The following is a 144,179-nucleotide window of genomic DNA, read 5'->3' as shown; positions in this document are numbered from 1 at the left end:
CTCCAGCACACTATGTGTTGTGAGGGTTAAGTTAAAGTTGCATAATGGGTTGGTTTTATGTGGACATTTATAGAGCCGGTTTGAGAATGTCACTTTATCTCCACCTGCATAGCAGACAGGACCTGTGTGATGCCATAACCATGTGGTCAGTCACGTGATGGAAATAGTCACATGGTTTTTGGTTTAAATAACTGAGCTCTAGAGGCAGTCTTTGTTCAGCAAGACTGGAGAGACGATTATCCAGTGGTTTGTGTCTTGTGGAGTAAAGACTAAACATGTGTTGCTCCAGAGAGAGATATTACCAGCAACGCATGCACTCTGTTACAGCATTTTGTTTTCTTTGTTGTTTTCTTGTTTTTGCCTGAAGGGCTGTGTTTACTTTCCACTTGTAATTGGTTTATGCTGTCTTATAATAAACCAACTGAACACTTAAAGAGACAGTGTTCTTGTTTTTTCTACCTCCACGTACCACCACGTAAGTTGACATACCAGATAGTCCTACACTCATAAAAGCTGCATAGTGCAAGGCCTGGCAAAAATTAGATCAGAGTCTTCCATGCAACCTTGAGAGCACCAACTGGATGGCCTCATTTAAATACTAAGAAAGTGTACAACCGTAGCAGGCCAGTTTTGTTTTGTATTTCAAACCAACAAAATTTCGCACAAAGCAGCTTCTACAGTATATACATGACAATAGTCAGTTTTTCACAAATATTTTGTGAACGGTACCAGGCCAAGCAGTTTTTAAAAATTTTCACCCACTGAAGTATTAAGCAAAGCACGTTAAACTTAACAACATAGGAGGGCAGGAAAAACTATAGAGCATGTTTTCCCATTAATAATACTTTATTAAAAACAGAAAAAAACTAAAAAAAAGCGGAGTCTGCTATGCACACAGGCAAGGAAACATAAGTATACGCAGGAGGTGAATAAAATATGCACAGGAGAACATTACTATGACATAATGATATTAGAACTTACATGTGAATGTCACCAGCTAGGTTAAACAAATATCCACTGTGCCCAAATGAAATTCTTTGTGTGTCAAGTGCCAACCATGCTGTCCAAGAGATAACTATCCCACCAGTAAATTCCTCTGTAAAGTTTTTTTTTTAACATACTTTTCTGTGTCTCATTTGGGGTTTCAATTAGAGGGTGTGACGACATTTGTTCTTAATTAACCAGATGTATTATTTCAGTAGGCCCAGGGACATGAGCTAGAGTTCATGAGGGAATAAATGTTGACTCTTATTATCAATTTAATTAATGTTCAGTGGCTGCCATTTTTTGAATGGTTGCTGATTAGCTATTCTGTCTGTCCTAGTATTTAAGTCCTAGAAGTATTCTACTATCTTTGGGAACCAAAAGCACAGGATACGTGAACAATGTTTGTTACTATGTTGATGACCCATTGGTGTTCTGCAAATATGAAGGACAATCTATGCATGTTGTTTGAGCACTCCAGCAGTGAGGGATGGCCTCCTTCCGCCTTCCCCCAAGCCTGTGGAGGAATGCCTGAATGAGAGTTGTGAACTGTAAAAAAGATGCTCTGCCTGTGTTTAGAGAGACTCTAAATTACAGTAGCCATGTGTTACAGAACCCCCAGCACCAAGAATATGTTATGCAGTATGTATTATGTATAATAGGTTCCATGTGAAATGCATCAGTCCACAGGCTGCGCCCCTGGTCAGAGGGGACAAGATATTCTCCTTCTGACCTCCCCCACCTTTGTAATTCCCACAGTAAATATCAGCAGGCTCCGGCCCCCTGCGGCTATTGTAATGTATGTCTGGCCTGCTTTTTCTATTGGCCTGCCCTGTGTATCTGTGTTATATATTCTGTGTGCTGTGAATAAAGTGTGTTCTTTTTAGACTGGAAATACGTGGAGTAGCAGTCAGCTTTTATATGCTCTCACGTAATCAAGGAATTCCAGCCAGCGTCCTTCATTCAGAATCCAGCAAAAGCAGAGTGGACCGCCTGAAACACGGGGGGTGCTGAAAGAGGTACTACAGCACAGTAGAACCCGTTACACCATGGCATCATGGATCCAGCTGAAAAAATAGAGAGCTGCTTCATTGACCATCACTGAACCCTCAAGAACATTTAGAGAATTCAGGTGTGGACAATCAAGTCACCTGGCCTTCCTAAGCTCTTCTCAGTGAGTGCCTCACAAAGGTGGGGTGACACTTGCTGGGGGCAATCGGTCCTGGAAGTCCCAAAGTTGGAGCTGCTCTAGTACGAGCCAGCATAAGGGTGAGACTCTGTAATTTGCACCATCTTGAGTGTTAATTGGGACTGTTCTATATGTTATTGTTTGTTGGTGGTTCAATAAATTATGGCCACACTCTTTTACTCTCACCCTGTGTTGTTTGAGTAGTATTATGCTCACAGTAAAATGATAGAGGGTGTTCAGTGGGATGATCCCTGGTCCATGCGGTCTTAAGCCAGCAGACACGAGCACCCCTGGACCCCTAGGTCTTCACAGAGGGGTATCCCCATCTCCACGATCCTATCCTAAAATCTAGTAGGTGTAATAATAATAATAATATCAGCAAATAACTCCAAATAAAAATATACCATAGTTCTTCTGATTCTCTATGTCGCTTACCCAATGTGCAAGATATTGCAGTAGCTTAGGTATCTATGATTACGTCAAATCATATAGTGACAATTATTTAGTTGTTAACCCCTTCATGACCCAGCCTATTTTGACCTTAAAGACCTTGCCGTTTTTTGCAATTCTGACCAGTGTCCATTTATGAGGTAATAACTCAGGAACGCTTCAACGGATCCTAGCGGTTCTGAGATTGTTTTTTCGTGACATATTGGGCTTCATGTTGGTGGCAAATTTAGGTCAATAAATTCTGCGTTTATTTGTGATAAAAACGGAAATTTGGCGAACATTTTGAAAATTTCGCAATTTTCACATTTTGAATTTTTATTCTGTTAAACCAGAGAGTTATGTGACACAAAATAGTTAATAAATAACATTTCCCACATGTTTACTTTACATCAGCACAATTTTGGAAACAAAATTTTTTTTTGTCAGGAAGTTATAAGGGTTAAAATTTGACCAGCGATTTCTCAACGAAATTTACAAAACAATTTTTTTAGGGACCACCTCACATTTGAAGTCAGTTTGAGGGGTCTATATGGCTGAAAATACCCAAAAGTGACACCATTCTAAAAACTGCACCCCTCAAGATACTCAAAACCACATTAAAGAAGTTTATTAACCCTTCAGGTGCTTCACAGCAGCAGAAGCAACATGGAAGGAAAAAATGAACATTTAACTTTTTAGTCACAAAAATTATCTTTTAGCAACAATTTTTTGATTTTTCCAATGGTAAAAGGAGAAACTGAACCACGAAAGTTGTTGCCCAATTTGTCCTGAGTACGCTGATACCTCATATGTGGGGGTAAACCACTGTTTGGGCGCACGGCAGGGCTTGGAAGGGAAGGAGCGCCACTTGACTTTTTGAATCAAAAATTGGCTCCACTCTTTAGCGGACACCATGTCACGTTTTGAGAGCCCCCGTGTGCCTAAAAATTGGAGCTCCCCCACAAGTGACCCCATTTTGGAAACTAGACGCCCCAAGGAACTTATGTAGATGCAAAGTGAGCACTTTGAACCCCCAGGTGCTTCACAAATTGATCCGTAAAAATGAAAAAGTACTTTTTTTTCACAAAAAAATTCTTTTAGCCTCAAATTTTTCATTTTCACATGGGCAACAGGATAAAATGGATCCTAAAATTTGTTGGGCAATTTCTCCTGAGTACACTGATACCTCATATGTGGGGATAAACCACTGTTTGGGCACTCGGCAGGGCTCGGAAGGGAAGGCGTGCCATTTGACTTTTTGAATGGAAAATTCGCTCCAATTGTTAGCGGACACCATGTTGCGTTTGGAGAGCCCCTGTGTGCCTAAACATTGGAGCTCCCCCACAAGTGACCCCATTTTGGAAACTAGACCCCCCAAGGAACTTATCTAGATGCATATTGAGCACTTTAAACCCCCAGGTGCTTCACAGAAGTTTATAACGCAGAGCCATGAAAATAAAAAATAATTTTTCTTTCCTCAAAAATGATTTTTTAGCCTGGAATTTCCTATTTTGCCAAGGGTAACAGGAGAAATTGGACCATAAATGTTGTTGTTCAGTTTGTCCTGAGTACGCTGATACCCCATATGTGGGGGTAAACCACTGTTTGGGCGCACGGCAGGGCTCGGAAGGGAAGGCACACCATTTGGCTTTTTAAATGGAAAATTAGCTCCAATCATTAGCGGACACCATGTCACGTTTGGAGAGCCCCTGTGTGCCTAAACATTGGAGATCCCCCAGAAATGACCCTATTTTGGAAACTAGTCCACCAAAGGAACTAATCTAGGTGTGTGGTGAGGACTTTGAACCCCCAAGTGCTTCACAGAAGTTTATAAGGCAGAGCCATGAAAATAAAAAAAAAAAAATATTTTCTCAAAAATGATCTTTTAGCCTGCAATTTTTTATTTTCCCAAGGGTAACAGGAGAAATTTGACCCCAAAAGTTGTTGTCCAATTTCTCCTGAGTACGCTGATACCCCATATGTGGAGGTAAACCACTGTTTGGGCACACGTCGGGGCTCAGAAGGGAAGTAGTGACGTTTTTAAATGCAGACTTTGATGGAATGCTCTGCGGGCGTCACGTTGCGTTTGCAGAGCCCCTGATGTGGCTAAACAGTAGAAACCCCCCACAAGTGACCCCATTTTGGAAACTAGACCCTGAAAGGAACTTATCTAGATGTGTGGTGAGCACTTTGAACCCCCAAGTGCTTCATAGAAGTTTATAATGCAGAGCCGTGAAAATAATAAATACGTTTTCTTTCCTCAAAAATAATTATTTAGCCCAGAATTTTTTAATTTTCCCAAGGGTAACAGGAGAAATTTGACCCCAATATTTGTTGTCCAGTTTCTCCTGAGTACGGTGATACCCCATATGTGGGGGTAAACTACTGTTTGGGCACATGCCGGGGCTCAGAATTGAAGTAGTGACGTTTTGAAATGCAGACTTTGATGGAATGCTCTGCGGGCGTCACGTTGCGTTTGCAGAGCCCCTGATGTGGCTAAACAGTAGAAATCCCCCACAAGTGACCCCATTTTGGAAACTAGACCCCGAAAGGAACTTATCTAGATGTGTGGTGAGCACTTTGAACCCCCAAGTGCTTCATAGAAGTTTATAATGCAGAGCCGTGAAAATAAAAAATCATTTTTCTTTCCTCAAAAATGATGTTTTAGCAAGCATTTTTTTATTTTCACAAGGGTAACAGGAGAAATTGGACCCCAGTAATTGTTGCGCAGTTTGTCCTGAGTATGCTGGTACCCCATATGTGGGGGTAAACCACTGTTTGGGCGCACGTCGGGGCTCGGAAGTGAGGGAGCACCATTTGACTTTTTGAATACGAGATTGGCTGGAATCAATGGTGGCGCCATGTTGCGTTTGGAGATCCCTGATGAGCCTAAACAGTGGTAACCCCTCAATTCTACCTCCAACACTAACCCCAACACACCCCTAACTCTAATCCCAACTGTAGCCATAACCCTAATCACACCCCTAACCACAACCCTAATTCCAACCCTAACCCTAAGGCTATGTGCCCACGTTGCGGACTCGTGTGAGATTTTTCAGCATCATTTTTGAAAAATCCGCGGGTAAAAGGCACTGCGTTTTACCTGTGGATTTTCCGCGGATTTCCAGTATTTTTTGTGCGGATTTCACCTGCGGATTCCTATTGAGGAACAGGTGTAAAACGCTGCGGAATCCGCACAAAGAATTGACATGCTGCGGAAAATACAACGCAGCGTTTCCGCGCTGTATTTTCCACACCATGGGCACAGCGGATTTGGTTTCCATATGTTTACATGGAACTGTAAACCTGATGGAACACTGCTGCGGATCCGCAGCCAAATCCGCACCGTGTGCGCATAGCCTAATTCTAAAGGTATGTGCACACGCTGCGGAAAACGCTGCAGATCCGCAGCAGTTTCCCATGAGTTTACAGTTCAATGTAAACATATGGGAAACAAAAATCGCTGTACACATGCTGCGGAAAAACTGCACGGAAACGCAGCGGTTTACATTCCGCAGCATGTCACTTCTTTGTGCGGATTCCGCAGCGGTTTTACAACTGCTCAAATAGAAAATCGCAGTTGTAAAACCGCAGTGAAATGCGCAGAAAAAACGCGGTAAATCCACCATAAATACGCAGCGGTTTAGCACTGCGGATTTATCAAATCCGCAGCGGAAAAATCTGCAGAGGACCAGAATACGTGTGCACATACCGAAACCCTAACCCTAGCCCTAACCCTACCCCTAGCCCTAACCCTACCCCTAACCCTAGCCCTAACCCTAACCCTAGCCCTAGCCCTAACCCTAACCCTACCCCTAACCCTACCCCTACCCCTAACCCTACCCCTAACCCTAACCCTATGCCTAACCCTAACCCTACCCCTAACCCTACCCCTAACCCTAACCCTATTCTAACATTAGTGGAAAAAAAAAATCTTTATTTTTTATTGTCCCTACCTATGGGGGTGACAAAGGGGGGGGGGGTCATTTATTATTTTTTTTATTTTGATCACTGAGATATAATCTATCTCAGTGATCAAAATGCACTTTGGAACGAATCTGCCGGCCGGCAGATTCGGTGGGCGCACTGCGCATGCGCCCGCCATTTTGGAAGATGGCGGCGCCCGGGGAGAAGATGGACGGACCCCGGCAGGATCGGTAAGTATGATGGGGTGGGAGGAGCACGGGGGGGGATCGGAGCATGGGGGGGTGGATCGGAGCGCGGGAGGGGTGGAACGGAGCACGAGGGGGTGGAACGGAGCACGGGGGGGTGGAACGGAGCACGGGGGGGTGGATCGGAGTGCAGGGGGGGTGATTGGAGCACGGGGAGGGTGATTGGAGCACGGGGGGAGCGGACAAAAGCATGGGGGGAGCCGGAGCACAGGACGGAGGGGTTGCCGGAGCAGTGTACCGGCCAGATCGGAGGGCTGGGGGGGTGATCGGTGGGGTGGGGTGGGGGCACATTATTGTTTCCAGCCATGGCCGATGATATTGCAGCATCGGCCATGGCTGGATTGTAATATTTCACCAGTTATAATAGGTGAAATATTACAAATCGCTCTGATTGGCAGTTTCACTTTCAACAGCCAATCAGAGCGATCGTAGCCACGGGGGGGGGGGTGAAGCCACCCCCCCTGGGCTAAACTACCACTCCCCCTGTCCCTGCAGATCGGGTGAAATGGGAGTTAACCCTTTCACCCGATCTGCAGGGACGCGATCTTTCCATGACGCCACATAGGCGTCATGGGTCGGATTGGCACCGACTTTCATGACGCCTACGTGGCGTCAAAGGTCGGGAAGGGGTTAATGGTCATAACCATGGATATTTAAGCTGCTGCAATGCCCTACGCATGGGGTAAGTAACATTGCTAATCAGTAGGGTTGAGCGAAACGGGTCGTTCATTTTCAAAAGTCGCCGACTTTTGGCAAAGTCGGGTTTCATGAAACCCGATCCGACCCCTGTGCGGGGTCGGCCATGCGGTACGCGACTTTCGCGCCAAAGTCGCGTTTCAATGACGCGAAAAGCGCCATTTCTCAGCCAATGAAGGTAAACGCAGAGTGTGGGCAGGGTGATGACATAGGTCCTGGTCCCCACCATCTTAGAGAAGGACATTGCAGTGATTGGCTTGCTGTCCGCGGCGTCACAGGGGCTATAAAGGGGCGTTCCCGCCGACCGCCATGTTACTGCTGCTGATCTGAGCTTAGGGAGAGGTTGCTGCCGCTTCGTCAGAAGCAGGGATAGCGTTAGGCAGGGTCCATTAACCACCAAACCGCTTGTGCTGTAGCGATTTCCACTGCCCAACACCACCTTCGGTGTGCAGGGATAGTGGAAGCTACATTTTTTTTTTTTCCTCAGCGCTGTAGCTCATTGGGCTGCCCTAGAAGGCTCCCTGATAGCTGCATTGCTGTGTGTACGCCGCTGTGCAAACCAACTGCTTTTTTCAAAGCACAAATCCTCTTGTTCCTTCCTTTCTGCACAGCTATCTTGTTTGTTTGTCCACACTTTTTATTTAATTTGTGCATCAGTCCACTCCTTATTGCTGCCTGCCATACCTGGCTGAGATTACTGCAGGGAGATAGTAATTGAAGGACAGTTCCTTTTTTTTTTTTTTTGTGGGAGATTAAGATTGGCATTTCTGCTAGAGTGCCATCCCTGTCTGTGTCATCTCTCACTCAGTGAGCCATAGAAAGCCTATTTATTTTTTTGCTTGATTTGGGTTCTAACATCTATCTGAAAAAATCACTACATCAATCAGTGGGAGAAAAATATTGGCCTCAGGGCTTGTGTGCCATTCCTTACTCCTGTGTGTGCCATCTCTCACTCAGTGGGCCATAGAAAGCCTATTAATTTTTTTGCTTGATTTGGGTTCTAAATTCTACCTGAAAAAATCAATAAATCAATCAGTGGGAGGTTAATATTGGCCTTTGGGCTTGTGTGCCAGTCCTAAGCGTGCCATCTCTCTCTCTCAGATAGTGGGCCATAGAAAGCCTATTTATTATTTTTTTTATTGGGTTTATAAATTTTCCCTGGGAAAAAAAAAAAAAGTGGGAGATTAATATTGGCCTCTGGGCTTGTGTGCCAGTCCTGAGCGTGCCATCTCTCTCACAAATAGTGGGCCATAGAAAGCCTATTTATTTTTTGGGTTGATTTGGGTTCTAAATTCTACCTGAAAAAATCAATAAATCAATCAGTGGGAGATTAATATTGGCCTTTGGGCTTGTGTGCCAGTCCTAAGCGTGCCATCTCTCTCTCTCAGATAGTGGGCCATAGAAAGCCTATTTATTATTTTTTTTATTGGGTTTATAAATTTTCCCTGGAAAAAAAAAAAAAAGTGGGAGATTAATATTGGCCTCTGGGCTTGTGTGCCAGTCCTGAGCGTGCCATCTCTCTCACAAATAGTGGGCCATAGAAAGCCTATTTATTTTTTGGGTTGATTTGGGTTCTAAATTCTACCTGAAAAAATCAATAAATCAATCAGTGGGAGATAAATATTGGCCTCTGGGCTTGTGTGCCACTCCTGACTCCTGTGTGCCTCATCTCTCACTCAGTGGGCCCTAGAAAGCCTATTTTTTGTTTTATTTGTTTTCTACATTCTCCCTGAAAAAATCATTTTATTTTATTTGGTTTCTAAATTATTCCTGAAAAAATCATTTTTTTTGTATTTTTTTTTTCTAAAGTCTCCCTGAAAAAAAAAAAAATCAAATCAGTGGGAGATTAATATTGCCCTTTCTGCTTGTGTGCCAGTCTTGACTCCTGGGTGTGCCATCTCTCTCTCTCTGTCTCCAATTGTGGGCCATAGAAAGCCTATTTATTTTTTTGCTTGATTTGGGTTCCAAAATCTACCTGAAAAAATCACTAAATCAATCAGTGGGAGATAAATATTGGCCTCTGGGCTTGTGTGCCACTCCTGACTCCTGTGTGCGTCATCTCTCACTCAGTGGACCCTAGAAAGCCTATTTTTTGTTTTATTTGTTTTCTAAATTCTCCCTGAAAAAATCATTTTATTTTATTTGGTTTCTAAATTATTCCTGAAAAAATCATTTTTTTTGTATTTTTTTTTTCTAAAGTCTCCCTGAAACAAAACAAAAAAAATCAAATCAGTGGGAGATTAATATTGCCCTTTCTGCTTGTGTGCCAGTCTTGACTCCTGGGTGTGCCATCTCTCTCTCTCTCTCTCCAATTGTGGGCCATAGAAAGCCTATTTATTTTTTTGCTTGATTTGGGTTCCAAAATCTACCTGAAAAAATCACTAAATCAATCAGTGGGAGATAAATATTGGCCTCTGGGCTTGTGTGCCACTCCTGACTCCTGTGTGCGTCCTCTCTCACTCAGTGGGCCCTACAAAGCCTATTTTTTTTTTTGTTTTCTAAATTCTCCCTGAAACAATCATTTTATTTTATTTTGTTTCTAAATTCTTCCTGAAAAATTCATTTTTTTGTATTTTTTTTTCTAAAGTCTCCCTGAAAAAAAAAAAAAATCAAATCAGTGGGAGATTAATATTGCCCTTTCTGCTTGTGTGCCAGTCTTGACTCCTGGGTGTGCCATCTCTCTCTCTCTCTCCAATTGTGGGCCATAGAAAGCCTATTTATTTTTTTGCTTGATTTGGGTTCCAAAATCTACCTGAAAAAATCACTATATCAATCAGTGGGAGATAAATATTGGCCTCTGGGCTTGTGTGCCACTCCTGACTCCTGTGTGCGTCATCTCTCACTCAGTGGGCCCTAGAAAGCCTATTTTTTGTTTTATTTGTTTTCTAAATTCTCCCTGAAAAAATCATTTTATTTTATTTGGTTTCTAAATTATTCCTGAAAAAATCATTTTTTTTGTATTTTTTTTTCTAAAGTCTCCCTGAAAAAAAAAAAAATCAAATCAGTGGGAGATTAATATTGCCCTTTCTGCTTGTGTGCCAGTCTTGACTCCCGGGTGTGCCATCTCTCTCTCTCCAATTGTGGGCCATAGAAAGCCTATTAATTTTTTTGCTTGATTTGGGTTCCAAAATCTACCTGAAAAAATCACTAAATCAATCAGTGGGAGATAAATATTGGCCTCTGGGCTTGTGTGCCACTCCTGACTCCTGTGTGCGTCCTCTCTCACTCAGTGGGCCCTACAAAGCCAATTTTTTTTTTATTTGTTTTCTAAATTCTCCCTGAAACAATCATTTTATTTTATTTTGTTTCTAAATTCTTCCTGAAAAATTCATTTTTTTGTATTTTTTTTTTCTAAAGTCTCCCTGAAAAAAAAAAAAAAATCAAATCAGTGGGAGATTAATATTGCCCTTTCTGCTTGTGTGCCAGTCTTGACTCCTGGGTGTGCCATCTCTCTCTCTCTCTCCAATTGTGGGCCATAGAAAGCCTATTTATTTTTTTGCTTGATTTGGGTTCCAAAATCTACCTGAAAAAATCACTAAATCAATCAGTGGGAGATAAATATTGGCCTCTGGGCTTGTGTGCCACTCCTGACTCCTGTGTGCGTCCTCTCTCACTCAGTGGGCCATAGAAAGCCTATTTTTTTTAATTTGTTTTCTAAATTCTCCCTGAAACAATCATTTCATTTTATTTGGTTTATAAATTCTTCCTTAAAAAATCATTTTTTTTAATTATTTTTTTTTTTCTAAAGTCTCCCTGTTAAAAAAAAAAAAAAAAAATCAGTGGGAGATTAATATTTACATTTGCGCTTCAGTGACAGTCCTGCGTGTGTGGCATCTCTCTCATTTGTTGCCACCAACAACAGAGTGTGTAACATTGTGCCTGATTTTCGTTGTGGTCTCACCCACCTGTAAAGGGGTAGCTAAATAATACTGAAGTTATAGCTCACCGTGTAAGTTGTGTGACAGCAACAAATACCGTTAGTTTGGTAACGTTTTTAAAAAAATGAGGAAGTCTGGTGGAAGAGGTCGTGGCCGGGGGCGTTCATTGTCAGCTGGTAATGAGGGTAGTGGTAGTGGTGGAGCATCAGGTGGTCATGGGAAAAAAAATATTGCACCTAAGTCTGGAGCTGTGGAGCCAGGTTCGTCGTCTGGCTACACAAGGCCTCGAACGCTCCCTTTTCTGGGAGTAGGAAAACCGCTTTTAAAGCCGGAGCAGCAAGAGCAAGTTTTGGCTTATCTTGCTGACTCAGCCTCAAGCTCTTTTGCCTCCTCTCGTGAAACTGGTAAAAGTAAAAGCAGCGCGTCGTTAGTGGATGTTCACGGTCAGGGACAAGTCGCTTGCTTGTCCTCTTCAGCAAAAACAACAACAGAGAAGAATGCAGCAGGCGACACAACGGGTTACTCCATGGAGCTCTTTACACATACCGTCCCTGGCTTAGAAAGTGAAGCAGTTAACAGTCCATGCCCATTACAAGTTGAATCTGACATGGAGTGCACTGATGCACAGCCACAGCCAGACTACTATGCTGGTCCTTTGACTCAGACCACAACATTGCCCTCGTAGGGTGCTGATCAAGAATCAGACCCTGATGAGACTATGTTGCCCCATCACGAACGCTATACCACCGACCGACACGGTGACACAGACGAAGTTGCACACGAGCTACAAGAAGAGGTAATAGATGACCCAGTTCTTGACCCCGATTGGCAGCCATTGGGGGAACAGGGTGCAGGCGGCAGCAGTTCTGAAGCGGAGGAGGAGGGGCCGCAGCAGGCATCAACATCGCAACAGGTTCCATCTGCCGGGCCCGTATCTTGCCCAAAACGCGTGGCAAAGTCAAAACCTGTTGGAGGACAGCGTGGCCATCCGGTTAAAGCTCAGTCTGCAATGCCTGAAAAGGTATCCGATGCTAGAAAGAGTGCAGTCTGGCATTTGTTTAAACAACATCCAATTGATCAGCGCAAAGTCATCTGTCAAAAATGTTCAACTACCTTAAGCAGAGGGCAGAATCTGAAAAGTCTCAATACAAGTTGCACGCATAGACATTTAACCACCATGCATTTGCAAGCTTGGACTAACTACCAAACGTCCCTTAAGGTTGTAGCACCCTCGGCCAATGAAGCTAGTCATCAACGCAACATCCCTTCCGGCAGTGTAGGGCCACCATTTTCTGCACCACCTGCAGTATCTGTGCAGGTTTCTTTGCCAGGCCAAAGCAGTCAGGGTCAGGGAATCACCAGTTTCGTAGTAGGAAACACTGCATCTAGGGCACCGGCGGCAACAATACCATCTCCCACCGTCTCTCAGTCTGCCATGTCCACCGGCACCCCCGCTAGTTCCACGATCTCCAGCTCTCCAGTCCAGCTCACCCTACATGAGACTATGGTTAGAAAAAGGAAGTACTTAGCCTCGCATCCGCGTACACAGGGTTTGAACGCCCACATAGCTAGACTAATCTCGTTAGAGATGATGCCCTACCGGTTAGTTGAAAGCGAAGCTTTCAAAGCCCTGATGGACTACGCTGTACCACGCTACGAGCTACCCAGTCGACACTTTTTTTCCAGAAAAGCCATCCCAGCCCTCCACCAGCATGTTAAAGAGCGCATCGTCCATGCACTCAGGCAATGTGTGAGCACAAAGGTGCACCTGACAACAGATGCATGGACCAGTAGGCATGGCCAGGGACGTTACGTGTCCATCACGGCACACTGGGTAAATGTGGTGGATGCAGGGTCCACAGGGGACAGCAAGTTTGGGACAGTTCTGCCTAGCCCACGGTCTAGGAAACAGTTGGCTGTAGCCGTTCGCACCCCCTGCTCCTCCTCCTGCAGAAGCGAGACCTCGTCCACAGACCACAGTCGCACAACCACTCCATCCGCAGCTGCCACTGTTGCACACCAGGTCTCCCATTATGAGGCAGCTACTGGCAAACGTCAGCAGGCTGTATTGGCTATGAAGTGTTTGGGCGACAACAGACACACCGCGGAAGTTCTGTCCGAGTTCTTGCAGAAAGAAACGCAGTCGTGGCTGGGCACTGTAGATCTTGAGGCAGGCAAGGTAGTGAGTGATAACGGAAGGAATTTCATGGCTGCCATCTCCCTTTCCCAACTGAAACACATTCCTTGCCTGGCTCACACCTTAAACCTGGTGGTGCAGTGCTTCCTGAAAAGTTATCCGGGGTTATCCGACCTGCTCCTCAAAGTGCGTGGACTTTGCTCACATATCCGCCGTTCGCCCGTACACTCCAGCCGTATGCAGACCTATCAGCGTTCTTTGAACCTTCCCCAGCATCGCCTAATCATAGACGTTGCAACAAGGTGGAACTCAACACTGCACATGCTTCAGAGACTGTGTGAACAGAGGCGGGCTGTTATGTTTTTGTGGGAGGATACACATACACGGGCAGGCAGTAGGATGGCAGACATGGAGTTGTCAGGTGTGCAGTGGTCGAAGATTCAAGACATGTGTCAAGTCCTTCAGTGTTTTGAGGAATGCACACGGCTGGTTAGTGCAGACAACGCCATAATAAGCATGAGCATCCCCCTAATGCGTCTGCTGATGCAAAGTTTGACGCACATAAAGAATCAGGCGTCTGCAGCTGAGGAAGAGGAAAGCCTTGATGACAGTCAGCCATTGTCTGGCCAGGGCAGTGTACAGGACGAGGTAGCGAGCGAACAGGAGGAGGAGGACGAGGAGGATGATGGGGATGATTATATTTTTAATGAGGAAGCTTTTCCGGGGCCAGTGGAAATTGTTGGCGCGGCAAGGCCGGGTTCTGGTTTTTGGAGGGACACAAGTGACGTGGATTTGCCTGAAAATGCCCCTCAACCAAGCACAACCACAGATTTGAGAACTGGAACTTTGGGCCACATGGCGGATTATGCCTTACGTATCCTCAAAAGGGACACACGCATAACAAAAATGATGAACGATGACGATTACTGGTTGGCCTGCCTCCTTGATCCTCGCTATAAAGGCAAATTGCAAAATATAATGCCACATGAGAACTTGGAACTAATATTAGCAACCAAACAATCAACTCTTATTGACCGTTTGCTTCTGGCATTCCCTGCACACAGCGCCCGTGATCGTTCTAACACGAGCTGCAGGGGCCAGCAGACCAGAGGTGTTAGAGGGGCAGAAATCAGAAGTGGCGTTGGCCAGAGGGGTTTTCTGACCAGGTTGTGGAGTGATTTTGCTATGACCGCAGACAGGACAGGTACTGCAGCATCAATTCAAAGTGACAGGAGACAACATTTGTCCAGTATGGTTACAAACTATTTTTCATCCCTTATCGACGTTCTCCCTCAACCGTCATTCCCATTTGATTACTGGGCATCCAAATTAGACACCTGGCCAGAATTGGCAGAATATGCATTGCAGGAGCTTGCTTGCCCGGCAGCTAGTGTCCTATCAGAAAGAGTATTCAGTGCTGCAGGTTCAATACTAACAGAAAAAAGGACTCGTCTGGCTACCCAAAATGTAGATGATCTAACCTTCATTAAAATGAACCACAACTGGATTTCGAAATCTTTTGCCCCACCTTGCCCGGCTGACACCTAGCTTTCCTATGTAAAGGTCTTGCCTGTGGACTATTCTGAACGACTTTTCCAATCTCGTAATTTGCAGCACCTGATTGTCCAGCATCCGACATGTTAACACCTCCCTAAATGGCCAAAGTCCCCACACGGGGCCGTGGTATCGCCACTTGTCGCCAGCACCCGTGAGAGTACTGTTTGTCTGAAGAGGTGGGTGTGCCCGCTTTTGGTCGACGGCACTGCCACTAGGTCCCTCATAGTACAATAAAGTGTCTGGCGGTGGTGGTGCGCACCCAACGTCAGACACACCGTTGTAATATGAGGGGCCCTGGGCCTGTACCGCCGGCCACAAGACAGTCCCCCCCCAGGTCAAACAGTGCTCTACCACTTGCAAAATTTTCTCTCACAGCTCCACCAATGTTTAGTCTATGCGCTGACATCCTTCAATGCCTGGCACTGTCAATACCATTGTATTGACATTTTTCTTATGTTAGGTTTTCGAAGCCTGTCTGCGGTCACTCCTTCCACTAGGCCTCCACTGACCTGTCTACTGCTGCCCGTGTTCCCCTGGAACCAATATTAAATTGCCTACAGCCAGCCCAATTTATTATGTTAGGGCTTCGAAGCCTGTCTGCGGTCCCTCCTTCCACTAGGCCTCCACTGACCTGTCTACTGCCGCCCGTGTTCCCCTGGAACCAATCTTAAATTGCCTACAGCCCAATTTTTGTTATGTTAGGCCTTCGAAGCCTGTCTGCGGCCCGTTCTTTCCACTACTACTACACTGACCTGGCTACTGTCGCCCGTGTTCCCCTGGAACCAATTTTAAATTGCCTACAGCCAGCCCAATTTATTATGTTAGGGCTTCGAAGCCTGTCTGCGGTCCCTCCTTCCACTAGGCCTCCACTGACCTGTCTACTGCTGCCCGGGTTCCCCTGGAACCAATTTTAAATTGCCTACAGCCAGCCCAATTTATTATGTTAGGGCTTCGAAGCCTGTCTGCGGTCCCTCCTTCCACTAGGCCTCCACTGACCTGTCTACTGCCGCCCGTGTTCCCCTGGAACCAATTTTAAATAGCCTACAGCCCAATTTTTGTTATGTTAGGCCTTCGAAGCCTGTCTGTGGCCCGTTCTTTCCACTACTACTACACTGACCTGGCTACTGCCGCCCGTGTTCCCCTGGAACCAATTTTAAATTGCCTACAGCCAGCCCAATTTATTATGTTAGGGCTTCGAAGCCTGTCTGCGGTCCCTCCTTCCACTAGGCCTCCATTGACCTGTCTACTGCTGCCCGTGTTCCCCTGGAACCAATTTTAAATTGCCTACAGCCAGCCCAATTTATTATGTTAGGGCTTCGAAGCCTGTCTGCGGTCCCTCCTTCCACTAGGCCTCCTCTGACCTGTCTACTGCTGTCCGTGTTCCCCTGGAACCAATTTTAAATTGCCTACAGCCAGCCCAATTTATTATGTTAGGGCTTCGAAGCCTGTCTGCAGTCCCTCCTTCCACTAGGCCTCCACTGACCTGTCTACTGCCGCCCGTGTTCCCCTGGAACCAATTTTAAATTGCCTACAGCCAGCCCAATTTATTATGTTAGGGCTTCGAAGCCTGTCTGCGGTACCTCCTTCCACTAGGCCTCCACTGACCTGTCTACTGCCGCCCGTGTTCCCCTGGAACCAATTTTAAATTGCCTACAGCCAGCCCAATTTATTATGTTAGGGCTTTGAAGCCTGTCTGCGGTCCCTCCTTCCACTAGGCCTCCACTGACCTGTCTACTGCTGCCCGGGTTCCCCTGGAACCAATTTTAAATTGCCTACAGCCAGCCCAATTTATTATGTTAGGGCTTCGAAGCCTGTCTGCGGTCCCTCCTTCCACTAGGCCTCCACTGACCTGTCTACTGCTGCCCGTGTACCCCTTGAACCAACATCAGAAAATATAAAAATAAGTATTTTGCTTATAAAAAAGAAAATACTGGAGAGATATCAAATGCAGACATTTTAACATTAAAAACAAACACATACAACAAAAATCTGGTACAGTACTAAAAATGGCCACCAGCTACAATAACTTTCTCCTGCAAGTAGTTAACTGAAAGTTTTTTTCAATTTAAAACACAGATATGGCATCCACCGAGTGTTGCCCTGTCGCGTCTTCTTTATATTATTGCCAAGAAGATGCAAAACAATGAAAATAATAAAATCATTATTTACCAAAAAAATAGAGTAAGTCAAAACCACATTGCAAATAAACATTCATTACAAATAAAGAAGCAGGGCGCGTCCGAGGGTGAGTATATACCTAATAAGAATATAATCACCCTCGGACGCGCCCTGCTTCTTTCCGACAGCCTTCCTTCCTAAGAATCAGCCCTTCCGTGGTGTAGAGAGAGGGTGTGTTACACTCCAAGGTGTTCCCCAGGTTGCCTTTCCTGAGCTTCGATCTTCATGCTCTCGTTTAGTAGTTGTCGGAAAGTAGGCTGCATTAGGCCTACAAATTGGGTATCGGGTGGAGAGAGATGGTGTGTTACACTCCAAGGTGTTCCCCAGGTTTCCTTGCCATTGCTTCGGTCTTCCGACTCTCGTTTAGTAGTTGTGGAAAACTACACTGCATTAGGCCTACAAATTGGGTATCGGGTGGAGAGAGATGGTGTGTTACACTCCAAGGTGTTCCCCAGGTTTCCTTGCCATTGCTTCGGTCTTCCGACTCTCGTTTAGTAGTTGTAGAAAACTACACTGCATTAGGCCTACAAAATGGGTATCGGGTGGAGAGAGATGGTGTGTTACACTCCAAGGTGTTCCCCAGGTTTCCTTGCCATTGCTTCGGTCTTCCGACTCTCGTTTAGTAGTTGTAGAAAACTACACTGCATTAGGCCTACAAATTGGGTATCGGGTGGAGAGAGATGGTGTGTTACACTCCAAGGTGTTCCCCAGGTTTCCTTGCCATTGCTTCGGTCTTCCGACTCTCGTTTAGTAGTTGTAGAAAACTACACTGCATTAGGCCTACAAAATGGGTATCGGGTGGAGAGAGATGGTGTGTTACACTCCAAGGTGTTCCCCAGGTTTCCTTGCCATTGCTTCGGTCTTCCGACTCTCGTTTAGTAGTTGTAGAAAACTGCACTGCATTAGGCCTACAAAATGGGTATCGGGTGGAGAGAGATGGTGTGTTACACTCCAAGGTGTTCCCCAGGTTTCCTTGCCATTACTTCGGTCTTCCGACTCTCGTTTAGTAGTTGTAGAAAACTACACTGCATTAGGCCTACAAAATGGGTATGGGGTGGAGAGAGATGGTGTGTTCCACTCCAAGGTGTTCTCCAGGTTGCCTTTCCTGAGCTTCTATCTTCAGGCTCTCGTTAAATTGTGGTTAAATGGAACAACTGCATTTGGCGTACTAGTTGGTTTGGGGACTACTAACAGTGTCTGCCGCTCCTTGCTGTTCTCCTGGTTTCCTGTCCTGAAATTCCGTTTTCAGGCGCTCGTTAAGTAGTTGTTAATGTTAGACTGCATTTGGCCTACTAGTTGGGTTGGGGCCTACTATCGGTGTCTGCCTCTCATTCCAGTTGTCCTCCACTGCAATGCCCCCTGGTTATTCCTGTGTTACCAATTTTGAACTGCATTTAGCCAACTTTATTCTTTGGGCCTATATCTGTGTTTCCTCCTCATCCTGCCCATTGCCCAGCCAGTGATAGATGAGTCTGCTGGTACATTGACCCATAACGCAACATTCCCTGTGCACGCTACACAACAACATTGTGACCCTGCTGAAAGTCAGGTTGCTCTTCCCGCATACCATACCACCTTACACGGGGACAAAGAGGAAGGTGCAGATGAAAGTGCAGGTTCCTTCATCAGGTGGGGGGAGGAATACTAGTTGGCGACGTCACTGGCACAGGGCCTCTCATAGTACGCAAAAGTGTTGCTGCCGGTGGGAGGCGCCCCCGCCGTGCAAACACACCGCTGTACTTTGAGGGGCCCTGTGCCAGTGCCAATGCCAACGAGTGGGCCCCCCCTGCTTGCTCAGGTTCACAGCACTTGCAAAGTTGAAATACTTGCCTCTCCCTGCTCCACTGCCGTGACGTGGTCCAGATTTCCTGGGCCCACTAATTACTTGAACCAGCCCTACCCACCACAACTTTAGCCAAATGACCCCCAATTTCAAATGCCTTCCAATTATTATAAGGTAAATTACGCTTGACAAGCTTCATTAAGAAGAATGGATGGTTTTGACATTAAAATGGGCACTCTAGGTGTTTTCCTGGCCCCCACTCACTGCCGACTATGCTGCCCCATTGACTTGCATTGGGTTTCGTGTTTCGGTCGATCCCGACTTTACGTCATAATCGGCCGATTTCACTCGACCCGACTTTTGAGATAGTCGGGTTTCGCGAAACCCGGCTCGACTCTAAAAAGGTCAAGGTCGCTCAACTCTACTAATCAGAAGTACTATACTACATTTCTAATTGGAGATATTTGCTGATATTATTACTAGACCTACTACATATTGGGGTAAAAGATTGGAAATGGAAATAACCCTTTATTTTAAGAAGTGGTCTGGTGTCTAATTTAGGGTCAATTCTTGGGTCTTGGGAATAATTTTTAGGATCTATGTGAGTTTGAAAGGAAACTGGATCTCAAATACTCTAAAATAACAAACAGAGTAGGTACTCACCCTCCCTGGATCCAGCACTAGCTCCACGCCACTTGTCAGGCACGTGTGATGCGACCGGAGTCGCTGGGTAAATGGCGACTCCGGTCGCATCACACATGAGCCTACGTGTACAGGACTTCTTGCTGCATCCAGGCTACCCTACCAATATCGGAATTTATAGAGACAGGATTAACATTTCTCCCTGCACCATATCTCTTATATTTGTTCTGATGAAGGTCCGGATGCGGACCGAAAACGTTCGACTTGCCTTTATGGATGCACATCAATAAACCTTTTGCATATGATAATTATTCATCTAGAGTGCTAAGTTTTTTCGGATTTGCAAGGTGGCTCTTTTAGTTACAAACGCCTGAGGGGGGTGACAGGTTCCCTTTAAATCTAAAAATCCTGCAGTTTTCACACTGGCCACTGGGATTTCTTTTTCAACTATAACTTCCTAATGTTTCATTAAACAACACATTTACATAAGCTTATACCTGTATTCATATTTGCATCTCACTGCATGTATTTGTTTATTAATGTACTAGATGGCAGCCCGATTCTAAAGAATCGGGAGTCTAGAATCCATATATACTTTATTTATTCAAATGTAAGAATAATACAATTAATAAATAATAGTAAGAAAGAACAAAAATAATAGGCAGTATATGGAGAAAACACCAAACAAAAGTTCAAAATTGGTGTGAAAATGTCACTGAACCACTTCACAACTAAATATATATAGTTTTGGTAAATGGTATTATCATTTTTTTGACGAAATTCAGCAGGAGCTTGAAGAGCAACGTCACTGGGCCCGCCTCCACGCAGTAGAAACTTGCTGTGAGGTAAAAATTCAAAAATCACACCAAAATGGCGGGCGGAGTGTGTCACAGTACGGTACGTTTCTGATTGGTCGCTCGCAGCAGGCGGCAACCAATCAGACACTGGACACTGTTGACGTCACTTATCTCCGGACATTAGCTCCGGACATTAGCTCCGGACATTAGCTCCGGACAAAGCCACGGAAGTTGGCACAAATTGCAGGAAGTAGTATTCTAGGCAATTATATATTAGATTGGGGATCTATGGACCTTAGTACCGGGGGCCTCTTTTTGGTTTGTTTATTGCACTATTGTTTATATATAGTCTGCTGAGTTTCTTAACCCCGTAGTCTATGGTCCATACATGTTACAAGGCTTATGCATTGAGGATCTATGGATCTTCGTATTTGGGGCTCTCCTTTTGGTATATATGATGGCACTGTCTAGCCTGCAATTTACTTGTATCCCTGTTGCCTATGATCCATGCTTCTATCAACCGTACTGCAGTTTATAATGCTGTTCTCTGTGATTACTCTGCCCACCCAATGGTGATGCCTTTTCTGTTATCTTTGGCTCACCAAAGCACTATTGGCTATTTTTTAACCTGTATTTTTTATACTGTTTAATAAAGCTTTCTACCATTGTTCACAAATACGTGGTTTTTTTGTATGTTCATATGGATTTTTGCGTAGAACAAGTTTCTCATCCTTTTTGATTTTGGATACTATTATATTTTTTTGGCTAGTGTTCTAACTATTGTGTCATTGAGTCTAGTGTATCCTCTAGCAGGAATAATTATTGTGTTTTGCATTATTGACTGTGTATTTTCACAGAATTGGATATTCTTTGCAAAAATGGATTTCAAGGCCAGAGATAGTGTCTGGCTATCACAAGTAGCCCAAGTGTTCGGTGAGTCCAATTGCACGGGGTCAGGTGAATCGAATGATTTGAGCACTCTACAATTAAAAATACAGCGGTTAATGCACAAAAGGACTAAAATTTGGTGGAATAGGGCATTCCTGGAAAATTATGTTAAAAAGAAGTATATTCCACGTGGTCTCCGTATTCAGATCTTCCCATCGTTCCCGGTTGATAATGAAGGGTTTATATCCAAATGGGAGGATGTTTGCAGTAAAGGGTCTAATCAACTCATGGAGCTACTGATTGAACTTAATAAGGAATCCATAACTGGAATTGAAACTGAGATTGATGAACTGTATACTTCATTTAAACGTGATGCTACTCCTGAGATTGTTTCTGTTAGGAGTCGAGTTTCCTCTGCTGCACAGGGGGAATCTCGATCCGTCTCCGCTGCGGTCTCCCATTCTCCTCCAGCCGCAGTGGAGTTTGCTCAGCAGGGACGTCGATCCCAGCGTCTCGCTCAGTCTGACTCTGTGCGAAGAGTTATACTGCTGCTTTTCTTGCTTCTGCCATTGAAGCCAGTGCTGGGCAGCGGCGAGTGGACGTTTCTGGATCTAAGTCCTTATTTGCACACACTGAGCATGCCCAGGGCAAGATCTTCTGTTGGAGATCGAGGGTCACATGCTCAGGTACTGCAGCACATCCCATTGGTCCTTTTGGCAGGTCCTGAAAGGGCAAAACTTCTGTAGCTGTTTCCTGTGCTGCAGCTATATAAACTGCGCATGACCGCACGGCCATGCGCTAGTATTGTCTTGTAAATATGTGTGTGTGTTGTGAGTGAAAGTCGCTCTTTAAATAACCCTCCCTATTGAATGTCTGTTCGCGGAAGGTGTATGTTTGCTATCTAGCGCCCGACTTATCCAACAGCGCGTAACACACATTACAGCTACCAGTTGCTTTGTCCGCCTGTACGGCGCCGTGCGCTTGCTCTGCGCTTTCCTGACCCAAGCCTGGGTGGTTAGTGGCGTTCGTCTGTGTGGCACCGCACGCACTCTTGTGCCTTAATATTATTATTTAGTTTCCTTACACACCCAGTTGCGGTGTTGTGCCAGCAAGTGTCTAATCGGACTTCAATCCTAGTTGGGCTTGAGTTCGCTGACTCCTTGCTCGCGCTCTATGTGCGGTACCGCGGTCCTGTGACGCAACAGGATCGCTTCCTTCACGCAGGGTGTAGTTAACCTGTGCGTGTATACTTGTAGTACCGCCATATAGTCCGTCTTACTAGCAGCAGGGTATTTCCTGCACGGTGGACCTCGGACTGCGAATGCATCTAGTTCCATTTCATCTTGTACTTGGTGCGTTCCGCCAGTCCTTAACAGTTTCTGCTTTTAATATATCTCTATCAAAGAAATCTGAAGAGTGGGAGACCCAGATAAAAACATTACAGGTGAAAAAACTCGCTAGAGATACCATGGACTACCAACAAAATAAGGTATACAGGTGGCGACACCGCAACATTAGAGTGCGAAGCAGAAGAACAGCATCCATGTCATTGGTATCCTCAGTCGGTGAATCCTCTGATAATTCACACTATTCCTTCAAGTCAATGAAAACCAGGTTTGGAGGTAACAAATGGAAAGGAGACCACAAGCTACCAGCAACTAAACGAGGAGCACATGAGTCTAAACAGGAACCTAGTAGTGGACCAAAGGTAATTAATTTATCTGAGCATTCCTTTTCTAATACTGAATTACAACTGTTATCTAAGAGTTTGACATTCTCACCCACTAGTAGATTTGACCCATTTACGGCCGTCAAGGACCTCCATATCTTCGCGAGATCACTAATCTTTAAAAAATGGATCCATAATGAGGACACAAGGCGTAATTTTCCACTACCAGACGAACAAGAAGCATTACGGATCCTGGAAGAACTCAGCAGAGAACATGACCTACCACCTTTAGGTATTGTACCATCATCCCTGAAGCAAATATCTCAAAAATTTCCCCCCTTGTCAGTGTGTCCTAACATTGAAATTTTCGTCCAACTTGTTGCTAGTGATTTTGAAAAGATACCTAAGAATATTTACAATGATAATTTGACTAACTCTGAACGTGTTGGCCTTAAACACCAAAAAAAACTTGATGATGTGGTATTTAAACGCGCTGACAAGGGGGAAATGTGGTGGTGTGGCCATGTAAAATGTACGAGTGTGAAGCATATCGGCAACATAGAGATCCTACTTGCTACAAGAAACTTACCTACAACCCTATGTCTTCATATAGGGATCTTCTTGGAAAAATTCTCCAGACAGCGTTGGATAAAGAGATTATTACTCAAGAGACAAGTAATATACTTTGGACTAAGGAGGACCCATCCGTTCCAACTCTATATCTCTTGCCTAAAGTCCACAAAGACATCAGAAACCCTCGAGGTAGGCCCATTATTTCTGGGGTGGGGAAACAAAGTATTGGCAAGCATATTGACTCTTTTCTAAAACCTCTCGTTGAAACAGTTCCCTCTTTTTTACGGGACACCTCGGATTTCTTGTGTAGAGTGGACTCCATACACATGGACGACCGTACTGCAGTTTATTATGCTGTTCTCTGTGATTACTCTGCCCACCCAATGGTGATGCCTTTTCTGTTATCTTTGGCTCACCAAAGGACTATTGGCTATTTTTTAACTTGTATTTTTTATACTGTTTAATAAAGCTTTCTACCATTGTTCATAAATACGTGGTTTTTTTTGTATGTTCATTTACATAAGCTTGTAATGTTGGTCCTGCCTATCTTTTGCATTGAAATGAGTTTGTGCAAAAGTCGTTGTGAAGGCTGGAGGAACATTGTCAAATGTGACATTGTCTATTGTGATTGGTGGATCCTGTGTCATCAGCCCAGTATAAAGGTGTTACCTGTTATTGTAATCAGGAATCTAAAAAAGTCCCTAGTGGACAGTGTGAAAATTAAAGAATTATTAATTCTTTTTTTTTTTTTTTATAAAAATTGTATGAAATAAAAAAATTTTAAAATATGGAAAAAAAAACATTGACAACTTTTATTTTTTAAATGCTGGTAACAAAAATTTCCCTTTAAGGAAAAATTGTCATCAGAAAATAACCCATTGTTTTTATATAAGCATTTTTTTTTAAACATTTCTATTATATTTTTTTTTTTAATTTTTCATATCATTATGTGTCTTACAAAAACTTATATCTTGCATTTTTTTCACTGACTACTGCCGACACTTCTTGATCAGCCTATTTCAGCAGTCATCTTATCATCACAGACATGATTAACACAATACTGTATGAGATGGATGCAACTCCCCTTCTTGAAAGATCACAGAGAAGATACAGAAAACTTATGAATCATTTTCTAATTTGTATTAGTAAAAAAAATCCCTACGTTTTATACAATCACTTCAAGGGCTATATCTTCATCTTTGCACATTTTTTACACAAATGACTGGAGTGACCAGTGCTGGATCTACAGGGATTGGAGGCAGTGAACTCACCTTATTTTATCTTTTTAAAATGATCCCGAACATTTGTAAGGCTTTAACCCCTTGATACGGGTTTTGCACTACTTAACAATCCCTATACAGTGGGGCAAAAAAGTATTTAGTCAGTCAGCAATAGTGCAATTTCCACCACTTAAACAGATGAGAGGCGTCTGTAATTTACATCATAGGTAGACCTCAACTAGGGGAGACAAACTGAGAAAAAAAATCCAGAAAATCACATTGTCTGTTTTTTTAACAATTTATTTGCATATTATGGTGGAAAATAAGTATTTGGTCAGAAACAAAATTTCATCTCAATACTTTGTAATATATCCTTTGTTGGCAATGACAGAGGTCAAACGTTTTCTGTAAGTCTTCACAAGGTTGCCACACACTGTTGTTGGTATGTTGGCCCATTCCTCCATGCAGATCTCCTCTAGAGCAGTGATGTTTTTGGCTTTTCGCTTGGCAACACGGACTTTCAACTCCCTCCAAAGGTTTTCTATAGGGTTGAGATCTGGAGACTGGCTAGGCCACTCCAGGACCTTGAAATGCTTCTTACGAAGCCACTCCTTCGTTGCCCTGGCGGTGTGCTTTGGATCATTGTCATGTTGAAAGACCCAGACACGTTTCATCTTCAATGCCCTTGCTGATGGAAGGAGGTTTGCACTCAAAATCTCACGATACATGGCCCCATTCATTCTTTCATGTACCCGGATCAGTCGTCCTGGCCCCTTTGCAGAGAAACAGCCTCAAAGCATGATGTTTCCACCACTATGCTTTACAGTAGGTATGGTGTTTGATGGATGCAACTCAGTATTCTTTTTCCTCCAAACACGACAAGTTGTGTTTCTACCAAACAGTTCCAGTTTGGTTTCATCAGACCATAGGACATTCTCCCAAAACTCCTCTGGATCATCCAAATGCTCTCTAGCAAACTTCAGACGGGCCCGGACATGTACTGGCTTAAGCAGTGGGACACGTCTGGCCTGCAGGATCCGAGTCCATGGTGGCGTAGTGTGTTACTTATGGTAGGCCTTGTTACATTGGTCCCAGCTCTCTACAGTTCATTCACTAGGTCCCCCCGCGTGGTTCTGGGATTTTTGCTCACCGCTCTTGTGATCATTCTGACCCCACGAGGTGGGATTTTGCGTGGAGCCCCAGATCGAGGGAGATTATCAGTGGTCTTGTATGTCTTCCATTTTCTAATTATTGCTCCCACTGTTGATTTCTTCACTCCAAGCTGGTTGGCTATTGCAGATTCAGTCTTCCCAGCCTGGTGCAGGGCTACAATTTTGTTTCAAGTGTCCTTTGACAGCTCTTTGGTCTTCACCATCGTGGAGTTTGGAGTCAGACTGTTTGAGGGTGTGCACAGGTGTCTTTTTATACTGATAACAAGTTTAAACAGGTGCCATTACTACAGGTAATGAGTGGAGGAAAGAGGAGACTCTTAGAGAAGAAGTTACAGGTCTGTGAGAGCCAGAAATCTTGATTGTTTGTTTCTGACCAAATACTTATTTTCCACCATAATATGCAAATAAATTGTTAAAAAAACAGACAATGTGATTTTCTGGATTTTTTTTTCTCAGTTTGTATCCCATAGTTGAGGTCTACCTATGATGTAAATTGCAGACGCCTCTCATCTTTTTAAGTGGTGGAACTTGCTCTATTGCTGACTGACTAAATACTTTTTTGCCCCACTGTATATCCAATTCAGGACCCCAATTAAATTAAAAACAATGGCTACAGTATCTATCTGCCACCTGCGTCACTATACCGGTGAATCACATGACATTGCAAAAGAAAGAGCAACGTTTTTCGATATTGTACATAGTATCTCCATAAATTTATGATATGTTGCTGCATATTCTGTTTACTACGGTGGAAGGGTTTTTTTGCATTGTTTTATGAAACATATATGAGAGCTGCTTGATATCCACCAATATAAATGACAATGCTGCTCTCTACTGGTTGGCACCGAATCCATGTTCTGTACAAATGAATTACACGTTAATTGCTCTTTACTAAGAAGCCTAGCGAGGTACTGCTCTGAGTTGGTAAATAGGGGGCACATTGCCAACGCCGCTGAGTGATGGGGTCAGGTCAATCTCATCGGGATGCACCGTTGGCTTGAAAGTGAAGTTTTGCAGAAAAGTAGTAAAAAATATGAAAGTCTCCATTCGGGCCAAACCTTCCCCCAAGCAGACACGTTTACCTGAAGAATAAAAACAGATAGGGTCATTAACATAAAAGTAAAGGAACAGTTTTCTTTGCATATTACGTGTAGACTGTTTTTGGATATTTTATTCCAGACCGTTCCCGCCGTTGAAATGAATGGCAGCCCTAGAATGAGGCTTCATCATTGGTAGTTCCAACTGTGATTTCTCAGATAAGGCTACCTTCCTCTGCTCCATTGCTCATTTCTGAAGCTCATGTGCTCATTCTAGGAGCTTTGCATTATAGGCAGGGGTCACTATGGGCAGACTAACCTTTCTGTGTCTTTTTAGTCCAATATTCACAAAGCTGTAATGTGCTATGTGAGCTGGCAACTTTCTATGATAGTGAGGAGGACATTTTTCAGCAATTTGTTTTACAGTGTCTTGGGCGTCCATGATCCTCTTGCTGATACACCGATTGTCCATTCCTGGACCACTGTATAGTGGACCACTGAACATCCGACACAAGACCTTCCATATTGAAGATGCCCTGACCTAATTGCTTAGCAATCACAATTTTATCTCATCTCCCATAATTCTCATATTCCGACGCTTGACCATTTTTCGTACCTCTAAGGCCTCTTTCACACTTCAGTTGTTTGGCGTCAGTCTAAAACCGCCATTTTCCTCAAATAATGGATCCGTCATTTTTTTTTGGCGGATGCGTTATTTTCCCATAGACTTGCATTAGCGACGGATTGTGACGGATGGTTGTCCGTTCCATCCGCCATGCGACGGATCCGTCGAAATTTGGCGGACGTTGAAACGTTTTTTGTCAACGCCGAAATGGCGGATCGCGACGGATCTGTCGCGTCCACCATTCCATAGAATGGGCGACGGATCCATCGCGACCATCATTTCGGCGGATCCGTCGCCCCAATCTGCTTTTTCAATTGCGCATTCTCCAAAAAGTAGATACTTTTCCCAGACAACCCCCAAGTAACTGATCCGTCAAAAAAAACGGATCCGTTAGAACCGTTTTCTCAACAATTGTGATGGATCCGTCGATCCGTCACTATGTCGGAAGTGACTGACGCCAAACAACTGAAGTGTGAAAGAAACCTAACTCGTCAACTTGAGGATGCAATATATCCCACCCGTGCCATTGTCATGGGTTAATAATGTTAATTACCTCACCTGCTGGTGGTTTTATAATTATAAGACAAAATGTAGAAAAAATTGTCAGCTCACTCATGTAGTCTATGTTCCACCATCCAGATCCAGCACGGATAGAAGTGAGAACTCAGAGAAATCCAAAAGAAGAACAAATTCCAGCTGTATCCGTGGGAACAGTTTTGGTCATGTTTAAGACCGAGTCGAACCGCGTTGCGTTGGTCACAAAAGCTGCATTATGTGTATTTTGCTGTGATATTTTATTTATAATTGTTGATTTTTTTTATATGGCCAAATAAAAGCTATTTTTTAATGAAAACTATTCCCACGGATACCGCTGGAATTTGTTCATCTTTTGTTTTATTTTTATGGCTGATCAATATTCCTAAAGAATTGGGGTGATTAACATTTTTGGATCATTGAAGAGCATGCTCAGAACGAGAAGTAAAGCCAGCTAAATCCATCCTTCTGTGTTTTTATTGATATGGATTTTTTCTCCTTCGTCATCCAAGCCATTTTGCAAATCTGCTATCAAGGGCATAAATTAGAAAACCAGGACACACATAAGAGACAATTAATTCCATTGCCCTGAGCAAGCAGAGTGAATTGCAAATGTGTCAGTCTTCTGATTTTGCCTGGATCACAAGACCGTTGAGAGAATTGGGCCGATTATGCTAATAACACTCTGTTGGAGATTGAGCTAAGTCTCACCTTAGTGTGATCCGATTCTCTAGCATCAAGCGTGCGGAGAAGACGGAGTACCTAATTTCTCCATCTTCTCCATTGTCTTTGTCCACAAAAGTCGAACTGCACTCACACTCACCCACAGACTTGTATGGGTATGCATGATCCAAATATTGGAACCACTCCTAGCATATTACAATTGTTTTCTCATGCCAAATCTGAGTGCTATCTAATAAAACATCAGATAGCATTCGGCCGTGATAACGAACTTAGGAGCAAGCACATAGGAATAGGGTTGAGCGAAATGGATCGGTCAATTTCATAAGTCGCCGACTTTCGGCAAAGTCGGGTTTCATGAAACCTGATCCGATCCCAGTGTGGGATCGGCCACGCGGTCGGCAATCTTCACGCCAAAGTCGCGTTTCATATGACGCGTTCAGTGCCATTTCTCAGCCAATGAAGGTGGGTGCAGAGTGTGGGCAGCGTGATGACATAGGTCTCAGTCCCCACCATCTTAGAGAAGGGCATTACAGTGATTGGCTTGCTTTCCGCGGTGTCACAGGGGCTATAAAGGGGTGTGCACACCGACCGCCATCTTACTTCTGCCGATCTGAGCATAGGGAGAGGTTGCTGTAGCTTCATCTGAAGCAGGGATATTGTTAGGAAGGGAATATTAACCCCCAAACAGCTTGTGCTGTAGCGATTTCCACTGTTCAACACCACCTTTTCCTTGCAGGGACAGTGGAGGCTAGATTTCTGTGCATCAGCTCTGTAGCTTATAAAGCTCCCTGATAGCTGCATTGCTGTTTGTACGCCCCTGTGCAAACCAACTGCTTTTTTCAAAGCAAAAATCCTGTTGCTCCTTCTTTTCTGCACAGTTCTCTTGTTTCTTTGTCCACACTCTTGTGTGCAGCAGTCCTTTTTATTGCTGGCATACTTGTCCTTTGATCATTGTAGGGAGATTGAAATTCTACTACAGCCCTTGTATTTTTTTATATATCTGCCAATCACTTTCTGCCACTCAAACTGTGTAGTGTAATACAGTGGGCCTGATTTTTTCCTGCTGTCTCCCACACATAAAAAAGGGAGATTTGTATAGCCACTGAGTGCATCTGCGTCAGTCCTGTTTGTGGCATCTGTCATCCACTTTCTGCCACTCAAACTGTGTAGTGTAATACAGTGGGCCTGATTTTTTCCTGCTGTCTCCCACACATAAAAAAGGGAGATTTGTATTGCCACTGAGTGCATCTGTGTCAGTCCTGTTGTGGCATCTATCATCCACTTTCTGCCACTCAAACTGTTGTGTAATACAGTGGGCCTGATTTTCCCAGCATTCTCACACACCTATAAAGAGAGATTTAAACGCACAAAAAGTTTACGTTCACCTTCTAACTGGTTTTACAGTACCATAAAACGTTTGTTAGTTTGGTTACACTTTTCCAAGAATGAGGAAGTCTGGTGGAAGAGGTTGAGGCCGTGGGCGGTCATTGCCAGCTGGTAATGATGGTAGTGGTGGTGGAGCATCAGGTGGTCATGGGAAAAGCAATATAGCACCTAAGTCTCGAGTTGTTGAGCCAGCGTCATCGTCTGGCTACACAAGGCATCGAACGCTCCATTTTCTGGGAGTAGGAAAACCGCTTTTAAAGCCTGAGCAGCAGGAACAAGTTTTGGCTTTCCTTGCTGACTCTGCCTCTAGCTCTTTCGCCTCCTCTTCGGAAAGAGCAAAAATTAAAAACAGTGCGTCGTCAGTGGATGCTCCCAGTCAGGGACAAGTCGCTTCCTTGTGTCCTTCACTCAGAACAACAGAGAAGGATGCGTCAGGCAACACAACAGGTTACTCCATGGAGCTCTTTACACATACCGTGCCTGGGTTAGAAAGGGAAATTGTTAACAGGCCATGCCCATTACAAGATGAATCGGACATGGAGTGCACAGATGCACAGCCACAGCTAGATTATTATGCTGTTCCATTGACTCAGATCACAACATTTCCCTCGCAGTGTACTGAGCCAGAATCTGACCCTGATGAGAATATTGGGCCCCATCCCGAACGCTCTAGCACCGGCTTACACGGTGACACAGAGGAAGGTGCACAGGACATAGAAGAGGAGGTGATAGATGACCCAGTTGTTGACCCCGATTGGCAGCCATTGGGGGAACAGGGTGCCGCCAGCAGTAGCTCTGAAGCGGAGGAGGAGGAGCCACAGCAGGCATCAACATCGCAACAGCTTTCATCAGGCAGGCCCGTATCTGGCCAAAAACGTGTGTCAAAACCAAAAACAGTTGTAGGACAGCGTGGCCATCCTGTTAAAGTAGCTCAGTGTGCAATGCCTGAAAAGGTATCTGATAGTAGGAAGAGTGCAGTCTGGCAATTTTTTAACCAAGATCCAAATGATCAGTGCAAAGTCATCTGTAAGAAATGCTCAAGGACCTTCAGCAGAGGTCAGAATGTGAAAAATCTAAATACAAGTTGCATGCATAGACATTTAACCACCATGTACTTGCAAGCCTGGACTAACTACCAAACATCCCATAACGTTGTTGCACCCTCTCACAATGAAGCTAGTCAGCAACGCTACATTCCTTCCCTCACTGCAAGCCCACCGTTTACAACACCACCTGCAGCAAATGTGGAGGTTTCGTCGCAAGGCCAAAGCAGTCAGGTTCGTGGTAGGAAACACTGTATGTAGGCCAACTGCAAGAATACCATCATCACCAACCCTCTCTCAGTCTGCCATGTTCACCACCACCACCCCAGCTAGTTCCACCATATGCAGCTCTCCAGTCCAGCTCACCCTACAAGAGACTCTCGTTAGGAAAAGGAAGTACTCATCCTCTCATCCGTGTACACAGGATTTGAACGCCCACATTGCTAGACTTATCTCGTTAGAGATGATGCCCTACCGGTTAGTTGAAAGCAAAGCTTTCAAATCCCTGATGGACTACGCAGTACCACGCTACGACCTACCCAATTGGCACTTCTTTGCGAGAAAAGCCATCCCAGCCCTCCACCCGCATTGTCCATGCACTCAGGCAATCTGTCAATAGAAAGGTGCACCTTACAACAGATGCATGGACCAGTAGGCATGGCCAGGGACGTTACGTGTCCATCACGGCACACTGGGTGAATGTGGTGGATGCAGGGTCCACAGGGGACAGCCATATTGGGACAATTCTGCCTAGCCCACGGTCTAGGAAACAGTTGGCTGTAGGCGTTGGCCCCCTCCTTCTCCTCCCCGTCCTCCAGCAGAAGCGAGAGTTCGTCCACAGACCGCAGTCGCACGACCACTCCATCCGCAGCTGCCACTGTTGCACACGAGGTGTCCCATTATGGAACAGCTAGTGGCAAGCGTCAGCAGGCTGTGTTGGAAATGAAGTGTTTGGGCGACAACAGACACACCGCGGAAGTTCTGTCCGATTTCTTGCAGCAAGAAACTCAGTCATGGCTGGGCAGTGTACATCTTGAGGCAGGCAAGGTAGTCAGTGATAATGGAAGGGATTTTATGACTGCCATAGCCCTTTCACAACTAAAACACATTCCTTGCCTGGCTCACACCTTGAACATCGTGGTGCAGTGCTTCCTGAAAAGTTATCCAGGGTTACCCGACCTGCTCCTGAAGGTGCGCAGACTTTGCTCGCACATCCGCCGTTCGCCCGTACACTCCAGCCGTATGCAGAACCATCAGCCATCTTTGAAGCATCCCCAGCATCGCCTAATCATCGACGTTGCAACAAGGTGGAACTCCACACTGCACATGCTTCAGAGGCTGTGCGAACAGAGGCGTGCTGTTATGTATTTGTGGGAGGATACACATACACGGTCAGGCAGTTGGATGGCAGACATGGAGTTGTCAGGTGTGTAGTGGTCAAAGCTACAAGATATGTGTCAAGTCTTTCAGTTTTTTGAAGAATGCACATGCCTGGTTAGTGCAGACGACGCCATCATAAGCATGAGCATCCCCCTAATGCGTCTGCTGATGCAAAGTTTGACGCACATAAAGGAGCAGGCGTCTGCAGCCGAGGAAGAGGGAAGCCTTGATGACAGTCAGCCATTGTCTGGTCAGGGAAGTCAACTGGACGAGGTGGCGGGCGAAGAGGAGGAGGATGAGGAGGATGATGGGGATGAATATTATTTGGTTGAGGAAGCTTCTCAGGGGGCAATAGAAACTGGTGGCGTTGCAAGGTCAGGTTCACGGTTTTTGAGGGAGACAAGTGACGTTGATTTGCCCAGCACAAGCAGTGAATTGACACCTGGAACATTTGCCCACATGGCGGATTATGCCTTGCGTATCCTAAAAAGGACCTCCGCATTATAAAAATGATGACCGATGACGATTACTGGTTGGCCTGCCTCCTCGATCCATGCTATAAAGGGAAATTGCAAAATATCATGCCACATGAGAACCTTGAGCAAATATTGGCAACCAAACAAGCAACTCTTGTAGACCATTTGATTCAGGCATTCCCAGTACACAGTGGCGGTGATGATTCTCACACGAGCTGCAGGGGGCAACATGGTAGAGGTGCACAAATCAGAAGTGGCGTTGGGCAGAGGGGTTTTCTGGCCAGGTTGTGGAGTGATTTCGCAATGACCGCAGGCAGGACAGGTACTGCAGCATCAATTCAAAGTGACAGGAGACAACATTTGTCCAGTATGGTTACTAACTATTTTTCCTCCCTTATCGATGTTCTCCCTCACCCATCATTCCCATTTGATTACTGGGCATCCAAAATAGACACCTGGCCTGAATTGGCAGAATATGCATTGCAGGAGCTTGCTTGCCCAGCAGCTAGTGTGCTATCAGAAAGAGTCTTCAGTGCTGCTGGTTCAATACTGACCAAAAAAAGGAGTCGTCTGGCTACCCAAAATGTTGATGATCTAACCTTCATTAAAATGAACCAATCATGGATTTCTAATTATTTTGCCCCACCTTTCCCGGCTGACACCTAGCTTTCCTGTAAAAAGGTCTTGCTTTTGGGCTGGTCTTACCTACTGTTCCAATTTCTCCATTTGCAGCTGCTGTATGTCCAGCATATGACATTTTTATACCTCCCTAAATGGGCTGACTTCCCCCACGGGGCCGTGGTCACCACTTGGCGCAAGCACCCGTGAGAGTGCCGTTTGTCTGAAGAGGTGGGTGTGCCCACTTTTGGGTGACGGCACTGGCACAGGGTCCCTCATAGTACAATGAAGTGTCTCTGGCGGTGGTGGTGCGCACCCAACGTCAGACACACCGTTGTCACATGAGGGGCCCTGGGCCAGTACCGCCGGCCACGAGAGAGTGTTCCCCCCAAGCTCAAACAGTGCTCTACCACTTGCAAAATTATCTCTCACTGCTCCACCACTGTTTAGTCTATGCGGTTAAATCCTTCAATGGCACTGCCAATACCAATTTGTTGACATATAAGATGCTAGTAAAAATATTCAGGGGCCCTGTCCTACATTTACACCAGCTAATACTTTGCGCCAAATACCACTGTCTGCAAGTCAGCAGAGGAGCCCACCCCTGAACCTAGGTATGCCACCTGTTTATTTGTTAAATTTTTTTTTTGCCAGACATTAACCTCAATTTATTATTTTGGCCTACTAACTGTGTCAGACACTCCTTCCAATTGTCCTCCGCTGACCACACCGATGCTGCCTGTGTACCCCTAGAACCTATTTAAAATTGCATAGAGCCTACTTTTTTATTTTACGCCTAGTAAGTCTGTCTGCAGTCCCTCCTTCCAATTGTCCTCCGCTGACGACACCAATGCTGCCTGTGTACCCCTGGAACCTATTTAAAAGTGCATAGAGCCTACTTTTTTATTTTAGGCCTAGTAAGTCTGTCTGCGGTCCCTCCTTCCAATTGTCCTCCGCTGACCACATCAATGCTGCCTGTGTACCCCTGGAACCTATTTAAAAGTGCATAGAGCCTACTTTTTATTTTACGCCTAGTAAGTCTGTCTGCAGTCCCTCCTTCCAATTGTCCTCCGCTGACGACACCAATGCTGCCTGTGTACCCCTGGAACCTATTTAAAAGTGCATAGAGCCTACTTTTTTATTTTAGGCCTAGTAAGTCTGTTTGCGGTCCCTACTTCCAATTGTCCTCCGCTGACCACACCAATGCTGCCTGTGTACCCCTGGAATCTATTTAAAAGTGTATAGAGCCTACTTTTTTTATTTTAGGCCTAGTAAGTCTGTCTGCGGTCCCTCCTTCCAATTGTCCTCCGCTGACCACACCAATTCTGCCTGTGTACCCCTGGAACCTATTTAAAAGTGCATAGAGCCTACTTTTTTATTTTAGGCCTAGTAAGTCTGTTTGCGGTCCCTACTTCCAATTGTCCTCTGCTGACCACACCAATGCTGCCTGTCTACCCCTGGAACCTATTTTAAACTGCTTTGAGCCAAGTTTTTGGTTTAAGGCCTACTACCTGTGTCTGTCTGTGCCACTCAATACAGCTGTCCTCCTCTTAAAAAAGCAGAGCTTCAATTGTCAGGTTTTCAGCCTATTGGAATTTGAAAACTGCATTTGGCCTACTAGTTCGGTTGGGGCCTACTAACGGTGTCTGCCGCTCCAAGGTTTTCTCCTGGTCTCCTTTCCTCAGCTTCGATCTTCAGGCTTTCATTAGGTAGTTTTTAGATTACACTGCATTTGGCCTACTAGTTGGGTTGGGGCCTACTAACGGTGTCTGCCGCTCCAAGGTTTTCTACTGCTTTCATTTCCTGAGCTTCGATCTTCAGGATTTAATTAAGTAGTTTTTAGATTACACTGCATTTGGCCTACTAGATGGGTTGGGGCCTACTAACGGTGTCTGCCGCTCCAAGGTTTTCTCCTGGTTTCCTTTCCTGAGCTTCGATCTTCAGGCTTTCATTTATTAGTTTTTAGATTACACTGCTTTTGGCCTACTAGTTGGGTTGGGGCCTACTAAAGGTGTCTGCCGCTCCAAGGTTTTCTCCTGGTCTCCTTTCCTGAGCTTCTATCTTCAGGCTTTCATTAAGTAGTTTTTAGATTACACTGCATTTGGCCTACTAGATGGGTTGGGGCCTACTAACGGTGTCTGCCGCTCCAAGGTTTTCTCCTGGTTTCCTTTCCTGAGCTTCGATCTTCAGGCTTTCATTTATTAGTTTTTAGATTACACTGCTTTTGGCCTACTAGTTGGGTTGGGGCCTACTAAAGGTGTCTGCCGCTCCAAGGTTTTCTCCTGGTCTCCTTTCCTGAGCTTCTATCTTCAGGCTTTCATTAAGTAGTTTTTAGATTACACTGCATTTGGCCTACTAGTTGGGTTGGGGCCTACTAACGGTGTCTGCCGCTCCAAGGTTTTCTCCTGGTCTCCTTTCCTCAGCTTCGATCTTCAGGCTTTCATTAAGTAGTTTTTAGATTACACTGCATTTGGCCTACTAGTTGGGTTGGGGCCTACTAACGGTGTCTGCCGCTCCAAGGTTTTCCCCTGGTCTCCTTTCCTCAGCTTCGATCTTCAGGCTTTCATTAAGTAGTTTTTAGATTACACTGCATTTGGCCTACTAGTTGGGTTGGGGCCTACTAACGGTGTCTGCCGCTCCAAGGTTTTCTCCTGGTCTCCTTTCCTCAGCTTCGATCTTCAGGCTTTCATTAAGTAGTTTTTAGATTACACAGCATTTGGCCTACTAGTTGGGTTGGGGCCTACTATCGGTGTCTGCTGCTCCAAGGTTTTCTCCTGGTCTCCTTTCCTCAGCTTCGATCTTCAGGTTTTCATTAAGTAGTTTTTAGATTACACTGCATTTGGCCTACTAGTTGGGTTGGGGCCTACTAACGGTGTCTGCCGCTCCAAGGTTTTCCCCTGGTCTCCTTTCCTCAGCTTCGATCTTCAGGCTTTCATTAAGTAGTTTTTAGATTACACTGCATTTGGCCTACTAGTTGGGTTGGGGCCTACTAACGGTGTCTGCCGCTCCAAGGTTTTCTCCTGGTCTCCTTTCCTCAGCTTCGATCTTCAGGCTTTCATTAAGTAGTTTTTAGATTACACTGCATTTGGCCTACTAGTTGGGTTGGGGCCTACTAACGGTGTCTGCCGCTCCAAAGTTTTCTCCTTTTCTCCTTTCCTCAGCTTCGATCTATTCTTCAGGCTTTCATTAAGTAGTTTTTAGATTACACAGCATTTGACCTACTAGTTGGGTTGGGGCCTACTAACGGTGTCTGCCGCTCCAAGGTTTTCTCCTGGTCTCCTTTCTTGAGCTTCGATCTTCAGGCTTTCATTAAGTAGTTTTTAGCTTACACTGCATGTGGCCTACTAGTTGGATTGGGGCCTACTTACGGTATCTGCCGCTCCAAGGTTTTCTCCTGGTCTCCTTTCCTCAGCTTCGATCTTCAGGCTTTCATTAAGTAGTTTTTAGATTACGCTGCATTTGGCCTACTAGTTGGGTTGGGGCCTACTAACGGTGTCTGCGGCTCCAAGGTTTTCTCTTGGTTTCCTTTCCTGAGCTTCTATCTTCAGGCTTTCATTAAGTAGTTTTTAGATTACACTGCATTTGGCCTACTAGTTTGGTTGGGGCCTACTAACGGTGTCTGCCGCTCCTTGATGTTCTCCTCCACTGAACAAAGCAGTGCCGCCTGTTTACTACCGTTACCAATTTTGAACTGCATTTAGCCTACTTACTGATTTGGGCCTACTCACTGTGTCAGCCTCTCAATACAGTTGTCCTCCACTGAACAAAGCAATGCCGCCTGGTTAGTCCTGTTACCAATATTGAAATGCATTTAGCCCACTTTATTATTTGTGCAAGATGACTCTGCTGGTACATTGACCCAGACCACTACATTCCCCTTGCACGCTACACAGCCAGAATCTAACCCTGCTGAAAGTCAGGTTCCCCTTCCCGCATACTATACCACCTTACACGGGGACAAAGAGGAAGGTGCAGATGAAAGTGCAGGTTCCTTCATCAGGTGGGGGGGACCCACTCGTTGGCGACGTCACTGGCACAGGGCCCCTCATAGTACGCAAAAGTGTGGCTGCCGGTGGGAGGCGCCCTCGCCGTGCAAACACACCGCCATACTTTGAGGGGCCCTGTGCCAGTGCCAATGCGAACGAGTGGGCCCCCCCTGCTTGCTCAGGATCACAGCACTTGCAAAGTTGAAATACTTACCTCTCCCTACTCCACTGCCGTGACGTGGTCCACGTTTCCTGAGCCCACTAAATACTTGAACCAGCCATACCCCCCACAACTTTAGCCAAATGACCCCCAATTTACAATGCCTAACTATTATTATAAGGTAAATTAAGATTGACAAACTTCAGTAACAAGAATGGATGTTTTTGCCATTAATATGGGCACTGTAGGTGTTTTCCTGGCCTCCACTCCCTGCCGACTATGCTTCCCCATTGACTTGCATTGGGTTTCGTGTTTCGATCGATCTCCGACTTTTCGCGATAATCGGCTGATTTCACTCGACTCGACTTTTGGAATAGTCGGGTTTCGCGAAACCCAACTCGATCCTAAAAAAGTAAAAGTCGCTCAACACTACTTAGGAAGTCAAATGCTGTGGAGGAGGAAAGGACACATTTGTCTGCAGCAAATTTAATGTAAAGAAAAAAGGTAGCACTGGTGTTGAATGGAGAAACCTTATGGTTGCTTTTTAATGCTGGTTTCAGAGAGAGTTGTACTTGATACAAATAGACACAACTTTCAAAGTCTATTGGGGACAATACAGAATATGACGGGACAATGCAGGACGCAAACAACTCATGCATTATGTAGATAAAGGAAACCAGGTCAATGCTTGTTAAAAAACAGTGCATTATATATTCCTGAATTTTACCTTTGGATTTTTTTTTCATTGGATCTATGAGTCAGTAATTATACACAGTACACACTCATGCAATCTCATTATTACTGTACCTGTAGAAAAAGGCATAAAAGCCTCATTACTCTTGAACCGATTATTTTCATCCAAGAAATTTTCTGGGTTGAACATTTGGGGTTCCTTGAACTTCTCAGGGTCATTGTGGACTGAGGTGAGGACTGGGATCACATTTGTGCCCTGGAAGTCAGTCAACATATAATATGCATTATTATATTTTCTTGATTGCATTATTTTTAATGATCCTCTCAAGATTTCCACTCCCTGTTATTAATCCTGCATTCTGTCTCTATCAACAACTGAAGTTTTAGTCTGACAAAACTCTGGGCTTCTCAGACACAATGAAAAACTTATGACACGTTGGACTGGGACTGTTAGTTATCAAGGTCAATATTATACAGCTTCTGCAAAAATTAAGAGACCACTGCAAAATTTTCAGTTTGTCTGATTTTTCTCTTTATCGGTATATTTTTGAGTAAAATGTAAATTGTTCTTTTATTCTATAAACTACTGACAACATGTCTCCAAAGATCTAAGCAATACATTTTGTATTTATTTTCTGAAAATGAGAAATGGTTAAAACAACAAAAAAATGCATTGCAGACCTCAAATAAAGCAAAAAAAAAAAAGCAAGTTCATAATCATTTAGAAACGATAATACTAATGGTTTAACTCAAGAAGAGTTCAGAAATCAATATTTTGTGGAATAACCAAAATTTTTAATCACAGCTTTCATGCGTCTTGGCATGCTTTCCACCAGTCTTTCACACTGTTTTTGGGTGACTTTATGTCACTCCTGTTACAAAAATTTAAGCAGTTCTTCTTTGTTTGTTGGCTTGTGACTATCTTCCTCTTGATTGTTTATGGGGATGTAGAAGTCTCCCAGGATAAGGGTTGGGAGTTCTGAGGACATGAAGTGCGGCAGCCAGGCTGAGAAGTTGTCAAGGAACTGGGTGGGTGAACCTGGGGGCCGATATATGACCGTTACTCTGAGGGAAAGGGGACGGAAGAGCCTGATGGTGTGGACCTCAAAAGAACGGAATGAGAGTGATGAAACTATGGGGATGACCTGGAAGGTGCATTGTGGGGACAGGAGTATGCTGACTGCACCACCAGGTCTGTTTGTGGGTCTCGGGAAATGGGAGAATTGTAAGCCACCATGGGAAGTGGCGGCAGGGGAGATGGTGTTAGAATCCTGAATCCAGGTTTCAATGAGGGCCAACAGATTCAGAGAGTTGTTCAGAAAGTAATTGTGCAGAAAAGGAAGTTTTTTACATACAGACTGTGGATTCCGGAGGACACAATTAAAAGAAGGTTATGAAGGAGTGCAAGTAATATTAAAAAGATTAGTGTGGTTTTGATGCGAGGTAGGATAGGGGTTGAGGTTGGGGGACGGTGGACCAGGGTTGGGGGAGATATCCCCCGAAATCAGGAGGAATAAGAGGATAAAGAGCAAGTAGATATTGGAATTGTAAGAAGTTTTTTGTGCAATATGTTTGGGCAAGATGGGCTGAGGTTTTTAAGGAAGGTGAGAAGTACATGGGAGAGGGAAGTATAGAGGGGCTGAAGTGTATGAGTTGTGATGGAGGGGGATGGGGGGTGAATGTGGATGGCAAGGGAACACAAGAGGATAGAAAGAAAGCACATGGATAAAAGGCAGTGCAAAATGTGGGTTACTTGACTCCTGCCCTGACTAACTCTCTATTTTACTATACTCAATTCATGTTGTCCTCCTAGTTTTGGCTTACAAATACTGCATATGCATAATACTGACCTGAATAGTTAAATTACAAAATCACATCTTTGTACACTGTGTATTGTCCATTGTCAAAACCTGCAGCTCAGTACGATTTAAAAAGAATCTGTGTATCGACTCATTTTTGGAGTCATGACAGCTCTGGTTCTGCTTTAATTTAAACGTGGTTTTTACTTTTGGCCAGCAAAGGTTAATATCAGTTTCCTTGCTGACAGCTTCTATGCTGCTGGTCAGCTGATGTGAGCGGTGACCACTCCCACCGTCCTTTAAAGAGTCACCTGATGCATCAACTGATTGTTGGTGAGTTTTCTATGTAGACCAGCGTTGGATTTGCAAATTTGTTGTGTCAGCTCTGAATCTGCCACTTCTGTGGAGTTTGGGGTCCTATTTCCGTATCCTCTGCAGTGTGGAGCTTGGCAGCAGAGCCTGGAGCTAAGTTGCTTGTTTATTTATCTTGTCTGTTTCATGCTTGTCACTATTTCCTAGATTTAGACTATCTGAAGTGGTGAGGCTATTGTCCTTGCTGGCAAGTGCACTAGCCAGGGTTTAGTGAGGTGACAGCTGTGGAACAGGCACGTGACGGCAGCGAGGAAAAAGACCCGCATAGGGCATTAGGGGGATCTTAGGGATAGGCATAGGCTGAGGTTAGAGGTGCCCCATCCCTCGTTCCATACTATTAGGGCCTTCATCCCCTTTTTCCCATCCCGTTGTTGGTGTTTGTTTTGCCCGTCCGTTGAACCAACCCTTGTGAGTCGTGACACTCTGGCTACCAGATGATCGCTTGGGGTTCTGGATGTGAAACCGCCACATATCAGATCTTGATGACCAATCCAAAGAATAGATCATCAATATCCTAAATTTAGAAACTCCTTTAATTGGACACACTAAGTCATTCAAAATAGATACAATTTTTGGAAAACACCAATACTGACAGGATTGGCCAACACAACACACTGTTCTCTGGACTGGTCACTGATGATATTGATTCAATTTGTCAAATAATTTGTTTTCTCTGGAGATAAGCAAAGGTTCATTTTTCTTTGTCTACTAAATTAATGCAAGCCGAATATTTGATGTGTCCCATCAACTGCATAGGATTTATTTGAGCCCAGTCTATTATTGTAACTTTTTTCTACCCTTTACCCTTTCAAACACATGTCACATACTTAGCCTTTAAATTTGTTTGTGATTGAAAATGTTTTTTCTTTACTTCCATATGATTTATGACTCTATATGTATTCTCAATACCATCTAGAATCAAGAATTACAACTTACTGTATACCTATATGGTCAAATCGGACATATGGTATTGGATTAGCTATTGGGGTTGCAGTGGTTGCAGTTACACCTGAACCTTTGTTCAAAAGGTCCTCTGCCAATTAAGACATCAACATTATAAATGACTCATGGTAAGGCATGTACAGACCTGTTACAGATTCTAACACATAGACAGCGCTTATGTGAAGGATTCTAATGTGCTTTACTTCTCACCTTAGGCATATAATAACCTCTGAACTGGGTATCCCGTGTGACACAATGTGGTAGACTCAATGGAATTATACTGGCAAAACGTTGCATCTCATGGATCACAGCATCAGTGTATGGCATCTTACTTCTGTCCTCCACTGTTGGGCAACGGTTTCTTCCAATCACTTTGTCTATCTCTTGGTGAACTTTCTCTGGTTGGACACAAAATAATTCATTTGAATTCTAAGCATCAATATATCTAAAGTGATACTAGATCTAACTTGTCTAATTATGAAATAGTGGATGATTGGTCAAGAGTGTTGCTAAAGGGTATTCAGATGCCTCCAGGTCTTAGCATCTGTGGAGGCCCTTGAGCCAGATAAGAAGATTCCAGTATTGGATTTTTGATTGATACTTTGCAATTACTACTTATATGACAAGTGGCTATTTCATTTGATGTCTAGCTGAGTATGCCGACTCCACCACCAGGGCTGTTTGTCTGATAGGCTTGGCTTAGCTGTCTCCATAGACTTTACTGAAAAAGGTCATGCGCATGTGCAGGAAACTATTCAAGTAGATGTAGGAGAATGACGACGGTATGTCCACACATCATTTGTCTTAGATAAACGGGTCATGCTATCATGCTATTGGGGAGGTACTTTATACCCAGTGGATAGTGGAAGAGAAGATCCTCCCTGGGTGAGGGATAGAAGACAAAGCAATTTAAAGTGTGGAGAGTGCAAGAATATGACTGTAGAATGACTATACACCGTCAGGCCATAAAAAGTTTTTTGGTAGCCCATTAACATGGAAATACATAGGTATCATAAGAGCTATAGATGATATTTATGTTAATTAATAGCAATATAATTTCCTACAAAGAGATTATTTTGGGAGCGAGAACTCACATTAATGCTATAAGAATGGGACTTTTGTTTGGTTCAGATAGCAGAGTTTTCCGACAATAGTAAACTTATTATACAACAGAGGATACTTGCCTGTGATATCTGGGTGTTTCATCAGAATAAGGATCCCATATCTTAAAGTAGTGCTAACAGTTTCTGTTCCTCCAAAGAACAAGTTTAGAGTAGTCATTAAAAGGCTCTTCGTGTTGAAGTTACTTGTAGGGTTTCCGTTCTCCTAAAACCAGCCAAAAGAATTTATAGACCAAAGAAATTATTAAAAAAAAGGACAAAGATGAAAAAAAGCACATTGAGTCTCTCATTGATGACTATTTATTGAGTCTCTGATCTATTTACTTACCTTTTGCATTTTGATAAGGAAACAGTCTATAAAATCACGCGGACAATCAGGTTGAAATGTTTTCTGATGATCTATCACATTCTCCAGCACAAAATTTTTAAGTTTTTCTAAATTTTTGATAATGCGATGGTGAGGTCCTGGCAGAAGATTCATGATGCCAGGGAACATGTTATAAAACTGTTCAAGATGAAAGTAAGAGTTAATGCTTTCACACAACTATTATTTCTATACATGTGAATTTTCTGTTGTATCATCAAGGCTTGGTTTTATATGAACGAGAATCCTTAAATCCAATCCATTAGTGTATGGTGGAGATGCACAGCATAATTAGCAAGACAACATAATCGCATAGGGGTAACCCCACAGGATAAAACAATGCATAAAAAAATCCTCCAGATAATATAAAAGCAAATGTTTATTCAAAAATTATTAAACATTTGAAGTATAGCAAAATCAAGAAGATAAAATGCAAGAAAAACTGAAGGAACACTACTGCGTCAGACTACTGCGTCCCACATGAATCACCTATCTCATGGTAGAGAAGTATAAAATTTATGAATAACAAAGGTTAAACATAGCTGTAGATATAAATGTAAGCATGTAATTGCAAGACAGTAGTATTACAAATTAAAGCTGGTAAATGGTTAAAGTTGATTTGATGCATGGGAGAATAAGTGGGAAAGGGAGATTTAGCTTTATACTAGTAACCCCACTTCAGTATATTACATACACTCACCCATTGTCCCACTATTTCAATGCATCGGACCATATAACAACAGGTGGAAAACCAATCGCACCACTCAACATCATATAAATGGAAGAGAAAAATTAGTAATTACATACCTATACAATATAGATCACCTGACAAGAGAGTCCCAAGCCCTGACGCATGCTTCACCCTCCTTCCTCAGGGGTGAAATTCCATTTATATGACGTTGAATGGTGCGGTTGCATTTCCAATGTCCCTCCCTTGTGCCAGTCTCCACACTGGTTTCCCAATAAATATAATTGAATCTGATAATTCCCACAAAGTACTTTCTCATCTGTTATCCTATCCCTACTTTCTTCTGCGTGTCCAATAATCTGAGATAAAAATTCTTCATAATTGTAAACTCCTACGCCAGACTCCAAGACTTCTCTCGAGCTGCACCAATACTCCGGAATGCACTTCCTCAGACAATCCAGTTAATCCCACTGTCAACAGTTTTAAACGTGCCCAAAAAACATATCTTTTTTAGGCAGACAAATCACATACACTAATCTAATTCTTTACTAGTTTGCAATCTTAACATTTTTCCTTAGAACCTGGTCTTGCATTTCATCTATTTTCACCAAAATCTATGCATTCAAATCCACTTCCTAACTATGAATACAAAAGATACCAGACAATGACCATGTCATGTAGCCATACTTGTTCTACCGTATCTTAATTAAGATAAGAACCTCCTGTGTGTACTACTTGTGTCATCCACCCCTGAGTTTTCATAGATTGTAGGCTCTTGGAATTAGGGCCTCACTCCTCTTGTTTGAAATTGTTGAATATTTTGCTAGTCTGTAAATATTTTGGCGCTATGTAAATGCATGGTCACTACATACATGGGTGTACCTAGCCTACCACAGCTGCTCTTACCTAGAGCTCAAGACCCTCCTTCTATGACATCTATATATGGCATGTGTGGCATTTGGAAATGGGTTGTCTTGATTAGACCAGATAATCACCTTCAATTAGAAGGTCAACTCATCACTTTGAATGCTAATTGTAACAATCATTGATGGCACCCCCACATGGTTTCCCTCCCCGTGCACCACCAGCAAGTGTGACACTAATCCATAATTTTGTGGGCCATAAAAATCCTTCCAGAATACAGCCATTTCAGACTCATCATATTGCTAATTGACTCTATCTTCTTGGGCTTGGGGAGCTGCTAAATAATAAAATTAAGGAGGTTATTGCTAATGTCACCTTTCTTCACTATAATCTTCCAGGTTGGCCAATCTTCCAGTCCTACTCCATAAAGCCATGATTTCTCTATGTGGCTTTGATTTATGCAACTTGGAATAGATGGATATAAAATGTTTTGAAAATTTTTAAGGCATAGATGGGAACACATGTAAAATTAAAGGACTTGAATATCAGGTCGGTACTCTGTCCACTGAAAGTACACATTGAATGGAGCCAGGACTGATCTTTATTCTTTGTAGTGGTCGTTCTCAACTACCCAAGAATGGTCAATACACAATCCATGGCTATATGGAATTCTTAGTGCATGTATTGTGTATTTGAGGAGGCGATGGCATCGGATATCAGCATATTGATGGAGGTACTTGGTGTTTTATACTGACAAATCTGCTGTTGATGACCACTCCCAAGGATAGGTTGTCAAGGTCTCAATCCCTTTAATTTAAATGAGTTACAGACCTCTTATGTTAAGTTTTTGTGATGATCATGAACTATAGATGATTACTAATAAAGCAGAGTGCAGTTCATAAATACTTTTCCTAAAACTGACTCAAAAATGTGTTAGGATTTTAAGAGACATATGTATAAGTGAAAACTCAAATGCCCTTTGGCCTTAATGACAGTAGCACACTAAGCACTGCCTCTCTTATCACCCGTACCCTCACAAGGACCACATAGCAGTCATGGTTTCAGCCTCCATAGTAGGTACACCGATAAGGTGAAGTAGAACACAAAATTAAACTTTTTTCCACTTACCGTTCCCCAACCAGAGCTTACGATTTGAAAATTCTCATTGATGAGTTGAAGAAGTGACAGGAACCTCTTGTCTTCATATTCCAACCGATTACCGAAGACGATTGAGCAGATGACATTGGAAGAAGCTCGACTCAAGAAGAAAGTTGGATCAAAGGCTTTTTCTACAGAGTAAACAAAGTTAATAAAGACCAGTTTTTATTAAGAAAACAGCTTGGAAATCAATTGTAGTTAATGCTTTTTCAGTATTCTCTTCTGCAAAAGAAACAAAAAGTCTTACAACTTTTTGGAAAAGAGTCAGTATACAAAATTTATAAAAGAACATGTAACATTTCTGAATTTCCTGGCCCTTACGCTTTGTGTTCCTGAACTCTTCCAACATGAATTGTGCTTCCTCTTGAATTCTCTCTTCTAAACTCCTCTTTCCCATTCCAAAATTTCGAAGCGTGACCAATGCAAAACGCCTGAGCTCCTTCCACTTCTCTCCATTGGAAAATGCTATCCCTGAGTTAAGAGAAAATAGGCATACAGAGTGAAGGTTGGACTTGTAACATTAAGCACTCATTCAGATGACTATAATTTGTGCATGCATATTATGGATCTAGGTGTAATAGTTTGAACTCCAACCACGGTAAGGTTTTTGATGCTTTTAGTTTGAGTCTACAGATTCACGATTAACACTTGTTTTCAAGAGCATTTAATGACTATGGTAATATTGTCAGAAATACTAAAAAAAAATGGAAAAGGATTTCTTGAGAATAAATACTTCAAATCATTGGACCAACTGTACAGTCATCTTAAACTTTATGTTACAAAGTTGCCTGATCTATCTGTGATCCATTGGACCTTTAGAAACTTAGGGTACAGCTTAATTCAAGTTAATGTGGGTACATTAAATTCTTGTAGCTGCCCAGTGCCTGGAATGATGCTTAGATCTCATACAGACAGGAATCTTTAGCAAGAAAAGTATAATGGGCAGCTTGGTTTCCAGTAGGTCATCGAAACGTATCCCTTCCATGTTTTCAATAATCCACCAGTAATTGCAATGCATGAAATTTATTAGTTTCGGTCATTTTTTAGATGACTTTGGGCCCCTTATTTAATAATCCCAGGGCACCGCACTTTCTGGCTCTGAAGCTTAATTATTTTTTTAAACAGTAGTTAGGCATTCACTGATAAGATTAAGGAGATTAAGTGGATTAAGTAAGTGGAGTAAGGAGATTAAAATGGAGTCCACTGAGCCCTGACAAGCAAAGTGTACTCTTACCATATTGGACCCACCTGTGATGTTATAATCATGCTGTTTTTTTAAGAGTCTAATTTTTGATGCCACCAGGCTATGTAATTCTTAACGGGGTTGTCTAAGCTTATGGTAAGGTTACAAAATAAATATTGTGACCCCCTTTGATTAGCTGCTTTTAGCTCTGGAAGTGGATTGATATTAGCAGTAAATGGATGTAAATACCACCCATCACACTTCCCTGTGATATGATTTTTTGGCACAGATTGGCTGCCATAGTGGACTGTTGAAAGCCCCTGTGGTTGCCTTGTTGATACTCTTGTGGCTGAGCTTCATAGAAGACTGGGCTGGGTTTCATAGGATACCCTATGGGCTAGGTTTCATAGGAGACTCCATGGGCTGGGTTTCATAGGAGACTCCATGGGCTGGGTTTCATAGGAGACTCCATGGGCTGGGCTTCATAAGAAACTCCATGGGCTGTCTTTCATAGGAGACTCCATGGGCTGGGTTTCATAGGAGACTCCATGGGCTGGGTTTCATAGAAGACTCCATGGGCTGGGTTTCATAAGAGACTCCATGGGCTGGGTTTCATAGGAGACTCCATGGGCAGAGCTTCATAAGAGACTCAATGGGCTGGGCTTCATAAGAGACTCCATGGGTTGGGTTTCATAGGAGACTCCATGGGCTGGGCTTCATAAGAGACTCCATGGGTTGGGTTTCATAAGAGACTCCATGGGCTGGGTTCATAAGAGACTTCATTGGGCTGAGTTTTGTAGGAGACTCCATGGGTTGGGTGTCATAAGAGACTCCATGGGCTGGGTTTCATAGGAGACTCCATGGGCTGGGCTTCATAAGAAACTCCATGGGCTGTCTTTCATAGGAGACTCCATGGGCTGGGTTTCATAGGAGACTCCATGGGCTGGGTTTCATAGAAGACTCCATGGGCTGGGTTTCATAAGAGACTCCATGGGCTGGGTTTCATAGGAGACTCCATGGGCAGAGCTTCATAAGAGACTCCATGGGCTGGGCTTCATAAGAGACTCCATGGGTTGGGTTTCATAGGAGACTCCATGGGCTGGGCTTCATAAGAGACTCCATGGGTTGGGTTTCATAAGAGACTCCATGGGCTGGGTTCATAAGAGACTTCATTGGGCTGAGTTTTGTAGGAGACTCCATGGGTTAGGTGTCATAAGAGACTCCATGGGCTGGGTTTCATAAGAGACTCCATGGGCTGGGTTTCATAGGAGACTCCATGGGCAGAGCTTCATAAGAGACTCCATGGGCTGGGCTTCATAAGAGACTCCATGGGTTGGGTTTCATAGGAGACTCCATGGGCTGGGCTTCATAAGAGACTCCATGGGTTGGGTTTCATAAGAGACTCCATGGGCTGGGTTCATAAGAGACTTCATTGGGCTGAGTTTTGTAGGAGACTCCATGGGTTGGGTGTCATAAGAGACTCCATGGGCTGGGTTTCATAGGAGACTCCATGGGCTGGGCTTCATAAGAGACTGTAATTTTAGCTACATATTACAATATAGTTGTATTAAAGAATAAAAAATCAAATAAGAGGGTATGGGATCAGATAAAAGATTCAAGGGGGCTAAAAAAGTAAAGCGAAAAAAATAAAAGCAAAACTCTGAATCATCTTGCAATTTCATTTTTACTGCACAATGAACGCTGTAAAAAAAACAATCCACAAAAGACTATGGTGGAATTACTTTTTTTCACCATTTCATCTCAATTGTGATTTTTAGAACATGAAAAAATGATTGGTGTAATTCAAATTACAACTTGTCCCACAAAAAAAAACAAGCCTCCGTATGGACAGAAAAAAAATATATAGATCATGAAAAAGAGGAGAAAAGAATGAACAAGTAAAAATAAAAATTAGCCAAGACAGGAAAGTGTTAGGCTGAGATATAAGAGAATAATATCCCCATACAGGTAACAATCCAGCATCTGTCGGCTGTGCACTATAGCTGACAACTTGCTGCATCAGCCAGATCAGTGTTTGCACCGTCCAACTCTATTTAACCCCTTAGATGCTGCTGTCAATAGTGACTACATCATTATAAATGGTTAACAGAGTGTGAGGGCTTCCTCTTTATCCAAATTGGTGCCCTCAGATCATTATTTTGTGGTCCTGATGTTTGCCATGGCAATTCATCACCAAATAACGGCCTTAGAGTCTGATGGCTGTAGTAATCTGTTCAGAAGTTAGAGGCATTTAGGTGGTAAAAATACACATTTTCATTTTTGTCATGCCACTTTGCATTAATTCTTGTAAATCACCTGAAAGGATAATAAACTACTTGACTGCAGTTTTCAATATGTCAGGGGGTGCTGTTTTTAAAATGGTATCATGTTTGGGGGTTTCCCAATATATGAGACCCCTAAAGTCACTTCAAACATGGATAAGAAAAAATTTTTTGGGTAAATTTCCTTGAAAAAATGAAAAATTTGTGCTACATTTTTAAACCTTCTAAAATGCTAACAAAATAAAATAACATTTTACAAATGGTGCTGATGTAAAGCAGACATGTGGGAAATGTTATTTATTAATGGCTGGCTGTGGTATGGCCATCTGGATAAAAGGGATAATCATTCAAATTTAGAAAATTGCAAATTTTTTTTACATTTTTCTCAAATGTTTGATATTTTTTATAATTAAACACAAAACATATTGACCTAAATTTACCATTATCATAAAGTATAATGTGTCACGAAAAAAAAATCTCAAAATCACTGGGATTTGTTGAAGCGTTGCAGAGTTATTATCACATAAAGTGACACTGGTCAGATTTCAAACATTTGGCTCCGTCACTAAGGGGTTAAATGAGCTCCAATAAGTAGTGTTGAGCGATACCGTCCGATACTTGAAAGTATCGGTATCGGATAGTATCGGCCGATACCCGAAAAGTATCGGATATCGCCGATATCGATATCCGATACCAATACAAGTCAATGGGACACCAAGTATCGGAAGGTATGCTGATGGTTCCCAGGGTCTGAAGGAGAGGAAACTCTCCTTCAGGCCCTGGGATCCATATTAATGTGTAAAATAAAGAATTAAAATAAAAATATTGATATATTCACCTCTCCGGCGGACCCTGGACATCACCGCGGGTAACCGGCAGGCTTCTTTGTTTAAAATGCGCGCGTTTAGGACCTGAGGAATGACGTCGCGGCTTCTGATTGGTCGCGTGCCGCCCATGTGACCGCCACGCAACCAATCAGAAGCCGCGACGTCATTCCTCAGGTCCTAAACGCGCTCATTTTAAACAAAGAAGCCTGCCGGTTACCCGCGGTGATGTCCAGGGGCCGCCGGAAAGGTGAATATATCAATATTTTTTATTTTAATTTTTATTTTACACCTCACTATGGATCCGATACTGATACCCGATACCACAAAAGTATCGGATCTTTGTATCGGAATTCCGATACCGCAAGTATCGGCCGATACCCGATACTTGCGGTATCGGAATGCTCAACACTACCAGTAAGTCAACGGAATAGTTATTTTTCTTACACCAGTACCTACTGCCAATGCCTGGTGAAGATGACATACCAGCTCTGGAGACTTGAGAATAGTGAATGCAGCACTGGACCATAATGAAGCCACTCAGAATTATTACAAAATGTGAAGTCATGAATTTACAAGGTCACTTTGCTTTTTACATAATTTACAAAGCACTCACATCTCTACAGAGATTTGCAAACACTGTTTTAATTCCAGATACTTGTGCCAAACCATGTAAGCCAGTAGACAATGTCTGGGCCAAGAGTTTTATGCATTACATAATGTAATGGATCCAATTAATAATCTAAGCTCTTTTCATAATATTTACTGTGCAGATCATTTTTATCCATAGAGAATGGGGCACATTTTGTTTTGAGGACCGTGAAGTGTTCATGTCTGAATAATGGTAAGAACACAACATCATGTATTTCTATTGGTACGGACTTAGTCATAAGCACAAATCTAGTATTGTGAAGCTGCGGGTCACAGATCGGTCACATAATAAAAGGCTTAGATCAGAATTATTATTATTATTATGTAATGTAATTTTGCCTGGGAGAGTAGCCAGCAGTTACCATGAAAGGCGTTGATGTACCCAAGCTAACAAGCTCTTGGCTGTACCTCCTGGAACATACCATACCATTACAAAACATACATCAGAACATAAAGTCAAGTATTACGGGCGTTGTCTGACTGTATAAGGAGAGTGAATTGTGTGGATGCCCATTCGCATCCTATAGACTGTCTATATATCTATTAATAATTGCAGTTTCTTTAACAAGACTACTTAGATGTTTATTGGTTATGCCGTGTATATATGTGATGTACAACCATACAATGCTTTATTGCAGACCAGATGGTTGGCAGGTTGTGGTGCACATGGTTGTCATTACATGAGTGGTAACAGTAACAAAGGTCTTCTGGGTGACACGAGAGATAGAGAGGACAAGCAAGATCCAGGGAGCTAGCAAAGGATGGAGCTTGTTGACACTCATGCATTCTGCCTATACGCCTATGAGTCTATAAGAGGGGTAGTTTTGGAGGCAATTATCAAACAATCAGCATGCTTAGCCTCTGGTCAAGAGACAGGCCTGGGAATGGTCACCAGTGGGGTTAGCTTTTCTATCTGTATCGAAGTAGTGTAGATGGGAGGCTGCAATTAAAGAAGTGGTCAACTGAAGGTCCAGTATCATCATACAGTATAAGATTGTGTGAAGAGAAAGGCCAAGAGTAAGGGAGCTTTTGGGAATAAACAGTACCACTGCTTTTGGCAAGCAATGCCTAGATCATTTGTAAGAGTGAATTAGTAGTATGTGTCTTAGTGGGAATCAAACCCAGGTGAAGTAGTAGATGGATCCTGTTGTGGGCCAAGGTTGATCTCTGCTATTGCAGGCTAGAAAACTAGCTATATTTGTACCAAAAATGATAAATACCGGAGTATAAATTAGGTATAAACCAAAAGAAAAACAAAAATACCTCTAAAATGTAATTTTTAATATTCCTGGGCAAAATCACCCTTGATATAGGGTCAGGAGACAATAACAGCCAAAACAGTATATCTTATCAATATAAACAATACTAAAAAAAGGATAAAGGCTAATATGGTGAGTAGGTGATCTCTCCCTTGCTCACCCTACCTTACAGCGGAGTTTAGCACCCTAAGTTCGACATGGCGTCCCCGCTCACCGACGGCTCTCCCTTGAGACCCTAAAGGGAACTTAACAAAGAAACCACCACCAACACCAAATCTTACCTAAAGTGCAAATGTGCTTACAAAGTGCCAGGTAAAAACTGCAGCAGTCTTTTTGGGTAAATCCCACGTTGTTTGAGGGGTTAATAGTTTTTGGACCATAATACCTTATATACTAGGAGTGCAATTGTGTATCATATCAGAGACAGGGATAAATCTTAAAATTGCAATAGCTGTTATAGTTTCAATAATGCTCCTCCTTTTGTTAACCTTTTATTAACGTCTTAACTAGTAATACACAAGCGAGGATAGAGGGAGCAAGAAAAAATAGCATATCTGCATTTTCGGGGTGCAGTGATTCTATTCCCTTAATGCATAAACCTCGTAGTTCTTATAATACTGATGCAGAGAAATAATCATTAATAATCATATCTTCACAGTGGTCAAAGAGAAATAAGGATGTACTCATCCAGTTTGTCACCCACCTGACACGTTTTCCCCCAGGACAGTAAACCAGGGTTCATCAGGGGAAGGAACAGGGCTTCTCCCAGTACGAGTCAGCTGTAAAATGCGTCTCGTCGTGACTGCTTGCAACGAAGGGCTACACATGTCTTACCATACACTGCTTTTTTTTCCTCTTGCTGCCATGAACAACATTCATCCAACGAGAAATGACGCATCGTTACTCATGGCGCCATCATACTTCCGGTGAGTGAAGCGCGTTCCACTCACTAGACCCTACTGACCACAGGTTTAGAGGCGATGCCGAACAGACGTCCTGCGTTCCATCATACAAGACGCTGGATTCCAGCATATCCGGTTGGTGGACCGCAAATTGCGTTCCAAGCACTATATCTTTACCGGATTTGAGTAAATATGTTTAAAAGGCAGCATTTAATAACCAGCCTGCTGTTGAAAACAACAATGCCAACAACACAGAGGACTCTGTCTCACATTTCCAGATCACACCAGCTCATATTTAGATAATTAGTGTAATTGGAAATTATGTTGAGCAGCAGGCTTAAAACAGCGACATACCAGCATAGCCCTCCAATGCAGGGATACATTCCATTTATAATAAAATCTACTAAAGGGAACCTGTCACCCCCAAAATGGAAGTTGAGCTAAGCCCACCGCCATCAGGCGCTTATCCACAGCATCAACAGGGCAGACAGAGTACGCTTGCGTCGGAGCCACAGCGTGAAGAAAGGAAGAGGACGTCATCCTATGAAGATGGGAGGCCCCAGACCGGACCGTGACACCCATCGGACCGGACCGCAGCGGAAACGCCCCTGGGTGAGTATAATCTAACCTCTTTTTCTCATCTTTCAGGATATCCGGAATGCTGTAGATAAGCCCCTGATTCTGGTGGGCTTAGCTCAACTTCCATTTTGGGGGTGACAGGTTCCCTTTACCACCAATAGATCAGTGGGGTTAAACTCTGAAAGAACCTTTACTAATATTGTTTCCACTTATCAGTGGAAACTGTCTTGTGGTCTTCTGGAAGACCTATACAATAAACCAGTAATTACCTGTCATTTAAACTTTATCCTGAATACAAACAATTTAGATAAAACTCGTGAAGTTAAGTTGTTGATTTAATCCAAGAGGGGACATGGATTCCAAGAGGAAGATCCACCTACTTCACACTGGAGTATTTTACGATCCCAATCGCCAAGCCTGACAGATTGGGGGACTGTAGCAACACTGCAGAATGTTTTTGATTGATTAATCAATTTGCACGTATTGCAGCTTCTACATTTAAAAGTGCCCACACTTCTGTGTTCCAACCTTGTGCCTCTTGTTTTTGAGGGGTTATGGTGACTGTGGACCACATAATCGCGTATGGATTTCCCCCTCCTATATGCTACTGAAGGGAGTTTAGGGATACATTCGGCTATATCGGGATCTGCTCTCAGGACACCCCAATACCGTTTCAGGATACCCATCACTTTATTGTTCTGATCATCATATGTTCTAATTAATCTAGTTTCTCCTCCCGTTTCTCTTTTTGGTTTTGGAGTGAGTAGTTGCATACGATTTGAATTCCGTGCTGTTACATATCCCTTTTCCACAACCTGTTCGGGATAACCCCTTTCTATGAAGCGTTGCTTCATAGTGTTAGCTTGTTGTTCAAAATCTCTCAGTGAGGAACAGTTCCTGTGAAGTCTAAAGAACTGTCCCTTGGGTATACCTCTTTTAAGGTTTGTAGGATGATAACTCTCCCACATGATGAGGCTATTGGTAGCTGTCTTCTTGCTGTAAATAGTACTATTTAATGTGCCCTGGTCACCCTTCCAGAGGAGTACATCCAAAAAAGGAATACTGTCTCCCCCCACTTCAGAGGTAAACCTTAGGCCCGGGTTGTTTACGTTCAGGTGGTCCACAAATTATCTAAATGAGTCACCATCTCCTGACCAGAGTACGAGGATGTCATCGATTAACCAAAAAAACAATGCGGGGGCACCAGGTAACATCCTCATCCCTAAACACCACCGTTTCCTACCACCAGACTAGGAGCAGATTAGCATAAGTGGGGCACACAGAGTCCCTATTGCTGTGCCCCTGAGTTGGTGGAAGAATTCACCACTGAAGAAGTTATGAGTCAGCAGATATCGAAGCAGTTTAAGCAATAAATCATTATGCCGGAAACAATGATTTCCCCTTACTCTCAAATAGTATTCAACGGCTTCAATACCTTTATTATGTGGTATTCTACTGTAAAGAGTTTCCACATCTATTGATGCCAAGATAGTGCCTAAGTCAAGGTGGATACCATCAAGTTTAGTCAATAAGTCGGAGGTGTCTCTGGTGTATGATGGTAAGGAGTGTACAAATGGGCGCAGAATTTGGTCAAGGTAAATATTTGAATTGTGCATCTGTGCCCGCCACAATTAGCGTCCACATGGATTTTAGGTAGGGAGTGGAAAGTTGCTAGTGTAGGATATTTGGGGTACATAAAGTCGAACTTGTCCTTGGATATAAGACTGCCCCCCAAAGCTTCTGTCAATAATTCTCTCAGTTCTGTTTGGTAGGGCAATGTGGGGTATTTTTTAAGGATCTCATAGGTCGTTGAGTCCGATTGGATGTTCTTACACATCATTAGATATTGTTTTTTTTATCAAGTACCACCACGTTGCCCCCCTTATCAGTCAGCTTGATTATAATATCCAGATCCTTTTCCAGGGAGAGTAATTTTTTTAATTTCTTTTGTAACCAGACTAAGAAATATGTCAATACTACTATAATTTCCAATTGCAGGCATCTTTTTACTTCTTGGTTTAAGTTCTGAATAAGGACCTTCCCCAATATTATGTCGACCCTCCTCGGCCAAACCAGCGAATAGTCTCACATCTAGTGTTCAGCGATACCTTCCGATATTCGGAAATATCGGTATCGGATTGGATCGGCCGATACCAATACCCGATACCAATGCAATGGGACACAAATATCGGAATTAAAATAAGCCCTTTCTGTCCTTGACATCCTGTTCCGGAGGGGGGAAGAGTGTGGGCGGTGCGTGGGCGGAGACTGCATGACTGTGTGGGACCGTGTTGGGTCTGTGCGGGCCTGCCGGGGGTCTGTGCGGGCCTGACAGGGGTATGTACGGGCCTCATGTGGGTCTGTGCGGCCTGCCGGGGGTCTGTGTGGCCTGCTGTGGATCTGTATGGGCATCTCGGGGGGTCTCTGCGGCCTGCCGGGGGTCTGTGCGGCCTGCCGGGGGTCTGTATGGGCCTTTCTGGGGTCTGTGCGGCCTGCTGGGGATCTGTACGGGCCTCTCTGGGGTCTGTGCGGGTGTGCAGGCATCGTGGAGTACGAGGCAGTGATTGACACATTAGCCAATGATGGGACAGTAGTAGTCCCATCATCCGGCTAATGTGTTGAATGTAAAAAACAAAAACAAAACATAAATACTACATACATGAAACATACTACATACATACATACTACATATATACATACATACAGCATACTACATACCACATACAACATACATACAAAATACTACATACATCCATACAACATACATACAACTTACATACATACTACACACATACAACATACATACTACATACATACATACATACTACATACATACTACATATATACTACATACATACAACATATATACTACATACATGCATACTACATACATACAACATACATACATACTACATACATACAACATACTACATACATACTACATGCATACATACATACTACATACATACAGTACATACATACTCCATACATATATATATATATATACATGCTACATACATACATACTACATACATACAACATACTACATACATACTACATGCATACATACATACTACATACATACTACATACATACAGTACATACATATTCCATACATATATACATACATGCTACATACATACATACTACATACATACAACATATATACTACATACATATATACTACATACATGCTACATGCAATACATTCATAGATTACATACAATACATACATACAGACATACAGTACATATAACATAGAGTATATACTCACCATCACTTGTCATTTTTAGTTTTTTTCTCATAGAGTTGTATTAGCGCCGGATTGCGCCTGATGGCCACACGCTTCATCCGTTTTTTGCTGGATCCATCAATAAAGCGGTTTCCGCCGGACAGAAAACACATACGGAGGAACGTTTTTTCTGTCTGGCGAAAAAACACTCACCTCTCTTGCTTGCAGCTCCCAGCGTCCGGTCCCGGCGTCTCTCCGCACTGACTGATCAGGCAGAGGGCGACGCACACACTATATGCATCATCGCGCCCTCTGACCTGCACAGTCAGAGCGGAGAGTGTTGTGAATTCTGTGGCAGAGCTCCCTCCTGTGGTCACAAGTGGTACTTTGGCTGGTTCTCTCTGTGAGCTTCCGTTGGTGGAGGAAAGTGGTACTGCGGCTTCTGAGTTTCCTTCCTCAGGTGATGTGGTGTAGTCGTTAGGTCCTGCTCTATTTGACTCCACCTGGTGCTTTGATCCTGCCCTCCAGTCAATGTTCTAGTATTGGACCTGTTTCCTCCTGGATCGTTCCTGTGGCCTGCTGCTCTGCATAGCTAAGTTCCTCTTTGCTATTTGTGTGCTGTTTTATTCTGTCCAGCTTGTCAATTTGTATTTTTCTGCTTTCTGGAAGCTCTGGGACGCAGAGGGTGTACCTCCGTGCCGTTAGTTCGGTACGGAGTGTCTTTTTGCCCCCTTTGCGTAGTTTTTGTAGGGTTTTGTGTTGACCGCAAAGTTACCTTTCCTATCCTCGCTCTGTTCAGAAAGTTGGGCCTCACTTTGCTAAATCTATTTCATCTCTACGTTTGTCTTTTCATCTTAACTCACAGTCATTATATGTGGGGGGCTGCCTTTTCCTTTGGGGTATTTCTCTGAGGCAAGGTAGGCTTATTTTCTATCTTCAGGCTAGCTAGTTTCTCAGGCCGTGCCGAGTTGCATAGGGAGCGTTAGGCGCAATCCACGGCTGCCTTTAGTGTGGTTGGAGAGGATTAGGAATTGCGGTCAACAGAGTTCCCACGTCTCAGAGCTCGTTCTTGTTTTTTTTTGGGTTATTGCCAGGTCACTGTATGTGCGCTGACCTCTATGTCCATTGTGGTACTGAATTACCTTTCATAACAGTACTGGAGGCCCAAAGTACTAATGATTCCCAATAGAGGGAAAAAAGAAGTTCTGAGACCATTTTTTTTTTCTTGGCACTGTGTTTTGCCTTTTTTTTCCCCTAGACATTTGGGTGGTTCAGGACACAGGTGTAGCAATGGACATTAAAGGTCTGTCTTCATGTGTGGATCAGCTCACGGCAAGAGTACAAAGTATTCAAGACTTTGTGGTTCAGAATTCTATGTTAGAACCGAGAATTCCTATTCCTGTTTTTTTTTTGGAGATAGAACTAAATTTCCGAGTTTCAAAAATAATTGTAAACTATTTCTGGCTTTGAAACCTCGCTCCTCTGGTGACCCAGTTCAACAAGTTAGGATCGTTATTTCTTTTTTGCGTGGCGACCCTCAGGACTGGGCATTTTCTCTTGCGTCAGGAGATCCTGCATTAAGTAATATCGATGCATTTTTTCTGGCGCTCGGATTGCTGTACGATGAGCCTAATTCTGTGGATCAGGCAGAGAAGAATTTGCTGGCTCTGTGTCAGGGTCAGGATGAAATAGAGGTATATTGTCAGAAATTTAGAAAGTGGTCCGTACTCACTCAGTGGAATGAAGGTGCGCTCGCAGCTATTTTCAGAAAAGGTCTCTCTGAAGCCCTTAAGGATGTCATGGTGGGATTTCCTATGCCTGCTGGTCTGAATGAGTCTATGTCTTTGGCCATTCAGATCGGTCGACGCGTGCGCGAGCGTAAATCTGTGCACCATTTGGCGGTATTACCTGAGCTTAAACCTGAGCCTATGCAGTGCGATAGGACTTTGACCAGAGTTGAACGGCAAGAACACAGACGTCAGAATGGGCTGTGTTTCTACTGTGGTGATTCCACTCATGCTATCTCTGATTGTCCTAAGCGCACTAAGCGGTTCGCTAGGTCTGCCATCATTGGTACGGTACAGTCAAAATTTCTTCTGTCTGTTACCTTGATCTGCTCTTTGTCATCGTATTCTGTCATGGCATTTGTGGACTCAGGCGCTGCTCTGAATTTGATGGACTTGGAGTATGCTAGGCGTAGTGGGTTTTTGTCTAAGTTCACATTTGCGTTGTGCGCCGCAGCGTCGTCGCCGCAACGCACAACGCAAACAAAAACGCAGCAAAACGCATGCACATGCGGCCCATGCGGCGCCAATGTTAAAAGATAGGGCCGCACAACGCATGCGTTTTTGAAAAGGTCGGCGCCGCCCGAAAAATGCAACATGTTGCGTTTGACGCGCCCAGGCAGGTGCGCCCTAACGCCGCATGCGGCGTAAAACGCAACAAAACGCAACACAACGCATGCACATGCGGCCCCAATGTTAAAGATAGGGCCGCACGACGCATGCGTTTTGTTGCGGCGGCGACGCTGCGGCGCAAACTGCAAATGTGAACGTACCCTTTCTTGGAGCCCTTGCAGTGTCCTATTCCATTGAGAGGAATTGATGCTACGCCTTTGGCCAAGAATAAGCCTCAGTACTGGACCCAGCTGACCATGTGCATGGCTCCTGCACATCAGGAGGTTATTCGCTTTCTGGTGTTGCATAATCTGCATGATGTGGTCGTGTTGGGGTTGCCATGGCTACAAGTCCATAATCCAGTATTAGATTGGAAATCCATGTCTGTGTCCAGCTGGGGTTGTCAGGGGGTACATGGTGATGTCCCATTTCTGACTATTTCGTCATCCACCCCTTCTGAGGTTCCTGAGTTCTTGTCTGATTACCGGGATGTATTTGATGAGCCCAAGTCCGATACCCTACCTCCGCATAGGGATTGTGATTGTGCTATCGATTTGATTCCTGGTAGTAAATTCCCAAAAGGTCGACTGTTTAATTTATCTGTGCCTGAGCACGCCGCTATGCGGAGTTATGTGAAGGAGTCTTTGGAGAAGGGGCATATTCGCCCGTCATCGTCGCCATTAGGAGCAGGGTTCTTTTTTGTAGCCAAGAAGGATGGTTCACTGAGACCTTGTATAGATTACCGCCTTCTAAATAAGATCACGGTTAAATTTCAGTACCCCTTGCCATTGTTATCTGATTTGTTTGCTCGGATTAAGGGGGCTAGTTGGTTCACCAAGATGGATCTTCGTGGTGCGTATAATCTTGTGCGTATTAAGCGAGGCGATGAGTGGAAAACTGCATTTAATACGCCCGAGGGCCATTTTGAGTATCTAGTAATGCCATTCGGACTTGCCAATGCTCCATCAGTGTTTCAGTCCTTTATGCATGACATCTTCCGAGAGTACCTGGATAAATTCCTGATTGTGTACTTAGATGACATTTTGATCTTCTCGGATGATTGGGAGTCTCATGTGAAGCAGGTCAGAACGGTGTTTCAGGTTCTGCGTGCTAATTCTTTGTTTGTGAAGGGATCAAAGTGTCTCTTTGGTGTTCAGAAGGTTTCATTTTTGGGGTTCATCTTTTCCCCTTCTACTATCGAGATGGACCCTGTTAAGGTCCAAGCCATCCATAATTGGACTCAGCCGACATCTCTGAAAAGTCTGCAAAAGTTCCTGGGCTTTGCTAATTTTTATCGTCACTTCATCTGCATTTTTCTAGTATTGCTAAACCATTGACCGATTTGACCAAGAAAGGTGCTGATTTGGTCAATTGGTCTTCTGCTGTGGTGGAAGCTTTTCAAGAGTTGAAGCGTCGTTTTTCTTCTGCCCCTGTGTTGTGTCAACCAGATGTTTCGCTTCCGTTCCAGGTCGAGGTTGATGCTTCTGAGATTGGAGCAGGGGCTGTTTTGTCACAGAGAAGTTCTGATTGCTCGGTGATGAAACCATGCGCCTTCTTTTCCAGGAAGTTTTCGCCTGCTGAGCGAAATTATGATGTGGGCAATCGAGAGTTGCTGGCCATCAAGTGGGCATTCGAGGAGTGGCGTCATTGGCTTGAAGGAGCTAAGCATCGCGTGGTGGTCTTGACTGACCATAAGAACTTGACTTATCTCGAGTCCGCCAAGCGGTTGAATCCTAGACAAGCTCATTGGTCGTTGTTTTTTGTCCGTTTTGACTTTGTGATTTCATACCTTCCGGGCTCTAAAAATGTGAAGGCGGATGCTCTGTCTAGGAGTTTTGTGCCCGACTCTCCGGGTGTATCTGAGCCGGCGGGTATCCTCAAAGAGGGAGTTATTGTGTCTGCCATCTCCCCTGATTTGCGGCGGGTGCTGCAAAAATTTCAGGCTAATAAACCTGATCGTTGCCCAGCGGAAAAACTGTTTGTCCCTGATAGGTGGACGAATAAAGTTATCTCTGAGGTTCATTGTTCGGTGTTGGCTGGTCATCCTGGAATCTTTGGTACCAGAGAGTTAGTGGCTAGATCCTTTTGGTGGCCATCTCTGTCGCGGGATGTGCGTACTTTTGTGCAGTCCTGTGGGATTTGTGCTCGGGCTAAGCCCTGCTGTTCTCGTGCCAGTGGGTTGCTTTTGCCCTTGCCGGTCCCGAAAAGGCCTTGGACACATATCTCTATGGATTTTATTTCAGATCTTCCCGTCTCTAAAAAGATGTCAGTCATTTGGGTGGTCTGTGATCGCTTCTCTAAGATGGTCCATTTGGTACCCTTGTCTAAATTGCCTTCCTCCTCTGATTTGGTGCCATTGTTTTTCCAGCATGTGGTTCGTTTACATGGCATTCCAGAGAATATCGTTTCTGACAGAGGTTCCCAGTTTGTTTCGAGGTTTTGGCGAGCCTTTTGTGGTAGGATGGGCATTGACTTGTCTTTTTCCTCGGCTTTCCATCCTCAGACTAATGGCCAGACCGAACGAACCAATCAGACCTTGGAAACATATCTGAGATGCTTTGTTTCTGCTGATCAGGATGACTGGGTGTCCTTTTTGCCTTTGGCTGAGTTCGCCCTTAATAATCGGGCCAGCTCGGCTACCTTGGTTTCACCGTTTTTCTGCAACTCTGGGTTCCATCCTCGTTTCTCTTCAGGGCAGGTTGAGTCTTCGGACTGTCCTGGTGTGGATACTGTGGTGGACAGGTTGCAGCAGATTTGGACTCATGTAGTGGACAATTTGACTTTGTCCCAGGAGAAGGCTCAACGTTTCGCTAATCGCAGACGCTGTGTGGGTCCCCGACTTGGGGTTGGGGACTTGGTTTGGTTATCTTCTCGTCATATTCCTATGAAGGTTTCCTCTCCTAAGTTTAAACCTCGTTTTATTGGTCCGTATAGGATTTCTGAGGTTCTTAATCCTGTGTCTTTTCGTCTGACCCTTCCAGATTCTTTTTCCATACATAACGTATTCCATAGGTCATTGTTGCGGTGATACGTGGCACCTATGGTTCCATCTGTTGATCCTCCTGCCCCGGTTTTGGTGGAGGGGGAGTTGGAGTATATTGTGGAGAAGATTTTGGATTCTCGTGTTTCAAGGCGGAAACTCCAGTATCTGGTTAAGTGGAAGGGTTATGCTCAGGAAGATAATTCCTGGGTCTTTGCCTCTGATGTCCATGCTCCCGATCTTGTTCGTGCCTTTCATATGGCTCATCCTGGTCGTCCTGGGAGCTCTGGTGAGGGTTCGGTGACCCCTCCTCAAGGGGGGGTACTGTTGTGAATTCTGTGGCAGAGCTCCCTCCTGTGGTCACAAGTGGTACTTCGGCTGTTTCTCTCTGTGAGCTTCCGTTGGTGGAGGAAAGTGGTACTGCGGCTTCTGAGTTTCCTTCCTCAGGTGATGTGGTGAAGTCGTTAGGTGCTGCTCTATTTGACTCCACCTGGTGCTTTGATCCTGGCCTCCAGTCAATGTTCTAGTATTGGACCTGTTTCCTCCTGGATCGTTCCTGTGGCCTGCTGCTCTGCATAGCTAAGTTCCTCTTTGCTATTTGTTTGCTGTTTTTTTCTGTCCAGCTTGTCAATTTGTTTTTTTCTGCTTGCTGGAAGCTCTGGGACGCAGAGGGTGTACCTCCGTGCCGTTAGTTCGGTACGGAGGGTCTTTTTGCCCCCTTTGCGTGGTTTTTGTAGGGTTTTGTGTTGACCGCAAAGTTACCTTTCCTATCCTCGCTCTGTTCAGAAAGTTGGGCCTCACTTTGCTAAATCTATTTCATCTCTACCTTTGTCTTTTCATCTTAACTCACAGTCATTATATGTGGGGGCTGCCTTTTCCTTTGGGGTATTTCTCTGAGGCAAGGTAGGCTTATTTTCTATCTTCAGGCTAGCTAGTTTCTCCGGCCGTGCCGAGTTGCATAGGGAGCGTTAGGCACAATCCATGGCTGCCTTTAGTGTGGTTGGAGAGGATTAGGAATTGCGGTCAACAGAGTTCCCACGTCTCAGAGCTCGTTCTTGTTTTTTTTTGGGTTATTGCCAGGTCACTGTATGTGCGCTGACCACTATGTCCATTGTGGTACTGAATTACCTTTCATAACAGGAGAGACGCCGGGAAGACAGAGCGGCGCCGGGAAGATGGAGCGACGCCCGGCGTGTGGAACGCGGACAGGTGAATATAAAATACTTACCTAGTCCTGGCGCTCCTGACGCTGCCCCTGCTTGTCACACTGTCCTCGGGTGCCGCAGCTCTTCCTGTCAGCGGTCACTGGCACCGCTCAGAGGAATGAATATGTGGCTCCGCCCCTATGGGAGTGGAGTCCATATTCATTTCACTAATGAACGGTCCCACGAGACCGCTGACAGGAAGAGCTGCGGCACCCGAGGACAGTGTGACAGGCAGGGGCAGCGTCAGGAGTGCCAGGACTACGTAAGTATGCCTCAGCGCCCTCTCCCCCTCACCCGCCGACCCTGCCGCCCACCGTGACTCGAGTATAAGCCGAGAGGGGCACTTTCAGCCCAAAAATTTGGGCTGAAAATCTCGGCTTATACTCGAGTATATACGGTATGTACTCTATGTTATATGTACTGTATGTCTGTATGTATTGTATGTAATGTATGAATGTATTGTATATAGTATGTATGTAGCATGTATGTAGTATGTATGTAGTATGCATGTAATGTATATATGTAGTATATATGTAGAATGTATGTAGTATGTATGTTTGTATGTATGTAGTATGTATGTAGTATGTATAATAAATCCTACAAAGAAAATACGGAGTATCAAAGAACCCGAACGTAGGGTTGAGCGAAACGGGTCGAACATTTTCAAAAGTCGCCGACTTTTGACAAAGTCGGGTTTCATGAAACCCGATCCGACCCCTGTGCGGGGTCGGCCATGCGGTACGCGACTTTCGCGCCAAAGTCGCGTTTCAATGACGCGAAAAGCGCCATTTCTCAGCCAATGAAGGTAAACGCAGAGTGTGGGCAGCGTGATGACATAGGTCCTGGTCCCCACCATCTTAGAGAAGGGCATTGCAGTGATTGGCTTGCTGTCCGCGGCGTCACAGGGGCTATAAAGGGGCGTTCCCGCCGACCGCCATGTTACTGCTGCTGATCTGAGCATAGGGAGAGGTTGCTGCTGCTTTGTCAGAAGCAGGGATAGCGTTAGGCAGGGTCCATTAACCACCAAACCGCTTGTGCTGTAGCGATTTCCACTGCCCAACACCACCTTCGGTGTGCAGGGACAGTGGAAGCTACATTTTTTTTTTTTTCCCCTCAGCGCTGTAGCTCATTGGGCTGCCCTAGAAGGCTCCCTGATAGCTGCATTGCTGTGTGTACGCCGCTGTGCAAACCAACTGCTTTTTTCAAAGCACAAATCCTCTTGTTCCTTCCTTTCTGCACAGCTATCTTGTTTGTTTGTACACACTTTTTATTTAATTTGTGCATCAGCCCACTCCTTATTGCTGCCTGCCATACCTGGCTGAGATTACTGCAGGGAGATAGTAATTGAAGGACAGTTCCTTTTTTTTTTTTTGTGGGAGATTAAGATTGGCATTTCTGCTAGAGTGCCATCCCTGTCTGTGTCATCTCTCACTCAGTGGGCCATAGAAAGCCTATTTATTTTTTTGCTTGATTTGGGTTCTAAAATCTACCTGAAAAAATCACTACATCAATCAGTGGGAGAAAAATATTGGCCTCAGGGCTTGTGTGCCACTCCTTACTCCTGTGTGTGCCATCTCTCAGTGGGCCATAGAAAGCCTATTTATTTTTTTGCTTGATTTGGGTTTCAAAATCTACCTGAAAAAATCAATAAATCAATCAGTGGGAGATTAATATTGGCCTTTGGGCTTGTGTGCCAGTCCTAAGCGTGCCATCTCTCTCTCTCAGATAGTGGGCCATAGAAAGCCTATTTATTATTTTTTTTATTGGGTTTATAAATTTTCCCTGGAAAAAAAAAAAAAATTGGGAGATTAATATTGGCCTCTGGGCTTGTGTGCCAGTCCTGAGCGTGCCATCTCTCTCACAAATAGTGGGCCATAGAAAGCCTATTTATTTTGTTGGTTGATTTGGGTTCTAAATTCTACCTGAAAAAATCAATAAATCAATCAAGTGGGAGATAAATATTGGCCTCTGGGCTTGTGTGCCACTCCTGACTCCTGTGTGCGTCCTCTCTCACTCAGTGGGCCCTAGAAAGCCTATTTTTTGTTTTATTTGTTTTCTAAATTCTCCCTGAAAAAATCATTTTATTTTATTTGGTTTCTAAATTATTCCTGAAAAAATCATTTTTTTTTTTTTTTCTAAAGTCTCCCTGAAAAAAACAAAAAAAAACAAAACAGTGGGAGATTAATATTGCCCTTTCTGCTTGTGTGCCAGTCTTGACTCCTGGGTGTGCCATCTCTCTCTCTCCAATTGTGGGCCATAGAAAGCCTATTAATTTTTTTGCTTGATTTGGGTTCCAAAATCTACCTGAAAAAATCACTAAATCAATCAGTGGGAGATAAATATTGGCCTCTGGGCTTGTGTGCTACTGGACTCCTGTGTGCGTCCTCTCTCACTCAGTGGGCCCTACAAAGCCTATTTTTTGTTTTATTTGTTTTCTAAATTCTCCCTGAAAAAATCATTTTATTTTATTTGGTTTCTAAATTATTCCTGAAAAAAATCATTTTTTTTTTATTTTTTTTTTCTAAAGTCTCCCTGAAAAAAAAAACAAAAAACAAATCAGTGGGAGAATAATATTGCTCTTTCTGCTTGTGTGCCAGTCTTGACTCCTGGGTGTGCCATCTCTCTCTCTCCAATTGTGGGCCATAGAAAGCCTATTAATTTTTTTGCTTGATTTGGGTTCCAAAATCTACCTGAAAAAATCACTAAATCAATCAGTGGGAGATAAATATTGGCCTCTGGGCTTGTGTGCCACTCCTGACTCCTGTGTGCGTCCTCTCTCACTCAGTGGGCCCTACAAAGCCTATTTTTTTTCATTTGTTTTCTAAATTCTCCCTGAAAAATCATTTTATTTTATTTTTTTTCTAAATTCTTCCTGAAAAATTCATTTTTTTTTTTTCTAAAGTCTCTCTGAAAAAAAAAAAAAAAAATCAAATCAGTGGGAGATTAATATTGCCCTTTCTGCTTGTGTGCCAGTCTTGACTCCTGGGTGTGCCATCTCTCTCTCTCCAATTGTGGGCCATAGAAAGCCTATTAATTTTTTTGCTTGATTTGGGTTCCAAAATCTACCTGAAAAAATCAATAAATCAATCAGTGGGAGATTAATATTGGCCTTTGGGCTTGTGTGCCAGTCCTAAGCGTGCCATCTCTCTCTCTCAGATAGTGGGCCATAGAAAGCCTATTTATTATTTTTTTTATTGGGTTTATAAATTTTCCCTGGAAAAAAAAAAAAAGTGGGAGATTAATATTGGCCTCTGGGCTTGTGTGCCAGTCCTGAGCGTGCCATCTCTCTCACAAATAGTGGGCCATAGAAAGCCTATTTATTTTTTTGGTTGATTTGGGTTCTAAATTCTACCTGAAAAAATCAATAAATCAATCAGTGGGAGATTAATATTGGCCTTTGGGCTTGTGTGCCAGTCCTAAGCGTGCCATCTCTCTCTCTCAGATAGTGGGCCATAGAAAGCCTATTTATTATTTTTTTATTGGGTTTATAAATTTTCCCTGGAAAAAAAAAAAAAGTGGGAGATTAATATTGGCCTCTGGGCTTGTCTGCCAGTCCTGAGCGTGCCATCTCTCTCACAAATAGTGGGCCATAGAAAGCCTATTTATTTTTTTGGTTGATTTGGGTTCTAAATTCTACCTGAAAAAATCAATAAATCAATCAGTGGGAGATAAATATTGGCCTCTGGGCTTGTGTGCCACTCCTGACTCCTGTGTGCGTCCTCTCTCACTCAGTGGGCCCTAGAAAGCCTATTTTTTGTTTTATTTGTTTTCTAAATTCTCCCTGAAAAAATCATTTTATTTTATTTGGTTTCTAAATTATTCCTGAAAAAAAATCATTTTTTTTGTATTTTTTTTCCTAAAGTCTCCCTGAAAAAAAAAAAAAAAAAAAATCAGTGGGAGATTAACCCCTTTCTGCCATTAGACGTACTATTGCGTCCATGTGGGGTGGGCTTTACTTCCCAAGGACGCAATAGTACGTCATATGCGATCGGCAGCGCTCACGGGGGGAGCGCCGCCGATCGCGGCCGGGTGTCAGCTGTTTATCGCAGCTGACATCCGGCACTATGTGCCAGGAGCGGTCACGGACCGCCCCCGGCACATTAACCCCCGGCACACCGCGATCAAAGATGATCGCGATGTGCCGGCGGTGCAGGGAAGCACCGCGCAGGGAGGGGGCTCCCTGCGGGCTTCCCTGAGCCCCCCGCAGCAACGCGATGTGATCGCGTTGCTGCGAGGGTCTCACCTCCCTCCCTGCTCCCTCCAGCCCCGGATCCAAGATGGCCGCGGATCCGGGTCCTGCAGGGAGGGAGGTGGCTTCACAGAGCCTGCTCAGAGCAGGCACTGTGAAGGCTGCAGCGCTGCATGTCAGATCAGTGATCTGACAGAGTGCTGTGCAAACTGTCAGATCACTGATCTGTGATGTCCCCCCCTGGGACAAAGTAAAAAAGTAAAAAAAAAAATTTCAAATGTGTAAAAAAAAATAAAAAAAAATATTCCAAAATAATGAAAAAAAAAAAAAAATATTATTCCCATAAATACATTTCTTTATCTAAATAAAAAAAACAAAACAATAAAAGTACACATATTTAGTATCGCCGCGTCCGTAACGGCCCGACCTATAAAACTGGCCCACTAGTTAACCCCTTCAGTAAACACCGTAAGAAAAAAAAAAAAAAAACGAGGCAAAAAACAACGCTTTATTATCATACCGCCGAACAAAAAGTGGAATAACACGCGATCAAAAAGACAGATATAACTAACCATGGTACCGCTGAAAGCGTCATATTGTCCCGCAAAAAACTAGCTGCCACACAGCATCATCAGCAAAAAAATAAAAAAGTTATAGTCCTGAGAATAAAGCGATGCAAAAATAATTATTTTTTCTATAAAATAGTTTTTATCGTATAAAAGCGCCAAAACATAAAAAAATGATATAAATGAGGTGTCGCTGTAATCGTACTGACCCGAAGAATAAAACTGCTTCATCAATTTTACCAAACGCGGAACGGTATAAACGCCTCCCCCAAAAGAAATTCATGAATAGCTGGTTTTTGGTCATTCTGCCTCACAAAAATCGGAATAAAAAGCGATCAAAAAATGTCACGTGCCCGAAAATGTTACCAATAAAAACATCAACTCGTCCCGCAAAAAACAAGACCTCACATGACTCTGTGGACCAAAATATAGAAAAATTATAGCTCTCAAAATGTGGTAACGCAAAAAATATTTTTTGCAATAAAAAGCGTCTTTCAGTGTGTGACGGCTGCCAATCATAAAAATCCGCTAAAAAACCCGCGATAAAAGTAAATCAAACCCCCCTTCATCACCCCCTTAGTTAGGGAAAAATTAAAAAAATGTATTTATTTCCATTTTCCCATTAGGGTTAGGGCTAGGGTTAGGGCTAGGGTTAGGGCTAGGGTTAGGGCTAGGGTTAGGGCTAGGGTTAGGGTTAGGGTTAGGGCTAGGGTTAGGGCTAGGGTTAGGGCTAGGGTTAGGGTTAGGGCTAGGGCTAGGGTTAGGGTTAGGGCTAGGGTTAGGGCTAGGGTTAGGGCTAGGGTTAGGGCTAGGGCTAGGGCTAGGGTTAGGGTTAGGGATAGGGTTAGGGCTAGGGTTAGGGCTAGGGTTAGGATTAGGGTTAGGGCTAGGGTTAGGGCTAGGGCTACAGTTTGGGTTGGGGCTAAAGTTACAGTTAGGGTTTAGATTACATTTACGGTTGGGAATAGGGTTGGGATTAGGGTTAGGGGTGTGTCAGGGTTAGAGGTGTGGTTAGGGTTACTGTTGGGATTAGGGTTAGGGATGTGTTTGGATTAGGGTTTCAGTTATAATTGGGGGGTTTCCACTGTTTAGGCACATCAGGGGCTCTCCAAACGCGACATGGCGTCCGATCTCAATTCCAGCCAATTCTGCGTTGAAAAAGTAAAACAGTGCTTCTTCCCTTCCGAGCTCTCCCGTGTGCCCAAACAGGGGTTTACCCCAACATATGGGGTATCAGCGTACTCAGGACAAATAGGACAACAACTTTTGGGGTCCAATTTCTCCTGCTACCCTTGGGAAAATACAAAACTCGGGGCTAAAACATATTTTTTGTGGGAAAAAAAAAGATTTTTTATTTTCACGGCTCTGCGTTATAAACTGTAGTGAAACACTTGGGGGTTCAAAGTTCTCACAACACATCTAGATTAGTTCCCTGGGGGGTCTAGTTTCCAATATGGGGTCACTTGTGGGGGGTTTCTACTGTTTAGGTACATTAGGGGTTCTGCAAACGCAATGTGACGTCTGCAGACCATTCCATCTAAGTCTGCATTCCAAATGGCGCTCCTTCCCTTCCGAGCTCTGCCATGCGCTCAAACGGTGGTTTCCCCCAACATACGGGGTATCAGCGTACTCAGGACAAATTGGACAACAACTTTTGGGGTCGAATTTCTCCTCTTACCCTCGGGAACATACAAAACTGGGGGCTAAAAAATAATTTTCGGGGGAAAGATTTTTTTTTTTAATTTTCACGGCTCTGCGTTACAAACTGTAGTGAAACACTTGGGGGTTCAAAGCTATCACAACACATCTAGATGAGTTCCTTAGGGGGTCTAGTTTCCAAAATGGTGTCACTTGTGGGAGGTTTCTACTGTTTAGGTACATTAGGGGCTCTGCAAATGCAATGTGACACCTGCAGACCATTCCATCTAAGTCCTCATTCCAAATGGAGCTCCTTCCCTTCCGAGCCCTCCCATGCGCCCAAACAGTGGTTCCCCCCCACATATGGGGTATCAGCGCACTCAGGACAAATTGGACAACAAATTGTGGGGTCGAATTTCTCCTGTTACCCTCGGGAAAATACAAAACTGGGGGCTAAAAAATAATTTTTGTGGGAAAAAAGTTTTGTTTTATTTTTACGGCTCTCCATTATAAACTTCTGTGAAGCCCTTGGTGGGTCAAAGCGCTCAGCACACATCTAGATAAGTTCCTAAGGGGGTCTACTTTCCAAAATGGTGTCACTTGTGGGAGGTTTCTACTGTTTAGGTACATTAGGGGCTCTGCAAACGCAATGTGACACCTGCAGACCATTCCATCTAAGTCTGCATTCAAATGGCACTCCTTCCCTTCTGAGCCCTCCCATGTGCCCAAACAGTGGTTCCCCCCACATATGGTGTATCATCGCACTCAGGACAAATTGGGCAACAAATTTTGGGGTCCAATTTCTCCTGTTACCCTCAGGAAAATACAAAACTGGGGGCTAAAAAAATAATTTTTGTGGGAAAAAAATTTTGTTTTATTTTTACGGCTCTGCATTATAAACTTCTGTGAAGCACTTGGTGAGTCAAAGTGCTCACCACACCTCTAGATAAGTTCCTTAGGGGGTCTACTTTCCAAAATGGTGTCACTTGTGGGGGGTTTCAATGTTTAGGCACATCAGTGGCTCTTCAAACGCAACATGACGTCCCATCTCAATTCCTGTCAATTTTGCATTGAAAAGTCAAACGGCGCTCCTTCCCTTCCGAGCTCTCCCATCCGCCCAAACAGTGGTTTACCCCCACATGTGGGCTATCAGCGTACTCAGGACAAATTGTACAACAACTTTTGGGGTCCAATTTCTTCTCTTACCCTTGGGAAAATAAAAAATTGGGGGCAAAAAGATAATTTTTGTGAAAAAATATGATTTTTTATTTTTACGGTTCTACATTATAAACTTCTGTGAAGCACTTGGTGGGTCAAAGTGCTCACCACACCTCTAGATAAGTTCCTTAGGGGGTCTACTTTCCAAAATGGTGTCACTTGTGGGGGGTTTCAATGTTTAGGCACATCAGGGGCTCTCCAAACGAAACATGGCGTCCCATCTCAATTCCAGTCAATTTTGCATTGAAAAGTCAAATGGCACTCCTTCGCTTCCGAGCTCTGCCATGCGCCCAAACAGTGGTTTACCCCCACATGTGGGGTATTGGCATACTCAGGACAAATTGTACAACAATGTTTGGGGTCCATTTTCTCCTGTTACCCTTGGTAAAATAAAACAAATTGGAGCTGAATTAAATTTTTTGTGAAAAAAAGTTAAATGTTCATTTTTATTTAAACATTGAAAAAATTCCTGTGAAGCACCAGAAGGGTTAATAAACTTCTTGAATATGGTTTTGAGCACCTTGAGGGGTGTAGTTTTTAGAATGGTGTCACACTTGGGTATTTTCTATCATATAGACCCCTCAAAATGACTTCAAATGAGATGTGGTCCCTAAAATAAAATGGTGTTGTAGAAATGAGAAATTGCTGGTCAACTTTTAACCCTTATAACTCCCTAACAAAAAAAAATTTTGGTTCCAAAATTGTGCTGATGTAAAGTAGACATGTGGGAAATGTTACTTATTAAGTATTTTGTGTGACATATCTCTGTGATTTAATTGCATAAAAATTCAAATTTGGAAAATTGCGAAATTTTCATAATTTTCGCCAAATTTCCGTTTTTTTCACAAATAAACGCAGGTACTGTCAAATAATTTTTACCATTGTCATGAAGTACAATATGTCGTGAGAAAACAATGTCAGAATCACAAGGATCCATTGAAGCGTTCCAGAGTTATAACCTCATAAAGGGACAGTGGTCAGAATTGTAGAAATTGGCCCGGTCATTAACGTGCAAACCACCCTTGGGGGTAAAGGGGTTAATATTGCCCTTTCTGCTTGTGTGCCAGTCTTGATTCCTGGGTGTGCCATCTCTCTCTCTCCAATTGTGGGCCATAGAAAGCCTATTAATTTTTTTGCTTGATTTGGGTTCCAAAATCTACCTGAAAAAATCACTTAATCAATCAGTGGGAGATAAGTATTGGCCTCTGGGCTTGTGTGCCACTCCTGACTCCTGTGTGCGTCCTCTCTCACTCAGTGGGCCCTAGAAAGCCTATTTTTTGTTTTATTTGTTTTCTAAATTCTCCCTGAAAAAATCATTTTATTTTATTTGGTTTCTAAATTATTCCTGAAAAAAATCATTTTTTTTGTATTTTTTTTTTCTAAAGTCTCCCTGAAAAAAAACAAAAAAAACAAATCAGTGGGAGATTAATATTGCCCTTTCTGCTTGTGTGCCAGTCTTGACTCCTGGGTGTGCCATCTCTCTCTCTCTCCAATTGTGGGCCATAGAAAGCCTATTAATTTTTTTGCTTGATTTGGGTTCCAAAATCTACCTGAAAAAATCACTACATCAATCAGTGGGAGATAAGTATTGGCCTCTGGGCTTGTGTGCCACTCCTGACTCCTGTGTGCGTCCTCTCTCACTCAGTGGGCCCTAGAAAGCCTATTTTTTGTTTTATTTGTTTTCTAAATTCTCCCTGAAAAAATCATTTTATTTTATTTGGTTTCTAAATTATTCCTGAAAAAATCATTTTTTTTTTTTTTTTCCTAAAGTCTCCCTGAAAAAAAAAAAAAATCAAATCAGTTGGAGATTAATGTTGCCCTTTCTGCTTGTGTGCCAGTCTTGACTCCTGGGTGTGCCATCTCTCTCTCTCTCCAATTGTGGGCCATAGAAAGCCTATTAATTTTTTTGCTTGATTTGGGTTCCAAAATCTACCTGAAAAAATCACTAAATCAATCAGTGGGAGATAAATATTGGCCTCTGGGCTTGTGTGCCACTCCTGACTCCTGTGTGCGTCCTCTCTCACTCAGTGGGCCCTAGAAAGCCTATTTTTTGTTTTATTTGTTTTCTAAATTCTCCCTGAAAAAATCATTTTATTTTATTTGGTTTCTAAATTATTCCTGAAAAAATTCATTTTTTTTGTATTTTTTTTTTCTAAAGTCTCCCTGAAAAAAAACAAAAAAAACAAATCAGTGGGAGATTAATATTGCCCTTTCTGCTTGTGTGCCAGTCTTGACTCCTGGGTGTGCCATCTCTCTCTCTCCAATTGTGGGCCATAGAAAGCCTATTAATTTTTTTGCTTGATTTGGGTTCCAAAATCTACCTGAAAAAATCACTAAATCAATCAGTGGGAGATAAATATTGGCCTCTGGGCTTGTGTGCCACTCCTGACTCCTGTGTGCGTCCTCTCTCACTCACTGGGCCCTAGAAAGGCTATTTTATGTTTTATTTGTTTTCTAAATTCTCCCTGAAAAAATCATTTCATTTTATTTGGTTTATAAATTCTTCCTTAAAAAATCATTTTTTTTTTTTTTTCTAAAGTCTCCTTTTTTAAAAAAAAAAACACAAATCAGTGGGAGATTAATATTTACATTTACGCTTCAGTGACAGTCCTGCGTGTGTGGCATCTCTCTCATTTGTTGCCACCAACAACAGAGTGTGTAACATTGTGCCTGATTTTCGTTGTGGTCTCACCCACCTGTAAAGGGGTAGCTAAATCATACTGAAGTTATAGCTCACCGTGTAAGTTGTGTGACAGCAACAAATACCGTTAGTTTGGTAACGTTTTTAAAACAATGAGGAAGTCTGGTGGAAGAGGTCGTGGCCGGGGGCGTTCATTGTCAGCTGGTAATGAGGGTAGTGGTAGTGGTGGAGCATCAGGTGGTCGTGGGAAAAAAAATATTGCACCTAAGTCTGGAGCTGTGGAGCCAGGTTCGTCGTCTGGCTACACAAGGCCTCGAACGCTCCCTTTTCTGGGAGTAGGAAAACCGCTTTTAAAGCCGGAGCAGCAAGAGCAAGTTTTGGCTTATCTTGCTGACTCAGCCTCTAGCTCTTTTGCCTCCTCTCGTGAAACTGGTAAAAGTAAAAGCAGCGCGTCGTTAGTGGATGTTCACGGTCAGGGACAAGTCGCTTCCTTGTCCTCTTCAGCAAAAACAACAACAGAGAAGAATGCAGCAGGCGACACAACGGGTTACTCCATGGAGCTCTTTACACATACCGTCCCTGGCTTAGAAAGTGAAGCAGTTAACAGTCCATGCCCATTACAAGTTGAATCTGACATGGAGTGCACTGATGCACAGCCACAGCCAGACTACTATGCTGGTCCTTTGACTCAGACCACAACATTGCCCTCGCAGGGTGCTGATCAAGAATCAGACCCTGATGAGACTATGTTGCCCCATCACGAACGCTATACCACCGACCGACAAGGTGACACAGACGAAGTTGCACACGAGCAAGAGGTAATAGATGACCCAGTTCTTGACCCCGATTGGCAGCCATTGGGGGAACAGGGTGCAGGCGGCAGCAGTTCTGAAGCGGAGGAGGAGGGGCCGCAGCAGGCATCAACATCGCAACAGGTTCCAACTGCCGGGCCCGTATCTTGCCCAAAACGCGTGGCAAAGTCAAAACCTGTTGGAGGACAGCGTGGCCATCCGGTTAAAGCTCAGTCTGCAATGCCTGAAAAGGTATCCGATGCTAGAAAGAGTGCAGTCTGGCATTTTTTTAAACAACATCCAATTGATCAGCGCAAAGTCATCTGTCAAAAATGTTCAACTACCTTAAGCAGAGGGCAGAATCTGAAAAGTCTCAATACAAGTTGCATGCATAGACATTTAACCACCATGCATTTGCAAGCTTGGACTAACTACCAAACGTCCCTTAAGGTTGTAGCACCCTCGGCCAATGAAGCTAGTCATCAACGCAACATCCCTTCCGGCAGTGTAGGGCCACCATTTTCTGCACCACCTGCAGTATCTGTGCAGGTTTCTTTGCCAGGCCAAAGAAGTCAGGGTCAGGGAATCACCAGTTTCGTAGTAGGAAACACTGCATCTAGGGCACCGGCGGCAACAATACCATCTCCCACCGTCTCTCAGTCTGCCATGTCCACCGGCACCCCCGCTAGTTCCACGATCTCCAGCTCTCCAGTCCAGCTCACCCTACATGAGACTATGGTTAGAAAAAGGAAGTACTTAGCCTCGCATCCGCGTACACAGGGTTTGAACGCCCACATAGCTAGACTAATCTCGTTAGAGATGATGCCCTACCGGTTAGTTGAAAGCGAAGCTTTCAAAGCCCTGATGGACTACGCTGTACCACGCTACGAGCTACCCAGTCGACCCTTTTTTTCCAGAAAAGCCATCCCAGCCCTCCACCAGCATGTTAAAGAGCGCATCGTCCATGCACTCAGGCAATCTGTGAGCACAAAGGTGCACCTGACAACAGATGCATGGACCAGTAGGCATGGCCAGGGACGTTACGTGTCCATCACGGCACACTGGGTAAATGTGGTGGATGCAGGGTCCACAGGGGACAGCAAGTTTGGGACAGTTCTGCCTAGCCCACGGTCTAGGAAACAGTTGGCTGTAGCCATTCGCACCCCCTCCTCCTCCTCCTCGTCCTCCTGCAGAAGCGAGACCTCGTCCACAGACCGCAGTCGCACAACCACTCCATCCGCAGCTGCCACTGTTGCACACCAGGTCTCCCATTATGGGGCAGCTACTGGCAAACGTCAGCAGGCTGTATTGGCTATGAAGTGTTTGGGCGACAACAGACACACCGCTGAAGTTCTGTCCGAGTTCTTGCAGAAAGAAACGCAGTCGTGGCTGGGCACTGTAGATCTTGAGGCAGGCAAGGTAGTGAGTGATAACGGAAGGAATTTCATGGCTGCCATCTCCATTTCCCAACTGAAACACATTCCTTGCCTGGCTCACACCTTAAACCTGGTGGTGCAGTGCTTCCTGAAAAGTTATCCGGGGTTATCCGACCTGCTCCTCAAAGTGCGTGGACTTTGCTCACATATCCGCCGTTCGCCCGTACACTCCAGCCGTATGCAGACCTATCAGCGTTCTTTGAACCTTCCCCAGCATCGCCTAATCATAGACGTTGCAACAAGGTGGAACTCAACACTGCACATGCTTCAGAGACTGTGTGAACAGAGGCGGGCTGTTATGTTTTTGTGGGAGGATACACATACACGGGCAGGCAGTAGGATGGCAGACATGGAGTTGTCAGGTGTGCAGTGGTCGAAGATTCAAGACATGTGTCAAGTCCTTCAGTGTTTTGAGGAATGCACACGGCTGGTTAGTGCAGACAACGCCATAATAAGCATGAGCATCCCCCTAATACGTCTGCTGATGCAAAGTTTGACGCACATAAAGGATCAGGCGTCTGCAGCTGAGGAAGAGGAAAGCCTTGATGACAGTCAGCCATTGTCTGGCCAGGGCAGTGTACAGGACGAGGTAGCGGGCGAAGAGGAGGAGGAGGACGAGGAGGATGATGGGGATGATTATATTTTTAATGAGGAAGCTTTTCCGGGGCCAGTGGAAATTGTTGGCGCGGCAAGGCCGGGTTCTGGTTTTTGGAGGGACACAAGTGACGTGGATTTGCCTGAAACTGCCCCTCAACCAAGCACAACCGCAGATTTGAGAACTGGAACTTTGGCCCATATGGCGGATTATGCCTTACGTATCCTCAAAAGGGACACACGCATAACAAAAATGATGAACGATGACGATTACTGGTTGGCCTGCCTCCTTGATCCTCGCTATAAAGGCAAATTGCAAAATATAATGCCACATGAGAACTTGGAACTAATATTAGCAACCAAACAATCAACTCTTGTTGACCGTTTGCTTCCGGCATTCCCTGCACACAGCGCCCGTGATCGTTCTAACACGAGCTGCAGGGGCCAGCAGACCAGAGGTGTTAGAGGGGCAGAAATCAGAAGTGTCGTTGGCCAGAGGGGTTTTCTGACCAGGTTGTGGAGTGATTTTGCTATGACCGCAGACAGGACAGGTACTGCAGCATCAATTCAAAGTGACAGGAGACAACATTTGTCCAGTATGGTTACTAACTATTTTTCATCCCTTATCGACGTTCTCCCTCAACCGTCATTCCCATTTGATTACTGGGCATCAAAATTAGACACCTGGCCAGAATTGGCAGAATATGCATTGCAGGAGCTTGCTTGCCTGGCAGCTAGTGTCCTATCAGAAAGAGTATTCAGTGCTGCAGGTTCAATACTAACAGAAAAAAGGACTTGTCTGGCTACCCAAAATGTAGATGATCTAACCTTCATTAAAATGAACCACAACTGGATTTCGAAATCTTTTGCCCCACCTTGCCCGGCTGACACCTAGCTTTCCTATGTAAAGGTCTTGCCTGTGGACTATTCTGAACGACTTTTCCAATCTCGTAATTTGCAGCACCTGATTGTCCAGCATCCGACATGTTAACACCTCCCTAAATGGCCAAAGTCCCCACACGGGGCCGTGGTATCGCCACTTGGTGCCAGCACCCGTGAGAGTACTGTTTGTCTGAAGAGGTGGGTGTGCCCGCTTTTGGTCGATGGCACTGCCACTAGGTCACTCATAGTACAATAAAGTGTCTGGCGGTGGTGGTGCGCACCCAACGTCAGACACACCGTTGTAATATGAGGGGCCCTGGGCCTGTACCGCCGGCCACAAGACAGTCCCCCCCCAGGTCAAACAGTGCTCTACCACTTGCAAAATTTTCTCTCACAGCTCCACCAATGTTTAGTCTATGCGCTGACATCCTTCAATGCCTGGCACTGTCAATACCATTGTATTGACATTTTTCTTATGTTAGGCCTTCGAAGCCTGTCTGCGGTCCCTCCTTCCACTAGGCCTCCACTGACCTGTCTACTGCCGCCCGTGTTCCCCTGGAACCAATTGTAAATTGCCTACAGCCAGGCCAATTTATTATGTTAGGGCTTCGAAGCCTGTCTGCGGTCCCTCCTTCCACTAGGCCTCCACTGACCTGTCTACTGCTGCCCGTGTTCCCCTGGAACCAATTTTAAATTGCCTACAGCCAGCCCAATTTATTATGTTAGGGCTTCGAAGCCTGTCTGCGGTCCCTGCTTCCACTAGGCCTCCACTGACCTGTCTACTGCTGCCCGGGTTCCCCTGGAACCAATTTTAAATTGCCTACAGCCAGCCCAATTTATTATGTTAGGGCTTCGAAGCCTGTCTGCGGTCCCTCCTTCCACTAGGCCTCCACTGACCTGTCTACTGCTGCCCGGGTTCCCCTGGAACCAATTTTAAATTGCCTACAGCCAGCCCAATTTATTATGTTAGGGCTTCGAAGCCTGTGTGCGGTCCCTCCTTCCACTAGGCCTCCACTGACCTGTCTACTGCCGCCCGGGTTCTCCTGGAACCAATTGTAAATTGCATACAGCCAGGCCAATTTATTATGTTAGGGCTTCGAAGCCTGTCTGCGGTCCCTCCTTCCACTAGGCCTCCACTGACCTCTCTACTGCTGCCCGGGTTCCCCTGGAACCAATTTTAAATTGCCTACAGCCAGCCCAATTTATTATGTTAGGGCTTCGAAGCCTGTCTGCGGTCCCTCCTTCCACTAGGCCTCCACTGACCTGTCTACTGCCGCCCGGGTTCCCCTGGAACCAATTGTAAATTGCCTACAGCCAGGCCAATTTATTATGTTAGGGCTTCGAAGCCTGTCTGCGGTCCCTCCTTCCACTAGGCCTCCACTGACCTGTCTACTGCTGCCCGGGTTCCCCTGGAACCAATTTTAAATTGCCTACAGCCAGCCCAATTTATTATGTTAGGGCTTCGAAGCCTGTCTGCGGTCCCTCCTTCCACTAGGCCTCCACTGACCTGTCTACTGCCGCCCGGGTTCCCCTGGAACCAATTGTAAATTGCCTACAGCCAGGCCAATTTATTATGTTAGGGCTTCGAAGCCTGTCTGCGGTCCCTCCTTCCACTAGGCCTCCACTGACCTGTCTACTGCCGCCCGGGTTCCCCTGGAACCAATTGTAAATTGCCTACAGCCAGGCCAATTTATTATGTTAGGGCTTCGAAGCCTGTCTGCGGTCCCTCCTTCCACTAGGCCTCCACTGACCTGTCTACTGCTGCCCGGGTTCCCCTGGAACCAATTTTAAATTGCCTACAGCCAGCCCAATTTATTATGTTAGGGCTTCGAAGCCTGTCTGCGGTCCCTCCTTCCACTAGGCCTCCACTGACCTGTCTACTGCCGCCCGGGTTCCCCTGGAACCAATTGTAAATTGCCTACAGCCAGGCCAATTTATTATGTTAGGGCTTCGAAGCCTGTCTGCGGTCCCTCCTTCCACTAGGCCTCCACTGACCTGTCTACTGCTGCCCGTGTTCCCCTGGAACCAATTTTAAATTGCCTACAGCCAGGCCAATTTATTATGTTAGGGCTTCGAAGCCTGTCTGCGGTCCCTCCTTCCACTAGGCCTCCACTAACCTGTCTACTGCTGCCCGGGTTCCCCTGGAACCAATTTTAAATTGCCTACAGCCAGCCCAATTTATTATGTTAGGGCTTCGAAGCCTGTCTGCGGTCCCTCCTTCCACTAGGCCTCCACTGACCTGTCTACTGCTGCCCGGGTTCCCCTGGAACCAATTTTAAATTGCCTACAGCCAGCCCAATTTATTATGTTAGGGCTTCGAAGCCTGTCTGCGGTCCCTCCTTCCACTAGGCCTCCACTGACCTGTCTACTGCCGCCCGTGTTCCCCTGGAACCAATTGTAAATTGCCTACAGCCAGGCCAATTTATTATGTTAGGGCTTCGAAGCCTGTCTGCGGTCCCTCCTTCCACTAGGCCTCCACTGACCTGTCTACTGCCGCCCGGGTTCCCCTGGAACCAATTGTAAATTGCCTACAGCCAGGCCAATTTATTATGTTAGGGCTTCGAAGCCTGTCTGCGGTCCCTCCTTCCACTAGGCCTCCACTGACCTGTCTACTGCTGCCCGGGTTCCCCTGGAACCAATTTTAAATTGCCTACAGCCAGCCCAATTTATTATGTTAGGGCTTCGAAGCCTGTCTGCGGTCCCTCCTTCCACTAGGCCTCCACTGACCTGTCTACTGCCGCCCGGGTTCCCCTGGAACCAATTGTAAATTGCCTACAGCCAGGCCAATTTATTATGTTAGGGCTTCGAAGCCTGTCTGCGGTCCCTCCTTCCACTAGGCCTCCACTGACCTGTCTACTGCTGCCCGGGTTCCCCTGGAACCAATTTTAAATTGCCTACAGCCAGCCCAATATATTATGTTAGGGCTTCGAAGCCTGTCTGCGGTCCCTCCTTCCACTAGGCCTCCACTGACCTATCTACTGCTGCCCGGGTTCCCCTGGAACCAATTTTAAATTGCCTACAGCCAGCCCAATTTATTATGTTAGGGCTTCGAAGCCTGTCTGCGGTCCCTCCTTCCACTAGGCCTCCACTGACCTGTCTACTGCCGCCCGGGTTCCCCTGGAACCAATTGTAAATTGCCTACAGCCAGCCCAATTTATTATGTTAGGGCTTCGAAGCCTGTCTGCGGTCCCTCCTTCCACTAGGCCTCCACTGACCTGTCTACTGCTGCCCGGGTTCCCCTGGAACCAATTTTAAATTGCCTACAGCCAGCCCAATTTATTATGTTAGGGCTTCGAAGCCTGTCTGCGGTCCCTCCTTCCACTAGGCCTCCACTGACCTATCTACTGCTGCCCGGGTTCCCCTGGAACCAATTTTAAATTGCCTACAGCCAGCCCAATTTATTATGTTAGGGCTTCGAAGCCTGTCTGCGGTCCCTCCTTCCACTAGGCCTCCACTGACCTGTCTACTGCTGCCCGGGTTCCCCTGGAACCAATTTTAAATTGCCTACAGCCAGCCCAATTTATTATGTTAGGGCTTCGAAGCCTGTCTGCGGTCCCTCCTTCCACTAGGCCTCCACTGACCTGTCTACTGCCGCCCGTGTTCCCCTGGAACCAATTTTAAATTGCCTACAGCCAGGCCAATTTATTATGTTAGGGCTTCGAAGCCTGTCTGCGGTCCCTCCTTCCACTAGGCCTCCACTGACCTGTCTACTGCCGCCCGGGTTCCCCTAGAACCAATTGTAAATTGCCTACAGCCAGGCCAATTTATTATGTTAGGGCTTCGAAGCCTGTCTGCGGTCCCTCCTTCCACTAGGCCTCCACTGACCTGTCTACTGCTGCCCGGGTTCCCCTGGAACCAATTTTAAATTGCCTACAGCCAGCCCAATTTATTATGTTAGGGCTTCGAAGCCTGTCTGCGGTCCCTCCTTCCACTAGGCCTCCACTGACCTGTCTACTGCCGCCCGGGTTCCCCTGGAACCAATTGTAAATTGCCTACAGCCAGGCCAATTTATTATGTTAGGGCTTCGAAGCCTGTCTGCGGTCCCTCCTTCCACTAGGCCTCCACTGACCTGTCTACTGCTGCCCGTGTTCCCCTGGAACCAATTTTAAATTGCCTACAGCCAGGCCAATTTATTATGTTAGGGCTTCGAAGCCTGTCTGCGGTCCCTCCTTCCACTAGGCCTCCACTGACCTGTCTACTGCTGCCCGGGTTCCCCTGGAACCAATTTTAAATTGCCTACAGCCAGCCCAATTTATTATGTTAGGGCTTCGAAGCCTGTCTGCGGTCCCTCCTTCCACTAGGCCTCCACTGACCTGTCTACTGCTGCCCGGGTTCCCCTGGAACCAATTTTAAATTGCCTACAGCCAGCCCAATTTATTATGTTAGGGCTTCGAAGCCTGTCTGCGGTCCCTCCTTCCACTAGGCCTCCACTGACCTGTCTACTGCTGCCCGGGTTCCCCTGGAACCAATTTTAAATTGCCTACAGCCAGGCCAATTTATTATGTTAGGGCTTCGAAGCCTGTCTGCGGTCCCTCCTTCCACTAGGCCTCCACTGACCTGTCTACTGCCGCCCGGGTTCCCCTGGAACCAATTGTAAATTGCCTACAGCCAGGCCAATTTATTATGTTAGGGCTTCGAAGCCTGTCTGCGGTCCCTCCTTCCACTAGGCCTCCACTGACCTGTCTACTGCTGCCCGGGTTCCCCTGGAACCAATTTTAAATTGCCTACAGCCAGCCCAATTTATTATGTTAGGGCTTCGAAGCCTGTCTGCGGTCCCTCCTTCCACTAGGCCTCCACTGACCTGTCTACTGCCGCCCGGGTTCCCCTGGAACCAATTGTAAATTGCCTACAGCCTGGCCAATTTATTATGTTAGGGCTTCGAAGCCTGTCTGCGGTCCCTCCTTCCACTAGGCCTCCACTGACCTGTCTACTGCTGCCCGTGTTCCCCTGGAACCAATTTTAAATTGCCTACAGCCAGCCCAATTTATTATGTTAGGGCTTCGAAGCCTGTCTGCGGTCCCTCCTTCCACTAGGCCTCCACTGACCTGTCTACTGCTGCCCGGGTTCCCCTGGAACCAATTTTAAATTGCCTACAGCCAGCCCAATTTATTATGTTAGGGCTTCGAAGCCTGTCTGCGGTCCCTCCTTCCACTAGGCCTCCACTGACCTGTCTACTGCTGCCCGGGTTCCCCTGGAACCAATTTTAAATTGCCTACAGCCAGCCCAATTTATTATGTTAGGGCTTCGAAGCCTGTCTGCGGTCCCTCCTTCCACTAGGCCTCCACTGACCTGTCTACTGCTGCCCGGGTTCCCCTGGAACCAATTTTAAATTGCCTACAGCCAGCCCAATTTATTATGTTAGGGCTTCGAAGCCTGTCTGCGGTCCCTCCTTCCACTAGGCCTCCACTGACCTGTCTACTGCCGCCCGTGTTCCCCTGGAACCAATTTTAAATTGCCTACAGCCAGGCCAATTTATTATGTTAGGGCTTCGAAGCCTGTCTGCGGTCCCTCCTTCCACTAGGCCTCCACTGACCTGTCTACTGCTGCCCGTGTACCCCTTGAACCAACATCAGAAAATATAAAAATAAGTATTTTGCTTATAAAAAAGAAAATACTGGAGAGATATCAAATGCAGACATTTTAACATTAAAAACAAACACATACAACAAAAATCTGGTACAGTACTAAAAATGGCCACCAGCTACAATAACTTTCTCCTGCAAGTAGTTAACTGAAAGTTTTTTTCAATTTAAAACACAGATATGGCATCCACCGAGTGTTGTCCTGTCGCGTCTTCTTTATATTATTGCCAAGAAGATGCAAAACAATGAAAATAATAAAATCATTATTTACCAAAAATAATAGAGTAAGTCAAAACCACATTGCAAATAAACATTCATTACAAATAAAGAAGCAGGGCGCGTCCGAGGGTGAGTATATACCTAATAAGAATATAATCACCCTCGGACGTGCCCTGCTTCTTTCCGACAGCCTTCCTTCCTAAGAATTAGCCCTTCCGTGGTGTAGAGAGAGGGTGTGTTACACTCCAAGGTGTTCCCCAGGTTGCCTTTCCTGAGCTTCGATCTTCATGCTCTCGTTTAGTAGTTGTCGGAAAGTAGGCTGCATTAGGCCTACAAAATGGGTATGGGGTGGAGAGAGATGGTGTGTTCCACTCCAAGGTGTTCTCCAGGTTGCCTTTCCTGAGCTTCGATCTTCATGCTCTCGTTTAGTAGTTGTCGGAAAGTAGGCTGCATTAGGCCTACAAAATGGGTATGGGGTGGAGAGAGATGGTGTGTTACACTCCAAGGTGTTCCCCAGGTTGCCTTGCCATTACTTCGGTCTTCCGACTCTCGTTTAGTAGTTGTAGAAAACTACACTGCATTAGGCCTACAAAATGGGTATCGGGTGGAGAGAGATGGTGTGTTACACTCCAAGGTGTTCCCCAGGTTGCCTGTTGTGAATTCTGTGGCTGAGTTCACTTCTGTGGTCACAAGTGGTATTGCAGTCTCTGGGCTTCCTCCCTCAGGTGTTTTGGTGAGCTCGTTGGCTGCCTTGCTATTTAGCTCCACCTGAGTCTGTCTTCCTTGCTCCTTGTCAATGTTCCAGTGTTGGATCTGAGCTACTGCATCTTTCCTTGGGCCTGCTGCTCTGCTAGATAAGTGCTTCTAGTTTGTTTTCTGTTTTTTTCTGTCCAGCTTGCTATTGTCTTTTGCTGGAAGCTCTGAGAAGCAGAGGGGTGCACCGCCGTGCTGTTAGTTCGGCACGGTGGGTCTTTTTGCCCCTTTGCGTGGTTTTCGTTTTAGGGTTTTTTGTAGACTGCATAGTTCTCTTTGCTATCCTCGCTCTGTCTAGAATATCGGGCCTCACTTTGCTGAATCTATTTCATTCCTACGTTTGTCTTTTCATCTTGCTAACAGTCATTATATGTGGGGGGCTGCCTATTCCTTTGGGGTATTTCTCTGAGGTAAGTCAGGCTTGTATTTCTATCTTCAGGCTAGTCAGCTCCTCAGGCAGTGCCGAGTTGCATAGGTAGTTGTTAGGCGCAATCCACTGCTGCTTATAGTTGTGTGAGGATAGATCAGGTACTGCAGTCTACAGAGATTCCACGTCTCAGAGCTCGTCCTATTGTTTTTGGTTATTGCCAGATCTCTGTATGTGCGCTGATTACTGCACGCTGTGTTGCCTGATTGCCAGCCATAACAGTACAAGGAGCCTCACCAATGATTCCCAATAGAGGGAAAAAAGAAATCCTGACATCATTTTTTTTTCTTAGCTCTGTCTTCAGTCTTTTTTTTCCCCTAGACATTAGAGTGCTTCAGGACACAGCTGTGGACATGGATATTCAGGCTCTGTGCTCCTCAATGGATAATCTCGTTGTAAATGTACAAAAGATTCAAGATACTATTGATCAGAAATCGATGCTAGAACCAAGAATTCCGATTCCTGATTTGTTTTTTGGTGACAGAACTAAGTTCCTGAGCTTCAGAAATAATTGTAAGCTATTTTTGGCCTTGAAACCTTATTCTTCTGGTAATCCTATTCAACAGGTTTTGATTATTATTTCTTTTTTGCGCGGCGACCCACAGGACTGGGCGTTTTCTCTTGCACCAGGAGATTCTGCATTGAGTAATGTTGATGCATTTTTCCTGGCGCTCGGATTGCTTTACGATGAGCCTAATTCAGTGGATCAGGCTGAGAAAAATCTGCTGGCTTTATGCCAGGGTCAGGATGATGTAGAAGTATATTGTCAGAAATTTAGGAAATGGTCAGTACTCACTCTGTGGAATGAATCTGCACTAGCGGCTTTGTTCAGAAAGGGTCTCTCTGAAGCTCTTAAGGATGTAATGGTGGGATTTCCTATGCCTGCTGGTTTGAATGAGTCTATGTCCTTGGCCATTCAGATCGGTCGTCGCTTGCGCGAGCGTAAATCTGTGCACCATCTGGCGGTACTGCCTGAGAGTAAACCTGAGCCTATGCAGTGCGACAGGACTATGACTAAAGTAGAACGGCAAGAACACAGACGTCTGAACAGACTGTGTTTCTATTGTGGTGATTCTACTCATGCTATCTCTAATTGTCCTAAACGCACTAGGCGGTTCGATAGCTCTGCCGTTATTGGTACTGTACAGTCCAAATTCCTTTTGTCCATTACCTTAATGTGCTCTTTGTCATCGTATTCTGTCATGGCGTTTGTGGATTCAGGCGCTGCCCTGAATCTGATGGATTTGGATTATGCTAAACGTTGTGGATTTTTCTTGGAGCCTTTGCGGTGTCCTATTCCGTTGAGAGGAATTGATGCTACACCTTTGGCCAAGAATAAGCCTCAGTACTGGGCCCAGCTGACCATGTGCATAGCTCCTGCACATCAGGAAGTTATTCGCTTTCTCGTACTGCATAATTTGCATGATGTGGTCGTGTTGGGGTTGCCATGGCTACAAACTCATAATCCAGTATTGGATTGGAACTCTATGTCGGTAACCAGCTGGGGTTGTCAGGGAGTACATGGTGATGTTCCATTTTTGTCTATTTCGTCATCCATTCCTTCTGACATCCCAGAGTTCTTGTCGGACTTTCATGATGTATTTGAAGAGTCCAAGTCTGATGCCCTACCTCCGCATAGGAATTGTGATTGTGCTATCGATTTGATTCCTGGTAGTAAATTCCCTAAGGGTCGTTTATTTAATTTGTCCGTACCTGAACACACCGCTATGCGCAGTTATGTGAAGGAGTCCCTGGAGAAGGGACATATTCGCCCATCGTCGTCACCATTGGGAGCAGGGTTCTTTTTTGTAGCCAAGAAGGATGGTTCGCTAAGACCGTGTATTGATTACCGCCTTCTTAATAAGATCACTGTTAAGTTTCAGTATCCCTTGCCATTGATTTCTGACTTGTTTGCTCGGATTAAGGGGGCTAGTTGGTTTACTAAGATTGATCTTCGTGGTGCGTATAATCTGGTGAGAATCAGGCAGGGAGATGAATGGAAAACGGCATTTAATACGCCCGAGGGTCATTTTGAGTATCTGGTGATGCCGTTCGGACTTGCCAATGCTCCATCTGTTTTTCAGTCTTTTATGCATGACATTTTCCGTGAGTATCTGGATAAATTCTTGATTGTTTACTTGGATGACATTTTGATCTTCTCAGATGATTGGGAGTCTCATGTGAAGCAAGTCAGAATGGTTTTCCAGGTACTGCGTGCTAATTCCTTGTTCGTGAAGGGATCAAAGTGTCTCTTCGGTGTGCAGAAAGTTTCATTTTTGGGGTTCATCTTTTCCCCTTCTACTATCGAGATGGATCCGGTTAAGGTTCAGGCCATCCAGGATTGGACTCAGCCGACATCTCTAAAAAGTCTGCAGAAATTCCTGGGCTTTGCTAATTTTTATCGTCGCTTCATCTGTAATTTTTCTAGCATTGCCAGACCATTGACCGATTTGACCAAGAAGGGTGCTGATTTGGTTAATTGGTCTTCTGCTGCCGTGGAAGCTTTTCAGGAGTTGAAGCGTCGTTTTTGCTGTGCCCCTGTGTTGTGTCAACCTGATGTTTCTCTTCCGTTCCAGGTCGAGGTTGATGCTTCTGAGATTGGTGCAGGGGCAGTTTTGTCACAGAGAGGTTCTGGTTGCTCAGTGTTCAAACCATGTGCTTTCTTTTCCAGGAAATTTTCTGCTGCTGAGCGTAATTATGATGTGGGCAACCGAGAGTTGCTGGCCATGAAGTGGGCATTCGAGGAGTGGCGTCATTGGCTTGAGGGTGCTAAGCATCGCGTGGTGGTATTGACTGATCATAAGAACTTGACTTATCTCGAGTCTGCCAAGCGCTTGAATCCTAGACAGGCCCGTTGGTCGTTATTTTTTGCTCGTTTTGATTTTGTGATTTCATACCTTCCGGGCTCTAAAAATGTGAAGGCGGATGCTCTGTCTAGGAGTTTTGTGCCCGACTCTCCGGGGTTATCTGAGCCGGCGAGTATCCTCAAGGAAGGAGTCATTGTGTCTGCCATCTCCCCTGATTTGCGGAGAGTGTTGCAGAAATTTCAGGCTAATAAACCTGATCGTTGTCCGGCCGAGAAACTGTTCGTCCCTGATAGGTGGACTAGTAAAGTTATCTCTGAACTTCATTGTTCGGTGCTGGCCGGTCATCCAGGAATCTTTGGTACCAGGGAGTTGGTTGCTAGATCCTTCTGGTGGCCATCTCTGTCACGGGATGTGCGTGCTTTTGTGCAGTCCTGTGGAATTTGTGCTAGGGCTAAGCCCTGCTGTTCACGTACCAGTGGGTTGCTTTTGCCCTTGCCGGTCCCGAAGAGGCCTTGGACACATATTTCGATGGATTTCATTTCTGACCTTCCCGTTTCTCAAAAAATGTCGGTCATTTGGGTGGTCTGTGATCGCTTTTCTAAAATGGTCCATCTGGTGCCCTTGGTTAAATTGCCTTCCTCCTCTGATTTGGTGCCTTTGTTCTTCCAGCATGTGGTTCGTTTACATGGCATTCCTGAGAATATTGTTTCTGACAGAGGTTCCCAGTTTGTCTCGAGGTTCTGGCGAGCCTTTTGTGGTAGGATGGGCATTGACCTATCTTTCTCTTCGGCCTTCCATCCTCAGACTAATGGCCAGACCGAACGAACCAATCAGACCTTGGAAACATATCTGAGATGTTTTGTTTCCGCTGACCAGGATGATTGGGTGTCATTTTTGCCGTTGGCTGAGTTCGCCCTTAATAATCGGGCCAGCTCGGCTACCTTGGTCTCTCCATTTTTCTGCAATTCTGGGTTCCATCCTCGTTTCTCTTCAGGACAGGTTGAGTCTTCGGACTGTCCTGGTGTGGATTCTGTGGTGGACAGGTTGCAGCAGATCTGGACTCAGGTAGTGGACAATTTGACCTTGTCCCAGGAGAAGGCTCAGCTTTTCGTTAATCGCAGACGCCGTGTGGGACCCCGACTTCGTGTTGGGGATTTGGTTTGGTTATCTTCTCGTCATATTCCTATGAAGGTTTCCTCTCCTAAATTTAAACCTCGTTTTATTGGTCCGTATAGGATTTCTGAGATTCTCAATCCGGTGTCTTTTCGTCTGACCCTCCCAGACTCCTTTTCCATACATAATGTATTCCATAGGTCGTTGTTGAGGAGATACGTGGCACCTATGGTTCCATCTGTGGAGCCTCCTGCCCCTGTTTTGGTGGAGGGGGAATTGGAGTATATTGTGGAGAAGATTTTGGATTCTCGTGTCTCTAGACGGAAACTCCAGTATCTGGTCAAATGGAAGGGTTATGCTCAGGAAGATAATTCCTGGGTTTTTGCCTCTGATGTCCATGCCCCAGATCTTGTTCGTGCCTTTCATGTGGCTCATCCTGGTCGGCCTGGGGGTTCTGGTGAGGGTTCGGTGACCCCTCCTCAAGGGGGGGGTACTGTTGTGAATTCTGTGGCTGAGTTCACTTCTGTGGTCACAAGTGGTATTGCAGTCTCTGGGCTTCCTCCCTCAGGTGTTTTGGTGAGCTCGTTGGCTGCCTTGCTATTTAGCTCCACCTGAGTCTGTCTTCCTTGCTCCTTGTCAATGTTCCAGTGTTGGATCTGAGCTACTGCATCTTTCCTTGGGCCTGCTGCTCTGCTAGATAAGTGCTTCTAGTTTGTTTTCTGTTTTTTTCTGTCCAGCTTGCTATTGTCTTTTGCTGGAAGCTCTGAGAAGCAGAGGGGTGCACCGCCGTGCTGTTAGTTCGGCACGGTGGGTCTTTTTGCCCCTTTGCGTGGTTTTCGTTTTAGGGTTTTTTGTAGACTGCATAGTTCTCTTTGCTATCCTCGCTCTGTCTAGAATATCGGGCCTCACTTTGCTGAATCTATTTCATTCCTACGTTTGTCTTTTCATCTTGCTAACAGTCATTATATGTGGGGGGCTGCCTATTCCTTTGGGGTATTTCTCTGAGGTAAGTCAGGCTTGTATTTCTATCTTCAGGCTAGTCAGCTCCTCAGGCAGTGCCGAGTTGCATAGGTAGTTGTTAGGCGCAATCCACTGCTGCTTATAGTTGTGTGAGGATAGATCAGGTACTGCAGTCTACAGAGATTCCACGTCTCAGAGCTCGTCCTATTGTTTTTGGTTATTGCCAGATCTCTGTATGTGCGCTGATTACTGCACGCTGTGTTGCCTGATTGCCAGCCATAACAGTTGCCTTGCCATTGCTTCGGTCTTCTGACTCTCGTTTAGCAGTTGTAGAAAACTACACAGCATTAGGCCTACAAAATGGGTATGGGGTGGAGAGAGATGGTGTGTTCCACTCCAAGGTGTTCTCCAGGTTGCCTTTCCTGAGCTTCGATCTTCATGCTCTCGTTTAGTAGTTGTCGGAAAGTAGGCTGCATTAGGCCTACAAAATGGGTATGGGGTGGAGAGAGATGGTGTGTTACACTCCAAGGTGTTCTCCAGGTTTCCTCGCCATTGCTTCGATCTTCCGACTCTCGTTTAGTAGTTGTAGAAAACTACACAGCATTAGGCCTACAAAATGGGTATCGGGTGGAGAGAGATGGTGTGTTACACTCCAAGGTGTTCCCCAGGTTGCCTTGCCATTGCTTCGGTCTTCCGACTCTCGTTTAGTAGTTGTAGAAAACTACACAGCATTAGGCCTACAAAATGGGTATGGGGTGGAGAGAGATGGTGTGTTCCACTCCAAGGTGTTCTCCAGGTTGCCTTTCCTGAGCTTCTATCTTCAGGCTCTCGTTAAATTGTGGTTAAATGGAACAACTGCATTTGGCGTACTAGTTGGTTTGGGGCCTACTAACAGTGTCTGCCGCTCCTTGCTGTTCTCCTGGTTTCCTGTCCTGAAATTCCGTTTTCAGGCGCTCGTTAAGTAGTTGTTAATGTTAGACTGCATTTGGCCTACTAGTTGGGTTGGGGCCTACTATCGGTGTCTGCCACTCCTTGCTGTTCTCCTCCACTGAACAAAGCTGTGCCGCCTGTTTACTACGGTTGCCAATTTTGAACTGCATTTCGACTACTTACTGATTTGGGCCTACTCTCTGTGTCAGCCTCTCATTCCAGTTGTCCTCCACTGCAATGCCCCCTGGTTATTCCTGTGTTACCAATTTTGAACTGCATTTAGCCCACTTTATTATTTGGGCCTATATCTGTGTTTCCTCCTCATCCTGCCCATTGCCCAGCCAGTGATAGATGAGTCTGCTGGTACATTGACCCATAACGCAACATTCCCCGTACACGCTACACAACAACATTGACTGAAAGTCAGGTTGCTCTTCCCGCATACCATACCACCTTACACGGGGACAAAGAGGAAGGTGCAGATGAAAGTGCAGGTTCCTTCATCAGGTGGGGGGAGGAATACTAGTTGGCGACGTCACTGGCACAGGGCCTCTCATAGTACGCAAAAGTGTTGCTGCCGGTGGGAGGTGCCCCCGCCGTGCAAACACACCGCTGTACTTTGAGGGGCCCTGTGCCAGTGCCAATGCCAACGAGTGGGCCCCCCCTGCTTGCTCAGGATCACAGCACTTGCAAAGTTGAAATACTTACCTCTCCCTGCTCCACTGCCGTGACGTGGTCCAGATTTCCTGGGCCCACTAATTACTTGAACCAGCCCTACCCACCACAACTTTAGCCAAATGACCCCCAATTTCAAATGCCTTCCAATTATTATAAGGTAAATTACGCTTGACAAGTTTAATTAAGAAGAATGGATGGTTTTGACATTAAAATGGGCAGTGTAGGTGTTTTCCTGGCCCCCACTCACTGCCGACTATGCTGCCCCATTGACTTGCATTGGGTTTCGTGTTTCGGTCGATCCCGACTTTACGTCATAATCGGCCGATTTCACTCGACCCGACTTTTGAGATAGTCGGGTTTCGCGAAACCCGGCTCGACTCTAAAAAGGTCAAGGTCGCTCAACTCTACCCAAACGTAATAATCTAAAAAATATAACAAATTTAATTAAATAACATTGTCAAAAACAATAATAACAGACATAACATACAAGGGACACGTCTAGCACATGTACGGCAGACAGCAGCCACTGCAAATAACACCACGGGTATCGAAAGGGCAGGAACTATAGATAGTATATAGGAGGCATGTTAATCCATGATAAATATCTAGATAAAGTGCATAGTGCTCTTAAAGGACCTATATATACCTCCTCTCTCCGCAAGACATTAATACAAATCAAACCTAAAATAGGTAAATGTAACGATCATCACTGCTTTGCCCATCTTACCTGGAAAAATGTGGTGCCAGTGTGTGTCCGGCGGCCCCGACGCGGTCGACCCCCCGAGGAAGCCCACGCGAAACGCGCGTCGAGGCCGCCGGACACACACTGGCACCACATTTTTCCGGGTAAGATGGGCAAAGCAGTGATGATCGTTACATTTACCTATTTTAGGTTTGATTTGTATTAATGTCTTGCGGAGAGAGGAGGTATATATAGGTCCTTTAAGAGCACTATGCACTTTATCTAGATATTTATCATGGATTAACATGCCTCCTATATACTATCTATAGTTCCTGCCCTTTCGATACCCGTGGTGTTATTTGCAGTGGCTGCTGTCTGCCGTACATGTGCTAGACGTGTCCCTTGTATGTTATGTCTGTTATTATTGTTTTTGACAATGTTATTTAATAAAATTTGTTATATTTTTTAGATTATTACGTTTGGGTTCTTTGATACTCCGTATTTTCTTTGTAGGATTTATTGTATAGTGGAGTTGTTCCCTGTTATCTCTTATGTCCAGCATAGGGTGTTTCCCTAAAAATAGGCTGTATTGACATGCATCATTGGCATGTTTATTTAGTATGTAGTATGTATGTAGTATGTTGTATGTATGTAGTATGTACAGTATGTAGTATGTACAGTATGTAGTATGTATGTAGTATGTATGTAGTATGCATGTATATATGTTGTATGTATGTAGTATGAATGTAGTATGTAGTATGTATGTAGTATGTAAGTAGCATGTATGTAGTATGTATGTAGTATGTAAGTAGCATGCATGTAGTATGTATGTAGTATGTATGTATGTATGTCACATGTATGTAGTATGCTGTATGTATGTTGTATGTAGTATGTATGTTATATGTATGTTGTATGTATGTAGTATGTTGTATCTAGTAAATGTTAGGGCTAGCGGAACGCACCAAATAATAAGATAGGTAGAATAAGGTGCGTTCGCAGCCCGAGGTCCACCGTGCAGAGATGGAACCTGCTGCCAAGTAATGACGGGCTATATGGCGGTTAACTTCACCCTGTGTGAAGATAGTGAACCCTGTTAAGTCACAGGGCCGCAGTACCGTACACAAGAGCACAAGCAAGGAGTCTCCGAGCTCAGTCCTAAGACTTGGGATCTGAGTCTGTGTAGACTACTTGCGGTTGACACCGCAACTGGGGTGTCAGCGTAACCAAAATAATAACAAAGGAATCCACAAGAGTGTGTACGGTGCCGCACTGGCAGACGCCACTCACCACCCAGGCTTGGGTCAGGAAAGCGCTGTGAAAGCGCACGGCGCCGCACTGGCGGACACAGCAACTAGACGCTGTATTAGTGTGTAACGTGCTGTTGGATAAGTCGGCCGCTAGAAACCAATCATACACCTTCCGCGAACAGTCATCCAAAAGGGAGGGTTATTTAAAGAGCGACTTTCACTCACAACACACACACGTTTACAAATGTACACTAGCGCATGGCCGTGCGGTCATGCGAGCCTTAAATAGCTGCAGCACGTAAAGGACCTTTCAAAGAAGGACCAATGGAATTGCTGCAGTACCTGAGCATGTGACCCTAGATCTCCACTGAGAGATCTTGCCCTGGGCAAGCTCAGTGTGCAAAGCAGAACTTAGTCCTAGTACCTACAGGACCTTCTGTGAGAAGGACCAATGGAAGTCGCTGCAGTACCTGAGCATGTGACCCTAGATCCCCACTGAGAGATCTTGCCCTGGGCATGCTCAGTGTGTGCAAAGTAGGACTTAGTCTCAGAAGTGCCTGCTCTCCGCTGTCCAGCACTGGCTTCAATGGCAGAAGCTAGAAAAGCAGCAGCAACCCTATGCACAGAGTGAGACTGAGCAAGACGCTGGGACTGACGTCTCCGCTGAGCAGACTCCACTGCGGCTGGAGAAGAATGGGAGACCGCAGCAGAGATGGCCCGAGATTCGCCCTGTGCAGAGGAACTCGTCACCTAACATTACCACCCCCTAGGGCCCCCCCCTTGGACCTCGCTACGCTCGAAGGCAGCAATAAGCTGTGGAGCTTGAATGTGTTCAGCAGGCTCCCAGGACCTGTCCTCTGGGCCATAACCCTTCCAATCCACCAAATAGAGTTTTTTACCATGTACCACCTTGCACCCCAAAATAGCGTTCACCTCGTAATCGTCCGTAGACGAACCCGATGTACCGGTAGATGACTCGGAAAACCGGGACATGTATACGGGTTTCAAGAGGGACACATGAAAGGTGTCGGTGATACCCAGGCGTGGAGGAAGGGCCAGATGGTAGACCACAGGGTTAACCTGTTCGAGGACCTTGAAGGGACCCAAGTAGCGAGGTGAAAACTTGGTGGACTCAACACACAGCCTGATGTTACGGGCGGAGAGCCACACTAAGTCGCCAGGAGCAAAGGTTGGAGCGGGGCGCCGATGAGCATCGACGGAGGACCTCACTCTCTCCTTGGAGGCCCGAATGGCATCCTGAGTGCGGTCCCAAATGTCCCGTGCCTCCACAGCCCTGTCTGCCACCCTGGAGTCGGCGGAAGACACAGGCATGGGCACAGGGACACGTGGATGCTTGCCGCAATTTAGGAGGAATGGAGTTTGACCGGTGGAGTCGGCTACGGCATTGTTAAGCGCAAACTCTGCCCACGGTAGCAAGGATGCCCAGTCATCCTGCCTGGCAGAAACAAAATGTCGTAAATATGTGACCAGGGTCTGGTTGGCCCTCTCTACCAACCCATTCATCTCGGGATGATATGCCGAAGAGAGATTCAACTCAATACTGAGTAGACGACAAAGCTCTCTCCAGAATCGAGACGCAAACTGGGGACCCCGGTCACTGACAATTTTGTCTGGCATACCATGTAGCCGAAAGATATGCTTGATGAACAACACAGCCAGAGCCCGTGCAGAAGGTAGCCGTGGAAGAGGCACCAAGTGCACCATTTTGGAAAAATGGTCGGTGACCACCCAGATAATGGTGCAGTTACGAGACTTGGGTAAGCCCACCACAAAATCCATCCCGACCATCTCCCAGGGCCTGTCCGCCATTGGCATGGGGTAAAGCAACCCAGCTGGCCGTTGCTGAGGAGACTTGTTCTTGGCGCAGGAAACACATGCCCGAACATACTCTGCGACGTCACGAGCCATATTCGGCCACCAGTATGTCCTCGCTAAGAGCTCAGATGTCCTCTTGGTCCCAAAGTGTCCACCCACCATGGACGAGTGAGCCCAAGAGAGAACCTCCGGTCGCAAATTAGATGGAACAAAAGTCTTGCCTGGGGGCACAGACTCTAGCAAAGCCGGAGCCACCGTTCTCAGGCTCTCTGAAGGGACAATAAGCCGAGGCTCCTCCTCCTCCTCCACAGATGAGACAACGGAGCGAGAGAGAGCTTCGGCCCGAATGTTCTTCTCCCCAGAAAGAAAATGGAGGGTGAAATGAAATCGGGAGAAGAACAAGGACCATCTGGCCTGGCGAGAATTTACCCGCGGCGCTGTCTGCAGGTACACCAAATTTTTATGATCTGTGAAGACTTGGAAGGGAAAACGAGCTCCCTCCAAGAGATGTCTCCACTCCGAGAAAGTCAACTTCATGGCTATCAACTCCCTGTCCCCGATGGAATAATTCCTCTCTGCTGGTGAGAAGGTTTTAGAAAAGAAGAAGCAAGGATGCTTCCGACCTTGAGCATCTGGAAGAGGACTGCTCCAGCACCAACAGATGAGGCATCCACCTCTATGATAAATGGCTTATCTACATCGGGGCGATGTAGGATAGGAGTGCTAGCGAAGTGTGACTTTATGGAGTTAAAGGCCTTGGAGACCTCCTCAGGCCACAATTTGGGATTTGCCCCCTTCTTGGTGAGGGCAACCAAGGTAGAGCTCACAGAAAAGAATCCCAAGAATTAAAAGTTAACCGGAAGTACTTGGTACACGCACGCCGGTGAGCAGCTGATTTTGTTTCTGTTTAGTGGCCCGCCTTTAAAACGAACACGCTGTGGCGTAGGTCTGGGAGCACCATATCCAGGAGGGATCGGTCCGATGGTGATACAGACCATTTGTTTTACCTGCACCATCTATGAAGGAAGCTAAGTAACCCTTTACATGTATCTGATAAACTCCTGATGAACCTCCTGTTATATGAGGAGGGGAAACGCGTTGAGTTCGGGGAAGGGAGTATCTTGCTTAAATGATCTTGCTGATTGATTTTAGATCAGAAGGGTTTAGGTAACATAGTAACATAGTAACATAGTAACATAGTTAGTAAGGCCGAAAAAAGACATTTGTCCATCCAGTTCAGCCTATATTTTCCATCATAATAAATTCCCAGATCTACGTCCTTCTACAGAACCTAATTGTATGATACAATATTGTTCTGCTCCAGGAAGACATCCAGGCCTCTCTTGAACCCCTCGACTGAGTTCGCCATCACCACCTCCTCAGGCAAGCAATTCCAGATTCTCACTGCCCTAACAGTAAAGAATCCTCTTCTATGTTGGTGGAAAAACCTTCTCTCCTCCAGACGCAAAGAATGCCCCCTTGTGCCCGTCACCTTCCTTGGTATAAACAGATCCTCAGCGAGATATTTGTATTGTCCCCTTATATACTTATACATGGTTATTAGATCGCCCCTCAGTCGTCTTTTTTCTAGACTAAATAATCCTAATTTCGCTAATCTATCTGGGTATTGTAGTTCCCCCATCCCCTTTATTAATTTTGTTGCCCTCCTTTGTACTCTCTCTAGTTCCATTATATCCTTCCTGAGCACCGGTGCCCAAAACTGGACACAGTACTCCATGTGCGGTCTAACTAGGGATTTGTACAGAGGCAGTATAATGCTCTCATCATGTGTATCCAGACCTCTTTTAATGAACCCCATGATCCTGTTTGCCTTGGCAGCTGCTGCCTGGCACTGGCTGCTCCAGGTAAGTTTATCATTAACTAGGATCCCCAAGTCCTTCTCCCTGTCAGATTTACCCAGGTAGATTGTGTCTTTCTGATATATGTGCTTATACTCTGGATTATCGATATTCAAGTTTGGGAGATTATTCTATCCGCAAGTTATTGAACTTTATGATCTCTTCTATATATTCTATATATGCTCATTTGTTAACTATAGGATGTGTGGTGTATGGACGATCAGCACTGTGTATACGATAAGGACACTCTATTGACAATTGGATATTGTAAATCCTTTTTATATGCTTATATGCTTTAACACATCTGTGTAATATCCTGCCTACCACTTTTATTTAGGGTCAGTTTAGTATAGCCATCGTGGAGCGGGGGCGCCATTTGCGTCCATTTTTAGGGTGCCGACCCCCGCGGATAGGAAGTATTAGTGCAGCTAGCGAGATAGGGTATTTGGGTTATTGCTATTGACTCACTATCTTTTCTATAGAGTCACTGAGTATTTGTTTTTTCCGCTCCCTATCCCAGTAGGGCCCACTAGGGATAGCAGGGAGAGTCGACGAGGAGCGGGGGCGCCACTGCGCAGGTGTTATAGGGTGCCAACCTCCGCTGTTAGGTAGGATGTTTTTTAGTCTAGTGTAGGGATTGGCACTATCTTGGCCTTTCCTATGGTATGTTGTTAATCTTGGTGATGGTGTAGTTATGCACATATTGGGTATTTAATATTTTTATGATATTATATTAATAAAGGTTAACTTTTAATTCTTGGGATTCTTTTCTGTGAGCTCTATTAAATATACCCAAGGTTGTACACATTATTTCTTTCTGTGAAAATTGGCAACCAAGGTAGCTACCAAAGTTGAGAAGTGCGGAATGAACTGTCGATAATAATTAATGAACCCCATAAAGCGCTGCACCACTTTAAGAGAATGGGGTTCCTGCCAGTCCATCACAGCCTGTAGTTTGGCAGGATCCATAGCCAATCCCTGGGCGGAGATGATATAGCCTAGGAATGGTAAGGACTCCTGCTCGAACAAACACTTCTCCAACTTGGCGTAGAGGGAGTTTGCCCGTAGGAGGTCAAAGACTTTGCAAACATCTCTCCGGTGGGAGTCAATATCTGGAGAGTAGATGAGAATATCATCCAGATAAACTACCACCGAGGTGGAGATCATATCCCGGAAGATGTCGTTTTCAAAGTCTTGGAAAACGGCTAAGGCATTACAGAGCCTGAAGGGCATCACCAGATATTCATAGTGCCCATCCCTGGTGTTACAAGCCATCTTCCATTCGTCCCCCTCACGGATGCGAATCAGCTTGTAAGCACCCCGCAGATCTAATTTAGTAAATACCCTTGCTCCCCGAAGCCTATCAAAGATCTCAGATATCAAGGGCAAAGGATACTTATTCTTAACGGTGAAGGCGTTAAGACCCGTGTAGTCTATGCACGGACGCAATTCCCCATTCTTCTTCTGCACGAAGAAGAACCCTGCCCCAGCAGGTGACACTGACTTCCTAGTGAATCCTCTTGCCAGATTTTCCTGGATGTACTGTGACATTGCCTCCATCTCCGGGAGAGATAATGGATAAACTCGACCCCGGGGAGGCTCAGCACCAGGCAAGAGATCAATAGGACAGTCATAAGGGCGATGGGACGGAAGAGTCTCTGCCGCCTTTTTGGAGAACACGTCTGCATAAGACCAATATTGCTTGGGGAGAGAGGATAGATCTGCGGGTACCTCTGTAGTAGCAACCTGAACGCACTCCCTCTGACTCCTACCCCCACAAGATTCACCCCATCCCAGAATTCTGCCTGAGGACCACTCGATATGAGGAGAGTGGTACCACAGCCAAGGTATTCCCAACAGGACCTCATCAATTCCTTCAGGAATGATGAGCAGAGATATAATCTCCTCATGGGATGGCGACATGGACAGAGTAAAAGGGATGGTCTGGTGTGTTATCTGTGAGGGGAGTGTTGACCTATTCAACACTCGTACCGTTACTGGTTGAGCTAGCATAACCAGGGGTATTGCGTGACGTTGGGCGAAGGCAGAAGACATAAAATTGCCCTCCGCCCCAGAATCCACGCAGAGCTCTACCGAGTGAGTGAAAGAGCCTATTGTTATTGTCCCCTTAAAGGACAATTTGGAGACAAACGTCGCCGTTTCTAGTGTACCACCACCTACTACCACTAGACGCTGACGTTTCCTCGACAGCTGGGAACATCTGGTGGCAAGATGTCCTGACTGCTGGCAAACATGACAAACCTGGAGTGCACAAGCGGTCCGGGACTTAGATCCCGCTCGTGACACTTCCATGGCCTCATGTGACTCAGGGGCCTGGACTGGAGATTCCAAAGGTTTGGCGAAGGTGGGAGCCAGCCGAAACCTCTGCCTACACTGGGCTCACTCTAACCTCCGCTCGTGAAAACGGATGTCAATACGAGTGGACACAGCTATTAATCCCTCCAGTGTGGCGGGAACCTCTCTAGTGGCCAGGGCGTCCTTCACGTGGTCAGCCAGCCCCTTCCAAAATATCTGAATTAGGGCGTTATCTGTTATGACCTGGTGGTGAGGACAATAATGGACCTGGTGGCTAAGAGCACACGGAATGACCTGATAGTTACTAATAATACAGGACAAGCTCTGAGACGTGGAAACTCTGCTGACCGCAATCCCTAATCCTATCACACACACTAGAAATAGCCGTGGAATGCTCCTAACGCTCCCTATGCAACTCGTCACAGCCTAAGGAACTAGCTAGCCCTAAAGATAGAAAAATAAAGCCTACCTTGCCTCAGAGAAATTCCCCAAAGGAACAGGCAGCCCCCCACATATAATGACTGTGAGTTAAGATGAAAATTACAAACACAGAGATGAAATAGATTTAGCAAAGTGAGGCCCGACTTACTGAACAGACAGAGGATAGGAAAGGTAACTTTGCGGTCAGCACAAAAAACTACAAAAAGACCACGCAGAGGGCGCAAAAAGACCCTCCGCACCGACTCACGGTGCAGAGGCGCTCCCTCTGCGTCCAAGAGCTTCCAGCAAGCAAGACAAAAATCAAAATAGCAAGCTGGACAGAAAAAATAGCAAACAGAGAAAAACAAGCAGGAACTTAGCTTCTGCTGGGAAGACATGCTGCAAGAACGATCCATGAGCGAACTAGACCAATACTAGAACATTGACAGGTGGCATGGAGCAATGATCTAGGTGGAGTTAAATAGAGCAGCCAGCTAACGAATTAACCTTGTCACCTGTGGAAGGAACCTCAGAAGCCGCAGCCCCACTCACAACCACCAGAGGAAGCCCATGGACAGAACGAGCCGAAGTACCATTCATGACCACAGGAGGGAGCTTAACAACAGAATTCACAACAGTTATCCGACCACTCCAGCTCAGATGTTAGGGTGCGGAAGTGGACGGCAAAATGGCAGACCAAGGACGAGCCCTGAGTCAATGCCAACAGTTGGAGCGTTGTATCATGGGTGACACGAGATCATAAAAAGACCTGTTTCAGAGTGCTCAGGAAAAATGAAGCACTCTGCACCACATGATCGCCACACTCCCACAGCGGCGTAGCCCACTCTAACGTCCTGTCCTACAGGAGAGACACAATAAATCCCACCTTAGCCCGCTCTGTAGGGAAACGAGAGGCCAGAAGCTCGAGATGTATAGAGCACTGACTCACGAAACCCCTACAAGACTTACTATCACCAGAAAATTTTTCTGGCAGCGGGAGGCGAGATAGAGTCGGTACAGGGGTGGCAGTGGACAAGGTTGCTGCAGCCACGCTAGCAGCTTGAACAGCAACTGCGGTTACATCCACAGCTGAGGTTGTGCGCTCGAGAGCCGCCAACCTACCCTCCAGCTGCTGGATGTACTGCAAGGATTGCTGTTTGTCCATCATTACTAGCCAGACCCTGGCGCAGGTGTAATGTTAGGGCTAGCGGAACGCACCAAATAATAAGATAGGTAGAATAAGGCGCGTTCGCAGCCCGGGGTCCACTGTGCAGAGATGGAACCTGCTGCCAAGTAATGACGGACTATATGGTGGTACAATGTGAATACACACGGGTTAACTTCACCCTGTGTGAAGGAAGCGAACCCTGTTAAGTCACAGGGCCGCGGTACCGCACACAAGAGCACAAGCAAGGAGTCTCCGAGCTCAGTCCTAAGACTTGGGATCTGAGTCTGTGTAGACTACTTGCGGTCGACACCGCAACTGGGGTGTCAGCGTAACCAAAATAATAACAAAGGAATGCACAAGAGTGCGTGCGGTGCCGTACTTTCGGATGCCACTAACCACCCAGGCTTGGGTCAGGAAAGTGCTGTGAAAGCGCACGGCGCCACACTGGCGGACACAGCAACTAGACGCTGTATTAGTGTGTAACGTGCTGTTGGATAAGTCGGGCGCTAGATAGCAATCATACACCTTCCGCGAACAGTCATTCAATAGGGAGGGTTATTTAAAGAGCGACTTTCACTCACAACACACACACGTGTACAAATGTACACTAGCGCAAGGCCGTGCAGTCATGCGAGCCTTAAATAGCTGCAGCACGTATAGGACCTTTCAAAGAAGGACCAATGGAATTGCTGCAGTACCTGAGCATGTGACCCTAGATCTCCACTGAGAGATCTTGCCCTGGGCATGCTCAGTGTGTGCAAAGTAGGACTTAGTCTCAGAAGCGTCTGCTCGCTGCTGCCCAGCACTGGCTTCAATGGCAGAAGCTAGAAAAGCAGCAGCAACTCTATGCACAGAGTGAGACTGAGCAAGACGCTGGGACCGAAGTCTCCGCTGAGCAGACTCCACTGCGGCTGGAGAAGAATGGGTGACCGCAGCAGAGATGGTTCGAGATTCCCCCTGTGCAGAGGCAGGAACTCGACACCTAATAGTATGTATGTTATATGTAGTATTTTTTTTTTACATTCAACACATTAGCCGGATGATGGGACTACTACTGTCCCATCATTGGCTAATGTGTCAATCACTGCCATTGTAGCAAGCATAGCCCGATTGGACTTGTAGTCCCATCGGTCGATGCCTGCACACCCGCACAGACCCCCGGCAGCCTGTACAGACCCCCGGCAGGCCGCACAGACCCCCGAGAGGCCCGTACAGACCCCCGGCAGGCCGCACAGACCCCAAAGAGGCCCGTACAGACCCCCGGCAGGCCGCACAGACCCCCTGAGAGGACCGTAGAGACCCTTGGCAGGCCGCACAGACCCCCAGCAGGCCACAAAGACCCCCGAGAGGCCCGCACAGACCCCCGGCAGGCCGCACAGACCCTCAGCCGGCCCGTACAGACCCCCGGCAGGCCCACACAGACCCCAGGCAGGCCGCACAGACCCCCCGAGAGGCCCGTACAGACCCCCGGCAGGCCACACAGTACCCCATGAGGCCCGTACAGACCCCTGGCAGGCCCGCACAGACCCCCAGCAGCCTGCACAGACCCCCCCAAGTCACGCACAGACCCTGCCTGCACACACAGATGCAGTCTCCGCCCACACACTGCCCACACTCCATTATAGTGCATAATTGCACTATAGGAACTTCCGATTCCGGTATCCGATATCTTAAAAATATCGGAACTCAGTATCGGAAATCCGTTACAGCGAATATCGGCCAATACCCGATATTTGCAGTATCGGAATGCTCAACATCCTCTAATGAGTCAGTTATAACAATCACTTGTTATACCAAGTGATTGGTATTGTGACTTATCGTTTTGAATGAAGATTTTTTTCCATTTTAGTGTTCTCAAAAAGAGATTAATATCCTTGATCCACAAAAATGGATCAAATTTGGTAGTGGGGGACAAATGATAGACCATGGCTCAATACCATTATTTCAGGCTGAGAGAGTATATGTGAGGTTAGATTAATAATATGTTCTGCTCCTCCATCTTCACAATTAGCTCTTATCTTTTCTGGCCTTGAGGGAGTCATATACGGAACAGGTAAGGAAGCATTTCTCTGTTCTCTAAAAAAGAGGAGGATGAAGAGGATGAGGAAGGTAATAAAGCTGAAGTATTTGATGGACCAGCTGATGGTTAGAGCAGTGTTTGATGTTTCTTAGTGGGAATCAAACCCAGGTGAAGCAGTAATTGGATCCTATTGTGGGCCAAGGTTGATCTCTGCTATTGCAGGCTAGAAAACTAGCTACTATGAGGTCTAGTTGCCCTGAGGGCCTTGGTTGTGACATGGTAGTAGACAGTGTGATTTGTGGCACAATGGGAACCTTTAAGAGTCAGGGAAAGGGCAGGAGGACTATCCCATTTCTTCTGGGTTATTTTTGGAATTATCGCTATTTGCTGGGGATTCCACCAGAGAACTACACTTAGGTCACTATAGCATTAGGGCACCCTTCTGACACAAAGAGATTGTTCAAAGTGTGTTGAGTGCCCGCTACGACTGTGGGGTACTCGGTACCGGGCTGGTTTCTTAAAGGGATGTATCATGGTGGCAGTGACCCGTCTGTGGCATTGGGCGTCCAATAAAAGGGAATTAAAGTGGAAAAATAAATTCTAATGAGTAGTGTTTGTGACATCACTTGTGGTACTCGGCCAGGGATGGCCGATGCTGCTTAAAGGGGTCCTCTGAGGATGATGGTATTGCAGCAGAGGTGGTATAGCTCCCCACAGGTAGAGCTTAGTCCCCAGGGCTCCCGATGCAGTTGGTAAAGATAATGGTGATGAAGTGCAGAAAAGAATTAGAGGACACAAGATTGCAGTCTCTTTACCTTTTACTGATGCAGTTCAGGTACACAGATTACAGGTGGTCTTTGGAATCCGGGCAGCCTGGAAGCGATTTGGAGTCCCCTTAGCCAGGTGAGGTTGGAAGCCTTCCTTACTGTGCTGAAGTGTGCGCCCCTTGCTGCCTGAAGATTCACACAAGGCCCTCTCTTTCTCTCTGTCCCTTTTAGGTAGACAATACCCGCATGGCAGGCAACTCAAGCCATTCTACAGGTGTCTCTTCTCTCGTGGTGACTCTGAGCTCTATCTGCTGCTGTGCCTTCAGGTGTAATGGTGGCCAGGAGACTTGGAATCTCCTGCCCACCGGTTTCTGCTGTGGGGCAAAGAGTTACCCCCACAACCTTGGAATTCTGGCCTCCGGTTTCTGCGCTCGGTCCTGGAGTGAGCCCAATTGCAGCTCCACTCCAGTTTCTCTCTCCACCTTTGCTCCTTCTCCCCTCACTGTTTCCTACAAACTGTCTGACTCACCTGTCAGGAGCTGCAGAGCCGCATGTCTGCTCAGCTCCAACTCTCCTCACAGACTCTCCTAACTCCTCCCCCAGCCAGAATATATGTAGGGAAGATACCCCGAAACCAGGTCTAGAGCTCACCCTTCTGGCCTGGAGTCAGAAAAGTGTTGCATGTAAGTGTTACCTGTTAAAGGTATCCTTATCGCTTACAGGCATGGCATCACCCTCCTCGTGAGGGAGGCAATACCACTGTAACAACTGGCTTCCTGGGGTGTTACATGTGCAGCCAATTGATATTGTGGGTAGAGATGAGCAAATACATTTGCAGGACCCTGGTCCAGTGGCCGAGTCAGTATTCCGTGGCCTCTGGAAAGGAGCCTTCCTGATGTGCAAAGCCTTCCTCATATGGATCATGATGTCATCGCACCAGGGTGGCTAATTAAGAGAGAAGTTGTGGATGTCAGCAGGAAGAAAGCATTTTACAGGGCTCGCCTCCAGCGGCCATGAAACGCTAATCTATCAGCTGGACCAGGGTCCTGTGAATTGATTTGCTCACCTCTAATTATGAGTAAATCATCAGCTTATCCAAATGTAAGCTCTCATACCAATATTAACCCCTTAATAACCGCCAATACGTCTTTTAACTGACCTGAGATATAAGAGAATAGCCTCCCCATACAGGTGATAATCCAGCAGCTGTCGGCTGTACACTATAGCTGACAACTTGCTGCATTAGCGACGGTCAGTGTTTGCACCGTCAAATTCTGTTTAACCCCTTAGATGCTGCTGTCAATAGTGATTACATCATTATAAATGGTTAACAGAGTGTGAGGGCTTCTTCTTTATCCAAATTTGTGCCCTCAGATCATGATTGTGTGGTCCTGATGCTTGCCATGGCAATTCATGACCAAATAGCGGCCTTAGAGTCTGACGCCTGTAGTAATCTGTTCAGAAGTTAGAGACTTTTAGGTGGTAAAAATACACATTTTCATTTCTGTCATGCCACTTTGCATTAATTCCTGTAGAGCACTTGAATGGTTAATAAACTACCTGACAGCAGTTTTCAATATGTCAGGGGGTGCTGTTTATAAAATGATATTACTTTTGGGGGTTTCCCAATATATGGGACCCCTAAAGTGACTTCTAACATGGATAAGTCCCTAAAGAAATTAACTTTGTAAATTTCCTTGAAAAAATGAAAAAAATTGCTGCTACATTTTTCAACCTCCTAAACTGCTAACAAAATAAAATAACATTTTACAAATTATGCTGATGTAAAGCCATAGTAACATAGTTAGTAAGGCCGAAAAAAGACATTTGTCCATCCAGTTCAGCCTATATTCCATCATAATAAATACCCAGATCTACGTCCTTCTACAGAACCTAATAATTGTATGATACAATATTGTTCTGCTCCAGGAAGACATCCAGGCCTCTCTTGAACCCCTCGACTGAGTTCGCCATCACCACCTCCTCAGGCAAGCAATTCCAGATTCTCACTGCCCTAACAGTAAAGAATCCTCTTCTATGTTGGTGGAAAAACCTTCTCTCCTCCAGACGCAAAGAATGCCCCCTTGTGCCCGTCACCTTCCTTGGTATAAACAGATCCTCAGCGAGATATTTGTATTGTCCCCTTATATACTTATACATGGTTATTAGATCGCCCCTCAGTCGTCTTTTTTCTAGACTAAATAATCCTAATTTCGCTAATCTATCTGGGCACTGTAGTTCTCCCATCCCCTTTATTAATTTTGTTGCCCTCCTTTGTACTCTCTCTAGTTCCATTATATCCTTCCTGAGCACCGGTGCCCAAAACTGGACACAGTACTCCATGTGCGGTCTAACTAGGGACATGTGGGAAATGTTATTTATTAATGGATTGCTGTGGTATGATCATCTGGATTAAAGGGATAATCATTCAAATTTAGAAAATTGCAAATTTTTAAACATTTTTCTCAAATTTTTGATATTTTTTATAAATAAACACAAAACATATTGACCTAAATTTACCATTATCATAAAGTGTAATATGTCAGGAAAAAACAGTCTCAAAATCACTGGGATTTGTTGAAGCGTTGCAGAGTTATTACCACATAAAGTGACACTGGTCAGATTTCAAAAATTTGGCTCCATCACTAAGGGGAGTATACAGTTTCATCTCAAATTAATAACATCTCATTATTTAGGTCCCTAGAACTAAAAACTTACCATTCCCTTGAGTGAATCTATGAAATGCAGGAAACTCTCCTCTGCCACTAAAATCTTCTGCTTGTTCCACCAGAGCTTCACGAACTGCCTTATATCCATACAGGATGACATTGGGCCGTGGTCCTAGGTAGATGGTGAATACTGGACCATATTTGTTGTTCAGCTATAAATGGAAGGGCATAAATATAATGAATATGAGGAAAAATAGCAAAATATTAATTGCATGTAGATTTTAGTTTATTCATTTCATTTTAGATCATTTTTGGGGGAAGCTATATGCTCACGTCTAAGACGACTTAGATTTCTGTGTAAAATGTCCCCTAATTTCTAAAATCTGTGTGAACCTCAACTCCTCAGCAAGGTTCTTCACACTTTTTTCATATTTTGAAAAGTTATGGAAAGAAGCCAAAGCCAACAAATAGTCTGAATTTTTACCTTTTTAGACCAGACAATAATTGACCTCAATATCGTATTAACTGGTTAAGGGTAGTGGTTGAAGCCTCGATTTTAGGGATGTTGTTTAGGGATGTAGTTCCATCACATCATCATGGCTTGGGGTCATCATGGCATAATGAAACGACTCATGACTGGAATCAGAGTAGCTTGAGCCACAAGTTAAAGCATGGTCCTCCATTGGGTTTTGGTGAGCAGAAAAACTACCTACTTTCAAGATGTCAGACAGCTATTTCCTGTGCAAAAATAAACCAAAGGAAGATCTATGTGGTACAAATAGCTGATCTTACAAGACAAAGATTTCATTATAGAAAAATCTGTAGTTGTCAACAATCCCAGATTTTTCGGGACTCCTGGTCAAAAAGGGAGCGGGATTTATATAAACTCTGCACAGAGGTACGAGGTTTAGGATAAGTTGAGGGCATTACTGGGAAGGGTGGGGTAGATTCACTTTGATTTTAGACTACATATAAAAATATGTAAGGGTCCAGTTAATCACTTATTTTTATTCTTTTTGTCTTTTGGTGCTTGTTGATGGTTTTCACACCAAATTCTTCAAAATTATTTATAATTTTTTCCAAAAATAAAAAATACTCTTTATTTTTGTCTTTAAATCTTTTTACAACTTTATATAACAAAAAATGTGATGCTCAACCTAAATTTAGCAAAATTCGCACAAAATATCCAGGTGTATATAAAATCTCTCCAGGTGGAGAGCTGGATCTGGAAACCTCAATCACCGTTTGCAATCGTGAACAAAAAACAAAAGAAGAAAAAACAAAACAGGTGGACATGTACGAAAAAGACTTTTAAAATAGGTACAATTGAAAGAATAATAAGGTTCAAATAAAAACAGGCAAAAAGCAAAAAACTAAACAAAAATGTACAAATGCAATAATGATTCGGGCTTAAGATTACAAATAGTGCTCAAATTGAGCAGGCTTACTAATCCACATACCGTACCTCTTTCAGAGACTTGACCAAATTTTTGGTATCTAGCTGATGGAGGTTGCCCAGAAGAGGCAAAGCTTTAGGGCCTGGTGGAAGTTTGCCCTTTTTCTTCTTAAGAAATATCAGAAAGGAAAAACAGAGAATGGCGAGCACTGTTGTCATAGAGTGAAATTCAATCCTTTCCCAACCTAATAAAATAGAAAAGACATTAAAGTTAGAAACTATAGTCCTTAGGTTTTACCTAGTCCAATGAATAGAAAGTGCCCTCTGTGGGCGGCAGGTTATTGGGTTGATATATAAGTTTTGTGGAAAAAGATTCAGCATAGTTTCTAATTTATTCATCTTAAAACCTACTCTTTAAGTACGGTACATCTTAGTGACCATCATCTATCTATAATTTAGACTCTTATATTTTTAAGATATAATGTAAATAGTAATTAAATATGACAGACCAATACGAAAGTTGGTGTGAATTGATTCGCAGAACTCTGCAGTATTCTGGCGACTGGACAGGAGTTTCGAGAACCACTTCTTACCTATTGGTATCTGTGGCTCTTCTTTTGATCAGTTGGCCTTCAGCAATGACAAATGTTCATCATGCTACCAGAATGTAATTAAAAGCCGAGCAGGTGATGCTGTCAGGTAGGAGACGGTTCTCACTGCCCCCGGCCAGAAGATGGACCAGAAGATGGAGGTCATTCTCGTAACCAATGGAACCAATTTTGCTTTTGTCACTTCGCCTACTATACGTAGTGAACCTTTTTAGAAAGATCATCTCTTTGGTAATATTAATTACTCATTCTAATTTACATTAAAAAAGACCTTAGCACTGAAGATATGGATATAAAATATGTAAAAAATGCACTTGTGTGACTGAGGCCATACTCTAGAACTCCAAATGGCAGTAATATATTATAAAATTTTCTCCTTGGGAAGTATTTCCACCTTGCACAATTAAAAATAGAAAAGGAAGAAAGCATAAAAATATCAATAAAAAATATTAGATCTGAACCAAGAAACTCTTTCCACCCCCCAGCATCTCCACAGCACTCATCCATGAGCACCGGACCAGTGAAACAGAGAAAAATACAAATTAAATTAAAATTAACTTTGTGTTTGCAATAGAACGAAATATAAGCAAAAGAATGATGTCTGTCATTTGTGAAGAAACGTAAGGGTTATTTCTAACAGTTATCGTCATAATTATATTGCATAGGCACATAGGTCATGGTGTACTTATGTACCGTATTTATGCAGTCTAATTGTTTTGTTAAATTAGATAAAATGTAAAATATATATATTTTACATTTTATTCACATATACTGTACATACATATACAGTTCTGGCAAACTTTCAGATACCACCACATCAAAACCCTGTCATGGGCAGCCCAATCTCAAGACCTGAACCCAATTGAAAACCTCTGGAATGTAATCAGGAGGATGATGGATAGTTACAAGCCATCAAGAAAAGAACTGCTTTGCAGTGGTCTCCTAATTTTTTCCAGAGCTGTATATATATATATATATGTATATATATATATATATACATATATATATATATACTAGATGGTGGCCCGAATCTAACGCATCGGGTATTCTAGAATATGTATGTATGTATATAGCAGCCACATAGTATATAGCACAGGCCACATAGTATATAGGAGCCATGTAGTATATAGCAGACAAATACTACGTGGTCTGTGCTGTATACTATGTGACTGCTATATACATATATACATATTGTAGAATACCCGATGCGTTAATACAGGCCACACAATATATAACAGTGGCCACGCAGTATATAACACAGCCCAAACAGTATGTAACACAGCACACGTAATATATAACACAGCCCACGCAGTACATAACACAGGCGATGTACTATATAACACAGGCCACATAATATATAACACAGCCCATGCAGTATATAACACTGGCCACGTCATATATACCACAGCCCACGCAGTACATAACACAGCCCACATAGTATATAACACTGGCCATGTAGTATATAGCAGCCACGTATGATATAACACAGCCCACGCAGTATATATCACTGGCCATGTAATATATAGCACAGTCCAAGCAGTATACAACACTGGCCATGTAATATATAGCACAGCCCACGCAGTACATAACACAGCCCACATAGTATGTAACATTGGCCAGGTAGTATATAGCAGCCACACGGTGTATAACACAGCCGACGTAGTATATAGCAGTGTGGGCACCATATCCCTGTTAAAAAACAATAAAAAATAGTTCTATACTCACCCGCCGGGATCCAATCCAGCGAAGCTCTGGCGATAAGCGCGGCTGCTGCCATCTTCCGTTCCCAGGATGCATTGCGAATTTACCCAGATGACTTAGCAGTCTCGCCAGACCGCTAAGTCTTCTGGGTAATTTCGCAATGCATCTCTGGGAACGGAAGATGGCGGCAGCCGCGCGCGGCTCGGCAGACTACGGAAGGTGAGAATAGCAGGTTTTTTGTTTTTGTATTATTTTTAACATTACATCTTATTACTATTGATGCTGCATAGGCAGCATCAATTGTAAAAAGTTGGGGACATACAGGGTTAATAGCAGCGGTAATGTAGTGCTTTACCCGTGGCATAACACGGTCCATTACTGCTGGCATTAACCCTGTGTGAGTGGTGACTGAATGTCATGCCGGCTGGGCGCGACCAATCAGTGAAGCGGGATTTAAATCCCACGCCAATGTCGCTGATTTTGCGTGAGCGATCAGCGAAGCAGGATTTAAATCCCATGCCAATTTTGCCGATTGGTCACGCGCGCCGGCTGGGCGCGACCAATCAGAGAAGCAGGATTTAAATCCCGCGTGGCAATGTCGCTGATTAGGCGCGACCAATCAGCGAAGTGGGATTTAAATCCTGCGGCAAGGTCGCTGATTGGTCGTGCCGGCTGGGCGCAAGAAATTAGTGAAGTGGGATTTAAATCCCGTGGCAACGATGCTGATTGGTCGCGCCGGCTGGGCGCGACCAATCAGCGAAGCGGGATTTAAATCCCGCGCCAATGTCAGCTGGGCACGACCAATCAGAGAAGCAGAATATAAATCCCATGCCAATGTCGCTGATTTGTCGTAGGGTGCGAGATCGCAATGCATGGAGCGGTCACTGGAACCTCACGAGCCGCGGGAAAGGCCTGTTTTAGATCCGAGGGGCCGACAGACGGTGAGTATATAATGATTTTTCATTTTTTTAATTATTTTTAACATTAGATCTTTTCACTATTGGTGCACACAGGGCTAATAGCAGCATTAATGGAGTGCGTTACTCCGTGGCATAAGGCGGTGTAACGCAGCCATTAACCCTGTGTGAGGAGTGGGCACTGACTGCGGGGAGTAAGGAGCGGCCATTTTTCCGCTGGACTGTGCCGGTCGCTGATTGGTCGTGGCTGTTTTGCCTTGACCAATCAGCGACTTGGATTTCCATGACAGACAGAGGCCGTGACCGATGAAGATCTGTGACAGAAAGACAGACAGACGGAAGTGACCCTTAGACAATTATATAGTAGATATATACATATATATATATATATATATATATTTATATTTATATATTTGCCTTGTAATGTTTTTATTTCCTGTTCTGTCCAGATGTCACCGTATTCCAGAATTCCAAGCGGAGGAAGTTCACCGACCGCCATATTGGGACACCCAAGTGATGGGTGTCTCAATATGGAAACTGCTGCTATTGCGCGGTACCACCAGCTGAACACCGTCACACCACACACATACACACACTCTATACACCATACGCACCACACACACATACACACACTCACACATTTACACTCTCACTCTCACATTCTCACACTCACATTCACATTCACACGCTCACCCTCACACTCACACACTCATGCAGCCTCTTGCAGAGTACCACGTGCAAGAAGTGAAAACCATTCCTGGTGACTACCTCTTGAAGCTTAACAAGAGAATGCCAAGAGTGTGCAAAGCAGTCATCAAAGCAAAAGGTGGCTACTTTAAAGAACCTAGAATATAAGACATATTTTCAGCTGTTTCACACTTTTTTGTTAAGTATATAATTCCACATGTGTTAATTCATAGTTTTGATGCCTTCAGTGTGAATGTACAATTTTCGTAGTCATGAAAATACAGAAAAATCTTTAAATGAGAAGGTGTGTCCAAACTTTTGGTCTGTACTGTATATATATATACAAAAATACATATAGTTGTACAAATTTGTGCAAATGTAAAATCAATGCCTTTAACCCCTTTTCACCAATATGACTTATAACTGAACTGCAATATAAGAGAATAGCACCCCCTACAGGTGGCAATCCAGCAGCTATCAGCTTTACACAATAGCTGACAACTTGCTGCATCAGCCACGATCAGTGTTGGCACCATCCATGGCCATGTAACCCCTTAAAAATTGTTGTAAATAGAGTTGAGCGACCTTGACCTTTTTAGAGTCGAGCCGGGTTTCGCGAAACCCGAATATCTCAAAAGTCGGGTCGAGTGAAATCGGCCGATTATGACGTAAAGTCGGGATCGACCGAAACACAAAACCCAATGCAAGTCAATGGAGCAGCATAGTCGGCAGTGAGTGGGGGCCAGGAAAACACCTAGAGTGCCCATTTTAATGTCAAAACCATCCATTCTTCTTAATGAAGCTTGTCAAGCGTAATTTACCTTATAATAATTGGAAGGCATTTGACATTGGGGGTCATTTCGCTAAAGTTGTGGTGGGTAGGGCTGGTTCAAGTAATTAGTGGGCCCAGGAAATCTGGACCACGTCACGGCAGTGGAGCAGGGAGAGGTAAGTATTTCAACTTTGCAAGTGCTGTGATCCTGAGCAAGCAGGGGGGGCCCACTTGTTGGCATTGGCACTGGCACAGGGCCCCTCAAAGTACAGCGGTGTGTTTGCACGGCGGGGGCGCCTCCCACCGGCAGCAACACTTTTGCGTACTATGCGAGGCCCTGTGCCAGTGACGTCGCCAACTAGTATTCCTCCCCCCACCTGATGAAGGAACCTGCACTTTCATCTGCACCTTCCTCTTTGTCCCCGTGTAAGGTGGTATGGTATGCGGGAAGAGCAACCTGACTTTCAGCAGGGTCACAATGTTGTTGTGTAGCATGCACGGGGAATGTTGCGTTATGGGTCAATGTACCAGCAGACTCATCTATCACTGGCTGGGCAATGGGCAGGATGAGGAGGAAACACAGATATAGGCCCAAAGAATAAAGTGGGCTAAATGCAGTTCAAAATTGGTAACACAGGACTAATCAGGGGGCATTGCAGTGGAGGACAACTGGAATGAGAGGCTGACACAGAGAGTAGGCCCAAATCAGTAAGTAGTCGAAATGCAGTTCAAAATTGGCAACAGTAGTAAACAGGCGGCACAGCTTTGTTCAATGGAGGGGAACAGCAAGGAGTGGCAGACACCGATAGTAGGCCCCAACCCAACTAGTAGGCCAAATGCAGTCTAACATTAACAACTACTTAACGAGCGCCTGAAAACGGAATTTCAGGACAGGAAACCAGGAGAACAGCAAGGAGCGGCAGACACTGTTAGTAGGCCCCAAACCAACTAGTACGCCAAATGCAGTTGTTCCATTTAACCACAATTTAACGAGAGCCTGAAGATAGAAGCTCAGGAAAGGCAACCTGGAGAACACCTTGGAGTGGAACACACCATCTCTCTCCACCCCATACCCATTTTGTAGGCCTAATGCTGTGTAGTTTTCTAAAACTACTAAACGAGAGTCGGAAGACCGAAGCAATGGCAAGGCAACCTGGGGAACACCTTGGAGTGTAACACACCATCTCTCTCCACCCGATACCCATTTTGTAGGCCTAATGCAGTGTAGTTTTCTACAACTACTAAACGAGAGTCGGAAGATCGAAGCAATGGCGAGGAAACCTGGAGAACACCTTGGAGTGTAACACACCATCTCTCTCCACCCCATACCCATTTTGTAGGCCTAATGCTGTGTAGTTTTCTACAACTACTAAACGAGAGTCGGAACACCGAAGCAATGGCAAGTCAACCTGGGGAACACCTTGGAGTGTAACACACCATCTCTCTCCACCCGATACCCATTTTGTAGGCCTAATGCAGTGTAGTTTTCTACAACTACTAAACGAGAGTCGGAAGACCGAAGCAATGGCAAGGCAACCTGGGGAACACCTTGGAGTGTAACACACCATCTCTCTCCACCCGATACCCATTTTGTAGGCCTAATGCAGTGTAGTTTTCTACAACTACTAAACGAGAGTCGGCAGATCGAAGCAATGGCGAGGAAACCTGGAGAACACCTTGGAGTGTAACACACCATCTCTCTCCACCCCATACCCATTTTGTAGGTCTAATGCTGTGTAGTTTTCTACAACTACTAAACGAGAGTCGGAAGACCGAAGCAATGGCAAGGCAACCTGGGGAACACCTTGGAGTGTAACACACCATCTCTCTCCACCTGATACCCATTTTGTAGGCCTAATGCAGTGTAGTTTTCTACAACTACTAAACGAGAGTCGGAAGACCGAAGCAATGGCAAGGCAACCTGGGGAACACCTTGGAGTGTAACACACCATCTCTCTCCACCCGATACCCATTTTGTAGGCCTAATGCAGTGTAGTTTTCTACAACTACTAAACGAGAGTCGGAAGATCGAAGCAACGGCGAGGAAACCTGGAGAACACCTTGGAGTGTAACACACCATCTCTCTCCACCCCATACCCATTTTGTAGGCCTAATGCAGCCTACTTTCCGACAACTACTAAACGAGAGCATGAAGATCGAAGCTAAGGAAAGGCAACCTGGGGAACACCTTGGAGTGTAACACACCCTCTCTCTACACCACGGAAGGGCTGATTCTTAGGAAGGAAGGCTGTCGGAAAGAAGCAGGGCGCGTCCGAGGGTGATTATATTCTTATTAGGTATATACTCACCCTCGGACGCGCCCTGCTTCTTTATTTGTAATGAATGTTTATTTGCAATGTGGTTTTGACTTACTCTATTTTTTTGGTAAATAATGATTTTATTATTTTCATTGTTTTGCATCTTCTTGGCAATAATATAAAGAAGACGCGACAGGACAACACTCAGTGGATGCCATATCTGTGTTTTAAATTGAAAAAAACTTTCAGTTAACTACTTGCAGGAGAAAGTTATTGTAGCTGGTGGCCATTTTTAGTACTGTACCAGATTCTTGTTGTATGTGTTTGTTTTTAATGTTAAAATGTCTGCATTTGATATCTCTCCAGTATTTTCTTTTTTATAAGCAAAATACTTATTTTTATATTTTCTGATGTTGGTTCAAGGGGTACACGGGCAGCAGTAGACAGGTCAGTGGAGGCCTAGTGGAAGGAGGGACCGCAGACAGGCTTCGAAGCCCTAACATAATAAATTGGCCTGGCTGTAGGCAATTTACTATTGGTTCCAGGGGAACACGGGCGGCAGTAAACAGGTCAGTGGAGGCCTAGTGGAAGGAGGGACCGCAGACAGGCTTCGAAGCCCTAACATAATAAATTGGGCTGGCTGTAGGCAATTTAAAATTGGTTCCAGGGGAACCCGGGCAGCAGTAGACAGGTCAGTGGAGGCCTAGTGGAAGGAGGGACCGCAGACAGGCTTCGAAGCCCTAACATAATAAATTGGGCTGGCTGTAAGCAATTTAAAATTGGTTCCAGGGGAACCCGGGCAGCAGTAGACAGGTCAGTGGAGGCCTAGTGGAAGGAGGGACCGCAGACAGGCTTCGAAGCCCTAACATAATAAATTGGGCTGGCTGTAGGCAATTTAAAATTGGTTCCAGGGGAACCCGGGCAGCAGTAGACAGGTCAGTGGAGGCCTAGTGGAAGGAGGGACCGCAGACAGGCTTCGAAGCCCTAACATAATAAATTGGGCGGGCTGTAGGCAATTTAAAATTGGTTCCAGGGGAACCCGGGCAGCAGTAGACAGGTCAGTGGAGGCCTAGTGGAAGGAGGGACCGCAGACAGGCTTCGAAGCCCTAACATAATAAATTGGGCTGGCTGTAGGCAATTTAAAATTGGTTCCAGGGGAACCCGGGCAGCAGTAGACAGGTCAGTGGAGGCCTAGTGGAAGGAGGGACCGCAGACAGGTTTCGAAGCCCTAACATAATAAATTGGCCTGGCTGTAGGCAATTTACAATTGGTTCCAGGGGAACACGGGCGGCAGTAGACAGGTCAGTGGAGGCCTAGTGGAAGGAGGGACCGCAGACAGGCTTCGAAGCCCTAACATAATAAATTGGGCTGGCTGTAGGCAATTTAAAATTGGTTCCAGGGGAACCCGGGCAGCAGTAGACAGGTCAGTGGAGGCCTAGTGGAAGGAGGGACCGCAGACAGGCTTCGAAGCCCTAACATAATAAATTGGCCTGGCTGTAGGCAATTTACAATTGGTTTCAGGGGAACACGGGCGGCAGTAGACAGGTCAGTGGAGGCCTAGTGGAAGGAGGGACCGCAGACAGGCTTCGAAGCCCTAACATAATAAATTGGGCTGGCTGTAGGCAATTTAAAATTGGTTCCAGGGGAACCCGGGCAGCAGTAGACAGGTCAGTGGAGGCCTACTGGAAGGAGGGACCGCAGACAGGCTTCGAAGCCCTAACATAATAAATTGGGTTAGCTGTAGGCAATTTAAAATTGGTTCCAGGGGAACCCGGGCAGCAGTAGACAGGTCAGTGGAGGCCTAGTGGAAGGAGGGACCGCAGACAGGCTTCGAAGCCCTAACATAATAAATTGGCCTGGCTGTAGGCAATTTAAAATTGGTTCCAGGGGAACCCGGGCAGCAGTAGACAGGTCAGTGGAGGCCTAGTGGAAGGAGGGACCGCAGACAGGCTTCGAAGCCCTAACATAATAAATTGGGCTGGCTGTAGGCAATTTAAAATTGGTTCCAGGGGAACCCGGGCAGCAGTAGACAGGTCAGTGGAGGCTTAGTGGAAGGAGGGACCCCAGACAGGCTTCGAAGCCCTAACATAATAAATTGGCCTGGCTGTAGGCAATTTACAATTGGTTCCAGGGGAACACGGGCGGCAGTAGACAGGTCAGTGGAGGCCTAGTGGAAGGAGGGACCGCAGACAGGCTTCGAAGCCCTAACATAATAAATTGGGCTGGCTGTAGGCAATTTAAAATTGGTTCCAGGGGAACCCGGGCAGCAGTAGACAGGTTAGTGGAGGCCTAGTGGAAGGAGGGACCGCAGACAGGCTTCGAAGCCCTAACATAATAAATTGGGCTGGCTGTAGGTAATTTAAAATTGGTTCCAGGGGAACCCGGGCAGCAGTAGACAGGTCAGTGGAGGCCTAGTGGAAGGAGTGACCGCAGACAGGCTTCGAAGGCCTAACATAAGAAAAATGTCAATACAATGGTATTGACAGTGCCAGGCATTGAAGGATGTCAGCGCATAGACTAAACATTGGTGGAGCTGTGAGAGAAAATTTTGCAAGTGGTAGAGCACTGTTTGACCTGGGGGGGGGGACTGTCTTGTGGCCGGCGGTACAGGCCCAGGGCCCCTCATATTACAACGGTGTGTCTGACGTTGGGTGCGCACCACCACCGCCAGACACTTTATTGTACTATGAGGGACCTAGTGGCAGTGCCGTCGACCAAAAGCGGGCACACCCACCTCTTCAGACAAACAGTACTCTCACGGGTGCTGGCGCCAAGTGGCGATACCACGGCCCCGTGTGGGGACTTTGGCCATTTAGAGAGGTGTTAACATGTCGGATGCTGGACAATCAGGTGCTGCAAATTACGAGATTGGAAAAGTCGTTCAGAATAGTCCACAGGCAAGACCTTTACATAGGAAAGCTAGGTGTCAGCCGGGCAAGGTGGGGCAAAAGATTTCGAAATCCAGTTGTGGTTCATTTTAATGAAGGTTAGATCATCTACATTTTGGGTAGCCAGACGAGTCCTTTTTTCTGTTAGTATTGAACCTGCAGCACTGAATACTCTTTCTGATAGGACACTAGCTGCCGGGCAAGCAAGCTCCTGCAATGCATATTCTGCCAATTCTGGCCAGGTGTCTAATTTGGATGCCCAGTAATCAAATGGGAATGACGGTTGAGGGAGAACGTCGATAAGGGATGAAAAATAGTTAGTAACCATACTGGACAAATGTTGTCTCCTGTCACTTTGAATTGATGCTGCAGTAACTGTCCTGTCTGCGGTCATAGCAAAATCACTCCACAACCTGGTCAGAAAACCCCTCTGGCCAACGACACTTCTGATTTCTGCCCCTCTAACACCTCTGGTCTGCTGGCCCCTGCAGCTCGTGTTAGAACGATCACGGGCGCTGTGTGCAGGGAATGCCAGAAGCAAACGGTCAACAAGAGTTGATTGTTTGGTTGCTAATATTAGTTCCAAGTTCTCATGTGGCATTATATTTTGCAATTTGCCTTTATAGCGAGGATCAAGGAGGCAGGCCAACCAGTAATCGTCATTGTTCATCATTTTTGTTATGCGTGTGTCCCTTTTGAGGATACGTAAGGCATAATCCGCCATGTGGGCCAAAGTTCCAGTTCTCAAATCTGTGGTTGTGCTTGGTTCAGGGGCAGTTTCAGGCAAATCCACGTCACTTGTGTCCCTCCAAAAACCAGAACCCGGCCTTGCCGCGCCAACAATTTCCACTGGCCCCGGAAAAGCTTCCTCATTAAAAATATAATCATCCCCATCATCCTCCTCGTCCTCCTCCTCCTCTTCGCCCGCTACCTCGTCCTGTACACTGCCCTGGCCAGACAATGGCTGACTGTCATCAAGGCTTTCCTCTTCCTCAGCTGCAGATGCCTGATCCTTTATGTGCGTCAAACTTTGCATCAGCAGACGCATTAGGGGGATGCTCATGCTTATTATGGCGTTGTCTGCACTAACCAGCCGTGTGCATTCCTCAAAACACTGAAGGACTTGACACATGTCTTGAATCTTCGACCACTGCACACCTGACAACTCCATGTCTGCCATCCTACTGCCTGCCCGTGTATGTGTATCCTCCCACAAAAACATAACAGCCCGCCTCTGTTCGCACAGTCTCTGAAGCATGTGCAGTGTTGAGTTCCACCTTGTTGCAACGTCTATGATTAGGCGATGCTGGGGAAGGTTCAAAGAACGCTGATAGGTCTGCATACGGCTGGAGTGTACGGGCGAACGGCGGATATGTGAGCAAAGTCCACGCACTTTGAGGAGCAGGTCGGATAACCCCGGATAACTTTTCAGGAAGCACTGCACCACCAGGTTTAAGGTGTGAGCCAGGCAAGGAATGTGTTTCAGTTGGGAAATGGAGATGGCAGCCATGAAGTTCCTTCCGTTATCACTCACTACCTTGCCTGCCTCAAGATCTACAGTGCCCAGCCATGACTGCGTTTCTTTCTGCAAGAACTCGGACAGAACTTCAGCGGTGTGTCTGTTGTCGCCCAAACACTTCATAGCCAATACAGCCTGCTGACGTTTGCCAGTAGCTGCCCCATAATGGGAGACCTGGTGTGCAACAGTGGCAGCTGCGGATGGAGTGGTTGTGCGACTGCGGTCTGTGGACGAGGTCTCGCTTCTGCAGGAGGACGAGGAGGAGGAGGAGGGGGTGCGAATGGCTACAGCCAACTGTTTCCTAGACCGTGGGCTAGGCAGAACTGTCCCAAACTTGCTGTCCCCTGTGGACCCTGCATCCACCACATTTACCCAGTGTGCCGTGATGGACACGTAACGTCCCTGGCCATGCCTACTGGTCCATGCATCTGTTGTCAGGTGCACCTTTGTGCTCACAGATTGCCTGAGTGCATGGACGATGCGCTCTTTAATATGCTGGTGGAGGGCTGGGATGGCTTTTCTGGAAAAAAAGTGTCGACTGGGTAGCTCGTAGCGTGGTACAGCGTAGTCCATCAGGGCTTTGAAAGCTTCGCTTTCAACTAACCGGTAGGGCATCATCTCTAACGAGATTAGTCTAGCTATGTGGGCGTTCAAACCCTGTGTACGCGGATGCGAGGCTAAGTACTTCCTTTTTCTAACCATAGTCTCATGTAGGGTGAGCTGGACTGGAGAGCTGGAGATCGTGGAACTAGCGGGGGTGCCGGTGGACATGGCAGACTGAGAGACGGTGGGAGATGGTATTGTTGCCGCCGGTGCCCTAGATGCAGTGTTTCCTACTACGAAACTGGTGACTCCCTGACCCTGACTTCTTTGGCCTGGCAAAGAAACCTGCACAGATACTGCAGGTGGTGCAGAAAATGGTGGCCCTACACTGCCGGAAGGGATGTTGCGTTGATGACTAGCTTCATTGGCCGAGGGTGCTACAACCTTAAGGGACGTTTGGTAGTTAGTCCAAGCTTGCAAATGCATGGTGGTTAAATGTCTATGCATGCAACTTGTATTGAGACTTTTCAGATTCTGCCCTCTGCTTAAGGTAGTTGAACATTTTTGACAGATGACTTTGCGCTGATCAATTGGATGTTGTTTAAAAAAATGCCAGACTGCACTCTTTCTAGCATCGGATACCTTTTCAGGCATTGCAGACTGAGCTTTAACCGGATGGCCACGCTGTCCTCCAACAGGTTTTGGCTTTGCCACGCGTTTTGGGCAAGATACGGGCCCGGCAGATGGAACCTTTTGCGATGTTGATGCCTGCTGCGGCCCCTCCTCCTCCGCTTCAGAACTGCTGCCGCCTGCACCCTGTTCCCCCAATGGCTGCCAATCGGGGTCAAGAACTGGGTCATCTATTACCTCTTCTTGTAGCTCGTGTGCAACTTCGTCTGTGTCACCTTGTCGGTCGGTGGTATAGCGTTCGTGATGGGGCAACATAGTCTCATCAGGGTCTGATTCTTGATCATTACCCTGCGAGGGCAATGTTGTGGTCTGAGTCAAAGGACCAGCATAGTAGTCTGGCTGTGGCTGTGCATCAGTGCACTCCATGTCAGATTCAACTTGTAATGGGCATGGACTGTTAACTGCTTCACTTTCTAAGCCAGGGACGGTATGTGTAAAGAGATCCATGGAGTAACCCGTTGTGTCGCCTGCTGCATTCTTCTCTGTTGTTGTTTTTGCTGAAGAGGACAAGGAAGCGACTTGTCCCTGACCGTGAACATCCACTAACGACGCGCTGCTTTTACTTTTACCAGTTTCACGAGCAGAGGCAAAAGAGCTAGAGGCTGAGTCAGCAAGATAAGCCAAAACTTGCTCTTGCTGCTCCGGCTTTAAAAGCGGTTTTCCTACTCCCAGAAAAGGGAGCGTTCGAGGCCTTGTGTAGCCAGACGACGAACCTGGCTCCACAGCTCCAGACTTAGGTGCAATATTTTTTTTCCCACGACCACCTGATGCTCCACCACTACCACTACCCTCATTACCAGCTGACAATGAACGCCCCCGGCCACGACCTCTTCCACCAGACTTCCTCATTGTTTTAAAAACGTTACCAAACTAACGGTATTTGTTGCAGTCACACAACTTACACGGTGAGCTATAACTTCAGTATGATTTAGCTACCCCTTTACAGGTGGGTGAGACCACAACGAAAATCAGGCACAATGTTACACACTCTGTTGTTGGTGGCAACAAATGAGAGAGATGCCACACACGCAGGACTGTCACTGAAGCGCAAATGTAAATATTAATCTCCCACTGATTTGTGTTTTTTTTTTTAAAAAGGAGACTTTAGAAAAAAAAAAAAAAATGATTTTTTAAGGAAGAAGTTATAAACCAAATAAAATGAAATGATTTTTTCAGGGAGAATTTAGAAAACAAATAAAACATAAAATAGCCTTTCTAGGGCCCAGTGAGTGAGAGAGGACGCACACAGGAGTCAGGAGTGGCACACAAGCCCAGAGGCCAATATTTATCTCCCACTGATTGATTTAGTGATTTTTTCAGGTAGATTTTGGAACCCAAATCAAGCAAAAAAATTAATAGGCTTTCTATGGCCCACAATTGGAGAGAGAGAGATGGCACACCCAGGAGTCAAGACTGGCACACAAGCAGAAAGGGCAATATTAATCTCCCACTGATTTGATTTTTTTTTTTTTTTTTCAGGGAGACTTTAGAAAAAAAATACAAAAAAATGAATTTTTCAGGAAGAATTTAGAAACAATATAAAATAAAATGATTGTTTCAGGGAGAATTTAGAAAACAAATAAAAAAAAATAGGCTTTGTAGGGCCCACTGAGTGAGAGAGGACGCACACAGGAGTCAGGAGTGGCACACAAGCCCAGAGGCCAATATTTATCTCCCACTGATTGATTTATTGATTTTTTCAGGTAGAATTTAGAACCAAATCAACCAAAAAAATAAATAGGCTTTCTATGGCCCACTATTTGTGAGAGAGATGGCACGCTCAGGACTGGCACACAAGCCCAGAGGCCAATATTAATCTCCCACTTTTTTTTTTTTTCCAGGGAAAATTTATAAACCCAATAAAAAAAATAATAAATAGGCTTTCTATGGCCCACTATCTGAGAGAGAGAGATGGCACGCTTAGGACTGGCACACAAGCCCAAAGGCCAATATTAATCTCCCACTGATTGATTTATTGATTTTTTCAGGTAGAATTTAGAACCCAAATCAACCAAAAAAATAAATAGGCTTTCTATGGCCCACTATTTGTGAGAGAGATGGCACGCTCAGGACTGGCACACAAGCCCAGAGGCCAATATTAATCTCCCACTTTTTTTTTTTTTTCCAGGGAAAATTTATAAACCCAATAAAAAAAATAATAAATAGGCTTTCTATTGCCCACTATCTGAGAGAGAGAGATGGCACGCTTAGGACTGGCACACAAGCCCAAAGGCCAATATTAATCTCCCACTGATTGATTTATTGATTTTTTCAGGTAGATTTTGGAACCCAAATCAAGCAAAAAAATAAATAGGCTTTCTATGGCCCACTGAGTGAGAGATGACACAGACAGGGATGGCACTCTAGCAGAAATGTCAATCTTAATCTCCCACAAAAAAAAAAAAAAAAAAAGGAACTGTCCTTCAATTACTATCTCCCTGCAGTAATCTCAGCCAGGTATGGCAGGCAGCAATAAGGAGTGGACTGATGCACAAATTAAATAAAAAGTGTGGACAAACAAACAAGATAGCTGTGCAGAAAGGAAGGAACAAGAGGATTTGTGCTTTGAAAAAAGCAGTTGGTTTGCACAGCGGCGTACACACAGCAATGCAGCTATCAGGGAGCCTTCTAGGGCAGCCCAATGAGCTACAGCGCTGAGGGGAAAAAAAAAAAAATGTAGCTTCCACTGTCCCTGCACACCGAAGGTGGTGTTGGGCAGTGGAAATCGCTACAGCACAAGCGGTTTGGTGGTTAATGGACCCTGCCTAACGCTATCCCTGCTTCTGACGAAGCGGCAGCAACCTCTCCCTAGGCTCAGATCAGCAGCAGTAACATGGCGGTCGGCGGGAACGCCCCTTTATAGCCCCTGTGACGCCGCGGACAGCAAGCCAATCACTGCAATGCCCTTCTCTAAGATGGTGGGGACCAGGACCTATGTCATCACGCTGCCCACACTCTGCGTTTACCTTCATTGGCTGAGAAATGGCGCTTTTCGCTTCATTGAAACGCGACTTTGGCGCGAAAGTCGCGTACCGCATGGCCGACCCCGCACAGGGGTCGGATCGGGTTTCATGAAACCCGACTTTGTCAAAAGTCGGCGACTTTTGAAAATGTTCGACCCGTTTCGCTCAACCCTAGTTGTAAATAGTGACTACAGCATCTAGATGGTTAACAGAGTGTGGGGGTTTCCTCTCTATCCCCATCGGCACCCTGAGATCTTGATTGTGTGGTCCTGCTGTTTGCAGTGGCAATTCATGGCCGAATAACAGCCTTAAAGGCATTCCGCTATAGCGGCCTGATCAGATGGTAGAAACATTTAGGTGGTAAAAATAAATTTTTTCATTCCTGTCATGTCACTTTGCATTAATTCCTGAAAAGCACCTGAAGGGTTAATAAACTACCTGAAAGCAATTTTTTATACATTGAGGGGTGCTGTTTTTAAAATGGTATCAATTTAGGGGGGGGTTTCCAATATACAGCTCTGGCAAAAAATTAAGAGACTACTGCATCAAATCCCTGTCATGGGCAGCCCAATCTCCAGACCTGAACCCCATTGAAAACCTCTGGAATGTAATCACAAGCCAGCAAACAAAGAAGAACTGCTTACATTTTTGTGCCAGAAGCCATGTGAAAGACTGGTGGAAAGCATGCCAAGGTGCTGTGATTAAAATCGTGGTTATTCCACAAAATATTGATTTCTGAACTCTTCCTGAGTTAAAGCTTTAGTATTGTTGTTTCTAAATGATTTTTTTTTTTGCATTATTTGAGGTCTGCAAGCAATGCATTTTTTTCTAATTTTAACCATTTCTCATTTTCAGAAAAAAAATACAAAATGTATTGCTTGGAAATTCGGAGACATGTTGTCAGTAGTCTATAGAATAAAAAAAAATTACATTTTACTCTAAAAATATACCTATAAAGAGTAAAATAAGACAAACGGGATATTTTGCAGTGGTCTCTTAATTTTGGCCAGAGCTGTATGGGACCCCCCAAAGTCACTTCAAAACTGAATTGGTCCCTAAAAAAAATAAGTGTTGTAAATTTCCTTGAAAAAAAAGTGAAAATTGACTGCTACATTTTTAAACATTTTGAAATGTTAACAAAATAAAACAACATTTTACAAATGGTGCTGATGCAAAATAGACATGAGGGCAAAGTTATATATTAATGTTTTTGTGCAGTATGACTATCTGGATTAAAGGGATAATCATTCAAAGTTTGAAAATTGCAAATTTTTTTGTAAATTGTCAAATTTCTGTTATTTTTATAAACAAACACAAAACATATCAACCTAAGTTTACCATTGTCATAAAGTATAATGTGTCACGAAAAAACAGGCTCCAAATCAATGGGATTTGTTGAAGCATTCTAGAGGTATTACTATATAAAGTGACAGTGGTTAGATTTAAAATATTTGTCCCTGTCATTGAGTGGTTACATTTCTAAATTGCGAGAAAGAAAGCTTCTCGGAAACTCATTAGAAAATCTCCAAAAGGTAGGTGTAACTTTTCATTATGCTCACACCTGGTTATAGGATCAACCCTCTCACAATACATGGTAATACTTAATGAAAACAATTCTACATTACATAAAATGTATATAAAAGGTCCTGACCTGTCACCATATTGGGAAACATTTTGAGTGTTGATTTTCAGCTGTGGCGAGGTCTTGGTAAGATTCTTCTGTCTCTTGCTTGTAGAAGAAGAGAAGAGTCGTGATTGACCCTTTCGATCAATAAATAAGAGAGGTATGACACCGACATGGAAGTTTCAATGTACCATTTATGGTGTTACATAATGATCCTCAGGGGATCGTATAACACCTATACACCTTTTTTGGATTCTACCCAAAGTACATTTTGTTCTTTCACAGTTTAAATAGGTAAAAGAAAACTCATACTAAAAATTTAAAAAAACAACGTCACCGTAGAGACTGTGCATTCATGTTTATAGTAAAGTTGTCGAGTCAAATTTTATCTATGACTATTTCTGTATGAATCTGTCAGAAAAAAATATAGATTCATGCTTCATCTGATACCATCGTACGAAGGTATTGTTTAGGAATGCTTCTAGGAAAGATTATTTGCAACGTATAGCATTCAATGGAGCATCATATGACCATCATGCGGAGCTGTAGGGAATATTATGTATCACCTTAAAACCTCTTGCTCTGTACATAAGTGCTCTGAAGGGTATTCTTATATAGCTATACTTATATAGCTGTAAGGTAATGCCAGAAATGTCGGATAGAGCCCCCAACTGTCTCTAGAAGAGGGGTCCACTGACCATCCCTCCAAGATGTCTATGGAAAGCCAGAGCTTGTCATGAATTAGAGGAGCTGTGGCATCCCACACTTGCCACATCCCCATCTCACGCCTGCTCTATCCATTTTGTCATAGCTGGGAGAAACTAATGTGTAATCACTACAACTTTTAAAATGTAGGTGCAACTCCGACTTGTGCCTAAATTTTGCAATTTTTCAAAGCTTTTATTCCAGAATTTTGGCATGAAAGTTTTGCTGAATCGGGTTTTTTCTCTCTATACTATTGATTTCCAACAAGGCTTTCATGCCACCATGGGGCTCTTTTCCAAAAAAAAAAAATCTCATCATATTAAAGTGGAGAAGGCAAACAAATTCTAGCCTGTCTGAAGACTGCTGGCGCAAGTAGAGACTATAAATCTTTGCCAAAACTTAAAAGCATGAAAAACTTTATCTGCTTCTACACTAAGCTCCTTTGAATTACGATTTTCAATGGGTGTTGCCTGGGAGTGCAAATATTTTTCAATATTTTTCAAATGTTCCCGCATGGTAATAAGGTTAGAAATTGATGCCTTATCCTATAATCGCATTAGAATGTAAGCTACTATGGGCATGGATCCATTATTTGATTTGTATTGCACTGTCTCCAATTATGGATTAACTCAACTATTAGTTTGAAATAAATCTCACATCACCATGGTGTCGCTATGTGATAGTCTTCAGTTAGGAAGGGGGCATCAAACTCTACCTGGAACTGGGACCTTAACTATTCTTGTCCCGGAGGTACTTTTGAAGTTAGAGAGGCCCAAGTCTCTGACCTTACTATACTCCTGTTAATGTCCTAAGCTGACCCTTCCCTCCCCTTCCCACTCCCTTACATACCTTACATACAAAAATACTCACCAAGGGTAGCGTGGAATAAAGGGCAGGATGGGAATGTACAAAACAAATTGGAATAGGATAATGGAGAAAGCATCCATCCGAAAACAGCATGTAACATTCTCCAGTAGCAACAATGAACTCCAACTTCAGCACACCAACTTCAGCAAGCCAGGAAGTAAACTATCACAGGCAGGGATGAGAAGGTCTGGCTAAGATTACACCTGATGGTCAAAAGGAATGTACAATAAATCGGAGATTCACTCACCTGCCTGAGTTGCGCACCCTTGCACAACACGAGAGAAGCCTGCGGTCAGTAGAGACCCGGCTGTCAAGCTGTGAGGCGTGGAAGCCAAGCTGACATGTGACCACATGTGGATCTCTAAATGGTAATGCCTGTGCTGCTCCATCCGCATCTCACAACGGAGTGTAGGTAAATGAAGGAAAGAATGCATGGTCAGGTGGAGCGCTGGGCAATGGATAAGGACAGAAGGTTAAAAAATGTACAAACCTTTATTAAAATGCTGTTCAGCTAAGGTTTGTTCCTTTTTTTAACCTTCTGTCCATAAACATATGCCCAGCACTCTGCTGGACCGCACATTCTTTCCTTCATGGCTAGGTTTTATATATAGAGAGAAAATGAGCAGGTCAGGAGTAGAGATGAGCAAACTTTTTAAGGCTCAGTTCGGCTCGGATCAACGAATATTGGGAACTTATCTTCACCCCATTGAATTCAATGGGAGGCAAAACCAAATGCATAGAATACACCTTCAGTGGGGGACAAAAGCTGCAAATACAGCTGAAATAAGGGACAGACACTGAGAAAATAGCATAATTGTGCAGCATGGATGCATGGAATAAGGCTTGGACCATCATTTCTAGCTTAAACATTGATCAGTAACAAGTGGATGAGTGAAAGGTGTAGGCCTGGGGTTCTGGGAGCTCTGCTCTGTAAAACTATTCAATAAATCATTCAATATATCCTGTTACATGTTGATTTTAGCAACCATACTAGGTGAATGGATTTCCTTCCTCAACACCTCATTGTTTATTGGTTAAGACCCTATTGCGCTGTAACATAGTAACATAGTTAGTAAGGCCGAAAAAAGACATTTGTCCATCCAGTTCAGCCTATATTCCATCATAATAAATCCCCAGATCTACGTCCTTCTACAGAACCTAATTGTATGATACAATATTGTTCTGCTCTAGGAAGACATCCAGGCCTCTCTTGAACCCCTCGACTGAGTTCGCCATCACCACCTCCTCAGGCAAGCAATTCCAGATTCTCACTGCCCTAACAGTAAAGAATCCTCTTCTATGTTGGTGGAAAAACCTTCTCTCCTCCAGACGCAAAGAATGCCCCCTTGTGCCCGTCAACTTCCTTGGTATAAACAGATCCTCAGCGAGATATTTGTATTGTCCCCTTATATACTTATACATGGTTATTAGATCGCCCCTCAGTCGTCTTTTTTCTAGACTAAATAATCCTAATTTCGCTAATCTATCTGGGTATTGTAGTTCTCCCATCCCCTTTATTAATTTTGTTGCCCTCCTTTGTACTCTCTCTAGTTCCATTATATCCTTCCTGAGCACCGGTGCCCAAAACTGGACACAGTACTCCATGTGCGGTCTAAATAGGGATTTGTACAGAGGCAGTATAATGCTCTCATCATGTGTATCCAGACCTCTTTTAATGCACCCCATGATCCTGTTTGCCTTGGCAGCTGCTGCCTGGCACTGGCTGCTCCAGGTAAGTTTATCATTAACTAGGATCCCCAAGTCCTTCTCCCTGTCAGATTTACCCAGTGGTTTCCCATTCAGTGTGTAATGGTGATATTGATTCCTTCTTCCCATGTGTATAACCTTACATTTATCATTGTTAAACCTCATCTGCCACCTTTCAGCCCAATTTCCAACTTATCCAGATCCATTTGTAGCAGAATACTATCTTCTCTTGTATTAACTGCTTTACATAGTTTTGTATCATCTGCAAATATCGATATTTTACTGTGTAAACCTTCTACCAGATCATTAATGAATATGTTGAAGAGAACAGGTCCCAATACTGACCCCTGCGGTACCCCACTGGTCACAGAGACCCAGTTAGAGACTATACCATTTATAACCACCCTCTGCTTTCTATCACTAAGCCAGTTACTAACCCATTTACACACATTTTCCCCCAGACCAAGCATTCTCATTTTGTGTACCAACCTCTTGTGCGGCACGGTATCAAACGCTTTGGAAAAATCGAGATATACCACGTCTAATGACTCACCGTGGTCTAGCCTATAGCTTACCTCTTCATAAAAACTGATTAGATTGGTTTGACAGGAGCGATTTCTCGTAAACACATGCTGATATGGAGTTAAACAGTTATTCTCATTGAGATAATCCAGAATAACATCCCTCAGAAACCCTTCAAATATTTTACCAACAATAGAGGTTAGACTTACTGGCCTATAATTTCCACGTTCACTTTTAGAGCCCTTTTTGAATATTGGCACCACATTTGCTATGCGCCAGTCCTGCGGGACAGACCCTGTCGCTATAGAGTCCCTAAAAATAAGAAATAATGGTTTATCTATTACATTACTTAGTTCTCTTAGTACTCGTGGGTGTATGCCATCCGGACCCGGAGATTTATCTATTTTAATCTTATTTAGCCGGTTTCGCACCTCTTCTTGGGTTAGATTGGTGACCCTTAATATAGGGTTTTCATTGTTTCTTGGGATTTCACCTAGCATTTCATTTTCCACCGTGAATACCGTGGAGAAGAAGGTGTTTAATATGTTAGCTTTTTCCTCGTCATCTACAACCATTCTTTCCTCACTATTTTTTAAGGGGCCTACATTTTCAGTTTTTATTCTTTTACTATTGATATAGTTGAAGAACAGTTTGGGATTAGTTTTACTCTCCTTAGCAATGTGCTTCTCTGTTTCCTTTTTGGCAGCTTTAATTAGTTTTTTAGATAAAGTATTTTTCTCCCTATAGTTTTTTAGAGCTTCAGCGGTGCCATCCTGCTTTAGCAGTGCAAATGCTTTCTTTTTACTGTTTATTGCCTGTCTTACTTCTTTGTTTAGCCACATTGGGTTTTTCCTATTTCTAGTCCTTTTATTCCCACAAGGTATAAACCGCTTACACTGCCTATTTAGGATGTTCTTAAACATTTCCCAATTATTATCTGTATTCTTTTTTCTGAGGATATTGTCCCAGTCTACCAGATTAAGGGCATCTCTAAGCTGGTCAAACTTTGCCTTCCTAAAGTTCAGTGTTTTTGTGACTCCCTGACAAGTCCCCCTAGTGAAAGACAGGTGAAACTCTACAATATTGTGGTCGCTATTTCCTAGATGCCCAACCACCTGCAGATTTGTTATTCTGTCAGGTCTATTAGATAGTATTAGGTCTAAAAGTGCTGCTCCTCTGGTTGGATTCTGCACCAATTGTGAAAGATAATTTTTCTTGGTTATTAGCAGAAACCTGTTGCCTTTATGGGTTTCACAGGTTTCTGTTTCCCAGTTAATATCCGGGTAGTTAAAGTCCCCCATAACCAGGACCTCATTATGGGTTGCAGCTTCATCTATCTGCTTTAGAAGTAGACTTTCCATGGTTTCTGTTATATTTGGGGGTTTGTAACAGACCCCAATGAGAATTTTGTTACCATTTTTCCCTCCATGAATTTCGACCCATATGGACTCGACATCCTCATTTCCTTCGCTAATATCCTCCCTTAAAGTGGACTTTAGACAAGACTTTACATAGAGACAAACCCCTCCTCCTCTCCGATTTTTACGATCCTTTCTAAACAGACTGTAACCCTGTAAGTTAACTGCCCAGTCATAGCTTTCATCTAACCATGTCTCGGTTATTCCCACTATGTCAAAGTTACCTGTAGATATTTCTGCTTCTAGTTCTTCCATCTTGTTTGTCAGGCTTCTGGCGTTTGCGAGCATGCAGTTTAGAGGATTTTGTTTTGTTCTGTCTTCTTTCCAGTTTTTTCTACTCCCAACTTGTAGTCCAAACATTTCCAAACATTAGGGTCAGACATCAGAAAAAGTGACCCATAGTTGAAATTTTTTTTAAGGCTCAGCAGTCAGGCATGACAATGCATGAGACAGGGACTGGGCCAGTATTCATAATTTTGAAATTAAGTTGAAATTAAGAGGTGATTGAGGGAACAGTGTAGGCTTGGTGCTCTGGGAACCCTGCCAAATTCAGACAACACACATGGAGACCCAACCTGGAATCAAAACATTTCCAAAAATTAATGGTAAACACCAGGAAAAGTGGCATCAATTGGTCCACAGTGAAATGTTATAATGGTGCAGCATACATAGATGGGAAAGGGCCTGGCCCAGCATTTCTATCTTACAAATTAATCAGTAAGAGGTGGATAAGATACAGGTGTAGGCCTGGTGCTTTGAGATCCCTTCCACTACAGGCAATGCACCAGATTGAGACCCAACTTAGAGTCTCCATATTTAAAAAAAAATATTGGCACACACCATTAAAGTGGCATCAATTTTCCCAGAGTAGAAAAAGCGTAATGGTGCTAGGCAAGCCTTTCATCCCATGTGAACTGTAGACCCGTGACCGCTGCTGGCCACAGCCAGAGCTGTTGCTGAGGAGGCAGTGCTGGTCGTAGTTGCATCACTCCACGTCTGTGCAGGAAGCCATAATGTAACCTTCTCGTCTTTCTCCATCTCCTCTTCTGCTTGTATTTCTTTGTATGAAGTCAGAATCTCCTCCCAGAGCTGCTGTTTTCATGTGAACGGCCTCCCACCCTCATAGATCTTTTGCTTGATGATACTCCAAAGGTTATCTATAGGGTTGAGGTCAGGGGAAGATGGTGGCCACACCATGAGTTTATCTCCTTTTATGCCCATAGCAGCTAATGACTCAGAGGTATTCTTTGCAGTATGAGATGGTGCATTGTCATGAATGAAGAATATTTTGCTCCTGAAGGCATGTTTCTGCTTTTTATGCCATGGAAGAAAGTTGTCAGTCAGAAACTCTAAATACTTTGCAAAGGTCATTTTCACACCTTCAGGAACCTTAAAGGGCCCTACCAGTTGTTTCCCCATGATTCCGGCCCAAAACATGACTCCTCCACCTCTTTGGTGACGTCACAGCCTTGTTGGGACATGATGGCCGTCCACCAACCATCCATTACTCCATCCATCTGGACCATCCAGAAATAATTATAATTTTCTGCTTTGTAATGGTATTTTGGCAGCTGCTCTCTTAATCTAATGAATTTGTCTGGCAGAATCCTTCCTCATTATGCCTTTGTCTACATGAACTCTGTCTGTGCTCTGTTTCAGTCACAAATCTCTTCACAGTACGTTGACCACTCTTAAGTTTTCGTGAAATATCTAATGTTTTCATACCTTGTCCAAGGCATTGCACTATTTAACGCTTTTCAGCAGCAGAGAGATCCTATATTGCTTGAAACCTGTGGCCTGCTTAATAATGTGGAACATCATTTTTAAGTAGTTTTACTTTAATTAGAATCACCTGGAAAACTAATTATCACATATGTTTAAGATTGATTTCAGTGATCCAATGAGCCCTGAGACACAATACCACCCATGAGTTTATTTGAAGAACAAAACAATTAAATCTTTATGACTAGGGTTGAGCGACATTTACTTTTATAGGATCGGGTCGGGTTTCACGAAACCCGACTTTTTTCAAAAGTCGGGTCGAGTGAAATCGGCCGATCCTATAAAAAAGTCGGGGTCGGGGTCGGCCGAAACTCGAAACCCAATGCAGTGCATTGGGTTTCCAATGGTTCCCAGGGTCTGAAGGAGAGGAAACTGCCCTGCGATCCATATTTAAGTGTAAAATAAAGAATTAAATAAAAAATATCGCTATACTCACCCTCGGACGCGCCCTGGTACTAACTGGGAACCTTCCTTCCTTCGAATCAGCGCTTGCAGGACCTTGCGGTGACGTCGCGGTGACGTCGCGGCTTGTGATTGGTCGCGCGGCCGCCCATGTGACCGCTCGCGCGACCAATCACAAGTCGCGACGTCACCGCAAGGTCCTGCAAGCGCTGATTCGAAGGAAGGAAGGTTCCCGGTTAGTACCAGGGTGCATCAGAGGGTGAGTATAGCGATATTTTTTATTTTAATTCTTTATTTTACACTTAAATATGGATTCCGATACCGATTTCCGATATTGCAAACATATCGGAACTCGGGATCGGAATTCCGATACCAGATTCAGAAGATCGCCGACTTCATGGCCGACCCCACACAGGGGTCGGGTCGGGTTTCATGAAACCCGACTTTGCCAAAAGTCGGCGACTTCTGAAAATGGCCGACCCGTTTCGCTCAACCCTATTTATGACACTTAAATCCAATTTGCATAATAATTTGGAACACGGTGTAGATAGAGCTGTGTAAATCTGTTGAACGCAAGCTGAATTTTGTAACGTTTTTTGCATTTTCTATGTGTTTCACATTGTGCAAATTCAGCAAAATGGCATATTCAGTATAATAATGAGCTTTCAATTTCCTTCAAATAACTTCAAAACAAATAGCAATGACAGATGGAGAGAATTTGGAAAACCTTGTAGAGATTCTCTCCCTGCTACGATTGCTCAGCTCTTATGTCCTCACTAATCTAAAGTTACCTTAAAATGGCAGCTGGGTTGCCTGTCTTGTCTTTTATACAAGGTCTGATAATCCCACTGATTGTGATAGACTATACATTGTGATAGCTGCAGGGCAAAACATTATTACTTTGCTCGCTGATGCTTTAGCAGTGTGTGAAATGGTGCTGGATAGGGTTGAGCGAAACTGGTCGTTCATTTTCAAAAGTCGCAGACTTTTGGCAAAGTCGGGTTTCATGAAACCCGATCCGACCCCTGTGCGGGGTCGGACATGCGGTACGCGACTTTCGCGCCAAAGTCGCGTTTCAATGACGCGAAAAGCGCCATTTCTCAGCCAATGAAGGTAAACGCAGAGTGTGGGCAGCGTGATGACATAGGTCCTGGTCCCCACCATCTTAGAGAAGGGCATTGCAGTGATTGGCTTGCTGTCTGCGGCGTCACAGGGGCTATAAAGGGGCGTTCCCGCCGACCGCCATGTTACTGCTGCTGATCTGAGCTTAGGGAGAGGTTGCTGCCACTTCGTCAGAAGCAGGGATAGCGTTAGGCAGGGTCCATTAACCACCAAACCGCTTGTGCTGTAGCGATTTCCACTGTCCAACACCACCTTCGGTGTGCAGGGACAGTGGAAGCTCCTTTTTTTTTTCCTCAGCGCTGTAGCTCATTGGGCTGCCCTAGAAGGCTCCCTGATAGCTGCATTGCTGTGTGTACGCCGCTGTGCAAACCAACTGCTTTTTTCAAAGCACAAATCCTCTTGTTCCTTCCTTTCTGCACAGCTATCTTGTTTGTTTGTCCACACTTTTTATTTAATTTGTGCATCAGTCCACTCCTTATTGCTGCCTGCCATACCTGGCTGAGATTACTGCAGGGAGATAGTAATTGAAGGACAGTTCCTTTTTTTTTTGTGGGAGATTAAGATTGGCATTTCTGCTAGAGTGCCATCCCTGTCTGTGCCATCTCTCACTCAGTGGGCCATAGAAAGCCTATTTAATTTTTTGCTTGATTTGGGTTCTAAAATCTACCTGAAAAAATCACTACATCAATCAGTGGGAGAAAAATATTGGCCTCAGGGCTTGTGTGCCACTCCTGACTCCTGTGTGCATCATCACTCACTCAGTGGGCCATAGAAAGCCTATTTTTTTTTTTTTGCTTTATTTGGGTTCTAAATTCTACCTGAAAAAATCAATAAATCAATCAGTGGGAGATTAATATTGGCCTTTGGGCTTGTGTGCCAGTCCTAAGCGTGCCATCTCTCTCTCTCAGATAGTGGGCCATAGAAAGCCTATTTATTTTTTTTATTGGGTTTATAAATTTTCCCTGAAAAAAAAAAAGTGGGAGATTAATATTGGCCTCTGGGCTTGTGTGCCAGTCCTGAGCATGCCATCTCTCTCACAAATAGTGGGCCATAGAAAGCCTATTTATTTATTTTTTTTTTTGTTTTATAAATTCTCCCTGAAAAAAAAAAGGGAGATTAATATTGGCCTTTGGGCTTGTGTGCCAGTCCTAAGCGTGCCATCTCTCTCTCTCAGATAGTGGGCCATAGAAAGCCTATTTATTTTTTTTATTGGGTTTATAAATTTTCCCTGAAAAAAAAAAAAAAAAGTGGGAGATTAATATTGGCCTCTGGGCTTGTGTGCCAGTCTTGAGCGTGCCATCTCTCTCACAAATAGTGGGCCATAGAAAGCCTATTTATTTATTTTTTTTTGGTTTTATAAATTCTCCCTGAAAAAAAAAAGGGAGATTAAAATTGGCCTTTGGGCTTGTGTGCCAGTCCTAAGCGTGCCATCTCTCTCTCTCAGATAGTGGGCCATAGAAAGCCTATTTATTATTTATTTTATTGGGTTTATAAATTTTCCCTGAAAAAAAAAAGGGGGAGATTAATATTGGCCTCTGGGCTTGTGTGCCAGTCCTGAGCGTGCCATTTCTCTCACAAATACTGGGCCATAGAAAGCCTATTTATTTTTTTGGTTGATTAGGGTTCTAAATTCTACCTGAAAAAATCAATAAATCAATCAGTGGGAGATAAATATTGGCCTCTGGGCTTGTGTGCCACTCCTGACTCCTGTGTGCGTCATCTCTCACTCAGTGGGCCATAGAAAGCCTATTTTTTGTTTTATTTGTTTTCTAAATTCTCCCTGAAAAAATCGTTTTATTTTATTTGGTTTCTAAATTCTTCCTGAAAAAATCATTTTTTTTTATTATTTTTTTTTTCTAAAGTCTCCCTGAAAAAAAAAAAAAATCAAATCAGTGGGAGATTAATATTGCCCTTTCTGCTTGTGTGCCAGTCTTGACTCCTGGGTGTGCCATCTCTCTCTCTCTCTCTCCAATTGTGGGCCATAGAAAGCCTATTATTTTTTTAGCTTGATTTGGGTTCCAAAATCTACCTGAAAAAATCACTACATCAATCATTGGGAGAACAATATTGGCCTCTGGGCTTGTGTGCCACTCCTGACTCCTGTGTGCGTCATCTCTCACTCAGTGGGTCATAGAAAGCCTATTTTTTGTTTTATATGTTTTCTAAATTCTCCCTGAAGAAATCATTTTATTTTATTTGGTTTCTAAATTCTTCCTTAAAAAATCATTTTATTCTATTATTTTTTTTTCTAAAGTCTCCCTGAAAAAAAAAAAAAAAAAAAATCAGTGGGAGATTAATATTTACATTTGTGCTTCAGTGACAGTCCTGCGTGTGTGGCATCTCTTTCATTTGGTGCCACCAAAAACAGTGTGTAACATTGTGCCTGATTTTCCTTGCGGTCTCACCCACCTGTAAAGGGGTAGCTAAATCATACTGAAGTTATAGCTCACCATGTAAGTTGTGTGACAGCAACAAATACCGTTAGTTTGTTTACGTTTTTAAAACAATGAGGAAGTCTGGTGGAAGAGGTCGTGGCCGGGGGAGTTCATTGTCAGCTGGTAATGAGGGTAGTGGTAGTGGTGGAGCATCAGCTGGTCGTGGGAAAAAAAATATTGCACCTAAGTCTGGAGCTGTGGAGCCAGGTTCATCGTCTGGCTACACAAGGCCTCGAACACTCCCTTTTCTGGGAGTAGGAAAACCGCTTTTAAAGCCGGAGCAGCAAGAGCAAGTTTTGGCTTATCTTGCTGACTCAGCCTCTAGCTCTTTTGCCTCCTCTCGTGAAACTGGTAAATGTAAAAGCAGCGCGTCGTTAGTGGATGTTCACGGTCAGGGACAAGTCGCTTCCTTGTCCTCTTCAGCAAAAACAACAACAGAGAAGAATGCAGCAGGCGACACAATGGGTTACTCCATGGAGCTCTTATACACATACCGTCCCTGGCTTAGAAAGTGAAGCAGTTAACAGTCCATGCCCATTACAAGTTGAATCTGACATGGAGTGCACTGATGCACAGCCACAGCCAGACTACTATGCTGGTCCTTTGACTCAGACCACAACATTGCCCTCGCAGGGTAATGATCAAGAATCAGACCCTGATGAGACTATGTTGCCCCATCACGAACGCTATACCACCGACCGACAAGGTGACACAGACGAAGTTGCACACGAGCTACAAGAAGAGGTAATAGATGACCCAGTTCTTGACCCCGATTGGCAGCCATTGGGGGAACAGGGTGCAGGCGGCAGCAGTTCTGAAGCGGAGGAGGAGGGGCCGCAGCAGGCATCAACATCGCAAAAGGTTCCATCTGCCGGGCCCGTATCTTGCCCAAAACGCGTGGCAAAGCCAAAACCTGTTGGAGGACAGCGTGGCCATCCGGTTAAAGCTCAGTCTGCAATGCCTGAAAAGGTATCCGATGCTAGAAAGAGTGCAGTCTGGCATTTTTTTAAACAACATCCAATTGATCAGCGCAAAGTCATCTGTCAAAAATGTTCAACTACCTTAAGCAGAGGGCAGAATCTGAAAAGTCTCAATACAAGTTGCATGCATAGACATTTAACCACCATGCATTTGCAAGCTTGGACTAACTACCAAACATCCCTTAAGGTTGTAGCACCCTCGGCCAATGAAGCTAGTCATCAACGCAACATCCCTTCCGGCAGTGTAGGGCCACCATTTTCCGCACCACCTGCAGTATCTGTGCAGGTTTCTTTGCTAGGCCAAAGCAGTCAGGGTCAGGGAATCACCAGTTTCGTAGTAGGAAACACTGCATCTAGGGCACCGGCGGCAACAATACCATCTCCCACCGTCTCTCAGTCTGCCATGTCCACCGGCACCCCCGCTAGTTCCACGATCTCCAGCTCTCCAGTCCAGCTCACCCTACATGAGACTATGGTTAGAAAAAGGAAGTACTTAGCCTCGCATCCGCGTACACAGGGTTTGAACGCCCACATAGCTAGACTAATCTCGTTAGAGATGATGCCCTACCGGTTAGTTGAAAGCGAAGCTTTCAAAGCCCTGATGGACTACGCTGTACCACGCTACGAGCTACCCAGTCGACACTTTTTTTCCAGAAAAGCCATCCCAGCCCTCCACCAGCATGTTAAAGAGCGCATCGTCCATGCACTCAGGCAATCTGTGAGCACAAAGGTGCACCTGACAACAGATGCATGGACCAGTAGGCATGGCCAGGGACGTTACGTGTCCATCACGGCACACTGGGTGAATGTTGTGGATGCAGGGTCCACAGGGGAAAGCAATTTTGGGACAGTTCTGCCTAGCCCACGGTCTAGGAAACAGTTGGCTGTAGCCGTTCGCATCCCCTCCTCCTCCTCCTCGTCCTCCTGCAGAAGCGAGAGCTCGTCCACAGACCGCAGTCGCACAACCACTCCATCCGCAGCTGCCACTGTTGCACACCAGGTCTCCCATTATGGGGCAGCTACTGGCAAACGTCAGCAGGCTGTATTGGCTATGAAGTGTTTGGGCAACAACAGACACACCGCAGAAGTTCTGTCCGAGTTCTTGCAGAAAGAAACGCAGTCGTGGCTGGGCACTGTAGATCTTGAGGCAGGCAAGGTAGTGAGTGATAACGGAAGGAATTTCATGGCTGCCATCTCCCTTTCCCAACTGAAACACATTCCTTGCCTGGCTCACACCTTAAACCTGGTGGGGCAGTGCTTCCTGAAAAGTTATCCGGGGTTATCCGACCTGCTCCTCAAAGTGCGTAGACTTTGCTCACATATCCGCCGTTCGCCCGTACACTCCAGCCGTATGCAGACCTATCAGCGTTCTTTGAACCTTCCCCAGCATTGCCTAATCATAGACGTTGCAACAAGGTGGAACTCAACACTGCACATGCTTCAGAGACTGTGCGAACAGAGGTGGGCTGTTATGTTTTTGTGGGAGGATACACATACACGGGCAGGCAGTAGGATGGCAGACATGGAGTTGTCAGGTGTGCAGTGGTCGAAGATTCAAGACATGTGTCAAGTCCTTCAGTGTTTTGAGGAATGCACACGGCTGGTTAGTGCAGACAATGCCATAATAAGCATGAGCATTCCCCTAATGCGTCTGCTGATGCAAAGTTTGACGCACATAAAGGATCAGGCGTCTGCAGCTGAGGAAGAGGAAAGCCTTGATGACAGTCAGCCATTGTCTGGCCAGGGCAGTGTACAGGACGAGGTAGCGGGCGAAGAGGAGGAGGAGGACGAGGAGGATGATGGGGATGATTATATTTTTAATGAGGAAGCTTTTCCGGGGCCACTGGAAATTGTTGGCGCGGCAAGGCCGGGTTCTGGTTTTTGGAGGGACACAAGTGACGTGGATTTGCCTGAAACTGCCCCTCAACCAATCACAACCGCAGATTTGAGAACTGGAACTTTGGCCCACATGGCGGATTATGCCTTGCGTATCCTCAAAAGGGACACACGCATTACTAAAATGATGAACGATGACGATTACTGGTTGGCCTGCCTCCTTGATCCTTGCTATAAAGGCAAATTGCAAAATATAATGCCACATGAGAACTTGGAAATAATATTAGCAACAAAACAATCAACTCTTTTTGACCGTTTGCTTCTGGCATTCCCTGCACACAGCGCCCGTGATCGTTCTCACACGAGCTGCAGGGGCCAGCAGACCAGAGGTGTTAGAGGGGCAGAAATCAGAAGTGGCGTTGGCCAGAGGGGTTTTCTGACCAGGTTGTGGAGTGATTTTGCTATGACCGCAGACAGGACAGGTACTGCAGCATCAATTCAAAGTGATAGGAGACAACATTTGTTACAAACTATTTTTCATCCCTTATCGACGTTCTCCCTCAACCGTCATTCCCATTTGATTACTGGGCATCCAAATTAGATACCTGGCCAGAATTGGCAGAATATGCATTGCAGGAGCTTGCTTGCCCGGCAGCTAGTGTCCTATCAGAAAGAGTATTCAGTGCTGCAGGTTCAATACTAACAGAAAAAAGGACTCGTCTGGCTACCCAAAATGTAGATGATCTAACCTTCATTAAAATGAACCACAACTGGATTTCGAAATCTTTTGCCCCACCTTGCCCGGCTGACACCTAGCTTTCCTATGAAAAGGTCTTGCCTGTGGACTATTATGAATGACTTTTCCAATATCGTAATTTGCTGCACCTGATTGTCCAGCATACGACATGTTTACACCTCCCTAAATGGCCAAACTCCCCACACGGGGCCGTGGTATCGCCACTTGGCGCCAGCACCCGTGAGAGTGCTGTTTTTTTTCTGAAGAGGTGGGTGTGCCCGTTTTTGGTCGACGGCACTGCCACTGGGTCCCTCATAGTACAATAAAGTGTCTCTGGCGGTGGTGGTGCGCACCCAACGTCAGACACACCGTTGTAATATGAGGGGCCCTGGGCCTGTACCGCCGGCCACAAGACAGTTCCCCCCCCAGCTCAAACAGTGCTCTACCACTTGCAAAATTATCTCTCACAGCTCCACCAATGTTTAGTCTATGCGCTGACATCCTTCAATGCCTGGCACTGACAATACCATTGTATTGACATTTTTGTTATGTTAGGCCTTCGAAGCCTGTCTGCGGTCCCTCCTTCCACTAGGCCTCCACTGACCATTGTACTGCTGCCCGTGTACCCCTGGAACGAATTTTAAATTGCCAACAGCCCAATTTTGTTATGTTAGGCCTTCGAAGCCTGTCTGCAGTCCCTTCTTTCTACTACTACTACACTGACCAGACCACTGCTGCCCGTGTACCCCTGGAACCAATTTTAAATTGCCAACAGCCCTATTTTTTTATGTTAGGCCTTCGAATCCTGTCTGCGGTCCCTCCTTCCACTAGGCCTCCACTGACCACACCACTGCTGCCCGTGTACCCACGGAACCAATTTAAAATTGCCTACAGCCATGTGTTATTATGTTAGGCCTTCGATGCCTGTCTGCGGTCACTCCTTCCACTAGGCCTCCACTGACCACACCACTGCTGCCCGTGTACCCCTGGAACCAAGTTAAAATTGCCTACAGCCAACCCAATTTTTTTATTTTAGGCCTTCGATGCCTGTCTGCGGTCCGTTCTTTCTACTACTACTACACTGACCAGGCCACTGCTGCCCGTGTTCCCCTGGAACCAATTTAAAATTGCCAACAGCAATGTGTTATTATGTTAGGCCTTCGATGCCTGTCTGCGGTCACTCCTTCCACTAGGCCTCCACTGACCACACCACTGCTGCCCATGTACCCCTGGAACCAAGTTAAAATTGCCTACAGCCAGCCCAATTTTTTTATTTTAGGCCTTCGATGCCTGTCTGCGGTCCGTTCTTTCTACTACTACTACACTGACCAGGCCACTGCTGCCCGTGTTCCCCTGGAACCAATTTAAAATTGCCAACAGCAATGTGTTATTATGTTAGGCCTTCGATGCCTGTCTGCGGTCACTCCTTCCACTAGGCCTCCATTGACCACACCACTGCTGCCCGTGTACCCCTGGAACCAATTTAAAATTGCCTACAGCCAGCCCAATTTTTTTATTTTAGGCCTTCGATGCCTGTCTGCGGTCCGTTCTTTCTACTACTACTACACTGACCAGGCCACTGCTGCCCGTGTTCCCCTGGAACCAATTTAAAATTGCCAACAGCAATGTGTTATTATGTTAGGCCTTCGATGCCTGTCTGCGGTCACTCCTTCCACTAGGCCTCCACTGACCACACCACTGCTGCCCGTGTTCCCCTGGAACCAATTTAAAATTGCCTACAGCCAGCCCAATTTTTTTATTTTAGGCCTTCGATGCCTGTCTGCGGTCCGTTCTTTCTACTACTACTACACTGACCAGGCCACTGCTGCCCGTGTTCCCCTGGAACCAATTTAAAATTGCCAACAGCAATGTGTTATTATGTTAGGCCTTCGATGCCTGTTTGCGGTCACTCCTTCCACTAGGCCTCCACTGACCACACCACTGCTGCCCGTGTACCCACGGAAACAATTTTAAATTGCCTACAGCCATGTGTTATTATGTTAGGCCTTCGATGCCTGTCTGCGGTCACTCCTTCCACTAGGCCTCCACTGACCACACCACTGATGCCCGTGTTCCCCTGGAACCAATTTAAAATTGCCTACAGCCATCTGTTATTATGTTAGGCCTTCGAAGCGTGTCTGCGTTCCTTCCTTCCAATAGTTCTCCACTGACCAGACCAATGCTGGCCGTGTACCCCTGGAACCCAGCTGAAAGTGCATGTAGCCTCCTTTTTTTCTTTGTTTTATATTTAGAAAGCCCAGATGAACTACGCTGTGCAACGGTTCAAGCTACCCAGTCGACATTTCTTTTGCGAGAAAAGCCATCCCAGCCCTCCACCGGCATGAAAAAGTCTGCATTGTCATAGCACTCAGGCAATCAAACAGTAGAAAGGTGCACCTGACAAGAGACGCATGGACCAGTAGGCATGTCCACAAAAAGTTACGTGTCCATTACGGCGCACTGGGTTAATGTGTTGGATGCATGGTCCACAGGGGACAGCCTACAAAGTCTGTCTGCAGTCCCTAATTCCAATTTTCCTCCGCTGACCACACCACTGCTGCCTGTGTACCCCTGGAACCAATTTTACAGTGTCTACAGCCTAATTTTGTTATGTTAGGCCTACTACGCCTGTCTGCGGTCCCTCCTTCCAATACTCGTCCACTGACCACACCACTGCTGCCCGTGGACCCCTGGAACCTATTTTTAATTGCATAGAGCATCCTTTTTTTAATAGTAGGCGTACAAAGTCTGTCTGCGGTCCACTATTGAAATTGTCCTCCACTGCCCAGAGCACTGCTGCTTGTATACCCCTGTAACTTTTTTAAGCTGCAGTGAGCCACATTTTTGGGTTAAGTCCTACTACCTGTGTCTGTCTGCACCACTCAATTCAGCTGTGTTCCTTTGAAAAAAGCTGAGCGTCAATAGTCTTGTTTTCAGCCTCTAGGAATTTTAAAACTGCATTGGGGGTACAACTTTGGTAGGGCCTACTAACGGTGTCTGCCTCCCCAAGGTGTGCCCCAGGTTTCCTCGCCATTGCTTCGATCTTCATGCTCTCGTTTAGTAGTTGTTGGAAACTACGCTGCATTAGGCCTACAAATTGGGTATGGGGTGTAGAGAGATGGTGTGTTTCACTCCAAGGTGTTCCCCAGGTTTCGTCCACATTGCTTCGGTCTTCCGACTCTCGTTTAGTAGTTGTAGAAAACTACAATGCATTAGGCCTACAAATTGGGTATGGGGTGTAGAGAGATGGTGTGTTCCACTCCAAGGTGTTCCCCAGGTTTCGTCCACATTGCTTCGGTCTTCCGACTCTCGTTTAGTAGTTGTAGAAAACTACAATGCATTAGGCCTACAAATTGGGTATGGGGTGTAGAGAGATGGTGTGTTCCACTCCAAGGTGTTCTCTAGGTTGCCTTTCCTGAGCTTCGATCTTCCGGCTCTCGTTTAGTAGTTCTTGGAAACTATACTGCATTAGGCCTACAAATTGGGTATGGGGTGTAGAGAGATCGTGTGTTCCACTCCAAGGTGTTCTCCAGGTTGCCTTTCCTGAGCTTCAATCTTCTGGCTCTCGTTTAGTAGTTGTTGGAAACTACGCTGCATTAGGCCTACAAATTGGGTATGGGGTGTAGAGAGATGGTGTGTTCCACTCCAAGGTGTTCCCCAGGTTTCCTCGCCAATGCTTCAATCTTCATGCTCTCGTTTAGTAGTTGTTGGAAACTACGCTGCATTAGGCCTCCAAGGTGTTCCCCAGGTTTCCTCGCCAATGCTTCGATCTTCATGCTCTCATTTAGTAGTTGTTGGAAACTACACTGCATTAGGCCTACAAATTGGGTATGGGGTGTAGAGAGATGGTGTGTTCCACTCCAAGGTGTTCTCCAGGTTGCCTTTCCTGAGCTTCGATCTTCCGGCTCTCGTTTAGTAGTTGTTGGAAACTACGCTGCATTAGGCCTACAAATTGGGTATGGGGTGTAGAGAGATGGTGTGTTCCACTCCAAGGTGTTCTCCAGGTTGCCTTTCCTGAACTTCTATATTCAGGCTCTCATTAAATTGTGGTTAAATGGAACAACTGCATTTGGCGTACTAGTTGGTTTGGGGCCTACTATCGGTGTCTGCCACTCCTTGCTGTTCTCCTGGTTTCCTGTCCCGAAATTCCATTTTCAGGCTCTCGTTAAGTAGTTGTTAATGTTAGACTGCATTTGGCCTACTAGTTGGGTTGGGGCCTACTATCGGTGTCTGCCACTCCTTGCTGTTCTCCTCCACTGAACAAAGCTGTGCCGCCTGTTTACTACGGTTGCCAATTTTGAACTGCATTTCGACTACTTACTGATTTGGGCCTACTCTCTGTGTCAGCCTCTCATTCCAGTCCTCCACTGCAATGCCCCCTGGTTAGTCCTGTGTTACCAATTTTGAACTGCATTTAGCCAACTTTATTCTTTGGGCCTATATCTGTGTTTCCTCCTCATCCTGCCCATTGCCCAGCCAGTGATAGATGAGTCTGCTGGTACATTGACCCATAACGCAAAATTCCCCGTGCACGCTACACAGCAAGATTGTGACCCTGCTGAAAGTCAGGTTCCTCTTCCCGCATACCATACCACCTTACACGGGGACAAAGAGGAAGGTGCAGATGAAAGTGCAGGTTCCTTCATCAGGTGGGGGGAGGAATACTAGTTGGCAACGTCACTGGCACAGGGCCTCTCATAGTACGCAAAAGTGTTGCTGCCGGTGGGAGGCGCCCCCGCCGTGCAAACACACCGCTGTACTTTGAGGGGCCCTGTGCCAGTGCCAATGCCAACGAGTGGGCCCCCCCTGCTTGCTCAGGATCACAGCACTTGCAAAGTTGAAATACTTACCTCTCCCTGCTCCACTGCCGTGACGTGTTCCAGATTTCCTGGGCCCACTAATTACTTGAACCAGCCCTACCCCTCACAACTTTAGCCAAATGACCCCCAATTTCAAATGCCTTCCAATTATTATAAGCTAAATTACGATTGACAAGCTTCTGTAACAAGAATGGATGTTTTTGCCATTAAAATGGGCAGTGTAGGTGTTTTCCTGGCCTCCACTCACTGCCGACTATGCTCCCCCATTGACTTGCATTGGGTTTCGTGTTTCGGGCGATACCCGACTTTTCGCCATAATCGGCCGATTCCACTCGACTCGACTTCTAAGATAGTCGGGTTTCGCGAAACACGACTCGACTCTAAAAAGGTCAAGGTCGCTCAACTCTAGTGCTGGACATTTTGTTTTATATTACGTTTCTCGCAAATCGAATTGCAAAGTGTTTAAATTATCGGAGGCCTGCTAAT

The 144,179-nt window shown here is 45.0% G+C and overlaps 1 protein-coding gene across 1 annotated transcript; it reads right to left on the bottom strand.

Moving 5' to 3' along the window:
• Nucleotides 1-24,370: 24,370 nt before the first annotated feature.
• On the bottom strand, nt 24,371-124,529 carry LOC138661799 (cytochrome P450 2F3-like). The gene is made up of 10 exons (XM_069746724.1): nt 124,389-124,529; nt 107,261-107,436; nt 105,845-106,007; nt 46,216-46,365; nt 45,865-46,025; nt 43,149-43,325; nt 42,884-43,025; nt 41,910-42,097; nt 38,701-38,842; nt 24,371-27,046 (listed from the first exon to the last, which is right to left on the bottom strand). The coding sequence occupies exons 1-10, from the start codon at nt 124,408-124,410 to the stop codon at nt 26,865-26,867; spliced, it is 1,503 nt and encodes a 500-aa protein (XP_069602825.1). The 5' UTR covers nt 124,411-124,529; the 3' UTR covers nt 24,371-26,864.
• Between the last annotated feature and the right edge of the window lie 19,650 nt (nt 124,530-144,179).

The sequence above is a fragment of the Ranitomeya imitator genome, chromosome 2 (genome assembly GCF_032444005.1).
Source record: "Ranitomeya imitator isolate aRanImi1 chromosome 2, aRanImi1.pri, whole genome shotgun sequence".
Taxonomy (NCBI): domain Eukaryota; kingdom Metazoa; phylum Chordata; class Amphibia; order Anura; family Dendrobatidae; genus Ranitomeya; species Ranitomeya imitator.
The sequence above is the reverse complement of the archived record's forward strand: the minus strand, read 5'-3'. Positions and strand labels throughout refer to the sequence as shown.

Excerpts from the sequence above, each read along its gene's own strand:
- LOC138661799 (XM_069746724.1), bottom strand. The coding sequence starts at position 124,410 with ATGTTTCCCAATATGGTGACAG. Across the intron at positions 43,326-45,864 it reads TAAGCTCTGGTTGGGGAACG|TTTTATAACATGTTCCCTGG; the intron begins GTAAGTGGAAAA and ends CATCTTGAACAG. Across the intron at positions 42,098-42,883 it reads GAAACACCCAGATATCACAG|AGAAAGTTCACCAAGAGATA; the intron begins GCAAGTATCCTC and ends GTGTCCAACCAG.